The sequence below is a fragment of the Anoplopoma fimbria genome, chromosome 13 (genome assembly GCF_027596085.1).
Source record: "Anoplopoma fimbria isolate UVic2021 breed Golden Eagle Sablefish chromosome 13, Afim_UVic_2022, whole genome shotgun sequence".
Classification (NCBI taxonomy): domain Eukaryota; kingdom Metazoa; phylum Chordata; class Actinopteri; order Perciformes; family Anoplopomatidae; genus Anoplopoma; species Anoplopoma fimbria.
The window spans coordinates 16,611,709-16,733,631 of NC_072461.1; the positions used below are offsets into that span (position 1 = coordinate 16,611,709).

A 121,923-nucleotide genomic window follows, 5' to 3' on the forward strand; every position below is an offset into this window, starting at 1 on the left:
CCGGTTTCTGCTGTCTGCATTGCAATAATGTGTAATTGCTCAGTGTGAACAGTTGTCCTATCTAAATTAATTTGAGGCCATGAAGGCTCATCTGCTCTTTGTCATTATTTCACAATGCACTCAAGCATCTTGAAAAAAGTCACTGTGACTACTGACTGAAGAGTAATCACCATGTGAGTGATCAGGAGTTCTTGTCTTCTTGTCCTGGATTAGTATTTTTTGTGTTTAAGTGTAGCCAACACACTACCATTCTTGTGGACAATGGTGGTAGAAGTATTCATATCCTTTAAGTATGAGCCGTAAAAACACAATATTACATGTGAAATGAATCTATTCAAAGTACAATGCAAACAGAAAGGCTCCTGTCAGTTTTATGTCAGTGGTGGAAAGTCAATTACTACATTAACTCAAGTACTGTATTCCATTACATATTTTTGACACTTTGTACTCCAGTAAAAGTACATTTTGACTCAACTACATATATGTATCTATAGTTATCAGTTACTTTTATAGACTGTTTATAAGAAATACTTTACAAATTTAGATTTAACATTCACTAAACACATCACCTTAAAAACTATGCATTGTTACAGTTAAGCTACCTGCCAGTATATAAAGTATATAACATTTGTTTGATCTCGACCAACTGCATCTATTCTTTTAATTTCTAATTAGTTAAAATTTTCATTTGTAAAAAGACAAATGTTGTTTATTATTTAAAAAGTAATCTAGTTCCGCTCATATTTGGAGATAATATTTGCTATCTAGCTAGTATTTGTTTATTACTCTCTACAATAGCTCAAGTCAACAAACGAGAGTAAGTTTAATATTTGCCTAAGAAATGTGAAGCAGAATTATTATAATTAAGCAAATTAAGTTATGTTGCAATCTTCCCTCGATCACTAGATAAGACATCCGTAATTTCTTATCAGGAAGTAATAGCTGTGGCTTTCTTGTAATCCATGTTTTATTGGTAAATAATTGAAGTGATTCACATGTTGTTTTCCATTTGGCTTTTATTACTGAAGGCATTGCGCCAGCTGCAGATTTCTGTCTGTATTGTGAAATAGCTTAGGTGAAAAAAGATTTCCAGCTAAACTCCCCAGTCCTCAGTATGTGTCTGTATCCTTGCCAGCTAAAAAGGCCTCTGCTTGACCTAACTGTAGTCTGAATTATCTGCTGCATTTTTCGAAGTCTTAGTCATATCCTCCTTAGATGTATTTTTCTTAAAATCTAATTCTGCATAGCTTAATGTTTGCATGCACTTGGCTGTTTGTGCCTCGGTGTGTGTCTGTCTTGTCTCTAAATTAGCTCACTTTAAGCTGTCACCCGTTCACCAGAATTAAAAGGACTTCAGTGAGCTGTGCAGTGTTCTGATTGCACTGTTCATTCTTTCATGTGCAACGATTGCGTTTTGGGGACTTTAGGGTTAAAAACTTGACATTGCATTTTGTAGGAATGTCTTCGTAAACTGGGTTAAGATGTAACATGATGCCTTTTTCCTTGAACATATTTTCGCACTTCTTCCTTACTTGAATTGTAGTAATGCTTGTAGAGAATGTTGATATTTTATTACAAATTTTGACATTTATGTTTAATGACTATGCCTGGACCTACATTTTAGGCTCAAGATGGATCATATCATATCACTGAGAATAAACCGCTCTGGATTACCAGGGAGGACTAAAATAAGTACCTTGACTAGACTGGTGGTAAAATATACACATCCAGCATTTCACGGCCCTGAGATTCTTTCCAAACAGTGGGGAGAGGAGGAGGAGGATGAGCCAAATCTTTAAAGGTTAACATTCAGTCATATGCTCAAACAATTCTCACAACCTGTTTGTGCTCCTCCATGGCCCCCTTGCTGATCATTACTAAAGAGAAAGCGAGCTACGCAGCACTATGAGAAAAGAATGACAGCACAATGGCGAGGAGACCGAAAAGCAAAGATCTATTCCCATCCAAATTTATGGTCTACTCCTGCCTGTTTTCATTTTCTTTAAATTCCTCCCTCTGATGATTAGTGGTGTTTGGTTTTGTTAACACACACACAAAATCCCTGTCCTCCCCTTTTTGCCCCTTCCTCCTACTCCTCCTCCTCCTCCTGTTGTGGAATTCAACATCCTATGAGTTGCTCCTCTCTCCTGCTGTCCTGCTCTGTGGTAAGTCTGCAGAGCAAAAGCTTTCTGACGAAGAATTCAACAGGAGTTGCGGACGAAAAAAGGAGCTGGTTTCTTTCACCAACTCAGGAGGTTCAAGCCCTGCATTCTGAGGCTTCATCTGCCCTCCCTCATCCTCCCCCGTCTCCTGTCTGAGCCCTGCACCTGTTCTGACTCGTCAGCCAGGTGAAGGGGATCCTCTGGCCTGGTGCTGTTTTTTCAGCTGACCGTAGCTGCGGGGCAATTAGGAACCCAGTCTATTCATTTGGGTGGATTGCTGCTTTGCTCTGTATCCCTCTATCTGTCTCTCTGTCTATATAACCCACCCCCCTGCATATCCCTACCCCCCTCCCACTCCATCTCCGTCTAGCCCAGTCTGAGCCTGGTTGACACTGTGGCTGTGAGTTCGTGTGGAGCTGCAGCAATTTCCGTGCTGGAGTAAAGGTGTGGATCACATTGCAAAGACACGGGGAAGGAAAATAATTATTCTGGTGGACGAAGTTGGATTGAGCATTGGACGGCAGAGATAGAAAAGTGAAAAACTACAAACCAAAGAATTCTGGAGTTGGAAGAGCAGCAGGTATGAAAAGCCACACTGTGGTTGTGTCAGTGGCTCTGCTGGCCCTGTGCTGTCTGCTGATCCCCAGAGGAGGGGAGAGCGCTGGAGGGATAGTTTCTCTCCGGCAGACTGCAGGGGAGAAGCAGGCAGAGGATCAGTTGCGAGAGGAGTCCCTGGATGACCCAGAAAGTGAGCAAGGACTCACAGTGGACCCCAACCCACTGGGAAGCAGCAACAAGGACAAGAGAGACACAGAGGAGGCTGCACGGGTTGGTGAGTGGAGAAAATTCAAATCCGAACAAAAAAGATATTTATATGTTATATAGAAAAAAAACATCAAAGCCATGCAGTTATGGTGTGAGCCCTAGCAGGACATGGGAGAGCAAACACAGACACAAACACTAACCAATTCAGTGTCTGACAGCTCCAGCAGGCATGAGAAAGTCCAGGTGCTCACCTGTCCACCACTACTTCTCCACAGCAGAGAATAAAAAGCATAGACAGATGTTTTTGGCTCTCCCGAGACAAGAGAGGAAGAGACAGAGTCAACATCTCGTAGACAGATTTTATAACACTGACCTTTTCACTGCCTATAACCCTGTTTGATTAATGCACTCTGGTACACATTCACGATGCGAGAATGGACATGGAAGACTGTGACACATTTGTAATAAACCTCCTTTCTAGAGCACACTTAAATGAGTCTCACTGATGGGTTTATGGTTTAGCGGTAAGATGTTGCTAAGGTGATAGTGATATGTTTATTGAGTATTTGGACAGATTTTGTGTCATTAAAACTGAAGTGTGGTTAATGGAGCACAACTAATGGAAAGAGAGAGAAGTTTTTTCCATGAAAGTGCCTCAAGACTTCAGACAACCTCAGAAGGAAATACTGATGGACCTGAAGCAACCACTGAAGTCATCTGGTTGTCTGGATTTCCTCTGGCAGCATTGTGTTTTAACATTGCAGGAAAGAAATCATTGCATAATTCAGTTCTCACCTTGCTCGTAAATGATACTAAGCGTTATATAAGCTTTTACTTCAGCACTTAACATGAATGTGCTTTCATTGAATAATAATTTGGCATCTGATAGGTATTAACAGATTTTGATCCGCAAAGAAATATATTAGTAACAGCTTAAGAGGGTTCATTTTAAAGTCGAGATGAATAAAAAATGCTTCTTTCACCCTTTTAGATCACATCCCCAGTCATATTGTTCACCTATTTAACAATATATGCAAAACACATCAAAGTTTAATCATCTTTTCATCCTTGTATAACAAAATATGAAGTGTGCTTAAGTAAGCTAGTACCGCCCAATTTCAACCAATAACATCATGACATCTATCTGCTAATCAATCTGCAACTTTTAGAGACAAGGAAGGTTCTTAGCTGGTCCACTTTTTATTGGTCAAATATTCTGTTTCAATGGGGAACACGTAACAATGCAGAAGCTTAAGTGATCTAATGACTGTTTTACCGGGACTTTGAATTTAGTTCAGGAGAATATTAAGGGAAAAAAAGACTAAATTTGCATGAATATCTATTCAGATCATGAGTGTCATGTGCTTATTTTGATTATTTCCATAAGCCAACTAAGTTAGTTTTGGAAAACCTTTTCCTTCTTCTGTTTTCTTCATTTTTTCCAGGTTTTTCAGGCAGGGTGAGGAGAGCACCAGATGAAGGCAAAAAGAAGAAGAAGGACAAGAAGAAGAAAAAAGAGCCAAAGGACCCCAACGCCACCAAAAAGCCTAAAACTGACAAGAAGGGAAAGAAGAAGGACAGGAAGACAACCACAACTCTACCACCAACCACAACATGTGAGGACAAAACATAGCAGGGACCCACATTTCTATTTGAATGACTTGAATGAATGTTGTTGACTTTGTGTTTGTCTGCTGCCACCAGTTATACCGACTGAACCACCCACTGAACCATACACGGACTACCCATATCCTGATGTTGGTGAGTGACAGACACCCTCCACAGCATTATTCATATTTTATTTGGACCTACGTGTGATTAAGAAAAGCAACTAAAACCTAAAAACTTCACCCATTTATAACATCAAAATCTGTTTATAGGTCTTAAAGCCTTTTTTGGCTTCAGAGGGAGCTGTGTGTTGTCTTATAGATTGCCTCAAGTGAGGTCAAGTTTGAAAATGAAAAAGAATTGTGGATGTGTAGTTAGAAAGAAGTTTAACAGACCTCTGTTGTCCACTCCTCATCTCTGCTTAAGGCTAGATGCACAATTAGCCACCACTAGCGTAGCACAGTTGCGTTATGGATATCATAGGTGTCATGTTTTGTCAAGGAAAAAGGTTGTGTGGAAAGTCAAAACAAATAAGTCTCACTACTCAGCAGCAATTAGAAAAACACTTACCTCCCCCTTTTCTGACCTCCCCTCCCCCCTGATAATTGTGTACTGTCCCTTAGGAATTTAAGACACTGTACAGGACGTAACACAAATTTCCTTCGGTGCTCAAACCACCATTACCCTACTGACAGGAACAACAATTCAATAACAAAAAAAAAAATCATTCATTACTATTCACTTGTCATATTTCTAATAAAGTCTTATCAATTGTTTGTAGTTTTGCATATTTCAGTCACATCCCGTTTAAAAACAAAGGCAGTGTAAAATAAATGTATCCGTAGGTAAAAAGTTGACAACCATACAAAATATTCAAGTCTAAACATCTTTCCATCTGTTTCTCTGTCAGACAATGATTACTGGAAACCAGAGGATGACTACTGGGAGGCAGAGCCCACACCACCAAGGCCTCAGCCCGAGGCTCCCATCACAGATCTTCCATACGACGACTGGAAGCTGGAGGAGGAAGACCCAGCCGCCCCAGTGACAGACATTTACGATGACTACTGGAAACCAGAGGAGAAAGAGCCATCCACTCAGGCGCCTGACGTCTATGATGACTACTGGAAACCAGAGGAGAAAGAGCCGTCCACTCAGGTGCCTGACGTCTATGATGACTACTGGAAACCAGAGGAGAAAGAGCTGTCCACTCAGGCGCCTGACGCCTACGATGACTACTGGACACCAGACGACAAAGAACCATACGCTCCTGTGACTGATAACTATGACAGCTACTGGAAAGAGGTGGACCCGACCCCCTCTGGCCCTGAGGTTGATGGGAAGACAGATGAAACCGATTACTGGGACTCTACATGTAAGTCTGACTCTCTGTTTGAGGATGTTTGTGGGGTGACAGTTTATGACACATGAATACGAAGAGAGATTCAACTATAATGATCCCTTGGGACTGCTATTGTTGCATTGATTTTTGAGATTTGTTGCTTTTTAGATAACTTAAAAGTTTTAAAGTAGACAAATTGAATATATTAAGTTTAGCTAACAACTATTAACATATATTGCCAATAGTTGTTTAATTTAATTTCTATGTGCTTTTATTTTTCACCAGCTGTTTTAGGTTTGATTCCATTCACCACACAACCACACAGATTAGTGCTTTTCCTGTGTTACTAACAGCCACAGCCAAACAGGGATCAGTGAATCCTGGTTTGAAATCTGTGTCTCAAATGTGTTTCAAAGAAAGACTGAGGGGAGTTTTAAAGGATGAGGCCATGTGACTCATCTGAGACACTTGAAGAAATAAATTACACATGTTTGACAAAAGGTGGTTTCTGGAGAATTTGAAGCCTATACAATGCATGCTGGGTTTACGCAGTAAGCTCACAGTGTTTCTAAACAACCGGATTTTATGTATTTGGTTATCACGAGTCACCCACTGTAGTTGTTCGGTAGCTCGGTTTCCTTACTTTGTTTTAGTACATTTTAGTTCAAGTGTTCTTTGTATTCAGAATATAAGAACAACATATATTTGGATTTTTACTGTGAAAAGAAGTCAATATTTTAGTCTTTGCATGATCAGAAAACAATATATCTGAAACAATATTTAGACCAAGGGACACCTTAACTATGTAATGATATTACCATTTTTATGATTTATGTCTGTGACAACATATACTGTCTGATATTTACATTTTAACCAATATCTTCCAGCCCCTTATAATCACACATTGTTCTGCCCAAACTAAACTTTCAAGCTACAACCTTCAACTAATGGTATAATAATCTTTTATAATCTAATTTACAGACTTCATGGTGGAATTTTTATGATCGTCGCTATCTTTTCCAGCCTTCGTCCACCAGAAATCATCAGTGACTGCACTAGTTTTTTCCACAGGCTCAGATGTAGGAAACAGTGTGTTGTGTGGCTCCGTGACACTCTTCTGGACCGGTCTGATTCTCATTACTCTGTGTTTCCAGAATCCTGCACTGTACCTCTGCTCTCCAATTATTTCCACTGATTCATTTACACTCCCCTGTTTCTGTCACTTTATCATGTTTCTCAGTCTGCCCCCGACATTTCTTAAATAATCTCTCTGTTTGACCTTTTGATGTTTTTTATTTGTTTGATTTTGCAGTTGAGGTGCCGGAGAATCTTCCATTCCCTGATGGTAAAGAGGTCAGCCCTGAAATCATAGTAGAAACTCTACCAGGTAACTGCTGTCAAACACATTAGAAGTAAATTAACATCCATTAAATAAGATGTAAAATTCTCAGTAAGGCAGTTAGACCTGTGACGCAGATGAAATGTCTGTTCCATCTGTGTCTTTTGGCTAGAAGCAGATGAGAAGTCATGAGCAATTCAACACATGGAAATAACATAATAGTGAGTCTGTGAGCTAACCTGCCCTACTTTTCAAGCAAGAGTGGGTTTACTCGTTTCCACAGAGTCAACAAAACTTTCCTCCGTTTTGATGTGGAGTTAAAAAAGAGCCCTGTCATCAGTTCACAACTCTGTTATGATTCTTGTAAATGTAAATTAAAGATTTAACAACTTAATTTCATAGTAGGCGTCGCAGTGGCATCCAAATAGAAAACAGTTGTTGTGGTTGAATAAATCGGTGCTGTACTAACTGTAAAACTGTATTAAATCATGTGATCTTATAAATTCTCATTTGTAATATAGCGGTGCCTCCAATTGACTTAACGAGTCGTCTGACTTGATGTTTATTCTTTTTACACAGAGGAACCCACTGCTACTCCTCCCCATGAGGGAACGTGGTATGATGATTACGACGAGTATGGAATGAGTACGTGCACACACACACACACACACACACACACACACACACACACACACACACACACACACACACACACACACACACACACACACACACACACACACACACACACACACAACTGAGACATATCCATGCCGAATGTTTATATTAGATACATTAGTTAAGCTGCGATGAGACTTTCTGCCAACAACGCAGAGAGCAAGGAAATGAAATAAACAGCAGTCAGGTCAATAAGTTTCCAGATTTATAAATCCTTTGTGACCTTTTTACTATTTACTGTTCCTAATGACTTTCATAAACTTACTTGCTTATACACTGCAGTTAAAAGGAATACTGTATTTATAGGTGTTTCTATAAAAGCCGTCCTTGATTTTCCACAGGGAGGAAAGAAGACGAGAATGACGATAAATGGATGGAGAAGGAGAGAGAGAGAGCAGCAAAAGAAAGAGCAAGGGAAGAGAAAGGTAAGAAAACCCAGATGTTAATATATATTTTTTTACTTACATAACATCTCCCTGCGCAATCATGTCAGAATACATACAATAATGTTGTTGCCAAAGCAAAAGCACGGCCTGTGACCCGAGTTCAAAAGTACTAACAGATAACAGTTCTAAGGTGTTCCCTTCATTGGATCATGTTTCTGTAATAAGAGAATGCAGAGGTGACTTCTCAGTAATGACAGCTGGCCTTTGGTACTTGCTTTAACTTGTATTGAAGGGACAAAAGTTCATCCCTCTACGACTAAATGGAGATTATTCCAAAGAAGTTCAGAAAGCTCTTGTGAGTTAAATGAGAATGATCTGCCTGTAGCGGATTAGTGTGAGTGATAAAGGAAAGAGGCAACAAGGGAGAGTTTGCAGGCAGAGGATTTTGCAATGTAGGACTCACATCAGCTCTTTTGCGCCAAATGTCGGCTGTGTCTAACTAAGTTAGCTGGTGTTTAGGCTGGAGACGATGATATATAACACCATCAGGACTAGCGTCAATAGGGCACTTCCTGTGTGGACGGTTCACTGCTATCTGGGCTTAAGGTGAACAGCATTCTTAGCTGACATGTAAAAGGAAATTCTGCAGCTTGAAGCACTCATCTGTAACACATTGGCACAAAGGCAGATGTGTGTCTGCATCTAAACACATCAGTGTGTGTCGGTGGGTGCGTGTGTTTGTCCAGTGGCCAGTGGCCAGTGAGCTTACAACATGTTTTACATTCCCACTGTCAGTAAGACGTCAGCAATAAACGACATCATGTGCCACACGGATCAGTGTGTGAGTTTATGAATAACGATAATGATATATATGATTCAGCAGTCTTCTTCAGTGAGGAACTCTGTGGTGAACTATGTGGGTCAGCAGGATCTGAGTTTGATCCAAGCACACTTAGACTGGGAGGCAAATCAAAACATCTGGAATTTTTTTAAACCGTTCTCTAACCCCCGCAGTGTTAAAAAAATTGCAAAATAACGATGAGTTCTTAGATAATTTTCTGAGCACGGACAGAGAGAGAGAGCGATAGAGAAGATATTCAGCCAAGACAGCGGCATTTATTTGGCATTAAGACTGTTTTTCTGACTTCTGGCAGAGAGAGCACAGAAGCTGAAGGAGGCAGAGGAGCGGGCCAGGAACAGACCACGTGTCTTCAAAGAGCCAAAGAGTAAGTCCGTCTGTTCAGACCTGGAAAACATTGCATGAGCTTTGCGAATACAATAAATAAACATCTTATTTGATTTTCTCTGGCAGAGTGTCCCCCCCTTGGGATGGAGTCCCATAAGATCGAGCCAGACCAGCTTACAGCCTCCTCTATGTCTCAGTATAGTTTTGCACCTCAGAGGGCGCGCCTCAACATGCAGGTACACAACAATCAGAGCAGGACTGCTGTGGTCTGAACGCTTACATACAGTACAGCTATCACTTACATACTGCCGGGCCTTGAAATAAACACCGGCTACCAGCTGGAAAATACTGTTATGGCTGAGTCTGTCGCTTCCATTAGCTGCTTTGGGTTTTTATGTTCACAATCTTTATAGTCTTAGAATCATTCTAGGAGCTTAGTAATTAAATCAGCCAATGAATCTTCAAATGTTTCTCCTTCAAATGTCATCATGGCATCTGTGATGTTTGAACTCAACGACTTGCATGTCAGTGCATGATAAGCTGATATTTGAAGTATATGTATGAGCTAAAAATGTGACCTTAAGGACCCATCAACGTGTGTTCTGGTCTCTGTGGCTCCCAGGGCTCAGATGATGAAGAAAACATGAGAGGTGGAGCGTGGTGTGCAAACTCAGAGGACAGAAACCACTGGTTTGAGATTGATGCTCGCAGGGATACGGAGTTCACAGGAGTCATAACACAAGGACGCGACTCTTCAAACGAGTAAGACGCAAACACAAAGATGAGTACACTTTATTTTCCACATCTAATTCCAACACGTTGCCCACGTATTGTCTTGTTTCAGGAGTGACTTTGTGATGTCCTACTTCCTGGCCTTCAGCAATAACAGCAGAGAATGGACCACCATCCATGACGGATACACTGACTGGGTGAGCTCACCTAAAATTCTGTCACTTCTTGGGCACCATGAATGATGTTTCCCTGCTTTTACCCTGACTCACCTTCCTCCCACGTATCTCTCCCCTAGTTGTTCTTTGGAAACAGTGATAAGGACACTCCGTTGATGAACCAACTGGCAGAGCCTGTGCTGGCCCGTTACATTCGGATCATCCCTCAGAGCTGGAACGGCTCTCTGTGTATGAGGCTGGAGGTCCTCGGCTGCCCACTACCCGGTGAGCCTCAAACACATTAACACGCTTATACATGCACACACACACAGGCACACTGAAACACACTAAAAGAATAATACATTTTGTCCTTTTTTGCTTCCTAGATCCAGTGGATGCTCAGTACAGGCAAAATGAAGTCACTCCAGTAGATTACTTGCAGTTCAAACATCACAGCTACTCAGAGATGGTTTCAGTGAGTATCCTCACACACTGTACAGGTCCCCTGCACGTCTGCCGGCTGACTGAATTCCACAGGAAATCCTCAGTTATTTTTGCAAAGACGAAAAACTAAATAATTTCCCCTAACCCTAACCCAACCAGGAGGTCTGCATTAATCCACTTTAATATAAACTGATATTAAAACCCTGCGGAGGGCTCATTCTTTCTCAATGTGTTATTTTAGCCATCAGAGGAAAACATGAACTTTCCACACTAACGCAATGCTCATCACAAACAGCACCCACAATTTTCACTACTTTCAAGAGCACTATTGAGGATTTTTAGGGCTTTCTCACACAGATAAATCAGATTGACCTGTTGTGAATTGAATACACTGCAGGGATGTTTAGCTGCTTTGACAGATCTGTGAGAAAAGGTCTGCTGATGGTTTGAATAGTAGCCATAAGCTGTTTCATAAGTAATGTTTAGCTATAATGAAATACTTTGCAAACTGACTGTGTCCATAATCTTATGTGTTCAGCTCATGAAATCAGTGAATTCAGAGTGTCCCAACATCACCAGTATCTACAGCCTGGGCCGCAGCTCCAAGGGACTGGATATCATGGCCATGGTCATCTCTGGCAACCCCACTGAGCACGAAATAGGTGGGAATGTGATCATACAATCATGAAACAGACGAATCGGAATATAATTTTTAATAGTAAAAATGCTGATAGGTTGAAATCAAACACAGGAGGACTGCAGGGCCTTGATGGCACCACCGATGATTCCTATAAATCCATATAAACACCAGGTGGAAGTCGGCAGATTATGGTTAATGGACAAACAGCTACAGTCTTGTCCGTTTGTCTCTGCAGGGGAGCCAGAGTTTCGCTTCACGGCAGGTCTCCACGGAAACGAGGCAGTGGGTCGGGAGATGATCATGCTTCTTATGCAGTACCTGTGCAAAGAGCACAAAGACAGAAACCCCAGAGTCCAGCGTCTGGTGGAGGGAATACGCATCCACCTGGTGCCATCGCTCAATCCTGACGGACATGTGGAAGCTTTTGAAGCGGTCAGTGATGTTATCATTGAAAATCATGTGTTTCAACTCAACTGTCAAACAAAAGAGAGAAACAAACAGGAAATGCCAGTGAATCATGCGTTGTTAGTGGTCTGGGATGACTTGGTTCCATGTCTCGCTTGTCAAAATTCTCCCCCGCAGGGATCGGAGCTGAGTGGGTGGACCACGGGACACTTCACTGATGACGGCATCGACATCTTCCAGAACTTCCCAGACCTGAATAGTATCCTGTGGGATGCTGAAGATAAGGGCATGGTGCCCAAACTCACCCCAAATCATCACATGCCCATACCAGAGAACTTTGAGACAAACTCGGTAAGAAGGAGGGTACTGTTGTGTATTACGACCAGCTATTCATAAAGTCCGGGGACAGAAGACCTCCAGTTAAGGGTCTTTTTAAGGCAACTGTTTTCCCTTAAAAGCTCCTCTTCTCATATACATGGGCTTTTTTTACTATACAATGGATGTAAAAGTCCTTTGTACTTTTACAATGGTTGTCTACTCAGTAAACAAAAATAAATACTCTGCTTACATCAGTCTTCCTGGTTTTGTTCCAGATTGCTGTGGAAACTAAGGCCATAATCTCCTGGATGAAAAGCCATCCATTTGTGTTAGGTGCAAACTTCCAGGGCGGGGAGTCAATTGTAGCCTATCCTTATGACAGCTTGCGTCTCAACAAGCCTGCCGAGAGCCAGAAACCCCACAGCCGCAAGAAGAGACAGTATGGCTTTTCCTCCCCTTTTGCCACTGCGTTCTGTTGTTGATGTTTCCCTGCTTTACACACATAATTATTTTCCCAAACTCTAATTTTTCCTCCTCTTGTCTCCCGCATTGCTCAACAATCATTAATTAAAATCATGTTAAATAGTTGAACTAGAATAATTTCTTACAGGTACGAAGAAGGATTTGATGAGTGGGGAAGGGGCTACCATGAGGAGCCAGAGGAAGACTGGAGAGGAAGGGGATATGCAGAGCCAGAAGAGGAGTGGAGGGGCCAGGGCTACGACCAAGGCCGCGACCAAGGCTATGACCGCAACCAAGGTTACGAACGTGGCTATGACCAGAACCAAGGTTACGAACGTGGCTATGACCAGAATCCAGGTTATGAACGTGGCTATGACCAGAATCCAGGTTATGAACGTGGCTATGACCAAAATCAAGGTTATGAACGTGGCTATGACCAGAATCAAGGTTACGAACGTGGCTATGACCAGAACCAAGGTTATGAGCATGGCTACGACCAGAGCCAAGGTTATGGCCACAGAGAGGAAGAAGAGGAAGATAGAGGAAGAAGTGCCGGCTATCAGTACTCTGAGCCTGAAGATGAGCCTCGGGTGATTGCAGACGAGTCCCTCTTCAGGTGGCTGGCTGTCTCTTACGCTTCCACACACCTGACCATGACACGCAGCTTCCACGGCTCCTGCCACGGAGACACCGATGCAGGGGTGCATGGCATCATCAACCGAGCCAAATGGAAGCCAATCACAGGGAGTAAGTAGAGGCCAATCGGTTTAACATGTGTTTTACAGGCATTTTAGCTTTCTGTATGCATTTATAACACACCCTGGTGGACAACATGTGCAGTGCGGGCTCTGGGGTAAATGTGTGTGTGTGTGCTCACCCCCTCTCCAGGTATGAATGACTTCAGCTACCTACACACCAACTGTTTTGAGTTGTCCATATTCCTGGGATGTGATAAGTTCCCCCATCAGAGTGATTTGGCCAATGAGTGGGAGAAGAACAGAGAAGCAATGCTCATCTTCATGGAGCAGGTCAGTCACTCACACAGCATGTGATGCACAGTATACCGTCTGCTGTACTGTAATACAGACTTTCTGATTTAAGATTGTCCTAGACAGGTATATCAAAGGGTACACAATCATGGCGACATGAGAACTAGTTATGTTCCCCTCGTTTTAACTTTTCCCTCTCTACCTAGGTGCACCGTGGCATCAGAGGCATCGTCAAGGATCAGCAGGGGAACCCCATTGCAAATGCCACTGTATCTGTAGAGGGGATAAACCATGATGTCACTACAGGTCTGGTGAAAGGCTTCCTCTTCCCCCCTCTTCATGTCTAATGTGTTATAAGTCAGGTGCTTTTACACACATCATAACACCCTCTGTGCTTAAAGCAAAATACCTGTCCTCTCTCTGTCATCGCAGCACCAACAGGGGACTACTGGCGGCTGCTTAACCCGGGAGAGTACCGCGTGACTGCTCGAGCGGAGGGCTTCTCCTCTGTGACCAAACTCTGTGTGGTGGGTTACCAGTCAGGAGCCACCGCCTGCAGCTTCAACCTTGCCAAGTCCAACTGGGACCGCATTAAACAGGTATAGCACTGCCATCCTGACATGAACACACCTTAAATTCTTGTCAATGTAGTACTTAATAAAGTGTCTTTCTTACTTTCTCTGCAGATCATGGCCCTCCATGGCAACAAGCCAATTCGACTCAGCTATAGCAACAACAGAGCACAGAACCCTGCAGTTGCTAATGGCAACAGGCGTGTGGTTAATGGCAACAATGGGTATTCACCGGATTCACGAGGCGGCTCTGAACGGCAGAGGAGGCTCAGGATAGCTCGTATCCGTCGCCTTCGGCAACAGAGATTACTGAAGCTAAGATCAACAACGACGTTACTCCCGACAACCATTATTCCCACAACTCCAGAGACCACGACATCCTGGTATGACTCGTGGGTCATAGGGGAGGGACAGACTTCGACGCCTGGTGGTTTCACAGACTCCATCCTGGATTATAACTATGAGTACAAGATTGATGACTATTAATCTTAAAAACACACTGCCAATTTCAGTAAGCTGTCCTTTCCTAGAAGTAGTTCTCATTGCCAAGTTGTCCTCCGAGTAGGCTGATGAAGAATCAAATGAGGGATCCTGTCTTTGTATGACAAATAAGCAATGGGAATGTACAGAATATTAACTACATAGTTGTATAAAGATAGTGTATCTATTACTTAACAAAATGCCTCTGCACAAAAATTTACCGTTCATCATGATAGTATTTCTGTTTCATTTTCAATCTTTTTGCTTCATGAAAAGTTGTTTATTGTGGATGCACATTAAAAAGAGTTGTTTGGGTTTTTTTACTTCACCATGGCAGTTTTTTTTTTTTTTTTTTTTTTTTTTTAACAGTATAAACAGTCCCTGAAGGTTTAGAAAGCATTTGTTCAAACTTGTTAACAGAGTCAGAGGAGAGAAGGAGTCTTCTATCATGTTGCCTCAGACACAGCTGGAGTAGAGTTATTTTTCAAATAAAGGCTTTTTAATACACAACGCTTGTCTCCTTTTTCTAGTATCTTTGTGAACACTGATATAAGAGTAGAAAACTGGAATATCAGCGCTGTTTACCCATCACAGAAAAAAAACACCCTGTAAAAGGAAACATTAGAAGTAACCCTGTAAGGAAATTCTAACAGCTTTCCATTGACCATTATGATACTAGACAGCATCAGTTTAGAAAGAACTGTATGTCTTGGTCCAATGTTGTTGTGACTCCTCTCTGGTCAAGTGAAATCAGTCTGAATAGTCATCAATAGTGTCCAAGAAGTGACAGCATGTTGTACTGCATGTGGATATGGATCCTCAGTGGCTGACATTCATCTCACTTTCCTCATCGTCGTCAGCGGAGAAGGCCGAGAAGCTGACTGGCTCACATGTAAGTGTACGTAAATTGACCAGGCATGCCGTTTGGGTGCTGCTGAAGAGTGGAATAGTCACCAAAAGGACTTCCTGGCCATCAGGACCTGGCAGGAAGAGAAGAAGAAATGTATTGGCACATTAGAAAGAAGGAAAACAGTTCAAATGCAATAATAGATCCTAAAATAATGTAAATATTTAGTCCGTTTAGAGTCTAAAGAAAGGCCGTTGTCCAACAGGTTTACAATTAAACACACACTGACCTTTGATGAGCTTGGACTCAAAGGTTGGGGCGTTGCCACTGAAGTAAACGTGGGGACACTCCTCCAAGATGAAAGGGTCTTTTTGGTAAAATGGGTAACAACCTGACACAAAATGTAGAGAAAACAGTGTGAATACTTCAAACGGATATCAGCCAGAAGGTTTGTGTTTTATTCTGCATCAACTTGTCTGACTAACCCAGAGTATCAGGTGCTGTAGGGGCTAGATGTCTGAGTCGTAGCGTATCCTCCAGTATTTCCAGGTGACTGTCCATGCTGCTGTACCTCTGAATGTCACAGACATTCTGTCCTGATGTGCCCAGGAACCTTTTTTGGAAACACACATTAAGTCTCAAATATCCGTATGCTAACTTGGGATTCAAGGCTAAACACAAGATGGAATAGTGATAATGCTCACCTCACTCCATCAATGATAGCTTGGTGTGGATTAGAGACCAACTGTAGTGTTGGGTACACTGAGGACAAAGGGAACATACAGCGGTGGAGTGGCTGCTGAGGAAGGGTGTAGTTGGTGGGGTCGTGGTGGCCCGGCATTACATCCACTGGAACTGAGGCCTGGAACAACAGGAGGCAGAGACACAGTGACACCAGTATCTATTTATCATAAACATTATAATGTTTATTTATCATAAACATTATAATTTTATGATCTAGGAACTTCATTTATATACAAAATACTTCATTTTGGGGCTGCAGCAGCTAACAATTATTTTCATCATCAATTATTCAGTCAATCATTTTTCATTTAATCAATAAATTCTATAGTCTATAAAGTATCAGACATTAATAAATGACAATGACAATTTTCCAATGTCTAAGGTGATGTCTCTAAATTGTTTCTTTTGCCCAACAGTCCTTAAGATCTAACATTTCTTAGGCCAGCGGATGAAAACTGAAATATCACTCCAGGGGTACATCCCAAGTCTCTTAAATTGCCTCCTCGATTCCCTCACTTGCGTCGTTTCCTTGCGTCTTAGTCCCGGAAACCAATCGAGGAGAGAGGAAACGAGGAAATGTGTTTTAAGAGACATGAGACGTCCTTTCCTCTGCAGCGTCACTTGAAGCGACGTCTGTTTCTGATGACGGCGGCCGCTAATCACAGCTGATCCGCTGTCAGTCGGCTTGGAGAGACTTTTGATTTTGAGTCTGCACACATGATCACTGTACTAATATTAATAATGACACAAAGTAATCATCACTGTACTAATATTAATAATGACACAAAGTAATCATCACCGTACTAATATTAATAAAGACACAAGGTAATAATCACTGTACTAATATTAATAATGAAACAAAGTAATCATCACTGTACTAATATTAATAAAGACAAGGTAATAATCACTGTACTAATATTAATAATGAAACAAAGTAATCATCACTGTACTAATATTAATAAAGACACAAGGTAATCATCACTGTACTAATATTAATAATGACACAAAGTAATCATCACTGTACTAATATTAATAATGAAACAAAGTATTTATCACTGCCAGAGTAGAAATGTATTTCTCTCGGCAGCCTGTTACCTGTTTAACAAACTGCATTGAGTATTTATACTTTGTTCTGAGTATTTATACTGTGTTCTCAGTATTTATACTGTGTTCTCAGTATTTAAACTATGTTCTTAGTATTGATACTATGTTCTTAGTATTGATACTGTGTTCTGTGTATTTATACTATGTTCTGTGTCCTGCTCATATGCGCAGTGCAGCGTTTGTCTTATTAATTAATTATAAACATCTGTAGGTTTTGAAATTCGGATTGTGATGTCAATATTAAATAATCCAGAATATGATTATGTTTTCTCCTAAACACTGGAATTATTTTATTAGGCTCAATGTTTCGGGGTAAATTGGAATTACATAACTCATCTAACCTGACACTCAGGAATTATCAGCCTCATATGAATGAATGGAAATTAAGATAAATTACGTAAAAGTGTTTCTACTGACAAACAGACAAACTCTCCAACTCTTTAACTCTCTCTAACTTTTCAATCTGTTCAGTCTGTGATCTGTCCTCACTCTGGTATTAAACTCCAATGATGATGATCTATATCAGATCAGTACGATCGGCTGCAGCGTCCAATCAGATAACTGATGAACGATGAGGGGGCGTGTCGACCCTCACAACACTTCCTGAAAGGATGATCTCGTGCATCCTCGCTCATGGCTCCTCGGAGATCCCTCCTCGGTGCTGAAATAAGAGCTTTGGGACGGCCGTCAATATGGCGGCGCAGAACGATTTCCGGTTCAAGCGAGGATCGAGGAGCGAGGAAACGACAAATAAGAGACTTGGGATGTACCCCATATGTCTACTATGTAATTTAATGTCAATATATCACAATTTTGTAAATATTCAGGAAAAATTCAATCAAGACACTGTTTATGGATTGACCACAGATATTGAAGAGATCCCCACCACAGTTTAAATATTATGATAAAATGTTAAATACCCATCAACTCACACAGTATATAGAACATTATCATATTGCACAAAAAGAATATGTATATTAGTGTGTGTGTGTGTGTGTGTGTGTGTGTGTGTGTGTGTGTGTGTGTGTGTGTGTGTGTGTGTGTGAGTACGCATAAGGTGGGAAGTAGACTCACCACCAGCTGACACAGCATCTCATCCAGCAGACGAATGGCCTCAACACTGCCAGCCTGAGTCTTCTTGGTAAGGTACTTAGGCTTTGCACACAGAGAAGATAAATCAAAACACTGTTTTTAAGCATGCCAGTTCATGTTTGCTTCTTTTCTAAAAAGGAAAACTAATAAAAAAACAAAAAACTGTGATGTCAGTAAATGTGTGACAAAGTGAAACCAGTTCTAGTTACCTTCGTTGATGCGTCCTTGTCCTGGGTGCTCTGGCTCAGGAGGTTTCCAGCCAGTAGGACCCTGGAAATTGTTGCTGCCCCGCTCTGCTCCCCCTGGTCACCAAGCTGACCAGTTACCATGTCAACCAGCAACTGTAGCCCCAGCATGCTGTCAGCATGACTACTGCCTAGACCAAGTCCTGAGACCAGGAGCACAAACCTGGATTGGGACAGACAATGGCATTTTAATAAATTATCACAGAAGGCTGGGAATTTAATCTGAGTGTGTGTGTGTGTGTGTGTGTGTGTGTGTGTGTGTGTGTGTGTGTGTGTGTGTGTGTGTGTGTGTGTGATTACCTGTCAGAGCTGAGTGCAGGTCTTGGTGTCTGTAGCGGAAGATCGGCCATGCAAAAGTCCTCAACTGTGAACTTCCCATCATTCTTCTCGGCTCCATATATTGCAATAACACTACCTGAGAGAGAAACAGAAGATGCCCAATGCCATACAAGAGACCTGTCCATGGCTGTATTTGAGTCATGCAACCCTGTAATCCTTTAGTGATGTGAGAGTGACATCCTCCATCACCTGTCTTGACCTCAAGAAAAATCCTGACCTGTGACACACTTGTCTTTGTCAATTTTGCCCTCCAGTTTGATCCTTTGCAGCTCATCCTCCAGAATCAGCTCATCTGTTTCACTGATGTATTTTGCTCGTGCAGGCTGCGGCAGCAGGTTGTGCTAAAGGAGCGGGAAAAACAAGACACATTATGCATGATACCTGCCAGCAAGTGATTTGATTTAGTCTGGGATGTAGGTGGTCAGCTATTGAATTAAGCGTGACCACTGACCTCCTCGCTGATCTCTTTCAGGATAGATGGCTGCAATTCCATACGCTTGAACAAGGTTCCCACAATGCAACACTGCTCCCCTGTCTGAAGATCACACAGCTCCCTGATAGTCACATCTGGTCCTGGCAGAGACAGAAAGAGACAAACAGATTAATGAATACATGTAAATACATTCCAGGTGCTTTGGGAGATGTAGGACAAACTGTCCTGAGCTTACCCCACTTCTGCTGGGCTCTCTCTGACAGCAAGGGCCTCATCTGCATGAGTCTTGCGGCGTAAATATGAGCATACTGACGAGTGAAACTCCGCTCCCCGACTTTGTAGCGCTCGGAGCATGATGTGTAGGCCGGCGACACCCTCTCAAACACCGGCCCCTGGTCCTCGGACGCAGGGCGGCAGAGCAGAGAGGAAGCCTCCTTCTGGGCGCTTATGTCGGAAAACATGACTGTCCTGTAGCCGAAGCACAGGAAGAGGTTATTTGAAATACTTGTCGCATGCACACTTAATGTGTCCCGTGCATGTTCACAAAGTGCGCTCGACAGGCTTGAATGAGTTAATGACAACTAACGGAGGGGCTGTCTAAGCTCGTCCAAACATGCCGACTGTTTCTAGAATATCGCTCCTGAAACAGATTTAACGATCTCACCTTACAAGATGGGAAGTCAAGCTTCAACTGTTCACCGTTCTGACATCGGCTACTACGTTATATTTATAGATATCACACGTTGTTTTCCTTGTCGGCGAGCGAACGAAACAATTCCCGCGAAATCACCGGCTCAACGTTAACCTGTATTCTCGCGAGAACACGTGCACGGCAAAGAAAAACAACTAAAACGCTAGTCCCACAAATAAAACTAATGTACCATGAACCTTAAGGAGCAGTGATATACACACTGAGCATCGCGCTATTTAATGTAAGATTTGACTAAAGCAGAGACAAGTCTGTTGTACTTTCTTTCTCGCATCGTCGCACAGAGAACGCGTCAAAGTCGCGTCGCAGTGACGTCACAATAGCGTCGCCATTTTCGCAGCTCTTTGTGCGCCACTCTCTGCATACAGTTTGCGTGTTTTTTTTGGTCGAGCGATTCGTCGACTCGGGTTTTAATTAGTTTTAACAAAATGCACGGAAACAGAGGCCCACATCAGAACCACGGGTCCAACCGCCCGGGAGACCAGAAGAAACCTGGAGGGACAAACTCCAATGGCCAGCAGCCGGAGTCCTGCGAGTCGAACAACCCCAACGAGGCCTTAACCCTGGACCTGCAGAGCTTCAGGAAACCCGGGGAGAAGACCTTCACCCAGCGCAGCAGGTTGTTTGTAGGAAACCTTCCTACCGGGGTCACTGAGGAGGATCTCGAGAAGCTGTTCGACAAGTATGGCAAGGCCAGTGAAATCTTTATCAACAAAGAAAGAGGCTTCGGCTTCATCCGACTGGAGACCAGGATCATAGCAGAGATCGCCAGAGCCGAGCTGGATGATGCTCCGTTCAGAGGCAGGCCCATACGAGTGAGGTTTGCAACACACGGTGCTGCCCTAACTGTGAAAAATTTGCCAGATTTTGTGTCCAACGAGCTGCTGGAGGAGGCCTTTGGTGTGTTTGGTCAGATAGAAAGAGCTGTGGTCATAGTGGATGACCGAGGGAGGCCAACGGGGAAGGGAATAGTGGAGTACACCTCAAAGCCAGCTGCAAGAAAGGCTTTGGATAAGTGCAGTGATGGTGCCTATCTTCTCACAGCTTTTCCACGACCTATTACAGTGGAACCGATGGAACAGCTCGATGAAGAGGAGGGACTGTCAGAAAAGATCATCAACAAAAACCAGCAGTATCACAAAGAGCGTGAGCAGCCGCCACGATTCGCTCAGGCGGGCTCCTTCGAGTTTGAGTACGCCATGCGTTGGAAGGCCCTGATGGAGATGGAGAAGCAGCAGTACGAAATGGTGGACCGCAACATGAAGGAGGCCCAGGAGAAGCTGGAGGCTGAGATGGAGGCGGCTAGACACGAGCATCAAGTGATGCTGATGAGACAGGACCTGCTGAGGCGGCAGGAGGAGCTGCGGAGGATGGAGGAGCTCCACAATCAGGAGGTGCAGAAGAGGAAACAGGCCGAGATCCGGCAGGAGGAGGAACGCCGGAGGCGAGAGGAGGAGATGAGGATGCGCAGTGAGGAGATGCTGAAGAGGCAGCAGGAGGGGTTCAGAGGCAACTTCCCTGAAAATAGGGAGCAAGACATGAGGATGCATATGGGCAATCATGGGATGAACAGAAACTCGCTGGGTGGCAATTCTGGTCCTGCAGGTACTCCTGGCATCGCCGCTGAGAATGCTCCAATGATGCCCGGGCCCGGAAACAACAACATGCCCGGAGGAGGCCAGGGTGGCTTCCCCAGAGGCCTCCCGGGGCCTGGAGACTATGGACCTAATAAGCAACGCAGATTTTGAATCACATGTCTTTATTTTGTCCCTTTTCACTCTCTGTATTTTAAAGTTCAGGTAGTGAGTGTTACTTTTTGAACTTTGAAAACTGTTGCATGTATTTTCGTTTTTTTTTACCTTTTTATTTGTACCTTGAGTTATGTCTTTAGTACTAAAATGTCATAACTCCAAATGAGCCATGTCTTTTACTTTATAATTTCACATTGGTGTATTTTTCATAGGGATAGAAAGTGTTCTTGTCCTGGACATGTTGACTATTCTAGAATAAATTCATGATTCCCTAAGAACTTTGTTTCTACATTAAAGATTTCTCAATGTCTTTCAAAGCAGCTTGGAGCCTAATGTGTTACCATAAATACACCGTTTATCTACAAGATGGTAATGTACACGTAGGACGTGTCTCCTTCTGGTCGTTGGTTCAGTGCCTATAGTCACAGCTGTCAGATGGATTTCTGGCATTGATTAGAGTATTGATTTAAGGAAAACTGGCACTGATGAAACAATGGCCTTAAACACAATTTCAAGGCAGCATATAATCAATACCATCCAACTCCAATGAGGTAGACACAATATGATGCAAAATGTCATGAAAGTAAAGGTTGAGCAGTACAAACTAACATGCTGTGAGTTGCTGTAATAAGACATTTGTCAACACAGCTGTAGCTAATCTAGTTTATTGGTCAGTCTAAATAAATACAGTTAACAAACATGCATTGACAGTGATATTGAGGTTGATTTGTTGATTGTTACATAAGGGATTTTTTTTAGGCTCAGCTGTGTTTGCCCTGCTGGGATACTTCTGTGAAAAAGGTCAGTTGGTCATACAGCGATGTCATCTCCAGTCAGCGAGGATAGCAACCAATAGCTTGCATATGTTATCATGACATTTCATAGCAAGAGGACACACAGGTGTAAGTGGTAACAATGGCTCCAATGCATTAAGGTGTGTCACAAACTATGGCTTCCTGGGACCTATATTGATTGCTGACTCGCCGGGAAATTCACCACCTACCAAACGGGACACTAACCGGAGCTTTTAAGGGACACAAAGGAAACATTTAGACGAAAACAGTGGTGGAGGACCTTAGTGATTGAACATAAAATGAAAGAAAATCTCTGAGGTTTAGGTTTTTTTAAGCTTTATAAACGGGTACAAGAACTTGAAAAATGTATTCTAAAAGATACGGGTAGCCAATGCAGTGTCTTAAGCTCCATCTCACAAAGGTTTTATATCTTCTCAGACAGTTCCTAGCTGATAGCAAAGACCTTTCTGAGGAAACTGCCCTTCACCTGTATCGGAGTCCAAAAAGTCAAGACCATCCTGACTGTGCAATGAGAGTTCCATAAATGGTGATTGATAAGGACTCGATCATAAAGAGGGGAAAGTGTGTATTATCTGGATGTTGGATCAGCAAGCTCTCAGAGCAAAAATGCCTTTTTTTTAACACCCTGTACCTTGGAGGATAGCAGGCAAGATATTTTTTTACAGCTCTCTCTTTAAGATTTTTATTTTTATTTTTATTTTTATTATGAAAAGAAAGAAAATAATCAGAAAAAGAAAAGCACAGTTATGCTGTGGATCTTTGTCCAATATTCCTTATGTTTGACATTCTGTATATACAGTACATACTAATACATGCATAATTGCATAATAGTTATATAATAATATATAAATGTCAGACTGTAATAAATAAATCACACCATGCAGCATCATAGTCCGTAATTGTTAAAACTCAATCAGCAATTTTACTTGTCAGATAAATTAGTACACTATACATGATATCAGGTCTTATGTTTTAATCTTTTTCATTTGCACCACAGAAAGGCATGTTACACCAATATTCATCCATCCATCTTCCGTAACCGCTTGTCCAGTTAAGGGTCGCGGGGGTGCTGGAGCCGATCCAAGCTGTCAATGGGCGAAGGCAGGGTTCACCCTGGACAGGTCGCCAGCCTATCACAGGACTGACACATAGAGACAAACATTCACACTCACATTCACACCTACGGGCAATTTCAGAGTCATCAATTAACCTAACCTGCATGTCTTTGGACTGTGGGAGGAAGCCGGAGAACCCGGAGAGAACCCACGCTGACACGGGGAGAACATGCAAACTCCACACAGAAGGTTGTCTGGCCCGGGAAATGAACCCGGGCCCCTCTTGCTGTGAGGCGACAGTGCTAACCACTACACCACCGTGCAGCCCACCAATATTCATATTTATCCTTTTCACAATTTGACAAGGGAAAGTGTTAAACAGTGTCAGTGCACATAATATTTAATCCCCTTGTTTTTGTCTTAAGACCAAATTGTACAATTAATACATACAAATATGTATTTCAATTAAAGTAGAATATATGTATTATCAGTACTGACACATGAAATATAAAAGTACTTATTGAGTAAAGTGGTCATTTCAGTGTTAAAACACACACAGAAACAACAACAAAAAAACTAAATAAAAATGTAATATGTGTTGTATTGTGGCTGGTTTTGGTTTAAATGAACAACAGTGTCATGTTTTATGAACCTATTAAATGCTTCGCATGAAAAACCTTATTCTATTCAATTTTAGCTATAAAATAAATATTGTGCAACAAAGATATATAATTAATTAATCAATTAATTGATTAAATGTATTAAAACTGTATGTAGTACTTGTGTAGGAAATTCCATGTCTGTAGTCCTTCAATTATTCATGTATTTAGGATCATAGAATAAACATCCTTTGCTTCCTCTTTGAAACTCAATTAAACAGAGTGAGCTTTTATTTAAGAATATTTTATGTTAAAGTAATTTAGCATCATGAGTTTAATCGATCAAATTATATTTGTTGATTTGTTCATGTTGACTTTTATGAAGACTTCAATGAAAAAGGACAGTGGGAACAACAATAGAAACATGGTATAATACAATGCAATCAGATACACCATCACAAGTAAGAGAACAATAAAAATGTAATCAGCATTAAATTAATATTTCTTTGACAGCCTCAAAAGAAATGCAACATTATCAAGGTAAACATCAAGGTAGAATTTATTTGAAGTATAAATACTTCCTTCAAAAGGTATCTTAAAATGTTACCTTTTTGTTGAGATTATTGATGATTATCTTTTTTGTTTTACTTTAATTATTTAAAAAGTTTATCACATTTAATGTGTTAATCAGTTGATCTCGTTGTGTCCAAATCCTGAATTTCCTTTGTCAGATAATTCAGATGAGCAGTTCAACATAAAAAGCTTTCCCCTCAAATGTTTTTACATGTTGTTTTGTTTTGTGTCTTGAAGGAACAACTGGTTACTCTTACTTCCTAGGTATGATGATGCTTAATTAAAAAAAGGTTTATTACCAACAAAACATGTATATTGAATGCTGAAATTGATTAAAAATATTAAGCATCAAATACCCTCTTTTGTTAATGATGCAGATTTGCAAAGAAACAACTGCCAAACCTTTGCATGTATAAAGCATCTGTTGACCCTGTTGTCTGTTCTTGAATATTTAATTAGTTTTCATAAAAAGTATTTTTGTACATTTAAAACCATAGCTATACGGTATATGCAAGCTTTGTAGTTAAGTCCGTACTGATACGCTGAAGCCCAAAATGCAGCAGCACACATTCAAATCCAGCCTCTGCACTGGAATTTGGGATTTTCCAGGCAGTTACTTCTTTCAGAAAGGCGGATGTTTATTTAATTTTGTAAAAACAATTTATGAATGGGTCCCTTGCATATGTGGAACTAGGCACTCATAAATAATGGTTGACAGTACTCTTTGCAACTGTCATAGTTATTCAAACATGATAATAAGAGAGTGGGAATACAAATTATATCCATTATATCAATAAATAAGAATTGATATATTCAAAGACCTAAAACACTGTAAAAACTAAAAGCAAACACTGTTCAAAGTACTTTTTTATAATTTCATCAATGGACCGTCACTGCTACAGTAGATAAATAATCACAGGATTTTACCTTACCGCAGTTTTTTGTTTGCTGGCCGAGTTACAAAATTCTGTGTGTTGTCGTGACAAGAAGGAACAAAGAACATCACCATATCTGCCCCATTTCTTCTTGTCTTTGTTACCATCTCTGTTTATCACTAATTGAAATGCTTATCCACCTTCGCCCTGATAGCTCAGATGCACCTGCATGTGACATGTGATAACAACATTATTACAAAGTTGATCTGATATTGTAGGATGCGATCCAGGAAGTGATTAGTCATGTAGACTTGGAATGGTGGCCTGCTCTTGTCACTGGGTTTGTTATAAGACACATTTATACAAAAGTGATTAAAAAAAACATCTTGTTGGGACATTAGCAGATATAGTCCTCTCTCTGTACATTACAGATCAGATAGACTGCACACACCAGTGTCACTTAGACGACGGTCTAAAGGTCATATTCAGTGAACATATCGTTTTCAGGTCAGCTTATGTGTGTATGGGACTTCAGTAGACCAAAAGTGGCAGAGCGTCAGTAAACATATATTGGGTGCGGTTGTTATTTCGGATATTCCTGTAAAATTATTGTATCTCCCAAGCAACCCTATCGAAATCTCCCCCGTGTTAATTATCAGACAGAGATATTGAGTCATCCATAGCTGTGATTGGCCAGCCACCACATCGGACCAGATAAGAAAAGTGTGACATCACAGAACTGATGACCCTCTACATGTCGTGCTATGTCTACCTCCCCAACCCTAACACTGTTAGACGGGCAGATAGATGATAGGAGAGACTGTCTCTCATTGTCTTACTTTTTCTGATGTATCGTCCAACAGGGCAGCATTGACTTATAAACACTCAATTACACAGCGTACTTGTGGACCCTGACTCTTCTGGTGGTGAAAAAAATCTGGAATCATGTTCCATGTCGCAGCCCTGATCACTTTTCTGACTTGTGTGGTAAGTTGTTTGGGTAATTTTTCTTAGGAACCTGTGACTGAGTTAAATTGTATTCTCAACACTGTACACTTTATAGGTTTTAACTAGTGTATAATCTGGGACCAGGATGGACAAATAGAGGAATACATGTAATTACTTTTGTAATTTAAACACTTTCAGATGATGGAATTCATAAAATGACTACGGTTGAATATGTTTCAGCAATAAAGCACCATAAAGGCCAAAGCAAAACTAAAATTTGCGTGTAATGTCACCTCTTTGATTCAAAGTCAAGGTTAGATACGTTTTTATGCAGGCAACCAAGAACTTTAAGTCTGTAATATAAATGTCTCCTCAGATTAAATTTCTTCCTTAGTTGTAAGTTCAATGGTATGGAAGATATTAAATGCACAAACAAATACAATACACATTGATATATGTCATTTGATTAAAATTAATAACATATTATGATGTGTATTGTATCTAACTTTATCTGTTTGTTTGATGTTTGTTTATTTTGGCATTTACAAACCTCCTTACACCTGAAGGTTCTAAGGAAATAGTAAAACATATATTAATAAGTAATCTAATATAAACGGGTGTTTGTGACTTTTATCTAGATTGATGTCTGTTTTCATTTATAGTAAATTGTGTTAAACTTTCAGTAACATTGTTCCGGGATGTATTTTCCGTCTTTGGTTTTGGTTTATCTCACACCTGGATGAATGAATGCTCATAATAAAAAATGAATACATCGCTCTTTACGTATCTGTCTCTTGTATTAATAGAGCACATTTGAACAATTGTTCAAATAGTCCTGTTACAAGGAAGTAAAAACTAAATCAGTCATAAATATCTATACATGATGACGCGAAGAAAAAAAAGAAAAAAAGAACAAGACCTGACTTTTGACAGCTTTAAAAAAATCAGTCTAATAGTGAAGGCCATATGGAAAGTAATTGTCCATTTTACTAGTTTACAATATAACAAATGCAACTATATGGAAAGAATATCATGCAAGACTTAATATGAAAATAAGGTATCAATTTGTTATTCATTTGTGGAAATTGTGGTTGTAATAACCTTGAACAAACGCAAAATATTCAAACTTTTACATACTTGAACATTATCCGTTTAATTTGTCTTACAAGATGGCTTTAAGAAGCTGACATGGAAGGACACAGTAGCCCATAGCGCTAAAGTCATGAGTAAAGTTATGACACACAACCTTTTATTCATGGTAATTGTATTTATGTTGATTACGGTGTTTCTTTGTAAAACATGGGTATACTTGCAAAGTAGTTGCAAAAATTGTAGGTAATATCACTTTAAAATTATGATATTTCGATTTTAACTAGTGCTTTATTTTTCAATTACCTACAACACAATGTGGTTTCCCCTTATGTGAAAAATCTTTCTTCTGTTCAGGTGCTGTCAGAGGCCCAACATGAGCCGGGCTACTGCGCTTTTTATGAGGAGTGTGGTCGTAACCCGTCGTTAGGCCCAGCTCTCCTCCCTCCTATGGTCCCCTGTCTCAACTACAGCAGTGCCCGAGTCCTCACAGGGCTTCACTACAGGAAACTCAAAGAGGTCTGTAGATCCTGCTTAGTGTTTTAGTAAAGAACATGATTGAATAAAGCATGGTAGAGTAGGTTTATTCTTAAGTCTTTTTTTCTATTCTTGATTAAATCATTTTTAAAGTATTCCTTTGACATAAAGTGAGTGTGTCAGTTTATTAAACAACATCTGTTCTCGCTGCAGGTGTGTCCCATCTTAGACCGTGGAGAGGGCAGCACTACAGCCTGCTGCTCCATCAAACAGCTGTCGACCCTGGAAATGAGTCTGGCCCTGTCCAAGGCGGTGCTGGTCCGCTGCCCTTCCTGTGCTGAGAACTTTGCCCACCTGCATTGCATCAACACCTGCAGCCCAAACCAGAGCCAGACAGTAAAAGTCACTAAGGTGATGAACGTCACCACCAAGAACATTACGAGGGAGGCCGTGATAGGTTACCAGGCGTTTCTAAGCACCACCTTCGCAGACGGCTCCTTCCAGTCGTGCAAAAATGTCAGGATCCCTGCCACAGGAGGCTTCGCCATCGCCACCATGTGTGGTCGGTATGGCGCCAAGTTGTGCAACCCCCAGCACTGGTACGACTTCCAGGGAGACTCCAGTAACGGCCTGGCACCACTGGACATCGACTTCCAACTGATAAAAGAGGGTGACACTGAGGGACTACCCAAGGGTGTGATTCCCTACAATGGACGTGCTCTGGGTTGTAATGAGACCACACCAACCGGAGGTCAGGTCTGCTCCTGCCAGGACTGCCAAGAGTCGTGCCCGAGGATGCCGCCTATTCCGTCGCCGCCCGGCCCCTTCAAACTGTTGGGGGAAAACGGCTTCCTCGTGATTTCTATTATCTTACTCTGTGTCCTGATGTTTGCCTTCCTTTTCTACCTCTTTGTGTCGTACTTGGTGAGGTCTCAGAGAAGAAAGGATGAAGAGAAAGGAAAGGGAAAAGGCAATGGCAAAGACCAGAACAGTAACGATGTGACTCAGCAAGTCATTGATCCGTCAGAGGTGACTTGTGCTGAGAGGAACAGCCTCGCTGCTCAAGCTTTCCTAAGCCAAGAGTTTTGCCATTGGGGAACCCTCATGGCCACCTATCCTCTCACGGTTAGTTTCGCCAAAGTATTTTTTACCAGCAAAAGTAGAAAACATAATATCAGGCACTGATACAGACATCTGCTTTGTTGATTTACTAGAGAAGTTAAAGACTGTGTAACTTTTGCAGAACAAAAGCTACTCTGGCCACAATGGCAATCTAAATGCAGATTTTGTGTATTCATAGTTGAACCGTAGCTCCGATAAAAAGAGTCATTAGGTCAGTGAACTGACCCAGTTATGCCGGCCACACACAAGTATCTGTCTAAAGTGAGTCAACATTAGCAAACATTAGCGGCCATTAGCTGCTGGTCATATCAGATCAAGTAAGGCAGTATCAGCGAAACTTCTGAGTGTATTAATTGAGCAAGGTTGAACTTTGTTGTGGATGAATCCTTTTCGTTTGTAAAAGTTACATAACCTTGCTTTAAAGCAAATTTTGTGTAAAATCTGAAAATGTCTGACCTTTGTTGCTCCCCAGTAGCTAATCAACAGATCAGTCTCTGGGACACTGAGCATAATGGACTGAAAGAAAAGCATAGTACAGACATTTTCACCAAGATTATCTCAACAAAAATTGAGATATTTTATAAACACATTAAAATCCTACGATCAAAAAAACAAAAGTTGTCAGCCAGGTGATATTAATATGGATATATTTTATCTTTATTCAAGGTGCTCCTGTTGTCGGCTATATTCGTGGCCGTTTTCTCTGCTGGCCTCAAGTCCATTGAGCTCACCACTGACCCAGTCGAGCTGTGGTCTGCTTCAAACAGCCGCGCTCGCCAGGAGAAGGACTTCCACGACACACACTTTGAACCTTTCTTCAGGACGAACCAGCTGATCTTGACAGCACCAGGCAGAAAAGGTCACATTTACGACTCTTTGCTGTTTGGACAGCAGAACTTCAGCGGGCTTGTATCCAAAGATCTCGTCATTGAGCTCCTGGCGCTCCAGAAAGAAATCCAGGTAAAAAGATGAAAATCAAAATTGACAGTCACCATGTGTACATGAAGAAAGGATACCACCTTGACTTAATAGTCACATTATATTACATCTAATCTTTGTTTCAATTGTTTAGGTTTTCCCTGCTTACATCTCCTCTCTCTTTCTTTATCTTCCTTCACATTCCCCTTCCCTACCATTCTCTCTCCCCTCCCCCTTTTTTATCTACTCTATTGATATTGTATCACTTACTTGTTTTGGACCAATAGACTTCCACATTGATAGAGAACCACCCTCCACTCTATTAGTGTAACACCATATAGGTGTGCAAGCTACTGCTGACAAAAAACCTTGATGAAGACCCGTGTTGGTCGCAGCGCGTTGGTCATGAGTCAGCATCGTTTTATGTTCATGTTGTAAAATAAAGGCTTTGTAATTTTGCACAAACCCTATAGTGTGCCTTAGGTTATATTTGAAGGATACTTGCATTTTATACTTTTTGAGACATTTTCCACCCACACAATGAATCCTTCAGAAGATTAAATAAGCACACTACACTTGAAGGATCAAAACAGCACCTTACGTGATCACCACAAAGACACAGTTGACATATTTTGCAGAAAGTTGACTGTATGATTTTTTTGTATGTATGATTTTAATGCATTTCTGCCTCTTCTATGCCATATTTAGAACATTGAGTTCTGGTCAGAGGATCTGAACCGCACAGCGAGTCTGAAGGATGTGTGTTTCGCACCACTGAACCCATCCAACCCCTCCCAGACGGACTGCGCGGTCAACAGCCTGCCACAGTACTTCCAGAACAGCCTGGACAATATTAACGCTAAGGTGAACATGACAGAGCTGGGAGTGACCAAAGAGGTGGACTGGAGGGACCACTTAATCTACTGCCTTAAGTAAGGATTCATCAAACAGACTTTCAAATCAAACATGAAAAACACTGATTGATCTGTGATTGCTCAGGAGCTTTAACTCAACTTTCTTTGTTCTTTTTCCATCACTTCTCAAGCTCTCCCCTGTCCTTCCAAGACATCACTAATTTACGTATGAGCTGCATGGCTGATTACGGAGCTCCAGTCTTCACCTTTTTGGCCGTGGGAGGCTATGAGAGTGAGTAATTTTTGGCACCATCATCTAAACATGAAACAGCTGTACATTAAACACAAAAAGGGCGGCTCAATTGAACTTTATAATTCTTGCTTTTGCCAGATGACGACTACACCAATGCTGAGGCTTTCATCCTGACCTTCTCCCTCAACAACTTCGCTCGTGACAACCTCAAGTACAAAGTGGCGATGCAGTGGGAGACAGAGTTTCTTAAAATTGTCCAGGCCTACCAGAAGAACCCGGCAAACAACTTCACCTTTGCATACATGGCAGAGGTACAGTGGAATATGGAATATGGCACATAGCAACAACATTTACAACTGTGCAGTTTTCTACTGTTACAGCTTTTTCAAGGGGCATATTGAGTTCATTCCCTTTTTTATACCACCTGACTTTTTGAAGCCCCTAATCCTTTTTCTGACTCTGGTTTCTCCCTCGGTCTACAGAGGTCTCTGGAGGATGAGATTAATCGGACAACAGCAGAGGACATCCCCATCTTCATGATCAGCTATGCTGTAATCTTTGTTTACATTGCTGTGGCATTAGGAGAATACACTTCATGGAAACGCATACTGGTGAGATTTCAGAGAGTAATTTCTTTCTTTTATTAATAATGCAGTATTTCACATTACTCAGCTTCTATTATCCAATCGCAGTTGGTTGGCCACTCACACACATTCATGTCCCACTCTGGATCAACTGTAATACCTTTTGGTGATCCCTTGACTTTGTCTTACACTTATCACCAAATACGTGTTAAACTAATGAAGTCCCCATCAGGCTCATCTGCACTTTGTGTTACATTTCAATAAGCAGGTACATAGCAAAGCATATGATACTTAAATGGTGAAAAGATTATTCATGCTTACAACAAAAAAAGAGGCATACAATATGTGCCATTGATTCCCTCCAGCAAGAAAGTAAAACAGTACTTATCACAAACATAATAAGGAGAGACTACAGAAGTATGGTTGAGTCAGCTGTAAAGCTCTTATCTCTGTGGTGACCCTGAAGTTATACAATAGAGAAGACATGATACAGCAAAAGATATGGTACATAGAGTTGATTCACATCTGGAATCTTATCTCTGCGTACTATAGGTTGACTCCAAGTTTCTGGTGGGTCTGGGTGGGATCCTGGTGGTCGGCTGTTCTGTCCTGGCCTCTATGGGCTTCTACTCCTGGATCGGCATCCCCACCTCGCTGGTCGTTTTGCAGGTGGTGCCATTCCTGGTGCTCGCTGTCGGAGCAGACAACATCTTCATCTTTGTTCTGGAGTACCAGGTTTGTACATTTGTGTGCACAAAGGATGTCCAGCACTGTTGATTTTGTAAGAGATGTGTATCATTTTTAGCGACGTTATCCCTCTCTCCCTATGCAGAGAGATGTGCGACGGCCCGGAGAGAAGAGAGAGGAGCAGATTGGTCGTGTCCTTGGAAACGTTGCTCCCAGCATGCTCCTGTGCAGTCTCTCCGAGTCCATCTGCTTCTTTCTAGGTAGGGCCTTTTGCACAAACTACATGAGCAAAGCAATACAATTCTGTGCACGTACAGTGTGTAAGATGGACCATTGAATTTGATTTGAACTATGTCTGTTCTGCTACCCAAGGGGCCTTGTCCACCATGCCAGCAGTGAAGACCTTTGCTCTATACGCTGCTCTGGCTGTGATGATGGACTTCATCCTCCAGATGACAGCCTTTGTGGCGCTGCTGTCCCTGGATAGCCGGCGCCAGGACAACAACCACTGTGAACTACTCTGCTGTGTTACAGTGTCAACTGAGCGTCCCAACAAGCCAAACGAGGGCTTCCTGCTGCCCCTCATGAGGAAATACTACGCCCCTGTCCTACTGCACAGTTACACCAGGATCATCGTGGTAAAGCTACTAACCCTTAAGATGTATCATAAGATTAGATTGTCCTTTCTAAAACAGTTAATCTCCACCTGTTTTCTCTGGTGTACCTTTAAAGTTCATTGAACATAAGCTCATGCTCTCATAAAATAATGTATTTGCTTATCATGCACCAGAGCTTTTAACTGGGTATTTGTTTAAGACATTCTGTGTTCTCTTCAGATGGTGGTTTTCATCTTCATGCTCTGTGGATCCGTATTTCTCATGTTTAATGTGACCGTGGGTTTGGATCAGGAGCTGGCTATGCCTCAGGTCAGCAAGCACTGCTACATAAATATATACAAATGAACGCATACAAACTCCTGTTTCAATGTAACCTTACAAAGAATATTTTGTTTTTGATGCAGGGCTCTTATATGCTGGACTATTTCAAGTACCTGTACAAATACTTTGAAGTTGGAGTCCCTGTTTATTTTGTAACAAAAAAGGGCTTCAATTTCACCTCTGTGGAGGGCATGAATGCAATCTGCTCCAGCGTGGGCTGCGATCAGTTCTCACTCACCCAGAAGATCCAGTACGCCACCGACCACCCTGAATTGTGAGTTTGTTTATATTCTTAACATGGACAAGATAAACTATAAGCTTTTAGATATGCACCCTTTTTTTTTTATCTAAGGTCTTAACAACATCTGGCTGCTCAGCTAAACTATATAGTACATCAGACAGTTCCTCCGCTCCATTCAGTGCAGAGTATTTCTCTGTCCTTCAAGGTACTATTTTCTTTGAAAGATCCTTGAACCTGCTGATATCACAGTAGCAACCTCTTACATACTAGCTAATCAGATCAGTTAATGATGAACTTGGTTACATGAAGGCCACCGAGAAGATAAAGTGTGCCTCTAACCGATCGTACCATAGAGCAAACATTCAAAACATCCCCTATAATTACTGCATTGTGGTTATGACCAGGCTGATTAGTAGGAGTGATACGTTTATGCCTGTATCGAGATAAAAAAGATTATGGAGCTAATTTATCATTGGCATCATCAGTTACTTAGCGTTACTGGTAAACAGTAAAGCTCTTCTTATCAAGAGTTATTATATCATATGAAAGTGAAAGATGTAAGACTAAAAAAGGCTATTTATTTACAGTTTAGTTTACAAATACTGGCTAAAATGAGCTGAAATGGTGTTAACTTCAATAATGTGAAAATTTAAAAGAATAGTTTAGATTATGGGAAATACCGTTATTGGCTTTTCTTGCCGAGAGCAAAATGAAAAGAGGACAACGTCATGTCTGTGTGGCTAGTTGTGTCCCCCTGTTTCCAGTCTTGATGATAAACTAAGCTTACTAGCTGCCAACTGTAGCTTTATTTTTTATCATACAGACATTATTTACATTTCAGTCTCAGTAAATATTGATGGACAGAAAACGCATTTATTTCTTTTTTGAAATACGGATATTTGTATTCTGCTTTCCTTAACCCACTGACGATGTGATCTGTAGATCCTACTTGGCTATTCCTGCTAACTCCTGGGTAGATGATTTCATTGATTGGCTGAACCCTGGATCCAAATGTTGTCGTCTGTACGGCCCCGGTACAGCAAACGCTGGACAGTTCTGTCCTGCAACCGAATGTGAGAATCATAACATTAATACACATTCTTTACTGTGAATTACTTACATTACCCTTCTTTTATTAACACCGACTCTGCTCCCATGTCTCAACAGCTATTTTCCTCTGTTCCAAAAAATGTATGAGTACTCCTTCGGATGGCGTCCTCAGGCCCAGTGTGGAAAACTTCAACCGCTTCCTCCCTGACTTCCTGGGTAACAGGCCGGACCTGCAGTGCCCCAAAGGGTGTGTATCCTAGTGGCATGTGTGTACACAAAAACAGTAGAACATGAAAACAACTTTCTCACTGCTTATTGTCCTTTTAAACAGTGGTCTTGGAGCATATGACAAAGCTGTGGTGAAAGATCAGAATGGAGAAATTATAGGTAAGTCATCTTTAAGCAGTCAAAGATCTCTTAATCTTTTAAATGGAAACGGTGCAGCTAGTGAAACCTTTTCTTCCCCGTGTTCCTAGCCTCGCGGTTCATGGCTTACCACACACCTTTAACCAACTCTCAGGATTTCACCGCTGCACTGCTGAAGGCCAGAGAGCTGGCCCACAACATCACAATGGGCTTGAGGAAAATACCTGGCACCTCACCTGACTTTGAAGTATTTCCTTACACGTAAGTACTTTTATCTCCAGAACTCCATCTTATCTTCCCTCCTCTACAAGAACTATAATCACTTCTACAACTGTCATTAAACATATGCATTCTGTCATATCTGACTAATATTCTTCTTCCCCCGTTCTTCCAGGGTGACTAATGTATTTTATGAGCAGTACCTGACTATTGTGCCAGAGGGACTCTTTAACATCTCCTTGTGTCTGCTGCCGACCTTCGTGGTGTGCTGTCTGCTGCTGGGTTTGGATCTGCGCTCCGGTCTGCTCAACCTGATCACCATAATCATGATCACCGTAGATACCGTTGGTGTCATGACACTGTGGGGCATAGATTACAACGCAGTGGCCCTCATCAATCTGGTCACGGTAAGAACATGCCTGTGATGGGGATTTTTACAAATGAAGCCTGTTGTACTTGTCATGAGGGGCACTACTCATCCAGTGAGGACAATTGTACAATGTCTGCTGTGTCTCTAGAGGGAGCATTTTAAAGTTTAAATAAATAACCCAGATGATGTCATGGTTACGGGGTTACCTTGACTTGGGCTAGGAGACTTCAGATTTATAAGAGAAAGCCTGCGTTACAAACTGGAGGTGTGGAGTTTAATAAGCGGGGTGTTCCCCAGGTTCCTACCTAGTGAAAGATGCTATTGAGTTGTAGAAATGTAGGATCCAGTGGTTTTTGAGTTAAACCAATACTAGGGACTAAAACTTAGGATATTTTAGCCTCTGATGCTCTGATTTTGACAATTTTTGGGTTCTCCAACTATATACAAGTGCAAACTAAATTGCTGGACATTTTCCACATTTCTTGTGGACAATCTGTGATGTTATTCTTTGTTTTAAGTAGGGCAAAATTCTTATAATCCATGTAATCACCATTCATTTCTATGCTAATTTCTTACTTATTAATTTACATTCTCTTTGTTTCCAGGCGGTGGGAATCTCTGTGGAGTTTGTGTCTCATATGACAAGATCTTTTGCACTCAGCACTAAGCCCACACATGTAGAAAGAGCAAAGGAGGCTACTGCCAACATGGGCAGTGCGGTAAGTGAACTTTATTGCAATCTAGGGCACCAGGGCCAGTGTGGTTCTGACTATAAAAACTCTTAAAATGGAGTCCCCTCTCTTTCTCTGCTGACACGGCTGCTTTTTAGTTTTGTTTGCTTCAGACTTCTACACAGGCCCAAACATGCTTACATTACTGATAACAGACTTCAACGTTTGTTTTGTTAATTTTTGTTAATTTTTAAATAATTATACCATATAATATAACCATATAAAAGTGGTGAGTTTTTATAGCCAGAACCAGACTGGGCCCAGGTTTAGCTCATTAGCTGACGACCCGGATCCTGCAAGACAAATAGCAGACAGGACTTAGAACACAGAGTCCTAGTGGACTGAAGGGGTCACGGCAGTCACATAGAATTAAACATTCACTTTTAGTGTCACACACAGTTGATTGTATAAATATACACATACTTAAACAGCTGTTATATTTGTTATATATGTTTGTTTTGTACTCTGTAGGTATTTGCTGGTGTTGCTATGACCAACCTGCCAGGCATCCTTGTGCTGGCGTTTGCCAAAGCACAACTCATTCAGATCTTCTTCTTCCGATTGAACCTTATCATTACACTTTTGGGGATGGCTCATGGACTCGTATTCCTCCCTGTGCTGCTCAGCTACTTCGGTATTTACTTTATAGCTGCTTGTTTATGTATGCAACAAATAGGTTTGAAGAACTACTGTATATTCAAACAGGATACATTTTTTTCACATCTTGATGTTTTCTTTACTCAGGTCCTGGTGTGAACAAAGCAGTGTTGCTGCAGCTCCAGCAGGAGAAAGCAAAGGAGGCCAGCAAGGAGCTGGAGCTGAGAAACAAAATGAAACAAGTCTATGACAACCTGAGCTATGATAACAATGAGATAAAACAGGACCCAGACTCAAACTCCACAAAGGCCGCTACAGACACCCGCAGACCTTCACAAATTCTGAAGGAGCATCAGGAGGAGAGAGTAGAAAGAATTGACCGTTTCTGAGCACCAACAACAGAACAGTTTTTTTAAGCTCTGATGAGTGAATACCTCTGTAACAACCTGAACAAGGATGGACACTGAAAAGGACAGAGATCGCAAACAAAGAGTCATGTATTTGACTCGGTATGGAAATTATTAACTTAACTATGTACCTCAATCAGAAATGGGACGTTGGGACTGGAGACAACAACAAACAGTTGTGCAATATTTCTGAGCAATGCAAGAGTGGACTATTGCAATAAGAGTCAACCTTCCTGTCTCACTGTGGAAAAACTACACGTCTGTCTTCACAAGCACTACAGCTGGGCAAGATTTATTGTTCAATTGTGGGAGTGTTTAACAGGACAGAAAGTTGACAGAAGTTCTTGAATTAGTCATTTTGTATTTTTTGTATTGAATGTAATTTTTCTTTGTGTGAATACTTCACATTAGCACTGTTTAGAGTGATTAAAAAGGAACACACACTCCAGCTTTTCATATTATAGTTTATTTAACAGCAGTAAGGTGGCATTGCTGGAAAATGTGCAATCAGTGACAAAATATTAAATTAGTTTAAACATTTGGCATCAAAAGATATTTTTGGGACTAAAAAAAGCTTCCATACTCTAGATTATTCTTATAAAAAGGTATATATGACTAAAAGGTTTTTTGCGTGATTAAATAAATGATGCAGATTTAAGTGTGGTGTTTTTATATGTACCGCCTGTTATTGCCCTTCCAGCATTTAGCAAAGCCTTTAAGCTAATTGAGCGCTGGACCCTTACATGCAATTATTACTATTTATACTTATTAAAAGCAGATATATTTCCATTTTTTCATTTTCTGTGAGACAAAGGATTTGACTGGTCACGAGAGCATCCTGCTCTGAATGTCACCACCCTTCACTATCTCCAGATCCAACATACCTGTCAGAACTTGTCTTTAATGTCATGGCTGGATCAGTTTTTTGACATTTGAGAGATGTAGTGCATGAGTAAATTCAGATATGAGTTACAAATGAAAAATAAAAATAAATGAGCATGTCAAACGTTTTGGGTATTTCAAATTTTGTTTTATTAACAATGCATCCCTTTGATAGGATTGTATGTTTTTTTAGGTCATCAATGCCCCCAAAAACATACTGTACACATTATACAAGGGAAACCACGATTCAGGCAAAAAAAAAAAAAAAAAAAAAAAAATAATAAAAACAAACTTTTTAAATTATAATACAGTCTTGAGGAAAAAATATAAATAACTTTTTTTTCTTCTCTGGTTGAGCTCACTCTATGGTACAGACATATAATAAATAGATCGGATCTGACATCACTCAGCTGATCTATGAATCATCTCTCTATGAGTCCATTTGTGTAGCAGCATTATAGCAAAAACAAGCCAATGGAAACAGAGATCCCCCGTTTCCCTGGAAACCTTTTACAAATCCTTTAGTCATCATCACACCGCCCCCTCCTCCATCTCAGCCAATGACAGACAGTGATATTGCATTGTGGAAACAGATTCAGGGGAATTATATTCCTACAATGTAATGGCAGCATGTAATGGCAACCAATTTTATATTTTTAAGTTTTACAAGCAAGAAACACGTTAAGGTGACATTACAACTATGCCATGCTTGTTGCACATGCAGTGGAAGTGAAGCACAGAGGTAAGAAGGGATAGAGTTGGGAAGCTGCTGGGCTTATGCAGGTTTTGCAGACGTCTGCAAGCAGAGTTTGATACTAAATCTGTAATTAATAACTCTACAGATAACTTGTACAAAATAGCATCTTTCAAAAGGTCAACCCACCTTCTAAGAAAGCTTACCAATGATGCAATGGCTGAAGAAAAACACTAAAGGTCCTAAGCAAGTAAAGGATGGCATAAACTAGCATTGAATTACATGCTATTCTCCTCATGTACTGTGTAAGGGTGGCATATATAGTGCTTTAGAAAATACAATACTAGTGAAGTTTGATTGTCTGAGATACAAGAAATAGAAAAGTAATTGGCTGTCTGTGTGGAAGAGAGGCTACAGGTTGAAGGAAGTGGTGAGGCAAGAGAAGCAAAAGCACATATCTGGCTAGAACAGATCACAAGGTCGGGTGGGGATATGAACCAGGAAGGCTCCAGGTAAGTTTTAAAAACAGCAGGACCCCCTCTGTAGTGTTTTGTTTCATGAGGAAAAAAGGAATGCAGGGGTCCGAGGAATCACAGGGTAGACACAACAACATGCCTTATTCATTTCATTACAGAAAAACACTACCTCTGGAAAGAGATAAAATGTTGATAGAATATTTTTTTCTTTTAACGTGTGAGTCTTTGTGTTAATGATCCAGCTTGTCCTTTAGCATTATGTTGATGTATTATTAAGTGTCGCTCAAGACTACCAACCAGTCTGAAAAACCGTATTTGGTTAAACTGCTCTCTTTTTCTTTTCTGTTAAAAAAAGTCTTTAACAGCATTAGGCGCGTCGGGTTAAAATTTAGTTTACAGATACCAACATCCTCCGTTTCCAAGAAGGGGTGAGCAATGACCACCTCCTCCTCTTCCTTGGCTATGGTACTCTGTTTTGAGCAACAGAAACATGCCAGACGCCTCCCAAACCTTATAACTTATATAATATCAGTCGTTTTTTTCTCCATGATGTAGGGTGGCAGGTCCAAGGCTGTGCAGGGAACACAAGCGTGAGGATGATCAGGATTCTGCAGGAGGGTCACCATCTTCTTCAACAGGTTTTGGTAGCTTCGTCAGGATTGCCTCTGCTTCCTCGTACATCTGAAAAAGGAAAGAGGAATATAATACATGGGATGGCAAACACAAAGATGTAATGTAGAGTTTCAGAAAATGCAGGAGAACTGGGGTGTAATGTCTTACCGGCATGAATTGCACGTCCTGGAAGAGTTCCTGTATGAAACGTCTTGACGTCAGGCGAAACATACAGTGGGCTAAGAGGTGGGAAACCTCGGAGTACAAGCAGATGTCGTCAAACGCATAAGGAAACTTCTCCTTTATCCTGCAGGAAAAATAAAGTTAAGAGGCCTTAAAAAACAACTTCTATTGTGCTGCAATTGAACATTAATCTCAATAAATGCTTTACGTCAGTAGTCCTGTTTCGTGGCCTTTGGTTCCTACAGAGGAGCTGAGGTTGATGATGAGGCGTAGCACCTCCTTCCTCAGCAAGACTCGGGAGGCGGGGCCGTCTTCTGATATTGTCTTGCCTGCAAATATTCAATATTCACCAAAATGAAAACAATACAAAAAAATGACAAAACTGCAGATAATGAGAACAAATATTACAACAGCTTCACTGACACGATAAAATAGGAACAAAAATAGTCATTATACAAATGCAACTTGTTTTTTGTTGTTGCCTTGAACAACAATTGTATTTAATCGTGGTCTTACCTATGACAATATCAACAGGAGTGGGCGTGCTACAGATTGAGCCTTGTGACACAGCAGCGTCGCTGCAGCCCGACACCCCAGAGAACTTGGACTGAGGCATCACCTCCAGACGATGGCCGCTCTGAACTCCCCATGATGGGAAGTCGACAAAGTCTGAGACAAAAAAACAAAACAGAATTTCTCATATTCTGCACCGAGTTTAAAGTATGGCCATGTGAATGACTGAATGTGTGTGTGTGTTTGTTCACCTGTTCGAGGGTGTGTGCTGTTGATCTGTGGCTGTGTGGGGTACCCGAGGACGTTGGCTCCTACACAGTAGAGGCAGTTTTCTTCAGTGTGTTCCTGCAGCCCCGTCTCCTCTGAACCCACCATGTGGTTCTGGTTATCACCTCGGCACACAATCAGCTCAGAAATACTAAACTGTTGCTTCAGTGACGGTAAAGGAGGGCGATCACCTACAGAGGGGAAAACCATGGTGAGCACAATCACAGCCATCCGTCTCAAAATCTTTTTCTTCTAATATTTCTCTGTTTTAATTCAAATGTTAATCAGGCATAAAGTTGAATTCACCTTCTCCATCGCCAAAGAGGAAGCTTTTCCGCTCTTCCGACGGCGGGCTGATCCTCTGCTGAAAGTAAGCCGATTCTCTGATGTGGAACATATCGTTGATGTCCATGGGCAGTGCTAGGCCAACATAGTCATCGCTGCACCCGTAGGTGGCACTAGAAACCATTGAGCGCACTGAAGAGCAGCGGTGCAGAGTGCTTTGGTTGATGGGACTTAGTAGCTCCTCTTTGTCCAGAGAGGCAAAGCTTAGAGCCTTCAGAAACCTAGGGAGGGCAAGAGGAGAGGTACGTGAGAGGATCCGGGGGGAGAGACTGGGACAGAAAAAGGATCGTGAGGAATAAGTGAAAAAAATGTTGGATAAAAGCAGAGAGACACAGACTTAGTGAACAGAAAGTTAGAGGGAGGTTGGGATCATGATGGGCTCTAAACCCTGGAACACTGCAGCAAGCTACCAGGCCAGCAGCTTCAGGTAAACTCACAGCAGAGACACGTGTGCATCCAAAGTGTGATATCAGTATTAATGCCAATGTCAAGTTCCTATTGCTTTAAATACTCTAAAGCACCCACGGATCTAAAGCTTCACACGTAAAAAAAAAAAAAATACCTAGTAAGAGTCTTAATGGAGGCTAAAGTTCAATAAAAAGGAAAAATGTATGATTGTATGATCAGTAGGATTTAAAACTGAATGCTAAATTAATCCAAAGAAAGTTAATAAGCATTTTATTAATTAATCAATTTATTTATTTAAAGCAAAAATTCTCAACATTCGTTGGTTGAAGTTTCTAAAAGATATGCTGCTTTTCTCCATTTCACATAATTGAATACCTTTGACAGGTCACAGCTCTAAGAGGAGGGAACAACCAGCAACTGACCAATCAACACGGGGCTTATTTACGATACGGGGCTACAGGAGTCAAAGTAATTGAAACACAACAGCAGGCACAGATTATTCTAGATGTGTGCTAGAAGCTACATCTCTACTGAGGAGGACACTGGGTCGGTCCACCCACCGCGGTACAAGTGTTCTGGACATCCTGCGGTACGGACTTAGGACGCTGGGGTCTGGACAGGTACCCCTCCTGTCTGATATCCTGACAGACACAGAAGGTGCACAAAAAACACACTCTCACCTGTCGTTGCCAAGGTAGACAGAAGCGTAACCCCTACCCTCGGAACATGGCTGCTTAAGCTACAGTAGCAAAAAGGGAGTCATGTTTAGAGATTTTCTCTAGAACGACTTAATTCACATCTTACCTGAGAGGCAGAGTCTAAATTTAAACCAGGGTCTTTGGGAAATTGTGATACACAATTTTCTTCCCATTCATAAAACAATTAATTAAGAAATGACATAACTGATCAGGGAATCTAATCCTACACTTTTGTCAAGCTTTGTTAAAAAAGATTTGGCACAGGACAGGACAGGCCATGGATGTATATGTTATTATCAAAATCTAAGAAGAGGGAACAACCAGCAACTGACCAATCTACACAGGGCTTATTTACGCTACGGGACTACAGGAGTCAAAGCATTGGAAACACAACTGCAGGCATAGAGCTAGAGCAGGGACATATTATTCTAGATCTGTGCTAGAAGCTACATCTCTACTGAGGAGGACACTGGGTCGGTCCACCCACCACGGTACAAGTGTTCTGGACATCCTGCGGTACGGACTTAAGACGCTGGGGTCTGGACAGGTACCCCTCCTGTCTGATATCCTGACAGACACAGAAGGTGCACAAAAAACACACTCACACCTGTCATTGCCAAGGTAGACAGAAGCGTAACCCCTACCCTAGGAACATGGCTGCTTAAGCTACAGTAGCAAAAAGGGAGTCATGTTTAGAGTTTTTCTCTAGAACGACTTAATTCACATCTTTTCATTCATGTGACAACAAATATATTCCAAATAAATATTACACTCTTGTAGACAAAAGAAAAAAAATACTGCTTTCTGTCATACTGTAGTGATGGCTGACTTACCTGCGAGGCGTTAATCTGGAATCCAGGCTGCCGGTCTTCATGGTGATGGTGTCGGTGAACAGCACGTCTTTGGCTGGTGAAGCCAAAGCTTCGCTGTGAGACAAAGACGGGTGTATCCTCTGCTGCTGCAGCCTCCGCAGCGTAGCGTAGCCCAGCGCGTCCCGTGGGCTGGTGTACATGAAGCTACAATCGGCCAGGCTCTTGATGGTGGTTACTGAAGGAGACTTGAGGGACTGAGCTCGGCGGGGGAGAGTGTGCGAGGAGCCAGGCGGTACCAGAGAGACAGTTGAGGACTTAGACGTGGACATGTGGTTGGTCTGAGCCTGGGGGGTGAGAGAAGAGAGCGTTTTGACAGTCTTGGCTGACACCACTGTGTTGAGGCTCACACAGTCAGAGGAGTCTGGTTCGGGTTCTGGATGCTCTGGGTTTCCGACGGTCTCCCTGGAGGGACTGGAGCTCATGGAGCTGATGCCGCTGGTTGTGGTGTCCGTGTTAAAGCTCTGACTGCGGCTTTTAAACTGAGTACCTCCGCCGCCTCCTCCCACATTGCCTCCACTAGACGAGGAGCCACCGTCTCCTGCTAGACGCTCTCGGCTACTCTGCTCCCTCTCACGGTTGGGGTGCTCCACCACCCCGTGCCCTTCTAGACCGCTTAGTCCAAGGCCTGAGCCTCCTCCCCTGGCCAGCCTGCCATCCACGAGCTGCTCCTCAGAGCCCCCCCTGGTCCCGACAAAGGATGTCTCCAGGCTGACCGTGGGACTCTTCGGCATTCCTCTGCCATTGAAAACAGGGGTGAAGACATCCCCCTGGTTTGGGCTGTAGACAGAGGGCTCCGTCACTGTCCTGTTCCGCCTCATACTCCCCATCTTGAGTTCAACAGGTGTGCGAGAGCCTGTTGGGGTCTTGGGGTCGCTTGTTGAGCGCAACTTCTTGCTGGGGAGGGATAGGGAGTTAAGGAAGCGAGTGCGAACGAAGCGCGTGGAGGCCAGGATTGTGAAGGGGCTGCGGTCCTTGACTGGTTTGGAGTGTAGATTGTAAGAGGTCTCCTCTGACTGATCCAGAAAATCACACGAGGACACATCGTCCAGGATGCACATGTCTAAGAGCACAAGGAGTGAATTAAGAATACAGTAAGAGCATAAGAACTTCTATCATAATTGCCAGGGTACATCAAAGGTACCCAATAACTATGATAGTGGAACATCATAAATACAACTAGTAGCGTAACGGTCTACAAATAGGTGCAATAAAGCTCAGATAAAGTCCTACGTACTTGGTTGAGACTCGCTCTCGCTGTTGTGGCGCGAGCTGGTGGATTCAGAGTTCAGACTGAGCGTGCTTGGTACCGAGGAGAGTTCAGAGGTCAGCTGTGCGTCGACCTCTTCTGGGGTGACAGGCCACAGCGTCCTGCGACTGTGTCTGACTGAATCCCAACCGTACTGCTTCAGCACCTCACAACCCTGCCTGGTCTTTGAGATGACACCCAGCACATAAACACACGTCCTGTGGATGAGAGAGCACAGTTAGCAAACACACTAAACATACAAATGTGTTGCTTTAACCCATTTCATATTTTCAGAAATATTTGCCATTGCTTGATTTAGATGTTTGACGCCTAAATTGATTTACATGACTAATCAAATAAAATTTCTGAGGGGCAGCGGAGATCAAAATCCTCATTCCACAATAGTTTTGGCACCTAAAACATGTCCTTGAGACTGAGAGACCAGAGTAGTTTCCGATCTACTATTGGCATAGCAAAGTCGGTGCTAAAATAGCAGAAAATGCTTATTTGCATAATTTATAGTGCCTTACTTAATGCCTTTGGGGGCTTGCCGATCGGTAGCATCATAAGGAGCTCATTTTCATTTTTTGCATTTTACTTCACACAGTTGAAGTTTATATTCTGAGCTCTCACCCTCAGAAAACTATGTTTACTGTGAAAATTGCATTGTTTTATGGGTAGAAACTGGAAATGATAAGCCTACCCTCGTACTGACAGCACGTCACAGTGCTGAGCCAACGTGAGGATGTCAGGGATGACATTCTCCTCCTGCAGGAGATTCAGTCCCCAGTTTGAAGAGCCAATGTTTCCCTGCACGAAAAAAAAATATCAAAAAAAAGAAATCAGAGCCATCTCTTTGTAACTATTATTGTTATAGCAACAGAGTAACTGAGTTGACATGAATTGATAGCAAGTAATACAGACCAGGGCCCAGAGAGCAGCCTTCAGCTGTTTAATGCCCTCCCAGGTGTCCAGCATTGGGGAGCGAACCGTATAGCTGAGGTCAGGAACCACACTCTGGAGACAAACGGAAAAAGAGAGCAATTAAAAAGAAGGTCGCTTAATCTGCAGAACCGACTGCTCCCCAGACAATAAATGTAGAAAATGAAACATTGGAAAGAACAGTGTGCAGTGGAACAGCCAAGAGAAGCAGAAGCAGTTACCTGGGCCTCCAATAGATGACAGCCCGTCTTATCGTGAACCAGCTGACCATACAAGTGCACAGGGAGATAGACATTTGGTCTTTGTAACCTGGAGACAAACCAGAGAAATGAGGCACACACTCTAACACTCTACAGCGTATTCTGTGACTCGTCGTCAGATGCTGACAAACTCCAGCTTTCTTACCTTTGGTTGCTTCGGCGGACGTAGTTGTCTCCATCGACAGGTTTGCGGTATGTTGTTAGTGCTTCGTTGAGCTGCTCCTCTATCAGGTCTACATACTTAAGGTTGTATTCCTGCAATCAAATAGTACAAAATAACCTCTACTGAAGTGTAGTCTTATTATAATATAGTAGCCAAATAAGACAACAAATGGAATGATAATGTGAGTTTATTTTGCTGTATGCCAATGTCCTGATATTACCTTCTGCCATTTGTCAAGCTGTTTGCTGACATAACCTCTCTCATTGAGGTATGAGAAACCCTTAGGAATGGACAGGAACCTAAACAGCAGAAACAAAATGTTAACTTTATTCAAGAAGGCTTTTTGACTTCATACAAAACTGAAACATGTCATATACTCTCAGCTATATCTGATAAGCAGTGCTGCTTAGACACCCACCTGAGGAGCAGCAGGAGGCCCTTGTCTCCCAGGTGTGACAGAGCTGGTTTCAGCTGGATTAGAGCGTGGAGGTTGGCCTGTAAAGCAGCACAACATACCAAGTTAGACAATAGGAAGGGTGGACATACGCCACTGTCAGACAAACACCATTAACTCAAACTAATTGTATTTCAACACATTAACATTCACATATCATGACACTTTTCAAGTAAAGGATTGTGGGTTTTTTTACTGCTCAAGAGAGGGAATGATGAGTTCTAATATGACAAACTGTCTTCACTTCTTCTGTACTGACTGTACTTGACTGTGTTTTCAAGCAGTCACCTTGTCCTCGCAGGCCTCGTCCAGTATGTCCAGGGCCTCCATGGACACCGCCTTGCTGTGGTCGTGAAGCTGTGTGACCAGCAGCTCCATGCCCCAGCTGCTGAAGAACTCTACGCTCGCACGCAGCAGCACACGGAGGTGTTTGGTGGCATACAACCTGCACACCTAATCAGAGCCATTGTGGGAGAAAGACGGGACTTTAGGATGCAGATCTTGCAGGCGGAACAATGCAGTGACGAGTGCATGATTTTGTATTGAATTACTCTACAATGTGATGTCTAATGTTTAAACAATCTGGGGTAATTATTTGTTGTGGTTGTATGTGATGCCCTCCTGGTGTTGCGGCCGTCTTACATCAGTAGCAGCAGTGAGGATCTTTGAGAGGATCACTCTGGCCAGACCGTCTCTGCTGTAGTCCAGTGTGGATACAGCAAGTTTCAGCACAGCATCCTGGTTCTTCACAGAGCACAGATTCAGCAGGCTGTAAACGCAGAGAAACAAAGAGTTGTTGGCAGACCCTCAATAAAATGTGTCAATTTATCCAACAACCATGTCTATGCACTTACCACTGAAACAGGCCACATTTCTCCAGCAGTTTGACTCCCTGCGGGTGTGCAGAGAGTGTCCCCAGGAAGAGGAAGTAGTGTTGGCTGAGTGTGGTGAGCAGACCGTTGCTCTGCAGACAGCGCTCAGGCTTCAGCCCTGAGGACGAGGAGAGCCACGACACCATGTCCTTCACCAGGTCCTCCAGGTAACCCTGGCCGTCCTGGTGAAAACGGGAAGGAGAGGACAGAAAGGGTCGACAGGAAAGCCAAGTTAAAAAAAGTAAAAAGGTAAAACAGGTACGTGGGTATTTCTGTGTACTTTCACACTTCTCTAACCTCATCTGATTCCATGAGGAACTCGATAAATTGACAGCCAACCACAGTGAGTTGTCTGGCCTTTGGGTGATCCAACGCCAGCCCTGCGTACAATTTACTACTGGGCTTATAAAAGTACAGAAGCCTTCGCACAAACCTGCAACACACAAAAAAAACAAAGAGGTATTTAAAACAAGATGTCAGTTAAATACGTCAAACTATTTCAAATGTTGCGCTGGGTTTTTGATGATAGGAAGGAGTCTTACTTGTGCATTTGTTCATCTTTGTTGTTCCTGAGGTTTACATGTGGCCACTGGGAGAGAAAACACAACATCTTAACATTGAAGATATAATACAACATATAAAACAGAGTCTGTGGTGCTCCATGAGAACATCCTAACCTTAAGGATGGTGGCAATAAGCAACCAGTTCCACTCCAGGTTCTGCTTGTGGTTGAGAATGTGACTGTCTCTCAGGTTCAACATCAGTGCTTCCTCTGTGTCCTGAACACGAACACAGAAAACATTGATTTATTATGATACATATTATATAAAGATGTTAATAATAATTAATAATAATGCAGCAGCTCTGACAGCGTTACACCATTTTTATTAATTTCTTTAAAACATCTGCTTTACATTGTGAAAACAGCAAGTTTAGCACAAACACTGAAAACAAACTACAGCTGGCTTAGCTTTTTCAACTTTGGTTTAACGAGAAGTTAGTATACACACTGAAGCCATTTCCTGGCTATTCACATTTTCCGAATTCTAACCAGCACCCAGGTCACTCTTGGCTGAACTGGTGGCTAGCTTGTTAGCTTACAAAAGATAACTTGTAAATAAGACCATTTTGTAAGAGGAACCAGGTCTTTTTTTTATTTTTTATCTGTCATGGAAGCTTGCCGTTTCTCGCTTTTCAGTGTTTGTGCTAAGCTAAACGAAACACAACCCAGACCTTCGTACTGAAGATATAGTTGATGTCAACTGTGAGTAAGAGAGAAAAAAAACCTTTCCTAAATGTGTTCTTTTATACTACTTTGATATGTTGCTGAGACACGAGGGTAGAATTTGAAAAGCGTGTTCATATTTACCTTAATAGCATAGATGTCCCTGTGGACACGCGAGTGTGACTCTCTGCGGCTATGTGAAGACACAGACTTGCGGATGATCTGGTCCAGGTAAAGACTGTGCGGTTTCAAACCTTTTTTCTTCTTCTCATGGAAACGCTTTAGATTGTTGACTGCTGCACTTGCCCGACTGGAACAATAACAAACATGGGGAATGTTTGGATTTTTCAGAAGTTAGGTTTGAAACATTTCAAATACATCGTGTTCATAGTTCACTTCTGTACTGTGTTCACTGTTACAAGAGGCATACTGTGTACCTTTAGCAGAGAGAAAGAGTTCTGAGACGAATATATTGTAAATACATTGGCAAGGACTGAACGTTTTTTTTTTTAAAGGGGAAACAGACATGCATTTCTGAATGTACTTACAGTCGTTTCTGCTGTGCGATGTCAAAGGAGGCTGCCATGTTGATGAGGGTGGGAAGGCAGTGCAGGTGGTGACTGTGAGAATGGGGAAGGATGGTGTTTGCCTAAACAAGAGAGGGGCAGGTGGAGGAAAAAGAGAGGGATGCATTTCATATTAGAATCAAAATAACTCAGGCATAAAAGGTTGACTTTCAAAACACACAAATCTTCTAGACTGATGCAATGTTGATTTTGTAATGACAGACAAGCACAAACATTAGTTTATTCTCAAGATTTCAGGGTGGCCAACAATAGTTTCTCAGCTTTTCAACATAAAAGTGTCAGAGATGCATTTTAATATTACCATGTGTAGAAGTTCTCCCAAGAGGATAGTGGCTCTCACAGCGAGCTGATCATCGCTACTGGTCACAACTTCAACAAGACCCTATGGTGACGATAGAGAGAAGGATATGGTTTAATAGAAACATGGTGTGAAACTGTAACACAATAAAATCAGAGAGGCCATGATGTCTGATAACCCTACAAAAACATTCAAGCAACATTTTTTTTTTTTTTTTTTTTAAATCACCCCTAAGGTTTAAAGGTCTAAAGAAAACACACTGCATCAGCTCACCTCTAACAGCCCACTGGAGATGAAGGCAGAAAGAACAAATGCCAGGTAGTTGTCCATCAGATCGGGCCTAATGAAGCAAACAGAAAATAAATGACTTTGTGGCTCATATAAACGCTGAACTAGCTGTTTTGTCATATCATGTCATATGTGCAACTTCTATTCTCTCATATCGTCTCCCACCTAGAGCGAGCTCGATGGGGAAGGATGACTTTGGCCTCAGCAGCAAGAAACCCATCAGAGAGTCTCCAGGTGTCCTGGAACCTGGCCGGGTCTGAGGAAGAACAGAGCAAAGATAAGCTTAGTCTACATGTCTTAAACATGGACTTATTTGAGTGGAAATAGTACCAAAGCATTTTAGTGTAACAGTTTGAAATATGCTTTCTCTGTCATGATCATAAAGGCTATAAAGCTAAACTGCAATTACATGTAAAGTACTGTATGTTAAAAAAAACCCAAAAAAACAAGATGATGGTAGAAAGTATGAAAATGAATTCTGAAGATACAAATGTTTCTCTCACCAACACTTAGAAGAGCTTCCATGAAGTCTTGAGTTGCAATGGGCACAGGGAGCCTGAATATCTCATATAACACCTCCAACAAGCCTTTCTGCAGGGCAAATTACATTAGAGCAGTCAGACACACATTTGACACAGCACAAACTTCATTTGCAAGCACTCAAAAGAGCATTTCTGATATCTCAATGTCAGGGCTGTGTAGTGCAATACTCAAATTACTAGAGGGTGCCGTGATCCTTCTCTGAAGCCACAGGAAACATAGTGATAATATTGAATTTTATCTATCTGTGCCACGGCTGCCTTACAGTATACTGTATCTCACTCTGTGCTCTGATACTCCAACCAGACTCACACCCAATACACAGGTCAATATTTGATACTAGCTGTGGTGGAGGGGTTCAGGCAGTTGACCATAATTAGTGTGAACGTACCACTAAAGCAGCAAAGTGTAAACTGTTGAAGCTAAATCTCTAAGCCCCGCCCACCCACGGCCACTCCGTCAAGATATCAGCACTAAAGTTACTATGGAGCCCACAATGTCCCTAACAGCTCTGTAGAATTAATTCTTTTTTTTTTTTTATGAAAAAGCGATTTCAAAGAGAAGCAGACAGTCCAAATGTGTTGAAGAATGTATCCAGGACCTCTAACAGATTCAGCAGCGAAAACAGGTTAAAAGATAAATATAGAAGCTAAAGCCTGCAGATCACAGTATTAAGTGAACCCCCACATCACCTGCCGATCCAGGCAGAACAGAACTGTTCCTGTTAAGCCAGATAGGTCTTGGTTCACTGTTACCATCATTAAAAAGCAAAAGCAGCAAGTGTATGCATTCAGTATATTTTAAGTGGTAATGTACTCTGCTAATGTGAGCTCCACAGGTTTTTATGTAGAAATGTTACGTTTTAGAAAAGGTAGAATTCCTTCCAACCTCTTTGGGTAACGTGTTTCTCTAATATGTTTCGAGGGGAACACATTTCATGTATAATATATAACTGTTTCAATACTCACCCTAACTTCCATATTTGGTATGCAAAGTAAGCCAATTAAAGATTGGATTCCAGAATTTCCAGCCTTACAGAGGTTGATAATCCCTGAGAAAGAAAATGACAAAAAAGGTATTAAATTAAATGCAAGAGTAAAGGAAAAATCTTAAACAAATGTTCAACCTATTTACAATTACTACATTTATTACTACATCTAAGTCCTTACCAGACCAGGAGCGGAAGGCTGCCACTATGGCCATTCTACTGGACAGGAAACGGGCCTCTCTGTCCTCCCTGCGAACATGAAAATATACACATACACATTAAAAACAGGACACGACAAAGGAATGGATCAAACTACACCAAATAAGAAAAAAAACTGAGGGAAGTCAGGAAGAATCACAAAAAAGGTTTTTTTTTTATATAAAAGCAAATCTTCCTTAGTCATTTAATAGATTATCATGATTTAGCCTTCTTCACATCCCCGGGCAAGTCATGCTGTAGTCAAGCAGCCCTGATAACAAGGGTCATATCACAAAGAAAACACAATACCAACCCTCAACTTTCTCAGCGCATGGTGTTACCAATATGGGAACACAGCAAACGGTAAACAAAGGGAAATGTCAGAACACTGTCTTTTTGTTTCTAGTGTAACAGTGACACTCTTCATACACTCCCCCCCCCCCCCCGCCACACACACATTCACACACACACACTCACTTGAGCTGCCCTTCAGCCGTGTCTGCGTTGTGACGGTAGTGAAAATCTGTGAAAGGCGCCAGGATTTGCTGGAGGACCGAACACACACAAGAAAGGAATGAGTGCAAAATAGAACGTACTTCATTAGTTCTTCAAAATTAAGTGGAAGCACCCACGAAATTAGGAGAGCCTAATGTTAAATCAAGATTATAACACAGCTAACAATGTGTAGAATATTGAAGTTCAACATGAATACCCCCACGAAGCATTTTGTAGCAATTATGAATCTGCTTCAGATCTCATATGACATCCAAGTGGAAATAATGACTGTGGTGATGAGATGCTTCTGTCCCAGGTGTCTATTTACAGACTATGAGGCTTTAGAGAACTGCTGTAACTGATTACTGTAAGCTCCATGGGAAAGACACGGGCAACCTACGGCTGCTAATCCTGACTGGAATGACTCCCAGCACACTGGCTCATTTATATACAGCAGCTTCCCCTGAAAACATATCTGTGTGTATGTGTGTATGTGTGTGTGTGTACCTCCAGTTCCACGTCAACACGCACGTACTGACGGGTACGTGGGTGGTTGAGTAGATGGAGGATGGTGGTGATCAGAGCTTCGTTTATGCGACTCAGCTGACAGTCAATCACACTCTTCAGGATGGTGCTGAGGCCTCCACGTTTGGCCACCACCTCTGGGTTCTTCAAAGCTACACAGTCAACGACAAAGAAATATTAGGTACTGTTCTCGTCTTCATAACAAATTAGGTACTTTACGAGGTATTTCTGTCCACCAACGTCAGGAATTCCTGAGGGCTCCTCACAAAGCCACTGTGTGTTTGCAGAATTAATGGTTCTGTTACATCGGCGTTGTGTGTTTCCATCTCAAAAGGGCCAGAAACTCACCTAGCTCACATACGATGGCGATTGCTGCGCGGACCATGCGGTCTCTCTCCTGCAGTCCATCGGTGCCCACGGCAATTAGAGAGTTTGCAACAGAGGATGGGAACAGCATTGCATTGACAGTGATAATCTACAAAGGGAGGGAGAGGAGGAAAATAGTCAAACATGTCCTGACAAACAGAGGCAGAAAAAATTACTTTTGTATGGCCACTTTTTCTAGGACTCAAAAAAAAGATAATACTATTTTTAACGGCAAAAACAGTTCCTGAATGCATTCTGAGAAGTCACATATATCAGAATTTACAATGAAAAATGTGATAACAGAAATGTATTTCATAAGAAGCTATCTTTCACACCGTTTTTTTTTTTAACTGCCTTGATTGCCAATAGTCCTTTTCTAAAACCAGACCCTGACTATGTATCTGAGTGTGAGTGTGTGAAGAGAGTTTACAGTAAACTACAGAAAGGGCTATAAATAACCTCGCCTGCAGACTTGTGCAAACTGTCCACACACTGACATTGCTGCTACCCCAATGAACTTTCTGGTGGCTCTAAGACTGAGCATTGAGGGCAGAGGGCACACTTCTCTAGCATTATGACAATGAATGAATCAATTCATTGCAGTGGATGTGTGGAATAAAAAAACAAACATATGATCTTACCTTTCGGACTAATCTCAAAGCCTGAGTCCTCTCCCCCTCATTGCTCTGCTGTATGTCAATACATCTAAACGAGCACACAGGCTTAATTAGTCATGCCTTTTTCTTATTACCACAGCCAGCAAGTAGGAGAACAATAAATGTGTCAGCAGGAGAAAAAATGTGTGACTAAAGCACAACATTTCAAAAGAAATGGAAAACATTCAAACACATTTTTGACGTTAAGTAAAAAGGAATATTATTTAAAGCAAAAAATGAAATGTCCGCCAAACAGAGGACAGTTTTCAGGATCTCACCTTGCTATCAAATAGTCGACCTGTAGTTTGAGGACCTTCTGCAGCACAGTGGTGTCTCTAATGAGGTAGCGGAGCGCCCGCAACCCTGCAGCACGCACTTCCTTAGCCTCATTCAGTAGAGCTAGTCGCAGACTAGAGGTTTAAAAACAAACACTTAGATGAGTCCAACATTGCAATTTGGACATGATTCAAGATTTACAGCGACTCTACAAACTATTGTTATTTCCTTAACGTTTTCATTAGCATGATGACTTCCGATTCCTGCTGTACTTCAATTAAAAACTCATCAAATGAATGTTCCACAAGCAAAACATTCCATCGAACATGACTTACAATCAACTTGACTTTGCTGAATAAATAAAAAACCAATGAATTGGAAATAGAGCACATGTCGATAAAAAGTACATGGTGTACAATAAGTACCTACCGGTCACTAACACTTACCAAATGATGATTTCTTCGTATGTAAACCCAAAGTTTTCCTCACGGTGGCTTATGCTGCATAGCAGCTATAACACAGAGACAGAACAAAACAAACATTAATTGATTCATACAAGGAATGCATTAACACGGCTTTGGTCGAAGATAAAAGTACGTCTTGCACGGGCATTGTGGTTTATAAGGGAGTTCAGTAACTCCAAAATGACACCATCTTTCGCATGAGAAGCTCACTGTTTTATAGTGTTTGAGTCAAAAAAGCATCAAACTAACTGACTGTCTAATCTAACAAACAGTAGAACACTTTCCTGCAGAGTGCTGCAGGGGCGATGCAGGTGTGTTTGTTGTATTTTTCCACTTGTCTGTTAAATGCCGACTCGTTTGGAGTAGGTAAAGCATGACTAATGTTGTGCTTTCACAGGTGGTAGATGGAGGTTGTAATCAAGAAAGCGTTGGGGCAACACATTCACAGGTCCATTAGTGGGAGTCAGCTTGTGTCACCTTCACCACTTTCTGTTTATGAGCGCACTGAATTTGTACGAATACATGTGTTGTATATGAAAATAGACAATGATAACAGAAAGTAAGCAATAGGTTACGTTGTATTCTTCTGCCTGTGGCCTATTTGCTCCAGTTTTCTGTACCCCTACGAGACCACGTTTTTAGCATAAACTGACACTTTTAGAATTTCCCTTACCACAGGTCTTCTGTCATTAATGGAGGCCCACACACAGCTAGTGTTTACATGAGTCCATTTCTATGCAAACAAAAGCAGTTCATTGTAAAAACAATAAGCCTTCAGCATCAGTCGCTGTCAACCAGCAGGCCAAAGCTAACAGCACAGTCTAAAACTCATTATATGCGCAAAGCAATGAGCTCCTTAGGCAAAGGATGCTGCCATTTTGGAGCTGCCACCTTTTTTTTTCTGCACCCGGAGGCACCCTAGCTCTCCCAACAACTCAGTGCTACGCCATCACAGTAGTTCAGTCTACCCCTTGCTTGTCCAAATTCAGCAACAGGGGAGCCAATGAGTGAATTGAACAGGTACATTTTGCGCGACTTGTTCCTTAAAGCAGGCCGTAAATCTCTTCTCTCTGTTTTCGGAAACCGCAGAGGAAAGCAGGAGGACAGACGGAGAATGATGGGATGGCTGATGAGAGGCATGGTGAGTAGGGGGTTGTTTTAAACCAGCTGTGATGTCAGAGCTCAAGCAGGCAGAAGGAGGGGACAGGAGATGGGGAGAGGGGCATGTGACACTCTCTGGAGGGGTTTAGATCACCCTTGCTGTCCTGGAACCCTTATAAGGAATCAGAGGCACAGTGTTTTCACAGACACACACACTAACACACGTCATGGCTATTACCCTCCTGTCAGTTGTAAACAAGAGAGTTAGGTGTACAACAGGCCCACACACAGCCTTCATCAGGCTGCAAAGCCTTCAACGATTAGTCAAAATATGTCCACGACAGACTGTCAGACTTGGTTAAAGGCGGCGGGTTGCTCAGCAGAAATCAGCAGTGTCTGGGCAGGAATTGAGGATGGAGTAAAAGGATTGGACATTTCTCAATGTGGTGACGGTGAGCAAAAATATTGTGTGCAAGTTTTCCCCACACACACACATTAGCTTTTAAGTTTTTCAAGTCATCAGTTGCAATCATTTTCTACACCCTGTTCAATAGAACAGGAAGGCTCGAGACTACGCAAACATGTGTTGGGTAGAAGGCAGAAAAACACCCTGCAGAGGAGTGCATAGGGCTGTAACAGGCCTTATTCGCAGAACACAAAAATGTAAAACCACTGTTGTTGTGAAAATAACTTCTGCATTTGTACTTGTTTAAAAAAAAAAAAGCCTCCATTCACAATCCAAACCATAAGAAAAAACCCAAATCTCATATTATCCCTCTTTTATTAATTTACAAACAATAAATCTGTCCACCAAGTGTGACAGACACAGACCAGTTAATCAGCTTGTTCTCAGCATTTTAAATTTCTGTTCCGATTCCTCCTACTGTCCATGATCACCTGTTTTATGTTTAATTAACCCGCACACACAAGTTGCTTTCATTGACTTGTGAGAAATGTGGATGCACATCGCACCATATGTACCAGGGAATCTTTGCTTTTACCATCAACATTGCAGTGCAAAATTGAGACAAGACTGACCATTTATAATCGATGCACAAAGCGTTCACATTGAAACAGATTGATAGAATAAAGTTGGGAAAAACTGAAATAAGATTTATTTAGAAATGAGAGCTTCTGAGGTTCATAAGAACATTACGGTTAGAAATCCCAGGTTTCAAAGTCAAAGTTTCACTCTTGATGCACATCAGGCCAGAGTGCTTTCCTGTCCCTAGAGCTCCTGTTACATTCACTGTCAGCGTCACAATGACAGGCACAGCTAGGCCTGCTGGCAGCAACACCCAAGAGGAGAGGATCAAGGTTAGTGGTGACACTACAGAGGAAGGGGAGCACAGCTAGTCAATCTTTACATATACGTGAACAGGGAGTCAATCTTCTTGAAAAGCTGCATGTTTGTATCCACAGCTTTAACGGGGTATTCATGTTGGTTTTGGTAGATAACTAATTTACTAATTCTCAGTGTTGTCAACACTGCCCAGAGTATCAAATAAAACAACATAACTTGACAGCGATACCTTTATGAAGTTGTTCAGGTGGCCCAGTTTTCGCATGTTACTGACTCCGTGTGGTTTGGCCACATTTTGAAGGATTTCACGGAAGTTTTCCGATGGTTCTGCAGGAGAAAGAAAAGGAAATACAATGTAACTAAGACAAGCATTAAACATATTGCCATAATATCGCTCGATGAACCGTAATTTACATGTGGTAGGAAGGAAGTTGGTTTATCTGGTTGAACATATTTAGTGTTTACCGTCAAAACAAGGTCTAGACTATAACAGCAAGACTTGAGCGAGGAAGTCTTTTTTTGGTTTTCAGTTCCTATTAACAATTACTGTACGTGCTTCTGTTATTGCTAATTCTTCTTCACATAAGACAGATGGGTTTCAAACCATATTAGAGTATTCTCTTGGCAAGAATCAGTGCCTTAGCAGTAGTTTAGAGAGAAAAGCTGCAGAAACTATGAATACATCAGCTTAATGAATTTAATACAATATGATCTCCTCAGCAACACAGTTCCATAGAGGGTTAGCACAATTTTGTTTCAATGTTATTATTCATCAGTAAAAAACATAACTTAAACACATGGGAAAATACTATTAAAACCTTTCAAATATTAGACAATTCTTTTTTTTTTTTTTACACATTTTCAAAACCTAAGACTCTGTGATATTAAATTTGGAGAAATTAAACAAGCACTGAAAAGGATTTTCAACCAATAAGAGGTAACCAAAGGTGCATTGGATATCAGGGCTGTGATGGGAATACATCAATACCAGTCTCTTGCAAATGCATTTGGGCTAGTTGGTAAATGTGATCCCTGTGAGTGTGTGTGCGCAAGAAAAGGAGTCAACGTGGACTTTGCCTACACATTTTGGGCTTCACGGTCTTGAATCCTTAAGATCCTTAAGAAAACTGATTCATTTCAGTTTTGGGATTATACAACAGTCGTGTGACACACCACCATAATGTTTTGCACGCACACACACACACACACACACACACACACACACACACACACACACACACACACACACACACACACACACACACACTATGAGCTGAATTGAAACATTGAGGTTCACCAACATCCTACATGTAGTTACAGTGCCAGTCAAAAGTTTGGACACTTCTCATTCAATGGTTTTTCTTTCTTTTTTTCTACATTGTAGATTAATATTGAAGACATCCAAACTATGAAGGAACACATATGGAATTATGTGGTAAACAAAACAAATGCTCAACAAACCAGAATATGTTTCATATTTTAGATTCTTCAAAGTAGTTGAATGAGAAGGTGTGTCCAAACTTTTGACTGGTACTGTATGTTGCAAATCCAAGATGAAACAGCTCACACATTGAACCCATTCGTATGTAGCGGGCTCGCATCATGTCAATAGGCCTATAAAACTGTTGCTTTTTGTGCCTTATTTCTATGCAATTTCAGGTGCAAAAACATCCTAAGGTTTACAAGGTCACATTATTAAATCAAAGGCTGGCTCAGAGATCCGCTGCTCCATGTAAACACACTCATCTGACCAGACTGTGCAGCTGTGTATCAGTGTGCCACTGGAGGAAAAAAAAAAGAAAAGAAAAAGAAAACACCCTGCGCTGTCTAAATGCTACTCAGCTTACAGCCTTTTAACCCACTTTCTCCTCCAGCCAGCGATGACCAATGCATGATTACAGCACGTATGGTTGGTTGGCTAAATAACAGGCGATCTTGCCCACTCACACCAATCAAAACAACAGAGCGTCGTCACGGCTGGTTAGCTGTGGCAGCGAGCTAACGCTAACTCAGCTAGTTAGTTAGCGTTAGCTCGCTGCCGCCTGGTACTAGGATATCACCGGCGGTGTTATTACACGAAACAGAAAGGGAAAAGTGACGAGATGGCAGCAGCAGCAGTGACGAGACAAGCGCACGGAACAACTGCATTTTCACTTAATAGGGTTAGAGTTTGCAGAAGAGAGCCTCATCCATTTTGAACAATCCTCGCTTTGAGGGTGATGTGATGCAGCGCTGCTCATCGTTACCTCTGGTCAGATCCAGCGGTACGTTCTCCTCTCCGCTGTCATTCCGACCTGTCAAAAGCACACAACGGGGACACTGTGAGGGATCACACCGGGGTCATTACGTGCCTGAGACACTCTATTTTTACAATATGCCGCTATTACAGACCCCACGGCATCGAGTTTTTCACGCTTACCTCGCATCCGAAGACTCCGGATAGGACGGCCGCGGAAGCTGGCCGCCATGTTTCCAGGAACATACACAACACCGGAAACTTCGTGGCTTCTCGCGAGAACAGGAAAAAAACGGACAACGGGGGTTGGCGCGACTTGCCGCAGCAGACCTCCCACGGATTTGAGATCAGATCCTGCTCAATCACCCTCTAATCTCATTAGGGATAAAAAAAAAACAAAAAAAACATTCATGTGACTTATTGACTGATTTAAAATCAGTGAAGAAGACTCGAGCAGATCGACACTGGATAGTTTTAAATAGAGGTTTAAAATGCACTTCAATACACCCTATCATCAATCTATGTACAGTACCAGTCAAAAGTTTGGACACACCTTCTCATTCAACTACTTTGAAGAATCTAAAATATAAAACATATTCTGGTTTGTTGAGCATTTGCTTGTTTACCACATAATTCCATATGTGTTCCTTCATAGTTTGGATGTCTTCAATATTAATCTACAATGTATAAAAAAATAAAATAAAAACAAAGAAAAAACATTGAATGAGAAGGTGTGTCCAAACTTTTGACTGGTACTGTAGAAAAAAAAAGTCACAGTATTTCCAACACTGAATGGATGCATTAACAATTAATAAACCATATTTATCAATCTGTTCAATGTACCAACAAGTTGCTTAAATAAATAATGACGATTACATATTTTCTCCAAACTTAATAAACTACCAACCAAAACAACTACTAAAGATAAAATGATTTGTACATATCTGTAAAAGAAGGTCACCTAGACTTTTTAAAAGCCCAGCGCTACCAAACTAATCAATATAAAGGGAGTGTAGCAAGAAGTTGCATCATTATAATCACCAATATCATGTATGAAACATGATACATACAAACACTCCAAATACCATTAAAATGATGAGGGGTTATAATCCATGCCATTCCCATTGTCACATTACGAAGTCAATGTCATAAATACAGTCTTCAGAAAAACGAAAACATTTAAAGTAGGTTGATAATTTAATTTTCTATTATTATTTGTATATAGTATATATACTTTCAATAAATTAACACTTCTCTGACAACCTCAACAAAAAGTGTACATAATAAGATTCAGAAGATTGTATTTGTATAAAGCCATTAAGTCTTGGATTCAATTAGTTAACACACAATTTCCAAACCAACATGGGAGCAGTTTATGATAATTGCAATAATCAGGTCAACCACTAGGTGTCACCCATAGATAACAATCCACACTGTGACAAACTGGACTGCAGTCGACTGGAAAAGGACGTCAAATTACTTAATTTTTTGGTTAAACGCTATCCTATTGTCTCCCATATCATTACTTTAAATGCAGCCACTACAATTTCAAGTGCAACCTTGTGTCTGGATTATCCACATCAACAAAAACATCATCCTCCCTGACTGTTGCAAAAACATGAATGATAAAAAATGTGAATGTGTATCATATTGTCATATTTAAACTAATGATTTTAAATAAAAGCAAAACAAAACACTTACAATGTTGCTCTTTAAGTCTCATTACACCATTCACCTTGGGTCAATGGCAGAATTAATAGATTACCTCTGTCTGTTTATAGGATGTTCTGTAAAGACAAAGCAACAAGTAATTCAGCAATTCGGTGATGAGAATAATGGTGAATATAAGCATGACCTTTAAGGGGAAGCGGTTGTGGGTTCATGATGCCGACGTCTTCATAGCTCTCATCCTTGTCAAACAAGTCGTTGATTATGTATGGTCAGAAAGAGATTTTATCAATTCAAACAATTTATGGGCAGACTGGGATTTAATTTATCTTTGCAGCTGTGCATAATAAAAGTCACATTTCTCCAAGGGTCTTAATGAGACTAAGGATCAAACAAACGACAATAGGTTAATGTGAGAAGCAGCAGGCAAGGTAGTGCAACAGTGAATCCACAGTAGATCAGTTTGATGAAGATCATAACCAAGGATCATGATGACAGATGCTGTTTTAATTTGCTATAGCAGCTCGCCAATATGAACACTGCATGGTTGGAGGATGGGCACGAATGTAGACGTGGAGGGATAGGTGGAGGATCAACAGGACGTGGTATCATCATCCTGAGTCTTGTCACACAAAAATGCCATCTTATTTAACACTCCATTACTGAACATTCTGAAACTACTTCTTTTTTTTTTTTTTACAGTATAGTATTTGAAGACACAGCAATCATGTGGGAATAATGCAGCATTTAAAAGTGTTTCTCACCATCATTGGCATATTTTAGATTCATTCCGAATCGATGAATGCAAACACTAGGAGGCCTTGGAGGTTTTAGAGGAGGGCTACCCAAAGCAGGCACAGCAGGAAGCCTTTTCATAGGAACAGTGCTTTCTCTTTGGAGTTCATTTTGGGTTCCACATGTTGTAATGTAGTTAGGTTTCTGCATTTTGGGAAGCTCTGGGGGTTTGGCGCTGATAATGTTTAACATCCAATCATTTCTGTGAGGCAAACTTTGCTGTGCCAGCGATAGTTTGTTGCGCTTGTTCACTTTGGGGGACGAAGGCACATCTGATTCTTGGGTTTGTGGTTCAAATTCCCCACAAAGGCAGATATTGTTGCTTGATCAGAGGATAGAAAAATGCTCCATCTATGCAGGAAGTATTTCACTCTTAACTGAGTGAGAAAAGGCAAGTGATGCCTGCTTAGTGTGATTGAACTACCGTTCACATCCAGAACATCCACCTTCTGATTATCATTTAAAAATGAATGATTCAATAGGTCAAGACCTACATTTATGAAAGTTGCTGAGAATTTGTTTGCATGGATCTTGAAAATATGAAGACCTTTAAGTTAGGAAAGACACATTGTAAAGGGAATGTTCAGATCCAAATATAGAGAATAAAAGTCATAAAATATAAAATGATATACCAGATTACTAACACGGTTTCTTGTTAACAATACAAAATACACTCGCATAAAAGTACCATTACTGAATCCATACAGTTTATATCCCAGAAATAGTGTAAACTGTTTTAAAAATAAATGTTAAAGCCATTTTCTGCCACTGCAAGCTGACAGGAAGGGAGTGTGTGGTGATAAAGACATGGTAATTAGCAACTGTGAAAACATTTTACCTATGAATGTTGTTGGAGTCATGCCAGAGTTTGTAGTTTTGGCAGTCAGGAGTAAAATACAACCTTTGACAATTAATAGTAAATCCAAAATAAAAGCCATGTGCCAGCATGGACATTAAGAAAAATCTTTATTTCAGTCTCTACACATAGCCGCAAAACAGCGTTACAGCTTTTCATGTAACAAGCTAATGTGTTTTTTTTATTTTATATTATTTTTCTTAAAATTTTTTTCCAAAGCAGGACTCTCATGTCAGTGTGGCTGCAGATATGAGAGCATCAATGTCCTGAATGGCTTTAGATGTTTTCTGAAGAGCCTCAGCGATGCAGTTCTCATTCAGCGGTTCATGAGTCACCTCTTCTGCAGAGCTACCTTCCAGTTTTGTACAACCTGTCTCACTTCTTAGCAGGTGGTTGTTCTCCAGCAGAACTTGGTAAAGGGTGTTAAAGAGCGTGCACGATGTTCCTCAGCATCATCTACCAGCTGATATGATAATATAACATGGGTCACTTATAATTTGTCCACAGCCTCTTGCAAAGGATACAGTTAAATCTTTTTATCTTCTCCAGTTCTGCAGCGACAAGATCAGACCTAAATCGAATTGAAAGAATTAACATTACACATTTGTTGATAAAATAGCAAAATAATTATCAGAAAAAATATAACTCACCGACTTTCTACCATCTGTGTGAAATTCACATGATGCTCAACCTCTACATGATTGAACAGATTCTCTTCAGCCCTTGCTGGTTTAGAAATATGACTCGCCTGGAAACAAAATTGCAAACAATTTAGAAGCTTGACCACTGTGTAAATACTGCAGATATTAACAGTTGAAGTAATATGGGCAGGGACTACTTCTTTGACCTCTTGCAAGCAGCTGGGTGTGGCAGGGAGCTTCAGTGATTGCTTGGCCTCGTTGTAGCAGGTGAGGATCCTGTAACACAGTGACATGACGGTCATTGAATGTGAGTCGTTAAAATCTTGAGACTGCGATGAAGCGATGGCTCACCTGCTTGCACGACTCACAACAGAGCTCACAGAATACAGCTGTCCAGGTACGTCTGGTGGAAGGTTGTTCAGATGGTACGTTATCTCTTTTACCTGTGAGATAGACACATTCAACAAATGCATGATTGTTTTTATTATATTTTAGCTCCAGAAAAACTGATAGCATGCTTCTTTTAATTCATTATTTTATTTAATTTACAACAGTTATATGATGACTGAAATGTACCTGCCCTGACAGGTGCTGAGGTTTGTAATGGATAAAATAAGTGTTAAGGACACCGTTGGAGTGGATGACTGATCCGTCTCCCAGGGAAACCTCGATGACTGAGACCGCCCCACTCAGTATCCTACACAGGAGACATACAGGTAAACTCAGTTACAATATAGCTGTGTATATATCAGGTACCCCTTCATTAAATGCAAACAAGCTTATATTGGCATGTTTCGTCATAACAAGCTGTTTAAAATCAGAATCAGACGTGTTTTGATTTTAGAGTCTCGTATTCATATTCAAAATCCTCAAACACAAAATGGTATAGATCTTTAAGGTCCTTGTTAGACCTGAAAACCTGCATACCAACCTGTAGGTGACTCCTTGACACCACATCACTTTTACCAACTCTGTTGGAAGATCTTGGCCTGAATGTTCTTTTTTGTCCAGTGGTTCGTTAACCTTCCACCTTAAATACATACAAAGCTTAAATCAGTGAGTGAACTTTGTTAGACTGTTCTCTACATGTCTGTTATTTATTTCAGTAATTTGGTCATTCAACCTGTGCCAGTGAGGTGATGGACATGTGATAGGCAGTGCCTGGGGAAGTTGAGACCTTCTCTCTTCAATGGATATGTCTGACATTTGTATTCCCCTGTGTGCCTTTGTGAGATCACTGGTTCCCTCTACTCTGACATCTTCAGGTTTAGAGGGATAAGCCGTCCAGAGATGGAGGGCCAAGGAGAGAGGGTAGCGCCAGATGGGGGCAACGGCGCAGCAGGAGTGATGCTGGACCACTGTGGTGGATTGGTACATCTTCTCTGGCTGGGGAGGAAGGTAAAATATTTAATAACAGCAATTATATAAGCAGAGAAATATTACTATAAAGCGTTACCTCTGGCTGAGCAGTGCTGGTGATCCGAGGAGAGCAAGACCTCGCTCTTGTGGACTCACTCCTTCGGCTTTCTCTTCCCTGATGAACCTCTATGTCCTCCCCAATTTTGGTTTGACAGATCTGATTGCTTGCCTGCTGCTGCTGCTGCTGAATGCCTGAGCTGCTGTCAAAGTCTCTGCTGAACGACTGCATGACGCGGCGCTGATTTTGAGTCTGACTGAGGCTGCATGTAAACTCGACGGAGAACTCTTCACCTGAGGGGGACAGCATCAACGCAGCTCGTCCCCCTTCAGACCTGATGACAGTCTCTCCTCCAGGTCCGAGCTCCCCATCACAGGAAGACGTCTCAGGCCACCGCACGTCAGAGTCAATGCTGCAAAACGGCTGCAGGATATAAAGCAAAAATTAAAAAAGGCTACAGATATCATTGCCTAACATAATTTGAGGGACTAATAGTGGACTAAGAAATAGCTCGTTGCACCTTCTTGTGGTCAATGGGGATGAGCTCCTCCGGCAGGTATGGTCGACTAGCATATTTATTCCTAAATGCCAATGCCTCTACCATCAACTCCTGTAAAATAACACAATAATATTGAATTACAGAACAAAGCCTAGATTAACTGTGCACATTTTACCCATTAAATGACAGCCTGTAGCCTCAATTTAAACCCTTTTAAAGATAAGATAAGGTAAAAAAAAAATCCTTTATTAGTCCTGCAGCGGGGAAATTTACATGATTACAGCAGCATAGGTTATAGTGAAAACAAGAGACATAGTAACATTAAAAAAAGATAAAATAAAATAAAAAACAAGTATTATAAATAAGCAATAAAAACAGTAAAGAATCCACTATAACTGAAATATTATATATACAGACAGAAAAACTATTATAGCTATAATTGCACAGTGTATTGTATTGCACAGGTTTTTAGTGCCATGTGGTCTACATGAAGAACGGGGACTACCAGCCAGTTATACACTAATACTTGCACCTTATACGTGCTGATGGTGAACCTGGTCCTCTGACGGATCCTCTCGCTGGGCTGCAGAGGATGTCCGGAGGGATCCGTGGGTTTCACCAGCATGAACTCACAGCCACACGGTGACAGCTGTAACCGGGCTCCGGTTCCGTAACGAACATCAGTGGACTCATCCTCGTACATGGTCATCAGGCTGACACCGGCTCTGGTCTCCATCGTTTATTCTAGACCATTGATAAATTAAGAGGAAAGTTGGAGACGCGCGGAAACCATGGTTGAAACTCAAAACATGGTGACGCGTCGGCCTACGTCATAAGGTGGAGACGTTTGTTATTGGCGCGGGCCGAAAGTTCTGCCTTGTGGGCAGAGCCGTATAAAGGGAGAGTCGCGTTACATGGACTTCAGATAGTTACAGGAACTCATTATCATGTGTAGATATTGGTAGAAGTCGGAAAGAGACAAACAGAGAGACAGAATTGCGATGTTTGATAAATAGTAGCCAATAAATAAATTGATTTACAATATTCACAAAGAGCAACGAATATACATTAGATTACATTACAGTCATTTAGCAGAGGCTTTTATCCAAAGTGACTTACAATAAGTGTATTCAACATAGGTATTCAAGAGAACTACTAGTCACCAGAAGCCATAAGTGCATCTTCTTTCTTAAACAAGCATCTAAGAGCATAAACCAGAGCAAAAGTACAGTGCAGAAACAAACTAATACGAATACAATAAGTGCAACAAACTAATACGAATACAATAAGTGCTAAGTGGAAGGCTCAGGGTAGTACTTCTTGAGTACTACCCATATTTAGATACATCAATTTTGTGTTTTTTAAAGTAAAATTTGCGAATATTTGAGGATTAATAAGTGTAACAGCTAGAGTCACCTGCCCTGTAGACACATGTCAGGCTAAAGTTCCCTTGTTTAAAGGAACGGAGTGAGATTAAGTGGATTTACTATCTTCACTTATCTCATAATTTTCAGATACTATCTCATAATTATCAGATACTATCTCATAATACAATAATAATGCAATAATGCAATACAATATTTATAATACTTTCTGTCTGTATATATATTACTGTGGATTCTATACTGTTCTTTACTGTTTGTTTTTTTTACTGTTTTTTATTGCTCATTTGCTTATTTATAATACTAATTTTGATCTTGTGTTTTTTCTATTTACTATGTCTCTTGTTTTGCACTATCCTCTTTGCTGCTGTAATCCTGTAAATTTCCCCGCTGCGGGACTAATAAAGGATTATCTTATTTTATCTTATCTTATCTCATAATTATCAGATATTATCTGATAATTATCAGATACTAACTCATAATTATCAGATACTATCTCAGAATTATCAGATACTATCTCATGAGATAGTAAGTAATAATTATGATATGTTAAGTCATAATTGTGAGAAAGTTTCTCATTATAATAACTTACAGGATAATTATTATATTATTTTTCATTTCAGTTGCAGAAATGGGCTTCCACATACAGTACCAGTCAAAAGTTTGGACACACCTTCTCATTCAACTACTTTGAAGAATCTAAAATATAAAACATATTCTGGTTTGTTGAGCATTTGTTTGTTTACCACATAATTCCATATGTGTTCCTTCATAGTTTGGATGTCTTCAATATTAATCTACAATGTAGAAAAAAAGAAATAAAGAAATAAAGAAAAACCATTGAATGAGAAGGTGTGTCCAAACTTTTGACTGGTACTGTATAAAAAAAAGTTAACAATTAATAAACCATATTTATCAATCTGTTCAATGTACCAACAAGTTGCTTAAATAAATAATGACGATTACATATTTTCTCCAAACTTAATAAACTACCAACCAAAACAACTACTAAAGATAAAATGATTTGTACATATCTGTAAAAGAAGGTCACCTAGACTTTTTAAAAGCCCAGCGCTACCAAATTAATCAATATAAAGGGAGTGTAACAAGAAGTTGCATCATTATAATCACCAATATCATGTATGAAACATGATACATACAAACACTCCAAATACCATTAAAATGATGAAGGGTTATAATCCATGCCATTCCCATTGTCACATTACGATAGATAAGTAAATTTCCAAACTTTTTGACTGGTACTGTAGCTCAGTTTTAGGTGGTAAGAGTAGAGCCGTATAAAGAGACGGTTTTGTGGGGGATTAGGGGGAAAACCCAAACCGACAGGGAAACAGATTGGACCCTCGATTCTCCATGTGGGCGGTGGAGGGCAGCACAACAATGTGGTGGCGTGCAGGCTGCTGCAGCATCGGACAGAAGAAGCAGCAGCAGCAGCAGTAACAGTAACGGAGCTCGGGTTTCATCGCTCTCATCACATCAAGACATCAGGCAATTTAGAAGCGATGCTCCATATTGCAATGTTTACACCGTCAGTCTCCTCTTTCTCATTGGACGCGCCGGAGCTGCAATGAAGGTGTCGTTTCCTTTTGCGTAACCCTTTTTTGAGCAATGTCAGCTCTGCCTGCCTGTCGTTAGCAGCGGCTCAGTAACCTTATTGAAACGCAGCTTCACGTCGCTTTTACATAGCCTGTGGTGGAACTATGACAGCTGCCACTTAACATTAATGCTAATCTATGAAATTATTTAGGTAAATTTGTTTGAATATATTTGTTATGTTTCTGCTGTGTTGCATTTTAACCATGCAGCTCACGGTGGCTTCGTTGTCTTGTTTGCTCTCTGCCAGTGTGTTGACAGTTCTCCCTGCTTGCTCTTCCTGTCTGCATGGTTTCTCTTTTATTTGTTTTAAACCAGCACCATTGCTAAAGTCGTTTAGTTAACCTACCGCATCTGTAATAAGCACCCATAGCACTACTTATTAATGCCTTAAACAGGTTTAAAGAATGTTGAAGCCTTATAGACTTTATAAAGACGGTTATGGATTGTGTGCAATAAAGGGAATGTATACAGAGCTGCTTCCTGTATATGGTAGATGTTTTACATTGTACTGAATGTTCTACCAGTAAAGACCAATGATAGCTCAAAACAAAGAATAGTACTTGTTTCTGGAGCATCCGTGTGCATGTTGAAGATAGTGTAGTGTAGTTTAGTACAGTCTACCACATACAATAACCAATAACATGACTGTGAGAATGGGAAATACTGAAATCAAACTGTTTCTGTCTCTCAGGCAGGGGCCTCGTCCATGTGGGCTTCATGCTGTGGTCTGCTGAATGAAGTCATGGGTACTGGGGCCGTCAGAGGCCAGCAGCCAGGATTTGGGGCTGGTGCGGGACCCTTCAGATTTGCCCCCAGTGCGGGATACTCCACATACCCGCCCACCAGCTCAGGGACTCCCAGTCTTGTATGCAAGGGCTGTGGTCAAGCCTTCTCGGTATTTAAGAGGAAGGTAGGTATCTGGATTTTCTGTGTGATGCCAGCACGTTTTAATCGGTCCACTGACTTAATGAGAAGGAAAAGGTGCATAGAAGCAGAGGGGGGTATAAGATGAATAATTTAGACACAAGTAACTGCTACTAATTACTTGCCATACTTGGCTGTGGCATGTAGATAGAGTGCATGTTTTACACTAATTTCTAGTCTTTAATGTCCAGCCAAAACTTAAAAGTGAAATTGATTAAACCTGTACAAGTATAAACCTTGATTGTTAGTTTTGAAAAATATATTCTATATCATAGTCATAACTTCAAAAGAAATGTTCAAATTGTTAACACCTGTACAGAGCAGAGCAAAACTAACTGGCCACTGTTTTCACTGTGCAGAAACAATATTTAGCTGTGTGAGGAAAAAAAACACTAAACCTAATTAAATTTGCACCTAGAGGCTTCTAATTTCTAATGAAAAGGCTGTGCTGTTTTGGCTGATTGCAGAAACAGATGGACACCATACTTGCCCTGTAATATCTTCAGGGAGTGCTGATGTTCATGTGTGGCTCAGGGTCTCATTTTGTCTGAACCCTGTGCTTCACTCGCTCACTCTGCCAATCTAATCCCACGTCTTGCATTTATTACTGTTTGATGTTTGTCACTTAAAATAAATGAGCTGCCTCCTGTCTCTGTGCCAGGAGAGGTAGAGCAGATGTGAGTGATTGCAAAATGAAGGAAAGGTCTACTGGCATTGATATGCGTTCCATTAATTAGTTAAATGTTGTCTCTCTTCCTGTCATGTCATATGTCACAATTTAATGTTGAAAATAATGGTTAAATAGAAACATTTGGCCACATTTGTACGTCAAATACCGAGTGTTTTTTTTTCAGGCAGTAATACATGGTAGAAGTTGTCCCCAATCTGAAATTGCCTCATTTCCATTACCTTGTTTTTTTCACCCTCTGTTTCTGCAGTATATTTGCTGCGACTGCAAGAAGAGCTTCTGCTCTCTGTGCTCCGTGCTTCAGGAGAATCTGCGCATATGTGCCACATGTCATTTGCTAAAAGCTACAGCCTTTCAGCGACCGAGGCTCATGCGCCTACGAGTCAGGGACCTGCGTCAGTACTTGCTGCTGCGTAACATCCCCACCGACACCTGCAGGGAAAAAGAAGACCTGGTGGACTTGGTGCTCTGTCACCAAGGCATTGAGGAAGAGGAGGACCCTGACACGATCAGCCTCCACTCGCGTTCCCTGTTTACACCGACTCCTTCTACCACGCAGTCGGCCTCAGAGCTGTCTGCGATTGTCGCCTCTCAGGAGGAGCAGCTCAGCAGGAGTGATAGCTCTGATACCAACCAGGTCAGGACCGACTTTATCCATGTATGATTTTTAAAAGCACAATACATGAGCCATATCCTTGTCTGCTGAGACACATAAATAAGTGTACTACGAGCCTCTCTGTTTATAAATATTGGTGGCCTGGAGGCACAAAGGTTACATTTCTGAAGTGTTTTTCTACAGAGCTCATACATCATGTCATCACTTCAGGCTGATATATTTGTCGAGCTGTCACAACTGAGTCTATGGGAACCACTTGACATGTCACCAAAGACAAAAATAAAAACAAAGTGAGGGTTTTTGCTCATCCTTTCATTCTAGCTTTACTACAATTTGTAAGCAGGCTAAAAAGAAAAAGGCTCAGGATTTAGAAGAAAGCGGAGTAAGAGAAAGTGAAAGAGAGAATAAGAAGCGCCACAGCTGGCACTTAAAGAGAGCTTGGCTTAAATCAGCTTGGATCCACTATAAATACTTGTACTTGGCCTGCTTAGGGAGCAGTAAGCTTTTCAATGAATGGAAGGTACGAGACATTGTTGTTCCCAAGGTGTCAGTGAGCTGAAGATTGTCTAATCCTGATCCTCAGTTAACTGGCTTGCTCCTTGCATGTAGTGCACGCTAATGTTTGTCATTGTTGCCGTTGTGTTGCAGGATATAGGTGATGCCACATCTGTGTCTCTCCTCAACTTGGACGCGAATGAACACACACCTGAGGTGATCTGTGACTGATCAGATTTCCTGATGTCATTAAGAAATCATTCATATGTGAAGTATTGATAATTGCATTTTAATTATGTTGTTAAATATTCCGTGGAACCTTTAGAGTGCAAAGAGAGCCATGTAGTGATTGAAAATGAGACGATGCTTAAAATTTATGGCATGTAGTGATTGAAAATGAGACGATGCTTAAAATTTATGGCAGGATATGAATGAAAATACAATAAAACCCAATTTACATGAGATTTAACTGCAAACCAGAGGGTTTGGCTGTGCAGTGTCTTGCAAATTGCAGCACTCGATATACTCAAAAAGTTCTTTTTTAGTAGAAGAGAAGCAGTAATAAATCCCATAATGATGCAAAATGAAAAAGAGAGATTTTTGCTCACAAGTATCAAGTGAATGTGCGTTCTTAATATTAAACACAACACATAGCTGATTCGGAGATATATCAGCTGTGTTTTAATCTAACCTTCATACTGACTACTTCAATTTCCAATGAACCCCAGTACAATTTTTGTCATAGCGTGTCATGTACTATCCCACTCACTGTTTTGCACCAGGCTTATCTACCATGTGTGTCATGGGAATCTCAAGGTCCATTTTTGTTTTCTCCTTAACGTCATGATTTCTGCTCCTTCAGGTCAGTCCTCAGACACGACGTCGCGCCAGAGCTTCTCTCTCAGACCTTTCCAGCTTGAGGGACATCGAGGGCCTGTCTGTCAGGCAGCTGAAGGAGATCCTCGCCAGGAACTTTGTCAACTATTCAGGGTGCTGTGAGAAGTGGGAGCTGGTGGAGCGTGTCAACAGACTGTACAGAGAGACGGAAGAGAACAGAAAATCATGTGGGTATCAACTTTGTCAGGCTGAATAAATACCGTGTCCCTTAGTTTGTCAGTTGTTGGCTATACATTTTTTATAATTAAATTACATTTACGATAGAATACAGCTGTAGTAACCTTTATTTATTTTTCTTGCAGTGGAAAACGTGAGCACTACTGTCCCAGCAGGTAAGCTGTCACAAAACTGTGTGTGCACCGGCCTACATGTCAGTATTGGGTACCACTTCCTGTTTTTAACCATGAAACCTAATATCTCTGCCTCTTCTGACAATATGATGATACTGTGGGTAATAACAATAATAGGCAATAAGTAGCACCAATCACAAGCAGAGTCATTCAAATGAGTTTTCTCATTCAGAATCATAATGATATATTCTCTTGCCTGCTTTGCTCCTCCCACATTAAAGTGGAGGCCCTCCCCCCTCCTATCTGCAACGGGGCCATCGGAGGTAAGGCTAATAGATTCCTTGCCACTGTTGCCATAGTCACATGTACCACCTGTGACTCGCCTCTCCATCGTACGAACAGTGTTGCCACCGCATCTGTATTCATTGCGAACCCATTCTCATTCCTTATCCAACTTTCCTCTTCGTGAAATCTCTATATGTGGTCGTCCCTGTGTAATGGCATTTCCTGTGAGGGTCTCTGGACATTTCATACAGGGTGAAATTATTTAATAATTTCCTGCACCCAAGAACAGACATTTTAATATTTCAGTTTTGTCATGCTCCAGGAACATTGATCCACCATGAGATCAATCTCCCTCTGTCATCTACTCATGTGCTTCAACCTGTGAAGCACATCACACTTAGAACACTATAGAAACATCATAGAAACACCTTGACACATAGCCATAACAGGCTTTGACATTTTTGAGGAGATTGTAAGCATGACCTTACCAAGATAGGGCTGTTTTATTAAGCTGCTGAGTATGTCGCTGGCCCTTAGTCCTTTCTCAGTGCATGATATATCACTTTGTTTTTTTTAACGCTGTGTTAAAAGCAGTTTTCCAACATTTTCAGTCACCTGTCTGTGTCTTTAGCAGACGTTGAGAAGGGTCCGCTGACGATCCACGACGACAACCTCTGCAGGATCTGCATGGATGCTATGATTGACTGCGTTCTCTTGGAGTGCGGTCACATGGTCACCTGCACCAAGTGCGGCAAGAGGATGAACGAGTGCCCGATCTGCAGGCAGTACGTCGTGAGGGCCGTGCATGTCTTCAAGTCCTAATGCATCACTGCAAAGCCGCAGCAACTGCCTCGGAGCAGCTGCTCCGACTGAAACTGCACCTTACATCAACCATGCAGCTCATAACCTTTGGATCCCCAAAAGACTTATTTTGTGGATGCTCTTTGTTTGTATTCCCGACATTTCTCACATTATTTGCACATTTAAATATTATGACAAATGTGTTTTTCTTGAGACATTGTCTTCATTTTCACCAGTGGGAAGTGCTACGACCCTATCTGCCTATCAGTCAACTCTCAAGCTAACATATCTCTGATCTGTGTTCATTCCTAAGTGTCTGTTTTTGCTTTTCTGGCATATTTTTCAAAGCAAAGAATGTGTGGCACTCAGCCACGTGCAGTCTTTTTAAACACAACTCGTCACCCTCAGATCTGCCTATAAACTGTAGCTCAACAGCGTCTCTCTTTACAACTGTCATACTACATATCTTTGTAACACCAAGGACAGACGCATACCAAACTTCACCACAGGAAAGAAGGACAAGGTGCCAAATAATGCCCCCCCCCCCCCCCCACTCACCTCCAACCGGCTGTGTGTGGCAAGTTTTAGCAGAAAAGTAACTTTGTTCGCACTTATTGTGATTGCCCCACTGCTCACCCACTGCAAACTGTGTGCAGTAATAGTGGCTGAGGTAGCACGTGTACTAATTCTTGAATATTTTGAATAGTGGAAAAAGTGAGTTAGAAATCGGTTATTATTATTTTATTTTCAAGTTAAACTGAGTGTTACTCAGCCCGCAAATGAGCAGGTGCTCTGCCTTTTATATAGATTTAGGATGAAGTCAATGCATTATTAATTATAATCACTTATTTTGTTATATAAGCGCGTATTGTAATGCATAACACATTGAAATGGTCATACAAAGTCTGTCATTACAGCAATAGCTAACCTCCGCTGTCACCTCTGTCTCAGCACTTTAGTTGAGACAAAATACAAAAAACGGTGCTAACTCGTCCAACCATCTTCCCTGTTTTCCAGCTGAACTGTGGATGTGAAACTGAATGTTTGCTTTTTATTTTTGTTGTCGTATATTGTTGGGAGTGGAATGAAGTGTCTTAATGCTTTGTAGTTGATTTTCTCTTACGTAGGAGTAATGTATTGAACTAACTATTCAAAGATATAGCTACGAGTTTACTGACAACTGGTACAGAAGGTATATAGAAATAATGACTTGCTAATGTACATTTGCATATAATGATCCATATGAGATGTGTATATATATATTTTTTCCATTTGATTTTAACTGATATCGGATAATTGAAATGTCCCTGGGATTGGGTTAGTTTTATTATTATAGAGTTGCATTTTCCTGTCAAGTGGTTTGAAATGTGTTTAATCTGCATCGGTTTGCTTGAACTATATTTCTTTCTTGAACCAGAGCATGACCAGAACCTGTATGACACTGGTAATGTTATCCCCCCCCCCCGTCCTCTTTACCTATAAAACTCAATCCCCCACACTCCTAATCCTGTTCATTTAGAAGTATCCAGCTCTGTACTGTACCCACACAACATTGCTGCTATAGAGTAAAGATTCCCCCTACAATCATGGACAGTAGCGAAAGCAGTTTGCACTTTTATTTAGAGAGGGTGTAATTGTGTGCAAGGTTTGGTCTTTGTATTTGGGAATGTTGAACTTTTTATTTTGGTAATTAAAGATTTTAATTAAAGTCTGTGTTTGTGTACTCATGCATCATGAGCAGTGTCCCTGTATGACCTTGGATAAAGCAGTATAGTTAGTGTTGAAATGATCTGTTAAGTAATTGTTAAAGCCAAATAATCAACAATTTTGGTCAATTTAAACCAAAAGTTTACTGGTTTTAGCTAGTCTAATGTGAGGACTTGTAGGATTTCTGTTTTATATCATTGTAATTCTTCAGGTTTTAGTTTTGTTGGAGAATCTTTATTTAAATCACATCGGGCTCTTTGGGGCAGTTTTTTTCTGATTATTTTACACTTAAGCAGGCAATGCTTTGAGCTTCAACTGCTAACTGCTTACAGTGACAATGCTAACTTGCTACTGTCCAGCAGGTGTAGTGTTTATCATATTAATCAAGCTTAGCATGTTGGAATTGTAATAAGCAATAAACACAGCTGAGGCTGATGAGAATGGCATTCGTGTTGCAGGAATTTACTCAGAGGTGTTAAAGGTTAAATGGATAGATCATCAGAGTTATTACAGTTTATCCAGAGGGAGACATTAATATGTGAACCAATTTGCAGTCAATCCATCCAGTAGTTGTAGACATTTCAATCGAATCCACATTGTGACATTCAGTCTCTGTGGAGCAGGAATGTTTCTACAACATGTCATGATATTTTGTCAGATATATTATTTGGGAGTAACGGTCTGATCAACATTGTCATTCCTAGAGCCATTCTGTTGGCATCGCATCAAATCCCTCTCATTTCTACAGTGAAGCTGTAACCTCAGGGCTGTCACATGAAACCACTGCAACATCTGACCTCTGCTTCAAATACAAATCAACCTGGCACATGAAAAATGACAAAACTCAGTGCTGGTACAAATGAAATTCTTTTTAATGCATATTAGCACTTAGTTTTTGGATTTACAAATATAAACATTATCACATTCACCTGAGGTGATCAGTTACAGCACAACACACCCCAAGATACACACAACACCTACTGTATGGAGTTATTATTTAATCATATTCAAATTAGTTATATGCAAAAGTGTTTCCTCAAACAATGTGTGGGTTTGACTGCATTATTGATAGTGTGTTAGGTAGATCATCAGTCACACATTTGCTATGGCTGTCGACTTCCTGCCACTGACTTTTTGGGTGTTGGCTGGCTCAAACCACCTTGATAAATTATTTGCAAGCATTATTTGACCCAGCTCTAGGAGATCCATGTGAAGTTACTTAATAAATGAATAAATACAGACTGTAAAAAAAACAAAACAATAAATTAGAGTTGAAATGTTGGGAGAAAAGCCCGTTAAACACAACACTCAACAATTCATAAAAGTATTAAGTAAGCGAAGAAATTAGGGTGTAACAGGAATATGAAATTTGATAATTTTGTTTTATCACTCAGGAAATACATTCTAAATATTTGGGAAGTAGTTATGATAATTTAGTCATATTCTTTTCTGTACAGCTTATTTTTTGTCTGATACTGAAGTTACATTAATGTAAAATACAGGTTTTGGCACATAGAAGACACTGTCGTATGAAGGCAAACAGAGGAGGGGGAAAATGTTCGGTTTACATGCCATGCGGTCTCTCTGTGATATTTATCTCCTGAGACATTGAACTCAGGAAATTATGCTTGTATAAAAATGCTGTTTTCAAATATTTAAAGAATAGAAATAAAAACAACCCAAAACTCAAATACAAGCAAGTCTTTATAAAAGTACAATCGGAACACAAATACATGCATGCTGTTTCCTCTTTATCTGTCCAGTGAATGTTTGTCACCTCAAGTCCATTGAAGATCTACATCCAGGAATCCGTCTCTAGGTTCAGTTTCTTAACTGTGACGTTGATTCAGAGACTTATCACAGGATCAGTTTAAGAAGAAAAAACTTGTTCCATTAAGTGCAAAGACAGTTTTTCAATCAGTTTTTTTCCTGTTAGGAACTAGCTCGTCTTCTGCAGCAGTTTGTCCTCTTTCAGTCTGAACGGAACGCTGACAGACATCTCTGCGATGAACCTTTCGCAGGCCGTCTTGGTCACCTGCTTGCAGAAGCGAAGGTCGATCTGACAGATGCTTCCACAGCGCTTAAAAAAGTTTAGGGAATGGTCTGTGACTCGGTTACAAACTAAAGGAAAACAGAGAGAACAATAATATGTCACAAACTTGGTATTTAAAAGAGGGTGTACGTAGAAAATTCACTGAACATCACATCGTTTTATCTTTCTCTCTCTCTCTCTTTCTTTTCTTGATGCATTGCATCATCATCATCAACAGAGATGCATGTAGATTATATAAGTAGGACAAATGCAAATTATGTAGCAAACACCTCACTCTTACATTTCCCATGGGTTCTACTGAAACTGGACCCAACAGATCAATTTACTATAATGACTATAGCTTTCCCCGTTAACTTCCATTTTCTGTAGTGTTATTTTTGTGGCATTTGTTTAATAGCAAATGTGTTAAAACACAATAAACATGAGGATAAAGTTACTTATGGGACAATACACATAACCCAGACAAGTCTCCATCCTTTTGTCTACATTCTGATGTCTTTGAATTGTAATTTTGCATTTCCTGCCTTGATCTTTTTATCTGTGTAGATCATTTTGCACAAAAAAACTCAACAAAGCGAGTTGAAGCATCTCATTTTCTACTGTGTCACCCCTTTTCAGTCCACTTAATAACTCAGGTCTCACCTGACAGGTTGATATCTGTGAGGGAGTCTCTGGTCGTGGTCCCTGCGGCTGTCAGCAGGTTGACTGACTGGTCATTGATGTGGTTGCAGTAGCTCAGGTCCAGCATGGACAGAGAGGGCATCTGCCGACTGATGAGACGCAAAGACGTGTCGGTGATGTCGAGCCCGGCCAACCGCAGGTCCTCCACGTTCCGCAACTTGCAGCGATTATCCAGCTGACCTGTCAGTCAGTCACGTAAGAAACATCACAGATCAGTATCTGTATTTTTGTCAACAGGTGCATGACAATCTAGAAGGATCTTTAGGATGGCTAAAAGCTATAAATGAGGAGTCACTCACGTTATCTTCTAACTTGCAATGAACTTTTTTATTTTAAAGCTGTGTTTTAGTTCTAAAACCTAAACCTGAAGAAGGTCTGTGGGAAAAAGTGTCAATACCTGTTTTTCAGGAAAATAGTCTCTGTTTTACAGAAAGTAACCTATAATTTGGAGTATGAACTGGGTAGGTAACATGTGCAATGTCAATCACTAAGAGTTGTCATAAATACATTAAAGCGTGGGAGGCAGGACTAAAACCCCCATCCACGGCAGCGCTTGCTCTATGTTGACCGACGAGTTACCTGGTCTGTTGTCTGTGGGGGGTGAAAGGAGGTCCCTCATCTGTGGGTCTTTGAGTCCCTCCACCCACTGGACATCCAATGTGCGCAGCAGAGGGCAGCTGGAGGTGCAGAGCGCAGATACAGCGGCCCAAGAACATCCCGATAACCTTAACACTCGCAAACCTGAAAAACACAGCAGAACTTTCATTTATACTGATGCAGAACAAGAGAAACAAAAAAAAACATAATTTCCTTTGTTCACAGATCAATAATAACTCATAGTTAGGTACCTGGCAATCTATTAATAAGCCAGCTTAATTGTTTCTTGGAAATGTTTGTCCAACTGAGGTCCAGAGAAACTGGCTGTCGGCGGATAATCCCACTTAGCATGAGTGGAGTGATGGAGGTGCAGCGGTTCAGATCAATCTTTGTCCAAAGTCTCTTATCACAACACCTAGACATCAGAGAGAAAGATTTGAGTTTCGTATTATTTCTTCAAAGATTTGTACATTCTGTGCATCGATATTTGAGCTTTTTTTTCCCTTTTTCAAAACCTGTGTTGTTGCACATCAAAATGTAAACATGCCGAGTTAAGTGTTCGCTGTGCACGTACCATCTGTTCCAGGTCTTGCACACTCTCATGCAGACACACAGCTCCTGGTGTGTGAGATAACCAAAGATCTTCATCCAGACCTCTCGCTGTATGACATGTGTTTTTCCATCTTTGAGAGGCAGTCTGTCAGGAGGCGGGCTTATCGGAGGGGGCCGAATGACGTGCCGCTCCATCTGGACACACTTGGGTGGGGAGTGTGGAGGCACCGGCCGGTTGGTTGGGGTGCTCCTGTTGAAGCCCAGCGGAGTGATCTGACTCGGGTAGAAGTGGCGCAGCTCCCAGGGGGTCCCGTTCATCTCTTTGGGCTTCAGGTGGGGCCTCTGATCCCCGAGTTCACTGCCGTTGCGGAACAACCTCTTGGGTTCCTCGTTTTCCGTCTCCGGCTCCACCTTCAGAGGTTGGCGGTTCTCGTTGGCCAGGCAGTCCTCCGTCTTCTGGATTTCTTGGTTCAGTGCTTTGCTCAGCTCTCGGCTCAGCTCTCTGTTAGGTAAGCGACGCTTGCGGCGAGCTTTGGGACACGGTCCTTTTTCCTGGGTCTCGCTTCCGCCTTCGCTGCTGGGGCCAGCCTGCGGAGAGCTGCAGAGGGACTGGTCACTGTCTCCAACAGGTGTTTTAATGCGGGGATTCAAAAGTGCATTCTTGGAGTCCTTTTCTTCCCCTTCTTCTTCAGGGTCTCCAAAGCGCCCTTTCCTCTCTATAAGGCCCCGGAAGTGAGGCCCCCTTCCTTCTTCATCCTCCTCCTCGTAATATGCGTCTTCGTCCTCCTCTTCTGTCTTGATTTGGTGTAGAAGTTTGGAAAAATAAGGATCATCTGACTTTTCCTTCAAAAAAAAAGAAATGGTATGAGAATTAGTTACTTTACTTTGGTTTGGCACAACAAACGCATCTAAAATGTCTAAATACTACTGATTGTAAGTCGCTTTGGATAAAAGCGTCTGCTAAATGACTGTAATGTAATGTAAAAAATAAAATGACTCTGGAAATGATGCAAACCTTCTTCCTCACACTGAGATCCTCTTCCTCATCATCATCAAACAGCTTCCTCTTCTTCCTCAGTTTGTCCTCGGGCCTGGGCCGGGGCAGGTTGCTGGGAGAGAGCAGTGGTGGCTGTCGGTGGAGAGACTCCTCGGGTCGGTACCTGGGTGTCTCCTCTCTGTCTGGTCTCCTCTTGGGTGCAGAAGAAACGTCCCCATCCTCCTTGACTGGCTTCTGCTCCTTCAGCAGAGAACCAGGGAGGTTGGAGGCGTACTTGAACCCTGGACCCCTTTTTTGCTTCAAAACCAAAGGGGACAAAAAATTGCGAGACAACTTTATACCTTTAGCCTATAGCGGATGGGAAAACCAACTGCGCAACAACAGTGCTTAAGGATTAATAAAGTGGGTCACTTTGATCAAAACACAAAACATGTGTTAGTCAGTGGTTTCCTGCTTCGGTGACAAACAAGAGTCACATGTGAAGGACTTTCATGAACTAAAAAAGTATAAACAGGAAGTGGCAAGCTGATTAATACACGGAAACTGAATTACTGCAAGCAATACTGAATAAGGAAATCGTCTGTTATCTACGAGTCATACCGAAACTCAGAATACCTCAGAAATCTTTAGTTGTAATTGTTTTACTGTTTTCAGATTGGCCACACTTCAAAGCACACAAAGTAAACTTTTACACAATCTAAGTCCTCTGACTCACACATATTTGTACTCACTTTTCCACTTTTCCCAGCATGGTTGCATTTGGGACATTCCCAGCAGTTAGGGAGTTCATCGTTCACCACTCCTGAGGATTCGCTCACCTGAGAAACCGAAAAGAAAATGAGCCGGATCTCAACAAGAACAACACGCTTTAACTGTGTCCTATGTAGAGTTTTTGTTTTTTTCACAAACAAGATAAGGGAAGTGAAAGCGACTGTTGTGATGTGTGCCTACTGGGCAGGTTTGCACAGTTTAACCTCAGCTGACATGCAAACTCTTGCTTCATGCCTTGAAAAGAGAATGGAAAGAGAGTTAAAGACGCCTACTTAAGGAGGTTAAATAAGCACCTCTGAATAGCTATAATGTCCAAATTGTTATGTATAAAACTGAGAGAAAAACATAAAAAAATATCCAAGTTGTTGCATGCTACTAAACATCTAGCCAGTGCTTGTCTGCAAAACTGGTTTGACCAAGCCTGTACTAGCCTGGTTACAAACAGGGTGTGTGCTGCTTTACATTTTGGCCTTTATATCACAAAATGTTTTTACTACCGCAACTAGTAAGGTCTAATGTCTCACATCCTTTGGAGGCAACAAACTCAATTTTGGTCACTCAGTAAATATTCTTATTCATGATTACTTGTGTTCTTGAGGATAGGGTGGGAGTCAGTTCCTCAAACACAATTGAGCCATAAAAACATCTGCGCTACGTAATAATGAGGAGTTTGTTCAGTTATATAAACAACACCACATCCAATTACCTTCAGTGACTACAGTCCAAATGTCTGAGTCACTCACATTATTTTACAACGAAATGGGATTCCTGGCACACTGCTTTCACAGGAATGAGTCACCCAGTGAGTGACTTAACTAAGGTGGAGTTGTTCCACTGCTCCCAGCCCGGCCCTCTCTACCTTGAGACAGTTGGGATGGACGATCTCGTTGCAGATAGAGCACTCCATCAGCATGAAGTTGAACTTGTCCTCCTCTTCCTCCAGTGTGTCCTCTTTCCCTGCCTCTTTACACACCACACACACCGCTGTGTGAGGCAGAACCGGCTGCATGAACATAAAGAACATAAAGGAATAAATACATTTAACTCAACAAACCATATTATATAGACTTCTGATTTCTATTGCAGTAGAGTAACTATGAATGCACATTGTTAGTTTTTTGATACACAGCCGTTGTCAAATATAAATATTAAAATATTGTATTTGTAGAAAATGCGTGTGCGTGAATGCTTAAAAAAATACAAGTGCTACCTTTTGAATATGCCAACAAACTTACCGCAATGCACTGTCTCATAATGCAAGACTGCTTCATGCGCCCTGGCCCTCCAAACTTCTTCATGTCCTTGCAAAAGTGACACTCTCCACACTCGGTCCGGAGGCACGCTTCGCACTTCCGACATCGCGTCCTCCTGCGTCTTGCTCCGGAGGAGCTGCGATTGGACGGCAGCTTGACGGCCGACGTCGTCCCCACCTTAGGCTTTGGCCGGTTGGCTGCCCGCTGCTAAAAAAAAATCAAACATAGAGACATGCGATGTAAGCCACAAAATGAAGAGATTAACAAGTTTATTACTGTAAATAACAAATATGTCAGCCACTGTGATGAGGGTCTCTGAGCAGGAAAGTGGGTGAAACAAACTGTTTACTAGTTGCTGCTAGTCACTTTATCTGAACTGAGCTTCTGAAGCTGACTATCAGGACAGATATCAAACTGATGCCTGGTACTTGTCATAACACGATATACAGCTAATTGGTTTCCCTTTCTTTTAGTCATAACAGGCTGTTCCTGCTGCTTTTTGACAATATTAGCCAGCAAAATGTTCAATTTACAAAGATATTAATAGGAGAATAGCAACAATTCTCACATTTTAGAAGCTTGAACCAACAAATACTTAAAGGATGAATCGATTATAAAAAAAAAATTCCTGTCGATGGACTCTGTAATTAGTTGTCTAATTGTTTAGACAAAAGCATACGTTTAAATGATGAAAAAAAGCTTCACGCCCCACAGCTCTGACCTTTCCAGTAAATTGGGTACATATCATTTATGTGTCTCATGGGAGTTAATAAAAGAAAAGGTAACAAGGATATTAAACTCATCTTACACACACACACACACACACACACACACACACACACACACACACACACACACACACACACACACACACACACACACACACACACACACACACACACACACACACACACACACACACACACACACACTTTTGAATCTATGATCCTGATTTCATGTTTGTGAATTTCTCACATTTATTTTAAGTCTCTTCCCTGTTGCCATGGCAGGACTGTAAAGTGCTATGAAAATAAGACAAATCATGGACCATTAGTGATTCTTGTTCTAGCAGGAGAGGAGGTTACCTTGGCAACAAGTTTGCCTTGCTGGTGGCAACTGTATGAATAGACGACTGATAGAGAGGGATAAAAATAAGCGCAAAGGAGTATTTAATGTCAGGCTGTGAACATGTTCCAGATGACATATTTCTTTACTCTATTACTCATTACTACTACTGTGTAGCATTTCAGCGCAAGTTGATTTCATTTCTAGATAACAACAGTAGAGTGCTATGGACAGGTCAAACAAGTAACGCAAGATGCAAATAGAACAAGGCGTTCCAGGCCAACGACAATCAAACCAATGCTGTCAGAGAGATAATTCCTAAACAGAGAAGAGAAACCAGCCCTGAATTTGCTGACTTTGACAAACTATCTCAGCATTAATGGTGTCCTGATTTTTTTTATTTACCCTCAGAAGGACTTTGGTCTTTGAAATAATAGTTTCTTTTAAATTGTATGAATTCCCAGCACAATACCTTGTGTTTTGCCGGCTGTTATTGATGGAGAATTTAGTGGAGATAGGGAATAATCACTCTGACAGCTTTCCATAAATCCATCTGACTACCGTGGAAATACGTGAGGGAAGCATCAAAAGGAAGGGCTGCTGCTGCTGCTGCTGCTGCAGGGTGGTTGAGTGTCAACATGGCACAGTGTGTTTTTGTTCAGCGGCCTCATTATATTCCTGACACATCTGTTTTTATAATATCATATCTAAAGTCAGCCTCTGAACAAAGCTATTGAAAGTAAAGTGTCCATGCAAAGTTTTGACCACAACAAATAGCTAGCATTTCATCCATTCCCTGAAGATCTCGGCCATCCACATTCCTAGTTCGCTCCGATGACTGGTAAATAAGTGGCATAAAATTGACAAACACATCAGAGCACTTTGCACAACGTGGTCGTAACTATCAGCTGACCCGTCTCCACTGTAACTCTGTGCAGTAATATGTCAGGAATTTGGTATCGGATCCTGAGGTCTGCGAAACAAAAACATGGCCTATATTCATAGACGTCTTCTGACTCAGCTTGAGTGCGGATTTTCAGAGGGAGGAAGTCAAAGGGCTCGTCATCTGTTGCTCATGTACAGTGGCCCTCAACACAGCCAGCAGAGTGTACTTCGGTCTTCAGTGATGTGTCACTACGGAGGAGGTCAAAACACCCTCTCTGATGATGAACAGTTTGTGGGTGTCAACATTGTGTAGGCGCAAGAACCTGGCTCTTATATCTGAACCTCTCATATTTCATCCAGACTTTGGAACAGGTCAAGTGTCAAATGGAGACTTGTGCAACATCCCATAAGCCTGGTGAGAAAGCATTCATGCATTGAACCCCACTATAAATGCACTTCATTGCACAAATATAAACTTTTTTCTAAAGGTCCCTCAAAAGACAATATATTAAGTGCAACTTCTGACATAAATCCCCAGTTGTGTATATTCCTCCTGGTGCAAAATACTGTTGAAACCAGCCCAACCTCTATTTTTTCCAGGGGTTTGAGGGGTCACTGGATCCCACTTTGGGAACTATTGGACTATCAAGCAAACAGAAGTAGAGCCACTTCATTGTTCCCTAAACCCCATCCCCCTCCTTGGTCCCTGCCTAGACAATATTTTGCCTAAAGCCTTCTTAAAGGCACAGAGTGAAGAGGCAAGTTTAGTAAGTGTTAGAGGAAATGAATCACAAGTATGCATTCTCCTTACAGGACGTGTGTGTGTGTGTGTGTGTGTGTGTGTGTGTGTGTGTGTGTGTGTGTGTGTGTGTGTATGTGTGTGTATGTGTGAGGTTAACGTACATGTGTGAATCACAGCTTTTAGCAGAATGAAGTTGCATGATTTTACAGTTGATGGGGGGGGACACTGAGGTTATGGATCAATAACAGTCTCCTCTGTATTAAGAGGTGGTCAGTGCGAACTGGGTCAGATATGCTCACATTATAGATGGTGTCCGAGGAGGAGAGGACACGGTGTGTTTAGACGGGAACACTTTATATTCTGATTACCAGAAAACTACGTGAACGCAACATCTAGCTCAGTAACATTATCCACCTTTATAACCCGGTTTACAGGGAAGGTTTCAACCCGATTGAAAGCAGAGAAGAAGAGCGGGGGAGAACCTCACGTTTGTCCCGAAGCACCTGGAGAAAAACACACCAATCCACTCACATTCATGTCTTATTTATCTGACAGAAAAACACACACACAGAGAGGTCACATAATGAAATGTAGCAGCTCTGACCTGCTCAGACTCTGAATCATATTCCTCATCGTCTCCGCTCAATGACAAGGCCATGGCTCCTCTCTCTCATCGTTCGTGAACAGCAGAGAAAACTAACATGGCTGAACAAGCATCCAGCTTAGCTCATTCACCCCACCTCCTCCCTCACGTCGCACCAACACGGGGCAGCTGGTAGCGAATGGTGCTGCGTTCAGGAACCATGGGAAACCCGGGAAACACCAGTTTCCTGGTTATTTTATGCAACTAGAGCCGTGAGGTTAGCAAAAAAACAACAACAGAAAAGGTGGGCAATAGTGTTTATGCGCGTGTTTTGAATGTGAAATCGTGTATGTGACAGTTAAGTAAGACAACTATACGAAATTTGGGTCGCAAACACCTCGGCATACGTTGCTACGATTATTAATGTGCGACTTGATAGCAGCATCGACGAAACAGGAAACGAAGATCAGCAGGAGATACAAGATGGTTCACCCCTACACATGTCCGACTTAGCGTCTGCTGGTTTTGTGGGAAGTGAGTCAGTGAGTTCGGGTACAGGATAAATACAGGCCGTTTAATTCAATTACTCAACAAGTTGTGTAATAAAAGATGGGTTTCTTCGGACTTCAGTCCACCTGAGCACGTTTCACCTAATGAACAAATGTCACAAGCATAGAAAAGCCAAAACTGATGTGCAGGTATCACTAATAATAAAAGAGTCTACTGATGTCTATCAGTCACAAACCTCATCATTGATTGCACAATATTTAATATTAAATGTTAAGTATGACTTTGATAATTTGCCTAATACATTTTGTTCCCTTAAAATGTGGGGACTATCAATGTATTAAACGTTTATAATGACCACAGTCACACTGTTGTTGATCTGATGTTGATAATCAAATTAAAGGTGAAGAGACTTTATAACCTCAAAGGTATTGCTTCGTTTAAGATCCAGTATATTTGTGTACAGAGCAAACACAACAACACATGGGTCTCTGGCGTACTCAGGATTGTACTGTATGATATAATGATGATGATATAATAAGGAATCATGTAAAGCCACTAAGCCTGCGTAAGCTTTTTTTTTAACGTTTTACTCTGTCGTCATCCAGTGGTAGTCTGAAGAATATGTTTTTGGTAGACGGTTTGTTTTTGTTGTAATACAACCAGGGCAAGGAAGGTTAATATAGCTGTTGTAAAAATCAAGTCAAAAGGTGTATTTCTGGAATTACTATACTTTTTGTGACTTATGCTGATATTTTGTATTATTTGCCATACCTGTTTATTCTACAGGGTCTGTTTGTCTGCAATTTCTGGGCTACAACCCCTTCTAATTACAAAAGGGAATTGCCTCTTGTAATAACAACACTTCAAATTAAAATTTCTGACTTTGCAGGGAAAGATTTACAAGTGTCCTTCTGTAAATCTAGAACTTGAAGGATGTGAGATCGAATTTCAATGTGCTAAAATAAGGATAACACTAGAACCTTACCAATCTATGTGCCAGTGTGAATGACGAACTATCCAAATATGATCTAACGATATGCCCTTTCAAAAATGTAACTGGAATTTGCAATATTTAGCAGTACCTGGATCTTATCTGACCACTCTCTTCGTGTTTACATCCAGGAACATGTTACAATGCAGCATCACTAACAGATCAACCCTCTGCTAGATGTGATACTACATTCAGTGTCCAGTCATTGACTGAGGATTTTCAAGCATCTACTTGACCTGGGCAGACCAAATTCAAAAGACTTGATAACAATGCACCAAGGACATGATCTGTCACCAGCGCATCACAGCCAAGGATTGAACTTTGATCTCTTTGATAGAGTGAATGACAATTAATTGGTACAAATTTGTACTTCATACTATAAGAAATTACCCTTTGCTTATTCTATTCTCTTGAAAAATCAACTTCACATTTCTGATTCTCTCCCTGAGATGTTTTGTGCTTGTCTGCCCTTAGCTGGTGTGGGGCTGCTCACTACGAATAAAGTACTTTGGCATGCCCTGTTTACTCGCTCTCACCAGAAGATGTTGTTAGATGTGTGTGAACTCACACATTGGACTTGCAAAATCTCCTTAATCCTACTGAAACAACCTCCAAATGAAAAAAGACTGTTCAAATTACTCTAACTTTCCACTTACTGCAGCAGCACCACAGCAAAACAAGCTTTTAGCTTTATTGTGTTTATAACACAATTTAAATTGGCCTGTTGTTGTGAAATAAATGTAGAGATCTATTTTATTCTGGGGACAGTCAATATAAGATAAGATAAAATAAGATAATCCTTTATTAGTCCCGCAGCGGGGAAATTTACAGGATTACAACAGCATAGAGGATAGTGCAAACAAGAGACATGGTAAAAAACAAATCAAAACAAGTATTATAAATAAGCAAATGAGCAATAAAAAAAACAGTAAAAAAACAGTAAAGAATTCACAGTAACTGAAATATTAAATATATAGAGACAGAAACTATTATAACTATTGTATTGCACAGTGTATTTGTATTGCACAGTGTATTTGTATCATGTGGTCTACTGGGAGCAGAGCTGGTTGTACAACCTGACAGCAGCCGGAAGGAAGGACCTGCGGTAATATGATTAAGAGTATATTTATATCACTTTGTTAATGTAAAGATGATACTGCAATAAAATGTAATTCATGGTGTGACTATTTTTGTAACCTTTTCTTTCCAGACAGTAGTGTGATTGTAAGCCCTTCACTAGACTACAGTCATGTGGGTGTATTTTGAGCAGATAACCTACATATCTGTAAATGAAAAGAACAAAGCAGCTTCCTGACTAATAACTGGGGCAAGGAGGCGGACTGCGGCTCCAGCAGAGCTCGTGTAGAGCATTGGATTGTGGGTATCTTGTGTTTCCTGATAGACTGACGGAGTCGGTCAGCTGTTGGGGGAAAGTTTTGGCATAGTTTTAAAGCATAGTTTTAACGCTCGCCTTTATTTGATGTTGCACTTCATCGGGAAACGAATTACATTGCCCTCGTGCCTTTCATCTGTCTACTTCATCGAGTGTCATCATCAATCCGGTGCTGCTGAATACTACTGAAGAGTTATAAAAGTAACTGAGACAGTCACTTCGGAATGAGTTTGAACGAGCACTCCTTGCAGGCTCTGTCATGGAGAAAACTGTACTTGAGTCGAGCCAAGTTAAAAGCCACCAGTCGCACTTCTGCTCTGTTGTCTGGATTCGCGATGGTAAGTTAAGTTTTGACTTCACTGGTTTCTGTTACTGTTGGTTTTTTTATTTTTTATTATTACAGCATGCATGCAAATTCAATTTAGGCCATGAACAGCAGATATATAATATATGTGACGCAGATGATTGTTTTCAAGGGCTGTGCTGATCACGACATATTTCAGGCCTCATAACTGCTCCTGAGCTCATTTGTTTTTTAACATTAATGTTAGTCAGATTTCCGCAAGGACAGTTGTAGTGAAATAAGTAGGCCCACGTGAAAGGTCACAATACCGCAAATAAACTGCACTCTTTGCGTGACTTTTTGCACGAGATGTTTCTCACGGTGCACCAAGGAAATGTTAACGGATATAGACCACCAAAACTACCGATACACTTCAGAGAATCTTCTCACCCTGATCTTCCGCCCTAACAAGTAGACCGCACAGCAGTCCTTTTTAGTTTTTTTAATTATCTTTTATTTTTATTTATTTTTTTAACGTACAAATCAACACCAATTTCATATATTCATATACAAAAAAGTTTACAAATAGCCATATTTATTTCTGTTATGTAGTGTTAAACAACAGAATTAAACAATATGACTACCAGTCAAAAGTTTGGACACACCTTCTCATTCAGCTACTTTGAAGAATCTAAAATATAAAACATATTCTGGTTTGTTGAGCATTTGTTTGTTTACCACATAATTCCATATGTGTTCCTTCATAGTTTGGATGTCTTCAATATTAATCTACAATGTAGAAAAAAATAAAAATAAAGAAAAACCATTGAATGAGAAGGTGTGTCCAAACTTTTGACTGGTACTGTATATTTATGCTCCATGCATGTCTCTCTAGAGGAAACTCTTTGGAGTGACACCATCCGTTAAAAAGTCTTCTCTTTTGCTTTATATGCATACAGTGCTTGATATGCATAACATTGATGTACAAATGTGTCTGTAAGCGATGCATTTACAAGAATGCAGTTGCCCTGCTCTTATTACAATTCAGCGGCCCTCAAATAGCTTTATGATAACACCTAAGTTTGAACTTTTGACCACAAGCTGTTATTTAGAAACTTCCACATCTGAGAAGACTTTTATTGTAATATTTGATTTTATTAATTGACATAGTCTTTACTGTATGGTGGAGATAGCAACAGGTAGAAAGCAATGAGTGATTAAAGTTGTCTTTATCAGACTTTTTAATGAATGAATATATAAAGTAATATAAATATGACAGCCATGTTTCTTGTGTTACTTACTGATTCAGTCTGGTTTAAAAGGATTTCGTATGGTGCCATATGTTGATATTCAATTATCAAGTAGGGAAGAGACATTTTTCTCCTATGATATTCCCAGGTTGCCATGGTGGAGGTACAGCTGGAGCGGGATCATAAGTATCCTCCCGGGCTGCTGATAGCCTTCAGTGCCTGCACCACAGTTCTGGTTGCAGTGCACCTCTTCGCCCTCATGATCAGCACCTGCATCCTTCCCAATCTTGAGGCCGTCAGCAATGTCCACAACCTCAACTCCGTCCACGAGTCTCCCCACGAGCGCATGCACCGCCACATAGAATTGGCCTGGGCCTTCTCCACAGTAATCGGCACCCTCCTCTTCCTGACAGAGGTGATGCTGCTGTGCTGGGTGAAGTTCTTACCCCTCAAAAGCACCGAAAACAACAGCACCATAAGTTCTGGTGAGGCCGCGGCCATTGCCTCCACCTGCATCATGGTGCCGTTTGGACTGGTTTTTATCATGTTCGCCGTCCACTTTTACCGCACGCTCGTCAGCCATAAAACGGACCGGCAGATCAAAGAGTTGGAACAGGTCATTCAGCTCAAGAACGAGCTGGACCAATGACGACCTGAAGGCAGCCATCAATTACCCTTGATTATAGCACACAACAGCAGCGGACATTCAAAGATGCCTTTACTGTGAAATCTCTTATAGAAGCTTTATTTTTCATGTTTATGAACTGTGCTACCATGTTTTATTTTGGGCAGGGGGGATCGAAGATCATCTGCTGAGCTTTGTAGTCTTCGACACAGTCCACTTTATTGATAATGCATTCATACTAACTTTTACACATTATACATAAGTAAAGGTACATCTTTTGCTCTCAGGCCCTCACATTTCAGTGGCTTGTATGATGACAAATATGATAATATGTTACATATTTTATGGCTAAACCCACCTCACATGTGCACTTGAGTCAATTATTATAGAAATAAGAGTGGATCCCATTTGTTCTGTTTTTTTGTGAAGTTAATAGCCAGCTACACATTACAACACAGATGTAATGTGTTGTTGTGTAGTTATTACAAAAAGAGAACATGGCTTTCTATCGTTGTTTGATTTGTTGACCGGAGGAAGATCCACATCAGATAAAAGCAATGACAGTGGCTAAATTGAAGATGCACTTCCTTGTTTGAATATAACTCAACAAAGGAAGGACTTATTTTCAATATTCATGTAAATAAAGCCTGCGTTGAAGCCTGTTTTAATGTTTGGGTGGACAAATTTCATTTTTACATGTGTAGTTTACTGGTTTACTTGAGCTGTCATACCCACAGTTTATTGTGCACTGCTGATGTCACACGGTATAACTCACCTCAACTGCAGCATCCACCTGTGGCCTTATTATTGTCCAATGGTGGATTGCATTGATTTCTCCCGATTACCTGACTTTAAATTAGGCTTTGTTGGGAGTCTTACCAAGCCTGTGTTAATAATACTAATGCACGACACACTCTACCCACTGAGCCACAGCTTACAATTCAGACTTGGAGAAATACTGAAATATCAGTTATATTGGTCTCACATTAAAAGTTGCTTCCTTTAAAAATATTTACATGGTCTCAGTGTTAGTGCTGTTTTTGATACACACAAGCTCATACTCACCGGACAGAAGGGTTGCTTGTGGTAGCTTTCCCCCTTTCTTGTTTTGCTCATATTAAGATTTGAGCAAAACATTGTCTCCAAAAAACAAATGGAATCTATCAGTCCTACAGTATTTTTGTGCAATCTGAGGCAAAATAACACGTCTTAAAAATAATTAAGGGAATGCTTTCAACCAAAGTCTCCTACTGCAGCCAAAAAGTTCTATGGCAAGGCTTTATTGACAACCAAAATGAGTTATTAAGGGCAGCATTTTGAGCCGGATGGCAAAGTTTGTGTACTCTTGTAAAATCAATCTCTGGTTAAGACATTTTCTCTTTTTCACGTTGCTTTTGTGAATATACTGTAATTTGTAAAGTTGTTACTGGCTTTCAAGAAGTATTGTTGAATATATTATCACAAAGCATGCACATATTAGAAATGCTGTGTTTGTATGTTTTGTACTTTTCATAGTTTACAAGCTTTAGCGTTTTCACATTGTTTGGGTTACAGATTGTCTAAGTGTGCAATATATGATGTCTTCTTTTTGTCCTGTGGCAAATTGTTGAATAGTTTTACGTGGGTTTGACCATTCTCTTACTTTTCTATATCTTTACTGTAGCCTTGTTACAAAAACTCTGTTCAAGCACAAATAAGGAAATGTGCACATATTTAGAGCCAATTCATTTTTATCAGTTATTCTTTCATGTGGGTCTTGATAACAGTTTTCATAATATATAATATCTCATAGTTGTAACATACTGTAATTATATCAAGTTAATGCCGTGGTCATAATTGCAGTGTCAGTTTAGTCTTTATTACCCTCCTCCTGCACATGCCCTTTGTCATCGTTATGTAAAAATCCAAAATTTGCGTACAAATTGTCCCGCCCAGATGATAATAACAACTCTGTGACACGTAGCAGAAAACAAGGAGCCATAAGGGGTTTGTCACTTGCAGACTGTTAAGCAAAATGGTAGCTACGCTTCTGCAAAGCACTGTTGATGGTGTTTCTTAAAGACTTTTCACAAGGAATGAAATGAAGACAGGTTCATTCATGTGAACTGCACACACTCTGGAACTGCCACGTACCTTCTTAAGAAAAAGATCAATGCACACGAAGGCATGTTTCTTTGGTTCATTTTTGTGGTTTATTCATGTTTGTGTGTTACTGTATATAAAGAAGTCCTACTGCTTTTGTCAATGCACAGCTTGAAAATGTTTTTTTAGTAAATATTGTATTTTAAGTTTTGCTTTTGTGTGGTGTTTTACTGTAACCTTTTAAGACCAGGACTATTTGTGGTGGTTTGAGAATAAAACACATCTGAGATCATTTTTGATTTTTTTTTTGATTTTTTTTTAATTCTTTTGCATGTATAACAAATGCCAGGAAAAACAAACAGAGAAACACTTTAATTGTATTGTTTAAATGTATTTTAAACTATGCTGTCAAAAGGAAACCCACACAGGAAATGTTTCCGGACTTGCAGTTTGAGTGAACTGTCAGTCATGAGCATGCATCGCAACAAGGCACACAAACTCCCTGCTCTCTGACTTTTTCCGACACTCTTGTCGCCATTAGCACTTTGTTGCTTGTCTGAATAAGTGGTCCACATTTTCCCTGTGTTTGGCTGAGCACTCTAAATATAGCACACAATTGATTTTCCTTCTGGTTAAGTTTTATTGCCAGAAATGAATTGTGAATAAAAGTGTGACTTTTTAGTTCCATCAGTGATAACACAATAATAGGTGATAGTACTCGTCAAAAGTAATAATAATGATGTACATAGGTAACATGAGTTGGGCCCAGAAGAGTTTGTGTAGCTTGATAACTAAATATATGTGACAGCATCCTGGCACGATGACCAGAGTTTCTTGATCAGGACTTTTTCTTTTTGTAGGGCTGCTTTGCACCCAACAAGGATGATTGGCAACCCATCACAGACATGATGCACCTCCAGGTACCACTGAAAGATTGAACACAAGAAACACAAACTGCAAAGTGATTATAATGCATAGGTCAAGACATGAAGTCATCCCAGTCAGATTTTGCGAAACTGAGAAAGTGTGATTTTTCTTCTTCGTGGACTTAATAGACTTAGAAAAAGAATTTGACTAATTGAGGTGAAAGTGATATTAACATCAACTCTGAAATCTTCCTCCAACCAGAACGACAAACACTGAAGATGCAAAATACCTTTATGAAGCTTGTACAACACATGACATTGTTGTGGATCAGCACCACGTTTACACTGTTGTAGAAGAGATGCCATAGTCCTCTTGACCTGTTATTAATAACATGTCCAACACTGTCAAAAACTCAAGTGAACCACACAAAAACAATCCCTTGAGTCCTTTTACCAGACATAATGTTTATTATTTTTTTACTATTCAAAGAGAGTAAAGACAAAAGGGCATGCAATTGTACCCAGAATGCCTTCCACAGACTTGGGCTACCTGTTTAACAAGTTGAGGTCAAACAATAGCAAAGAATGATACTTTACCTGCAGTGTCATAGAGATGTAGCCAAAACGTGTTGCCCTCTATATCTCATATTTATAACACTTCTCTCAAACAAAGAACATTTAAAAGAACCTTCATTATAAACATTTAATTCTGTTTAGCTTTAGCATTAAAATGGATTCAAGCCAGCATTCATGCCTGCTTTAAGATAAACATACAGAAAATACTGGAGATGCAATGACAGTAGCCAAGTATAATTTAGCTACTATATCACTTACCTCTGAAACAACTCCTTTAGTGTAAACTGAGGGCAGGGCGGTTTTCCCACAACCTTTGTCTCCTACAATAACAACCTTAAATTCCTCCTGCTGGCTGGTGTTTCCTCTATTTGCTCCGGATCCTTTCTGGGTCATGTTTTATGAAAAGACAGATAAGGAGGGACTCGCAGTGACTGCTGGTCCTGGCAGTGTATATACTGAAGAGATAACCCAGAGTTAAACAGAAAATGTGGAGGCAGCCCAAGCTTGTAGATAAATGTCTGACAAAGATATATGAGCATCAGCATGGAGGAAATGAAAAGATTTGGAGATGCTTTCTGGGAAATTCACACCTTGAACACCTATAAAAAGTCCAACCTTCTATTTAATATATCTGTATATGCAATTATCATCCATATTAGTACCCTTATACCTACAGTAGTATTATACATAAACACTACACTATATATATAATATGTCACATATTCATATTTGTTATTTATATTATGCTTCATTTTATTCAATATCTATACATTCTATAGATATACATACTATACATACTCCATACCTTTATATATAAATATATATTTTTATATTTTTATTGTATTTTATTGTACCTTGATTTATTTTATTTGTAAGGGACCATGTTAAATTTAGGCCTACTTGTTGCAAATGAATGTTCTACCAGTTATTATCTGTAGTCATACATTAAACATGTCATAATGTGATATTTATTAATATATATCTTTGACTTTTTATTTACGAATCGTCAACAAATGATTGCGTTATTAACGTGCATAGAAACTCCCCAAGGTGCATGGAAACACACCTGTCACCTGTTTACCCACCTTCCTCCAACGGTTAGTGTTCTTCCGCCTCACCGAGGGATCTATATTCCGTCTCTGTCTCCTGGCGGATGAATCCATCCGATGTCCAACCTGTACGACTAACTGAGAAAACACCGAAAATCACAGCAGCTTTTCCACAATGTTGCCCCACCAAAGGATACAACTTTTGTACAGGTAAGCAAGATAAAACAGTTGTGTTCGTCTTCACTTTAAGACTGTTGACGTGTTTCACAACCAGGTATGTTTTAGAGAAGGATAACGTTATAGGTGATGCTCTCCATCACCTGTTGGGGCGTGTTAACCTCCAGTGGCGGAGGATAGGTATATTTATCGTGTTACCAATGACTGCACACGGTGTGCATTGTGTTTTATTCCCAGGTTTTGACGAATGTAATGGAAAGCGAACAACAAACTACTGAGAGAGAGACACAGCCTCAGCACTGGAGAAGTTGCAAGTTGATTATTGACCCTGCGTTGACAAAAGGACTGTACAAAGTGTACCGCTATGATGGACAACAGTTTAACATACCCGTGAGTGTATTTCAGTATCTGTGCATTGTCTGTCTTTAATAGATGATTGCTTGTAAGCATACTTTCACGCTGTATTATCACGCTGTATGCCATTATAATGATGGGGGTTGTTTACTTCAACAGGTGGAGGACTTAGGCCTGTTTCCTGTGGAGACAGTCAGAGATCCCCGCGTGTGCCGCCTGTGGAGCAAATTCAACAAGACTGACCTTTTGATTTCAAAATTTAAGGTAATCTTTATTGACCCCATATTAATTATTATAGCAATGAAGATAAATTATAAATAATACTAATAATAATAATAATAATAATAATAATAATAATAATAATAATAAATGTTGTTTACCTGTGTCCTTTCAGTTGGATGAATGGTATGTTGGCCCTGTTCCGCCCAAAGAAGTGACATTTTCCAGGTTGAATGACAATGTGAGGGAGACGTTCTTGACTAATATGTGCAATAAATATGGGAACGTTGAAGACGTGGAGATATTTTACAATCCTAAGAACAAGAAGCATTCAGGGATTGCAAAGGTCATCTTCGACACAGTGCAGGCCGCAAAAGACGCTGTTCAGCACCTCCATCAGACGTCAGTGATGGGAAATATTATTCAAGTCGAAATTGATCCTAAAGGTAACACTGATATTAGGAATACCTCACATTCTTTTATGTTTTGAATGTATAAATAAGAATTTTGCTGAATTTGTTATATAATGTTACATTCAACCTCCCTCAGGAGAAAACAGGGCACGGTATCTCCAGCTCATCTTACGGGGCCTTTACACTCCTTGGGCGCTGCCAGTGGGCAGCAATGAGCAAGCTATTAGAAGCTTAATCGACAGTTTGCTGGTAAACATTTTAAAATTGTGAAGTAATCGTATATTCAATATCTATAACCCAGCAGTTAAATTAATATGTATTTGAGGGATAATTGTTCTCAGTGGTTATCTTGTTTTGTCTGTATTATCCATCTCTTACAGGGCGGCGCAGACACACAGCGACGAGGGAGTATCTCCAGCCCCACCAGCATCGCCACACCCCTCTCTCTTGACACAGCCTATTCCAGTATTTGGCAGGATACACCTTGCAGCTTTGGGCTTACACCACGTTCTCAGGGAACCCCCCGTACTCCTTGCTTTTCTGCAACTCCTCTCTCCCAGGACTCTTGCTACTCCAGTCTTCAGGCAACTCCCGTCCTCCAGGGGGAGCCCTCCACCTATAGTGTTCACAAACCTGTTAGACGTGAACTCTGCCATCGTAAACCTGCAAGGTATCACAGGGGATCCAGTGAAGTCTCAGATTTCAACTTTATTTTGAATCATTGCCAACCACAGACCCAACACCAGCTATCCACCCAAATACAAACTAGCAGGCAGCAACTTGCTCTGTGGGGTCACAATGCACAATCCTCTTCTCACAATAATACAGAAGCTTCCTTTAACCTCACCTCCCCCTGTCAGGAGTCCAGAGATGTGGGCGGCACTGCCTCTCAGGCTTTACATCAAAACTGCAATTCTTTAAGCATCCTGAGCATTCATTTCCCAGTTGACCGGCAGACAGCAGCATCCTCCCCACCTAATGACCATGCATGCATAACAGAGTTATCTCCATCTGCTGGTAACTGTTCCTCTAGTAGCCCCCAGCCAGAGGTAGAGAGTTTGGACTCACGCATTGAAAGTTTGCTGATAAACAGCCAGATTTCAAACCCTTCATACTTTGATAGAAAGACTTATGAGGCTGATGTGGACTCTCAGGACAGCCCAACTTCACCTTGCTCCGCCAGTACCTCCCCTTTATCAGATGACTCACCTGTCGGCGCTTCTTGTGACTTCACAACCGGCCAGCAGCGCTCTTACAATGATCTGGTGGATGTCAGTCCAACATCATCCATTGAAAATGAAGAGGATGAAACTACTACAGCTGTTTTGTTTTTAACAAGAAATTCAGAGTCTCCGTCTGATGTCGCACATTTTGAAAGGAAGGCTAACGCAAACAATGAAAAAGAGGAAGAAAGGTTCCAGTCATTCTCATGTCCAAAGGTAATTCCTCCAGATCTTTACATAAACAAATGATGACAATAGAAGAAGTAGTTATTATGTTGGTACAAAAGTATTTATGTTGTGCTGCAAATTGTTCACTAATATTTATTTGTGACCTTCTCAGGACCATCAAGCAGCAAATGAGAATAAGGAGCACTCAAGTAACAGACCTTCCAGAGCTTTTACACCTGCAAAACAGATCTCGTCTCTTCCTCAGCCTCTGTCGTTTTCTCTCAATAGCACTACTCAACTCTGTACCTCCGTAGCTCCTCCTGTCATTAAAACTGGGTGCTTCCATCCACCAGTCACCCCTTTCCCTTTCCCTTTCCCCATTCCTCCCTTTCCCCCATCTATTCCACCGGGCCCACCACGCCTGCCAAATGGCACCATCCCAATCCCACCTCCAGGTTGGATCCCACCTCCAGGCCATCACACCGGTATCCCCATTCCTCCTCCACCTTTTCCAGCTCCTTCTATTCCTCCCGCACCAACTTTTCTTGGACCCCCTCCAGCTCTGATGGTGCGCTCTGTTCCACCCCCTGTGCACACCTACACCTTACCCATGCCTCGTTCAGTCCCTTTGGATAAGGGCAAACCTCCAATGCATGGCAGTGTACCCTTCCCCTTCCCTGGACCTCCCTGGCCCTCTCCACCTTTTCCCCGGTTTAATCCCTTTGTGCCTCCACCAGACTACCCGCTTGTGCGGGAAAACCCTCATAAGGTCACAGTAGATAAAGTCTTAGAAGTCATCATTGATGAATTGAAGTCAATCATTAAGAAGGACATTATACGTAGAATGATTGAAGGGATCGCTTTCAAGGCATTTGAGGACTGGTGGAACTGCCAAGAGAAGAAAACAAAGGTAAGTTATTTAAAAGTGGTTGATGAAATGAAGAAAGAAATGTCTGTGACCTTTTGAAGCCAGTAGTTAATTGTTATTGTTGTGTTATTCACAAGACACAAGTATCTCCTTTGAAAAATGGAGCAGCAAGTGTTGAAGACAGGAACAAACTAATAAATCCCCCAAGTCACATCAGTAGCCAGGGCAAAAAACCTCCATTGCCCTCCTTCAAGGTAAACTATTTAGCTTACTGTGATATGAAACACATCACCATTCGACCTCTGAGTGATGCATAAATTAATCTAAGTAAAAATAACTTTTTGTTATGCAGGTAAAAAGGAAAAGAGCCGATGATACTGCTACATCAGAAGAGATAGAAAATGGGTCATGTTCTACTCACGAAATCTCTGGTTAGTGCTTTTAATGCAATTAACCCCTCATTTGTTTATTCTGGACTGTATCTTGATCAACTGTGTTGCTCCCTTTCCATGAAGATGTGAAACAGGGGGATGACAAAGTGAGATCTGCATCTGAGAGAGCCAAACGCAGACATGCAAGACCACATGAGCTTGACAGTGATAATGATGATGAAGGAAAAGATGAAGATAACACACTTCAAGATGAAGAAACAACATCAGACAAAGTGGAGGCTATTGTGCCATTTGATGATCCTCAAAATCTGGTAAATAGGGATTTTTAACGAAAAGTAATTACAAAAGAAGCCTGTATTTCAGAGCCAGTTATTTTTTTCAGCTTTTAATACAAAAATCTGCTTTTAATTGAATGAAATGCCATCTTGATTGACTGTGATGGTTTACAAAACGTTGCAAATGGTTGATTTTCGTCATACAAAGTATCAATATGATAAACTATAGTCTATATGCTAAAAGTATGACAATTTTAAGTTTGCATATTTTTAACTTTTGCTCTGACTAGTGTGACAGAGATAATGATGACGATGGTGATGATGACGGTAATCCCCCTGAGGAAGAAAAGGAGTTGGCACAAAAACACACAGAGGATGAAGATGCTGTCATCTTCCAAACTAGTGATACAGTTCAGTGCTTAGGGAGCGGTAAGTTAAAAAGTCAAACAGTGTGAACATTGAAACACTTGTGAATATTCTTGTATCTATGAGCAAATAATTTTTCTTTTTCTCAATTACAGACACTTTTTCAGAGAGCAGCTTCTCAGAGGAAAGTGAGTTCTCTTCAGACTTTGACTCGTCTGACTCGTTCTCTTCAGACTTCGACTCGTCTGACTCGTTCTCAGAGAGCTTTGAGGACTCGTCCTACTCCGACCTCAGTCCGGATGATGAAGAAATGGAGGAGGACAATGACGGGTCTGACGTGTGTATTGTCATATCGTCAGATGAAGAGTCGATGGAACTTGAGCCCCCCGCCACCCCCTCAGCCCCGCTAACCCCTGGTGCTCAGCTGGAGCTGGGCCTTCAGGACTGGTCAGATCCATTTCATAAGGAGGAAACTGAGGAGAACCAGCACACATCCTGTCATCTAGACACCTGTGACTTGGATGTCATGATGGAGTTTCACACTAGCAAACCCCAGAACCATATGCGGCCCCCATCGCCTATAGGACGTCCAGGTTATTTGTCCAGCATGCTGTATATTAGTAGATTGAAATATCTGGTAAAACTTTATAATAATTACAATAACAACTGATCCTCTGGTGTGTACACGGTTGAGTGGTAAATTGTGTAAACAATGGAACAAAAGTATTGAGAGAAAATATGATTTGTAATTTTTTTTCTTCTAATTTATCTCTGTAGAAGCAGAGCTAGACCTCGATGTCGATATGGAGAGCCCTGACTGGACGAAAGAGTCATTCGGGAACATAGAAAACCTGAGACCTCTTACTCCTACTGGCTGCTTTCTGGACAGTGACCCGGAACTTCTGATAAGAAGTAAACCCACATCCCCAGCTGAGGCGGAACGACCACAAACACCAGGCAAGGGGATAGTGGCTGAACTGGAAAGTGGGGACTCTGCCGATGAAGTCTTCTCCCTCTCTCCAACAGGCACCGAGCTTAATCTAGTTCCCTCTGATCCTCCGGCCTCGTACCCATCATACCCACCATACCAGGATATGCCCAAAACTCCTGGTAGAGAGGATAGACGGGGATGGACACAGATTAGCTCTGGGAGAGCTCCAGCAACACCAGGCAGAGACACAACCATGTCATCAGGTAGCACAGTGATGTGCCCAACTCTTTGTAGTCCACCTCCTGCGCCATGCCTGTCTAGCAATTCATATATCACAGCCCCAAAGACTCCTGGAAGAGACATCATCCTACCCCGAAGAGCCGTAGTCCACAGGAGGAAAACACAAATGGTGACAACCTTTCAGCCCCCGTTATATGATTTTCTCGGATCCTCCCCCATCTCAGTGTCCTCTCCGTACAGCCTCTCTGAGTCGTCATCTGACTCTGCTGATGAGAGGGGCATGTGTATCAATTCAGGTGTGAAAATGAAGCCCTTGCAGGGACTGGAGAACATGCCTGGGCTTCTGGATGAGGAGAACATTAGAGAGACAGAGAAATCCTCATTAAGGAGAAAACAGTGGAGGAGGCTAAAGAGGAGGTGGAGAATCCATCATCGGCGGAGATCACTCAAAAGAATCAATGGTTCTCTCACCTCTCACAGTCACCTTCGCAGGTGGCGTTCACTGTGTGAGGAGAGGAGGATACTTCATAGTGTTTGGAAGGACGGCCTGGATGAAGAAGATGAAAGGCTGCTGCAGTCTACATATGAAAGGCTGCAAGTGCGGGATAATGGCTTTGGGTGGATCGGTGACACCCTGTGGATATCTCACCCTCATATCCTTTTTAAGTTTCATATTGAAATTAAATTAGATGAAAGTGAGTTTACTACCAATAATGTATGAATAGATTTGATTATCATCCCGTACACAAACGACTGAAATCAATTCCCCAATTTGACATGTTTTTTTTAATCCTAATATCTAAGAAAAACCCTGTACATTGTGGGGAAAGCCAATATCATGTTGTAGTTATGTATCAAGTGTATAGTACTGTTGTATATTCCTTGGAAGTCTTGCTACTAAAACATCAATTTACACACACAATGAATTCAGATAAATCAGTAACCTTAGGTGCTTGACATCCTTAACGGCTGCTCACTAACAAAAGTCCTCACAGAGGAGAGTGGGGAGCATACATCCTGGCAGCCAAAACACAGGACCGGCTCTGCTCGCAGTGAAGGATTCTACAAAATTAGCAGGAAAGATAAAATGAGATACCTCAACAACACAAAGCCGGCCTCTGAGCTTCCATCTACAAGTACTCAGGTATTAATGAGGAGAAATTGTGATGATCTCTCTGCCCAGTTTATTCCATTCAGTGCTTAATATCAACATATATTTCACCAGGGAAAGTGCATCCCAGCTCAGCAACCGATCTCACTGCGTGCTGGATCTGACTTCAGGTCTGAACAGCGTCGCCTGCTGTCCTCTTTCAGCTGCGATAGTGACCTGGTCAAGTTCAACCAGCTGAAGGTAAGTAGATTATTAAATAACTACACTCAACTGTAAAAACCTCGACAACAACCCGACAACTGCTAGCATTCCTAAACCGCATACTTTATTTATCTGAATAAGGCAAAAAACTGTGGAACAATCTTTATCCGTGTGCAAGTCCAGGTCTGTTTTATATGAATTAGATTATATCTCAACGGATACTGTGCCAGTGTGTATGTGTGTGTGTATATCCGAAGAGTAAATAATGAAATAGAATGTTTGTAGCAATTGAGATGGTTTCATTTTAATGTACATTTTAAAATAATGGTGAATGTGAGACATAAATTTTTTTTAAAAACAACAGTCACATGTATGTCCAAATGCACAGACCTTTTTGTGTTCAGGATTTTTATAGCCGAGGTGGAAGACAGTAATTGAATGATTACCTGAAAGGAGCAAACTGATACGTCAGAATTTGCAGCAGTTGGAGCCTTTGTTAACAAAGGACACGTGTCTTATTTTGTCACAATAACATCAGTTCCGAAAGAAGAGGATTCGTTTCAGCCGGAGTCATATTCATGAGTGGGGCCTGTTTGCAATGGAGCCAATATCAGCAGATGAGATGGTGATTGAGTATGTGGGCCAAATCATCAGACAGGTAAGACAAACTTAAATGAATGAGGCTTGGAAATAAATTTATAATGCACTCACCCTTGGTAGCAAATAGGGATGGGTTTAAAAATCGTCATTTGAACGATCCGATATTGTTTCATAAAATGAGTCACTGAAGGCACCACCAGCAGTGGCACCAGATTCATTTTAGAAGTAGAGGGGGGCAAAAGTGTGTGTGTGACACTGTACATGTATAACACAAGACTTGATACTGATCATTTCTTTTCAGCACATTATGCTATACATATTCCATGTTTCGCGTAAAATGTATACATATGGTTGCACATTTTCACACACTAGTAGGCCTACTGCGAGCATCAAAGCTGCCGTGTGACATTTTGCAAGATGTTCTCTTCATCTTATTCCCTAAGCAGGACAGGGGTGTACATTTTATTAATGCACCAGGTTAAAGGGTTCCTTGTACAATTTACAGCATTAGATCTCTGAGAATCTCTTTTAAATCCAAGCAGTATTGTTACTGAAATATCCCTAATCAAATCGATATCGAATTGAATTGGAAAAAGCATAGAATCGGGACCTTCAGAATGGGAATCAAATTGATTCAGGAAATCAGTGGAGATACCCAGCCCTAGTAACAAATGTCACTGAGGAGCTTTTTACAAATCTGCTTTTCCCCTGTTTGTTTCCCCTGACTTTTCCCAGTGGGCCACTGGGACCCACTGTTTATTCTGGGTACTTTCCAAGAGTGCAAGGAGGTTGACAATGATAAACAACACTCACATGAATCAGCACATCTGTTTTCTTTCTCCTTAGGTCATCGCTGACATGAGGGAGCAGAGGTACGAGGAGGAGGGCATTGGAAGTAGCTATTTGTTCCGGGTTGATCAGGACACCATCATTGATGCTACTAAATGTGGGAATTTAGCAAGGTTTATCAACCACAGCTGCAACGTGAGTAAGAGCTGGTAGAGCTGTGGTTGGAGATGAATGTGATTATAAATAAGGTCAAGATCTGTTTAATGAGATTGTTAATGCAAAATACACTTTTTGTGTTGCAGCCCAACTGTTATGCAAAGATCATCACTGTGGAGTCTCAGAAGAAGATAGTGATATACTCCCGACAGCCGATAAGCATCAATGAAGAGATCACATATGACTACAAGTTTCCCATCGAGGAAACAAAGATTCCTTGTTTGTGTGAAGCAGATAGCTGCCGGGGCTCCTTGAACTAATCTCTAATGAAGTGTTCTGATTATGACGCGATACAAAGTTACCGGAGGTACAGTACACTGTGAACACAGACCCACAAGATGTGTCAAAAAAGCCATTTTAATACTATTCAAAACTGTACAGCCTGGAGGCCATACAGGAGCTCATGAAAGCACTACAGACGAGCTAGTACTGCTCAGTGAATAATGATTTAATAAACTGTCCTTAACAGCATGCAAGACAGCAAAGGATTATCAATGGAGGTCCAGCATGAAATTATAGTGTGCCACCTGCAAGTACTGGGAACCACTGTAAAAAAAAAAATCCTTATTTTCTGGTAAAACATTACAAAACTCTACATTTTGTTTTACATTTCAGTTTATATACACAGTTTCACACATTGCAATTGTTGTCTCTTCCCACATGGAAGGAAAAATGGGCTCTCCAAACATCATGCAAAAAGCCTCTGTTGCAATGAAAGGTCTGTTGACCTTATTGTCCAAATGATAACAAAAGTGTATAGTTAAATGTTTTCAATTACGAGAGCTTAAATGGTGTTTTGCTTGAGTCAAGCTTGTATCAATATTATATGTTTTTTTGCTGACATTTTATAAAAAGAAAGTGTTGCATTATGATTAAGTTGTGATTAACTCTTCCTGCTAACTGCTACAAACAACTCATAAGGTGATATTTCATGAACATCAGGAGAAATTATAATGAAGAACTTTTTGTACACATAACATATATGTTACATTGTAATAAAACATGCAAGTCACAAAAAAACAACACCCTTTGCACATTATTATTGTGTATGTCACAATATCAGAGCATTGATGTGGCACATTATTAGTATAATACTCTTGAAACGTTAAGAAGACCTTCAACAGAAAGGGTCTTTTCATAGTTATTTGACAGACTTTCCGTAGTTGTAAAGCAATTGCAACACAGGCATCACATGTTCTTTGAAACTCCATTTGGTGTCAGGATCGTCAGGTTTCCCCTAGCGTGCTGTTCTGCTTCGATGGCCTCAAAGAGAGACTTGAAGTTTCCTGCACCAAAGCCCTGTGGATAAATAATGTGTTTAAGTTGCGTTTTGGCAGCAAAGTGAGCCCTGTTCCGATGTTGTTATATTGAGAAATAGAATAATGTGATTCATATTTCCTATAGCCCTTGTAAAAGTCATCTATCCAGTGGCGCCCTCACCTGGTGGTTATGTCTTTGAATGACTTCCAAGAACACAGTGGGGCGATCCTGAATTGGCTTAGTGAAGATCTGAAGTAAATAGCCGTTGTCGTCGAAGTCCACCAAGATCTTCAGTTCCTGGACATGAGTAAGATCACAACATAACTTTAATTTTTCAGTTGTAATGCATTTCTCTCTTAATTTTTCTTTTATTTTGATGGCACATTACAGCAGTTAATGCAAAATATGTTCTTAGACTCTAGACTAAAAATACCAGTCCCTTAACAAAAGTAACACTGCAATATAATCAATGCTTTGACGTAACATGAGGTTCATAGGTGCATCGATCCTCCAAATATGTTGAAATATGATCTAAGTTCTGACCTGCAGAACATCCAGGTCCTCAGAGACCTTGACCTTTGAGCCTTTCAAGTTTTCCCTGAGTCGGTGGTAGTAGGTGTCTGGCACACACATGAACTCCATCCCACGCTCTTTAAGGTTACGGATCTACAAATAAGGGATTCATCAGGGATTTATTGTCACTGTGTTTAGGAATGAATCCACAAAGCCAAAGTGTCTTGTAGACTTACCGCGGTGATGATATCTGATGTGTTCATGGCTATATGCTGCACTCCTGGACCTCCGTAGTACTCTACATATTCCTGTGAGTGAAAATGTAGGTAAAGGAAACCTGCTATTTAACCATTATTGTGCAAGTAAATAGTTTCTAGTCCACATATAAAAGTGTAAATAACATTACCTGGATTTGAGACTTCCTCTTCCCCATGGCAGGCTCGTTGATGGGCATCTTCACAGTCTCCTCGTAGTTTGCCACAACGATGGAGCGCAGGGCACTAAACTCTGTCTGAAGCTGCTTGTCATCAACCGACCAGAAGCGGTGAAAGAGAAGGTTTCTTTGATACCTGTTACCAAACCAGAGATCAAGAGCCACAGTGACGCAAGTTCAAGCCTCATATTGTAGGTCCAACACACTTAAAGTGCCTCTTGTAGTGTTAACATACCTTATGTTGAATCATTTTAAATGTTTAGTGTTTGTGTTTTTTACTGGTGCATAGTCAACACAAGTTGTATTTGAATTGTTTACATGCCCATAACTGCTGCTATTATCATCTCATGATCTAAAGTGGAGAATTGCAGCCTGCTAAACTTCAAAGAGTGTTTTTGTTAGTTATGAGCCAGTTCAATGAGGCTCTTCCCATCTAAAAATCTCCAGCTTAAGCCACACCCCTCTTTCCAGGATGAACCAATGAGCGTTCTCATATAGAGAACTGCCTTTCCCCGCCTTTTCGTGCCTAAATGTTGGGGTTAAAACAAGATCCAGATGTGGAAAACTACTGCAGAGCCGTTTCAGAAAAGCAAAGTCATGCTGACCACTGACATGTGTCCAGCAGAGTTATGCAAGAGCCAGACACCCTTTGACTCCTCTTCTCACCCACCCCTTTGAAGAGCAAGTATGTTGTTATCACATGTGACACACTGAATGTTTCTAAACTCGCTTAAAATAAGTAGTTGATTAATTGATAGTCCTTTACCAATCCACCACTTGGACCATCTCATCATACGGTTGGTTTCCCACAACATGATCAATGAAGTTCAGTTTTCCACTTGGTCTGCATGGAAGCAAAAGCACACAAACATTAATTGTCATTCTGATTCCATTGTCTTATAAACATTATAATAAATGATGTACACTCACAGTTTGGCTAGTAAAGGGTCCTTGAAGAGAGGGCTCTGAAAGCCTGGCAGAAACAACCCACTGTAGCCGGACCTCTCCACAAACGTGTGTGTGGTTTCACCATACTGCAGCAAACATAAACAAGTCTACAATTCTGGCATATTTTTTAGGACATTTCATCTTATTACATAATGTACTAAATCTAAATAGTGAGTACATTACATTACATTACAGTCATTTAGCAGACGCTTTTATCCAAAGCGACTTACAGGAAGTGTATTCAACATAGGTATTCAGTAGTAGTAGTAAATGTAGAGTAAATGCAGTAGAGTAAATGTTCAATGTAAGTTCATAGGATTTATACTTGGAGACTTGTCTTACCGTTTGAAGCACGGCCAGCCTGACTTTACCGTACTTGTCCTCCAGGGTGCAGGGCTCCTTCACAATAACTGCACCTCGCTCTCTGGCTTTCTGTGAACAAGGATATTTGGGAAGTGAAAATATGAATTTAATAGCATTCATTCACAGCAGTATATTGTAACATCAAAAGTGAATAGTGTTTTAGAAAATAGCTAAGAATGCACTTAAATGAAAACCTGCAGTGTTACCTGCACAAGGAAGTCACAGTCCTGCACTGTAAAAGCAACATCCTTCACTCCATCCCCATGTTTGACTAAATGATCGCCCATCTCTGAGAAAGAAATATTTTAACAACACAGTCATCCATTTTGTTAATATTATTATGCATTTTCAACTCTTCAAGTCTCAAAAATTTTGATTTAAGTGTATTTTTGTGTATGTTTAATGCCAAATTCATAGGGATGACTGGTTACCAACACTCAAAAGGATTGTTTGTAGTTAATTTGACAAATGCAAGGTATCAAAATGAATTTGAGACAAAAACCTTTGTTTTGAATGGACAAATAAAACAGTGACTGATGAAACCATTTCATAATAAGTACAATAAATCAAAATCTAAAGTTAGGTTTGCCAAAATATGTGTGATCTCTATTGTGGCAACTTCTCTTTTTGCCCTCTCAAACAAATGTGTGTTATATTCTTGGAATTGTTACTTAAAACATATTTCTCTTTCTGAATGCCAGATAAATTGTTGATGAAAACATCCATTTCAAATTAAAAAGTCATAGTATACACAAATAACTTCTTCGGCTATGAAAGGCTATGTACCTTTGTTTCCAGGATTGAGGGCAGATGAGAACACATAAATGATCTGTGAAATACAAAGTGAAAACATTAACCCCTCCTTCTCTATCATTTGATCTAGTCTGCACAAAGTCACCATTTGAGTCTAGTACAGCTATTTATTGAAAGCTAGTGTAACAATCCAAATTACTCAAGAAAACTATAACATTTCTTGTTGTGTAATTCAATTTTTTTTATTACATATACTCGCTAAACGTCAAACACCTGCACAGAACAGTGTTTGTCATTTTTTGTTTTGTTGCACTAAAAGAGATCTTGCTGATTGTCTCTTGTGTTTGCTGTTCTTTCAGGCGCTGACGATTCTTTACCTTTCCTTGTTTGACTGCATGGGACACCACGTCACGACTGCCTGTCTCCAAACCCTGGTAAGCCAGAGGCTCAAATCCCAGCTTGTTGCAGTAATATGATGCAGCCTGTCGAAGACAATTGATTCATATTAAACAGAATATCATGGGAATTTTTCTTATTAAATGTTACATTAACAAAAATTGGGCATGATTTCAATAGATTGGCCTTAGACTTTCCGATAGCGACATCTCCAAGTGGCTAGAGAGGCTTCACCCAGTTTACCAATTTTCAGTATACAATGATGCAAAACGCCACGAAGCAAATAACTTCTATACATAAAAAGAGCACATCTTATAAAATAACAAACGTTCCCTGATGCAGTCATTGTATTTGCATTGAGGTATATGCAAATATTTGTTTTGCCAATCTGTATAAAGCACCGTGACTTGTTAATCACCTTCCCTGAAACAATTTTGGAGAGCTTGTTTTTGCTGTTTGCACTCAAATTGAGACACCTTTATGGGATCTAGGGTTTTACATGCTTCATCCCCTCCACCCCTCAGGAAAAACAATTACCTTTGGGTATAGTCTACTCCTCCATCTGTGTGAATGTTTGTCAGAAAAAAAACATGTGTCCAAAAAACTGGACAGCGAGCAGTTTGAGTTAACTTACCTGTTTTGCATTTCCAACCCAGAATGTTATGTGGTCAAAGCAGAGGAACTTCCCCTGCTCATGCTAAGAACAAGAAGAAGTATTAAGCTTTTGTCATATGTAGTTAAAATGTTCAAAACCCCTAAGGGAACACGTAGTAGAAAATAAAATAGAAGGTTGAAGTAAAAATGCATATTGAAAAGGAAGGACAACCTATAGCAAAACGAATAACATTGATAACATTGATAATATTACTTAATAGCCTCAGTTCAGAATAAAAAAGCATATGATAAGTTAGCTTACCTTTTCGCCTTTATCTGTGTAGGTTGTCTGTAATCAAAAAAGCACATCATAATGCTATTATATTACAAAAGAAAAACCACAGCCATTCTGAAGTACATTGACAGATGTTGTTATTGTGCAAACACAAGGTCTCTTGATCACAGGTAATAATAATAAGATTGAAGAAGTAATCTGAAATTATTAACTCACCATTTTGCTTCTGGTAACCTGATTGTCAGAATGAAATCTGCAAGGGATCTTAGGGAATTTAAAACAAAGTAGAATTCCTTTGAATCCACACCCACTGTTGAGGAGGAGATATTTGAGGAGAGGAAGGAGGAGGAGAGATAGTACTCATGTTGCACCTTTGCTGTTAAACAATGATTACTAGAGAACAAATGTTGACATACCACAGGTCTGATTAGACCTCATTATGACGTAAATCACTGACACGCATCTGGATTTGCAAATTGAATATCTTCCCTTCATAACTCATCCTACATACAAAACAACTTTTCACATAGATTCCGAATTAGAGTCGTTTCCCCCCCTAGAATGCAGCCATATGTTAGTGTTTAGTGGTGAGAGGAGGTTCACTCATGCAGGACTCTCATTGGCCGGCTGAGTGAACACTTCAAAATGCCCCCCTTGCACCGATTCTCCTCCATATACATTATTCCAATCATTGTGATTATTGCAGTTAAAGAGTTACAGAAAAGTAGGCAAAGCTATTGTATACTAGTTATACTAAAATTCATTAAAGTGATTGAACTCGGGATATTAAAGGTTAAATTAATGGTTTTCAGCTGTTCCACAAGTGCAACTGACCGGTTTAAGTTGTGCACATTGTTGCACAAAATAATTGTCTTAAAGGCAACAGTGCAATATCTGAGAAATGTACGGAATCAGACTATATTTATTTATTATATTATATGCATTATGACATATGAGAACAAACAATAATATGAAGATAATATAATAAGATATGTTGCATGACATTATAATAAAAAGAAACTAGACCATATTTTTGTACAGGAAGTGCATTTATTTGATACTACAGCTTAAACTACAACTTCTAACTGCAGTATTACAGCCTGCCATATACAGTAACATATAGCTGAGTTGTATTATTACTACAGTTTTATCTATAAGTTACATTTCTATGATAAAACCATAACTAGATACTAAATAAAACCTTCTCCATATGTGTGATATGGTCGTCCTTAGTGTGTAGAGCAGACTGGTTTTACTGAGCTGCTCTTTAAGGCACCACTGCAGCACCAACCACGATTCAAGCGGGACATTTTTTCTCTCTATCTCAACACTGTGTTCATCAAAGGGTCCTAAACCCTCACGTAAAAATATTTAAGTCATTAAGTCATATTTTTTTGTCTGGGAAGCAGGGGTATGAGAGGTGCGCCTCTGCTTTATATTTCAATAACTCAATAACCTGTCTAACCAAGTAGTTACTTAGCAGTTACCATCACCACAGCAACCTCTGATTGCTGCCAGATAGACACAGGTGATTGTGATGAGCTTGTGAGTGCAGCTTGACAAACACACAAACACACACACACACACACACACACACACACACACACACACACACACACACACACACACACACACACACACACACACACACACACACACACACACACACACACACACTGATTTAGACATTGTCTGGCAAAGGACCTTTTTCTTATTAACCCTAGAGAGTGAGCAATATAAGCAGGCCATGCGGATTCAGCAGTAATAGAAGATAAATAAAGGGATTTCTTATGCTGATGCTGTTAAAGTGGCTCTCCAGAGAAACCAGTGTTTTTTTGTGTGGCTTGACTTTCTGGCTTTAATTGTTGAAGTGTAGTGTTACATGGAGCAGACCAAAAACCATTCAGATGTGGTAGGAAGTGTGGTGCAATATGTTGAGATGGTTCTTTGGGATTTGAGGGGTGGAGCCATCTATCCTCCACAGTTACGTGTTCTCAAAGATAGAACAGGCAAAAGTAACAGGGACTGAATGGAAGATGATCATGATATTAAGAATATTAGTGTTGTTAATCCTCAAGAGGAATGCCTGGAGGGCTGCACGGTGGTGTAGTAGGTAGTACTTTCACCTCACTGATAAAAGTGTAAACTAGAAGATTTTCAGTGATTTTTATAACCCTTGTCTCCAGTTGAATATGAAGAAGTAAGCTGGTATGATGGGTCAAGTGCATCCCCTAGTGGTGTGGGCAGGAGATTGATTTGCTAATAAATCTTTATGGTGCTGCAGAAGTATGAAATAATATCATGTTAGAGTATCAGATGTTTTATACTTTGTTGATATAGATTAGTGTGTCTGTGAATATTTTGTCTTTGTTGTTTAGTTGTAGTTTTAGGTACTTGTGATGATGTGTCTTATATAATAATACATAATAATAATAATAAATAATCTTAATAATACCTCTTAAAGCTTGCCACTGAGACAGCTTTGCATACAGACTCCTGTATTCCATCATTAAATGTGTCCTTATCAGAGTTTACTAAAATGTTGTTTCACTTAGTTACAAAGTAGTCCCTGCAAACGTTGTGACAATGTGTAAGTCAGCTTTAAGATTTTACCATTGAGCTGTGTGGAAAAGACAATAACTCCAAACACAAACCGCTTTCACAAAGTGGATGGAGTATTTAGGTATTTACATCTAGCTAAAGAAATATTTAGTCTTTGAGACTTGTAAAAAAAACCTGAGTTTTAAAATGTGGCTAGTAGCCTAATATTGATACATATTTAGTCAGTACCTCCATAGAGAACATGTTGAGCAGCTTTACTAGATTAATACATATATGTTGGTTGTGTGTCCACATTCCAGGAACAGCTCACTAATGAGAATTTTGAGCCCACCCCTCAGTGCTCCCACTGCGACTTTCCCTAAAGACCTTTGTTTTTCATGCTGTTACGAGAAGGTTCACTCTCATGGGATGCAACTACACACATACAGACAGAGGGACACAATGATATCAGCTACTTTACATATATACATCTATTTAAATTGATAATGTGATATGGGAGCAGTTGATTGTTGTTATTTAAGTGCCACTGAAGAGAGTTGTCAGTATTGTTATTTACTTACATTTAAATACTTCTTTACCAGAGCAGAAGAAGTTCTTCCAGGACTTTAATTGTCTCATCTTATTTAAAACTTTTGATAGATTTGATATTTGAGCTGGTTAAACTTGCATTGCTGTTGTTACATGTTGCCTCATACATAATGCTTCATTATGCTCGACTGTAGGCCTAAATCCCCTGGTATTTAGTCTCTCTAAAGACAAACACCTCAGTGAATCAGGTCCTTCCCACGCCAGCACTACCCACATAATTGTTGTTGCTCAGTCAAAGGGAGCAGAACGGCTGCTAAGACAAGAAATAAAAATGAGCAAATTATCATCAAAAATAAATCCACAAATACTAGTGAATGGTGAACATCAGGAGCAACAGCAGGGCGTTGCTGCTCCAATAGAAGTGCAGATGTCCTCTGTCGGTCTGCAAGATGAAGGTTTGGAAGACAGCGTTGCTGCAGAAAAGGAGACACAAGCAAAGGTGCAGTCTGTTTTCCAACAGGTACGTAACCAGATCAGATCACAAGTGGGTGTGAGGGTGCCAAAGAGCGGCATATTGGAGCTGGTGCAAAGAGTCCTGGACAGAGAAACAGAGATCACACAAGTGAATGGAGAACCTGAGGGCAAGGATGTCAGCGGCGAGGAGAAGAAACCAGCAGAGATGCTGACTGATGAAAGCAAAGATGGGATGGATCTAAAGGAAGAGGAGCTGTATGCATTTATTGAAAAAAAGCTTGAGGCAAGTAAAGAAGCCTTAAAGGATGAATTTGAAGTGAAGATTTCTCAGGTGCGCAAGGAAATGCAGGCCTACACTGACCAGTCTCTGAAAGACTTGGAGTGTAAGATGCAATCCCACAGTCTACAACAACGCAAAGAGCAGCAAGAGAGCAAAGGTCCAAACAAGATACAGAAGACTTCAGCAGCTCCTTCTCTGGCATCCAGACGAGGAAGAGTCCTGACTCGGACCATGACCACCGTCTTCCATAAAACATGTGCCCCGGTCATCATTGGCCCACGCGCCAAATCAGAGACACTGAGCTCCTCGAAGGGTGCAAGCTCTCAACTCCTACTGAGGGATCCAGGGTTCTCCCTACCAGTCAACAAACCGTCCCAGAGGCTCAAGCCGCTGCACCCAGCTTGCCCACCACTACATCAGAACAAAAAGGTTGTCCGGCCAAAAGCTAAAAAAGGAAACTGACTCAACTTGGGAGACAAAAAGAGAATAATAATCGTTTATGCAACTGTCCTGATAACAAACAAAGCATTCAGGTCAAAATTGTAACATTTTTGAATGGAACCCCTGTTATTGCTTGTTGTTGACCATTAATGTACCTGCTTCACTGCTGTCCAGTTTGTGATTTTCCAGAGAAGTTTTTATAACGACGGTTGTTAGTAGTAACAGCCTCATATTACTAACGTTATGTAGAAATAGAAAAACATGTTTTGAAATAGCAATTATAATGGTAAAAAATAATAATAAAGCATATTGTGAGAGTTTGAAAAGAGATTCCCTTTCGCTTCAATACAGTCAATGCATTTTTGTGCTTCAGTTTGTATTCCCGTAACCTCAACAATGCCAGTATCTTAATTTAAAACCCAGTCTCTGTAAAAAAAATATTGAATTGAATATATTGCTTTAATGCGACGAACTTACTTAAAACTCAAAATTAACGTTGGTCCCATGAGTGTAACAATAATCTCATTGCAATATATCTGAGGAGCAACCAAGTGTGCAACAAAACCTTGATAATCTTTTATTAAATTAAAAAGAATTAAATGTACACTGTATTTTTGGTAATTGTATAATCTGACCAACAGATGGCAGCAGATCATTTATTTGGGTTGTCAAGACTCCTATCTAGGTTAATCTCTCCATCCTTGCAGAGAGTGATGAAGCAGTTTTATAACATACACACTGTTGTAGCTGCAGGGGATCAACATGAAACTATTTTTAATTAATGGGTTGTCTTGTGGAGCACTAATAAAAAAAATAGAAATATGTATTTAACCCTGAATAGTGATTGGAAAGGCTTGTGTCATTGAGCAAGCAGTACAATAAAAAAAACTGTGATAAGACAGTGAAGAGTACCCGATCCAATTTAAAGTAAGAGATCAGCTGAAAGGTGAGGTAACCTCTTCCCTTATTAAGTTCTGCAGTCTGCTGCTGCTCCCCAGTGGCCAAACAGCAGAGGACAGCTGCTGTTCTGTTAAGCTCCCTGGAAAGAAGACGAGTAACTACGCTGAAGAGATGAAGGGGGGCATCATGCAAAGGGTTGACTCTATTTTGACTTTGATTTGACTGATTTAAAATTAAAAAAAATAGCAAATTGCCTTATTTAAATTATTTGAATAATTTTTTTTAATGATATTGATTCTATGCGGCTCCTGGTAATGAAGGAATTAACCCCGACAAGCATGAAGCTCACCAAATAAGGACAGATTAAATGTTTTTATCGGCCAATTGCTTTCCTTCTGATGAGGGACAAAAAGGGTTAAAATAAGCAAGTACAGTACTCGCTCCCTGTTTATGAAGGTGTTACTTGTGCAAGAAAGGTGATTCGAAACATTAACGTCTAATATTTACTCATGGAGACCTGAGCACCTGAGTGCTTCCAGCAGCTGAACTGGCACTGGGACCAGTCAGTGACAGGAGATGCATTTAGCCCTGAAGCAGGCACAGGAGCCGTGTGGCTCGAGGCAGGCCCTTCTCAATGGACGGGATAGAGAACGACGTGAAGAGGCTCTTTGTGTGTAAGGCCTGATGGGCCCTGAGCGACCATATCCGGAGGGGACGAGAGCCCAACACATTCAGGTCTGGCCAAGCCGCGCTGTCCTCGGAAGCAGCATCTCTCGCCTAACGATATTCACCAGCAGCAGGGCTCATTACTATGCACCATGCAGCTGGTTCATGGCTTTCATAGATAGATAGATAGATAGATAGATAGATAGATAGATAGATAGATAGATAGATAGATAGTGCTACATATTATAAGTATAACCCCAGTTCTTACAGTGTACTGTATATCCTCATATATTTTCTCAGCTGACTGAAACCCTCTCAGCCCCCCATTCAGATCCGGTTAGTGCCGTAACGGCTGGAGTAGACATGACCCTGAACAAAAGTGAATAACAATGACAGGGAGGCGACTTTGGGGAGATTGCTTTTGAAAGCCCCGATTTCCTAATCACCTCTCGAAACGTGCCAAAAGATAACAACATTACCATGAAAACACTGATCTCATGTAAATGCTGTGTTTTCCTAGGCCGTTGTTCTCAAGGTCTGGACAATTACAGTGAGAGGCCACTTCCAGGTTAAACCAGACAGATTACTGTGACAAGCTGATTTCAATGGTTCTTGAGCAGACGTGGTAGCAATTTACAGCCATGATATGGGTGAGAAGCCAAGGAGGGAGGCTGCAGTGTCGAGGTATTGGATGCTCAAATGGGCCACTTTTGTGGGGCACATATAATACCCCTTATTGATAAGATTTATGGTGATTTGGCTCTGTTTCCAAATGCTGTGGAATGCCAGTGATCACTATCAGCACAGGTTCAATCAAAGGGAAAGGTATATGAGCAGAAATGTTGCTGTGAATGCAGTAAAAGATGAGCTTTTACTTTGTAAGACATAACACTTTTAATACACTTCATTCTGCACACATTCCCTACTTCTTATATACATAAATTCATATTCAGATCATCTTGCTCCATAAAGTGAAGTATTTTGTCTGTCAAACAGTCCAAAACCCAAGGACAATTAGGATAAGAAAAAACATAATAATCGACTTTTCAATTCAGCTCTAATTTAAATAACTGTATATAATAAATGTTTTTGTTATGGCTATAGTTTTACAGTTTATTTTCACAATTCTTAAAGCCCCACCATCATCTTTGGATAATGCATATTTATAATCCAGACAGCTCTGCAACATGTACGCTTGTTTTATAGTTATGACAGATAAGGAAAACGTTTTTATTGAAAAGATTTGGGAGGGGAAGGGCAACGTCAGTGAGGGACAGGAAAGACTTAAATAATAAAAACTGCATGTACAAGTTGTGTACACTGTGAACAAACGGTGAAACATGGCATTAGTGGGAGGTGAAGGGAGGGTCGGCTTTGGTAGACGGAAACTGCTACTTTCTAGGTTTCAGGTTGGACTGATTTGTTTTTGGTGGATCAGAGGCTCTGCTGTCTAGACTGGTGCTGGACTCACACTCAGACCACCACCGTCTCAGACACGTTATGTTATTAACAGTACAGTGTGAGCCTTAATCCTCTGGACAGTTTTGCATCACAAAGCTGTCAATCCAGAGCTTAAAAGACGGTTCCTCATACAAAATCCTACCTGTTCACTTATCTTCATTTTCCTACAGAGAAAAACTGGATTTGTTAGGAGAATTGGCATTTAAAAGGTGTCTGAATGATGCTCTTTATTTATCCTGACAACCTGCAAATAATAATATGGGTATTTTAAGAGAACTAACAAAAGCAGATAAAATCTTTGCAGAACATTTTGTGTTCATGGCAACCGCCGTTGCTTAAAAACAAAAGCTGATTGAGAAAATTTGTTTCCGTGACCTTCAAAGGAATAACTGATTATTCCTGGAAAAGGAGGGAGGAGGAAAATGAGAACATATACACTACACCAATGCAACCACACACACACAGACACACGCACAAATAGGAACAAATGTGGCCCACACTTCAACACCCTCACCACCGCCACCACCTCCAAGTCCTATTTCCTGACTTTTTGTGCTCCAGATTCACAGGTAAGACATGCAGGCAGGCAGGGAAAGGGACACCCAAAGGTCCTTTTGATATTTAACACAAAGATTTTGGGCAGAAAATAAGTGATGCTCTAATCCCCTATCTCCCCTCCATCTCCTACCTCACTCTCTGCTCTGAGTTAAACCAACTATTGTATGGATTGAATGGAGAGATACTTTCCCTAACGTGTGTGTGAGTGTGTGTGTGTGTGTGTGTGTGTGTGTGTGTGTGTGTGTGTGTGTGTGTGTGTGTGTGTGTGTGTGTGTGTGTGTGTGTGTGTGTGTGTGTGTGTGTGTGTGTGTGTGTGTGTGTGTGTGTGTGTGTCTTATGGTCTGGCAACAGGTGGACGAATGCTACAGAGAAAGTAGGGTAAGCGTTGACAGGCCATGGAATGTGTCAGATCTCTGTTTACATGTGCATATGAACAGGCACACACACACACACACGCAAACACACATTTGTTGCTGCTTGGGTGGGATTGAACAGCAGGGAGATCTGAGGAGAGGTGAGCAGTTGTGTTTTGGTTCAGATGTCCCATTTGGGTGTGGCAGCTCACACTGACGACAGCACTCGGAGCAGGCACCTGTGTCTGCTGCTTTAATGTGTATTACTCAGGCTGGAGATGCAGAGTGATGGCGTTACCAGTGACATTAGTCGGCTGATTAAATATATTCTATTTATTATCAACAATACCAAAACTGTAAATGAATAGATCCTGCCTACAAGTATTGTCTATGTAGCAAAATCCTGATTCCTCTGTGCTACTGTTGAACCACACTGTTGCACCTGGAGACATGAACATTGGCACTGTAGTTTATTTTTAGTCAAAGCCACATCCACTTTTCTGCTGCTGTAAATATTTACTAGACTAAAATACCAAATGCGTATTAAAATGCAGATGAAAATAGTGCTCCCTTTTGAGTAGCATTTGCTAATATTTACAGTGCCCAAATGTTTACTCTTAAATTATAAAGTCAATTTCAATACTACAACTACAAATCTCAGACCAGTTCCTACAGAAGTACACCTTCAGGACTGACAGCCACATACGGGTAGGGAAATTGGAAAATATTGAAAGACAGACATTGGTTAGTTTTTGTCTTTTCATGGTTTTAACTGTTGACATTGCCAAATTATTTTGAATATCACTAGTCTTATCCTTAACAGTAAGATGAAAGGAATCAAATCATCAGTTGATCTTTAGATGTGAAAGGCAGTCCATCAAATAAAAGACAGTAAAACATACCCATAGCTCGAAAATTGAATAGTTTATTTTCATTCAAGAAGACTTCAATAGTGAATGCACCTCATTTATGTGATTAAATTACTAATACAATGTGTTATATTTTTTGAATAGAGGTAACAACATTAATATGTGCGTGTTTATGCTCTACTCTCCTAATGAGGAAGAAATAACATTTTAAGGCGCCAGTGGGTTAACATGGTTGAACTCCCTCTAAGAATACGTTGGGAACCCTGTAAAGCCCGCACACCCAAACATCCACACACGCACACAGGTCACACAGGCCACACATGAACACAGACAACATTTATGTGCATTCAGAACCCTACGCAACTGTTGTTTTTGGGTTGCCAATGTCCCCTGTGCACCCCCAGTGCTTTGCTCAGCTGGTATTCTGGGTGAGTTATCCCAAAGTGGACTTGCTGGCTAACAGCATCAGACAAGCTGTCAGCCCAGCTCATCTCAATAACAACAACAAGTCTGGCCCGTCCAGCATGCATGATTGACTCCACCCTGATTCCACTGTCTTATTGTCATATGTTCAGAGGACTAACCAGATGAAGGCTGTATGCCTTTGTCACAGTCCTTATAGTGATGTTGTAAAACACTTTATTAATGGCTCTCGCTTATAAACCCGTCCAAATGGCATCCGACTCAACTATAAGAAGAATAACTATGTGTTCAAGCCACCCTGTTTCTGTCTGCGTGTGATGAGCAGGTGGAGGACCTCACATCCATCTTCTGATCTGCTTCAAGCTCCACTGCTGTCTAATCTGCTGCATTTTGCCAGGATGGACAATAAGTAACATATGACCGCTCAAAACGAAATGCTTCATGCAGCTTCACATTCTTGCCATTTCACATATGTTGTTACTTTAGAGAGTGATGCGAGACAAACCTGTGTAGCTGGAGCTTTATTCTACACCATGTTCTCTATTTGTCCTCTTTTTCTGAGCAAGAACCCTCTGCTCAGTGTGTTGGAGCATCTCCAGTCAGACGCACCCCCCCCCCCCCCCAGCCCCGCCCTGCACCCCAACAACCGCTCTAACTGCAATCACTTGTCAGTTGAGACAAATATTGACTTGTTCCCTGTCCCGTCTTCTGCCAGGATTAGAGCCCCACTTCCCCCCGCCGTCGCCATCTCTAAACGGTGATTATGTCCAACAGAGCTCATTACTGTCAAATCAAAGGATCCCTCAGAAGAGTCACTCATTGGTAATGACCCTATTATTCAGTGAACATGTGGGGTTCGGTTGACGTTACCTCCTGCGGATAGAAAGAGTCTTTTTGTGACATTGTTTTACATGAATTGTAAGTACTTTAAAATGGACTTAACTTGAACTAAAAACAGATTACTCTAAATATTTGGAAGGGCCTCCTTCTGCTGGTAATAAACACTTTAAAATTAAAAACCCTTTGATTGTGGCCCACAGGACTGTGTCTTCAAATAGTTAAGGTACCACAGTTGATGGAAGTCTCAACTGAGTATTGAATACACATTTAGGATGACGGTCACTTTGCATAATCTGGTTACAGTCTGGATAGGGGCTGTGAATCAATAGAGATTAGAGATCTATTAGTCTGAAGGTGTAAACCAAATGCAAAGCATTCATAACAAAGCTTCAACCCTCTGGAGATACTTCACACTGGAATAACAGGACGGTGTAATGAAACTGATGTTAGGCTACAGGAGTTTAATTTAAAAAAGATACCCTTTTGGGCAAATATTTACATTTAGTATTAGAAGTTTCTCCTCTTCACTTTTAAATTTAATTTTCAAAAGTGTTAACAACAGTATAAAGTTAGTCTTCAATCAAACACTCACACAGACGCTCTCAATAAATCTAAGAAATCAGGTTCATAGAACACATCTTTAATACAGTAGTTAGTTACAGTGATGTCGAAAAATAAAACATATACATCAAATTGGAACATTTATTTACAGAGTTTCTTTGTCCTCTTTTAGTGCTGTGACTACACTGCGAAATCCCTCCACCCCACCCCGTTCCTGTTCCCCAACATTTGTCATCTGCCATCTGCCTGTCTGCCCCCGTCTCCTCTCAACAAACTATATAATTAAGCCGCAACACCTTTACTCCTCTTGTGCCCCCCCCCTCCCTCCTGCAGTCAACCTTCAAAAACAACAAGCTTTTAAGAGGACACTGCTCTATTTGATTTCCCTGCTCACATATCTTTTTAACAAGTGCTTCTAAAACAAAACAGCAATAGATTTGAACAAGAAAAACAATGCTATGGTATGAAAATACTGTACAGCTTTATGTTTCATCCAGTGTAAACAGAATTCTGCATAAATTGATTTACAATTCCTAACATCAGTGTGTGTTTCTTAAAATCATAATTTTGCCCTCTTTCCGTTATAGAAATTAGGACTTTTGCAGAGCAGGACACAACAAAAAATATACTTTTTTTTCTCTGAGAATTTGAGGAACAAAGCAGCCAAGGAGCTCAGCCAGCTGACTCCAGCTTCACGTCCACACAACAAACAGGGCATCCACCTCTCTCGCTGTAGAATAGGAGGAACATATTATGGATTTCATGACTGTGAGCAGTGAAAGTTCATCATCTCAGCTTACCAGCTTTGAACAGCTGACACGTAAAGTCTCTTATTTTGTTAACAAGTGTTCCAGCTGGTTGGAGCTGGGACCGGCCCGCAGCCACACTCTCCACCTTTCCTTTTACCTTCTACACCTTGGTGGCCAGAGACTGGATCTCTGACTTCTGAGTCTGGGCGCTGAGTGTGGAGGACATGGAGCTCATCTGGCCATGCATAGCCTTCTTCAGGTTGAGCAGGCACAGACACTGGGAACGAAAGCGCAGGTCGAAGAAGGCGTACAAGAACGGGTTGAGGCAGCTGTTGACGTAGGCCAGGCAGGTGGCGTAGGGGTGAGCCAGAAGTAGGAAGCGCAGGAAGCCACAGGAGTTCGGGGCCAGGTTCAGGTAAGAAAGGGCGTCCATGCTCTTTAGGACGTGGAAGGGAGTCCAGCAGATGGCAAACACCACAACAAGCGTGGTGATGATCTTCAGCAGCCGCTTCTTCTTCTGGTCCTCCTTGCGCAGGTTGTTGAAGTGGCGTGTGACCGTGCAGCCGATGAAGCAGTAGAAGATGGTCATGGCCAAGAAAGGTAGGAGAAAACCCAAGGCGGAGGAGGAGAGGCTGAGCCCAGCGATCCAGAGGTTATCGTGCCTCTGGTTCACGGTGACCAGGCTGAAGTCCATGCCACATGTGGTCCGGTTGCTGTTTTGGTCATTCAAAGTGGTGCGGAAGAGCAGCGTGGGTATAGCCAGCAGGCCGGACAGGAACCAGATGGCACCTAAGGACGCCAGCATGGTGCCCCGGGAGCGCAGCCTGCTGCTGGACAGAGAGTGCACGATGGCCAGGTAGCGGTCAAAGCTCAGGCAGGTGAGGCAGAACACACTGGCGTACATGTTGACCAGAACAACGTAGCTGCTGATCTTGCACAGAGCGACGCCGAAGGGCCAGTGGTAGCCCAGCGCTGTGTACACGGCCCAGAGAGGCAGGGTAATAACAAAGGTGAGGTCAGCAATGGCCAGGTTCCCTATGTAGACATCTGCAGCCCGGCGTTTGGATTTGGATCTCCAGACGGTGAAGATGACCACGCCGTTGCCTGACAGGCCCAGGACGAAGATGAGCATGTAGAGGACCGGGATGAGGGAGTAAGAGGGCTCCCACTCTGAGAAATCACAGGCAGTCTCATTGTCATCATAATACTCATAGCCATCACCATATTCCCCAGTGGTGGTCTCCATGCTGCAGTGGAAAATATCTTTTTTTTTTTTTTTTTTTTTTAAATCCTTAGTTCTCAAGCACAGAAAAAAAAAGATAGAGTCCTGTACAGTTCCAAGTCTTCAGAAAGCAAAAGTCAGAGAATCACAGGAGCTGTAGGTTCTGCTGAGTTGACTGCTGGTGGGAGTTGGAGAGATGCAGATTGTGTGAGAGAGTGAGTGACTGTTGGCGCTGTCTGCCTTTTTAAACTCGGCCCTCCACACCCCTGGTTCCCTCCCAGGACGAGCCCCTCCTCCTCCCCCTTCTCCCCCTTCTCCCCCTCCTCCAGTAAAACATCTCTCAGCGCCCCCCCTCCTCTCTCTCACCTCTTCTGGCGGGGCCCAACCCTCTCCCCTGAGGGACGAGAAGCCACCGAGATGTCAGGTAA

General features: G+C 41.0%; 12 protein-coding genes and 1 pseudogene across 16 annotated transcripts; 6 read left to right on the forward strand and 7 right to left on the reverse strand.

The window, feature by feature from the left end:
• Nucleotides 1-2,131: 2,131 nt before the first annotated feature.
• Nucleotides 2,132-15,023, forward strand: aebp1b (AE binding protein 1b). The gene is made up of 22 exons (XM_054610269.1): nucleotides 2,132-2,994; nucleotides 4,373-4,543; nucleotides 4,632-4,688; nucleotides 5,446-5,910; nucleotides 7,190-7,264; nucleotides 7,796-7,861; nucleotides 8,236-8,319; nucleotides 9,435-9,506; nucleotides 9,593-9,702; nucleotides 10,089-10,228; nucleotides 10,311-10,395; nucleotides 10,494-10,638; nucleotides 10,740-10,828; nucleotides 11,336-11,459; nucleotides 11,673-11,869; nucleotides 12,020-12,193; nucleotides 12,436-12,599; nucleotides 12,771-13,369; nucleotides 13,511-13,650; nucleotides 13,818-13,917; nucleotides 14,044-14,210; nucleotides 14,298-15,023. The coding sequence occupies exons 1-22, from the start codon at nucleotides 2,745-2,747 to the stop codon at nucleotides 14,667-14,669; spliced, it is 3,846 nt and encodes a 1,281-aa protein (XP_054466244.1). The 5' UTR covers nucleotides 2,132-2,744; the 3' UTR covers nucleotides 14,670-15,023.
• A 38-nt stretch (nucleotides 15,024-15,061) lies between these two features.
• pold2 (polymerase (DNA directed), delta 2, regulatory subunit) lies at nucleotides 15,062-20,312 on the reverse strand. The gene is made up of 11 exons (XM_054610270.1): nucleotides 20,132-20,312; nucleotides 19,703-19,935; nucleotides 19,486-19,607; nucleotides 19,252-19,375; nucleotides 18,996-19,110; nucleotides 18,660-18,858; nucleotides 18,433-18,513; nucleotides 16,215-16,372; nucleotides 15,996-16,123; nucleotides 15,800-15,901; nucleotides 15,062-15,643 (listed from the first exon to the last, which is right to left on the reverse strand). Exons 2-11 carry the CDS (start codon nucleotides 19,926-19,928, stop codon nucleotides 15,483-15,485), a joined length of 1,416 nt encoding a protein of 471 aa, XP_054466245.1. The 5' UTR covers nucleotides 19,929-19,935; nucleotides 20,132-20,312; the 3' UTR covers nucleotides 15,062-15,482.
• Nucleotides 20,313-20,484: 172 nt separating this feature from the next.
• nono (non-POU domain containing, octamer-binding) lies at nucleotides 20,485-22,682 on the forward strand. The gene has a single exon (XM_054610271.1). It carries the CDS (start codon nucleotides 20,605-20,607, stop codon nucleotides 21,922-21,924), a length of 1,320 nt encoding a protein of 439 aa, XP_054466246.1. The 5' UTR covers nucleotides 20,485-20,604; the 3' UTR covers nucleotides 21,925-22,682.
• Nucleotides 22,683-26,659: 3,977 nt separating this feature from the next.
• Nucleotides 26,660-38,688, forward strand: npc1l1 (NPC1-like 1). The gene is made up of 21 exons (XM_054611778.1): nucleotides 26,660-26,831; nucleotides 28,239-28,400; nucleotides 28,572-29,483; nucleotides 30,147-30,440; nucleotides 31,107-31,330; nucleotides 31,444-31,544; nucleotides 31,644-31,816; nucleotides 31,988-32,116; nucleotides 32,642-32,824; nucleotides 32,922-33,036; nucleotides 33,149-33,414; nucleotides 33,613-33,702; nucleotides 33,798-33,988; nucleotides 34,898-35,028; nucleotides 35,123-35,252; nucleotides 35,337-35,392; nucleotides 35,482-35,632; nucleotides 35,766-35,997; nucleotides 36,566-36,679; nucleotides 37,163-37,325; nucleotides 37,436-38,688. Exons 1-21 carry the CDS (start codon nucleotides 26,790-26,792, stop codon nucleotides 37,675-37,677), a joined length of 4,101 nt encoding a protein of 1,366 aa, XP_054467753.1. The 5' UTR covers nucleotides 26,660-26,789; the 3' UTR covers nucleotides 37,678-38,688.
• Nucleotides 38,689-38,713: 25 nt separating this feature from the next.
• Nucleotides 38,714-59,373, reverse strand: LOC129101836 (rapamycin-insensitive companion of mTOR-like). Its single transcript, XM_054611780.1, has 37 exons — nucleotides 59,312-59,373; nucleotides 59,139-59,186; nucleotides 57,122-57,219; nucleotides 54,471-54,535; nucleotides 54,027-54,158; nucleotides 53,734-53,797; nucleotides 53,075-53,201; nucleotides 52,709-52,878; nucleotides 52,184-52,251; nucleotides 51,690-51,757; nucleotides 51,489-51,571; nucleotides 50,484-50,571; nucleotides 50,146-50,236; nucleotides 49,966-50,032; nucleotides 49,696-49,776; nucleotides 49,356-49,456; nucleotides 48,952-49,117; nucleotides 48,260-48,361; nucleotides 48,125-48,171; nucleotides 47,880-48,015; nucleotides 47,565-47,764; nucleotides 47,353-47,479; nucleotides 46,999-47,163; nucleotides 46,675-46,751; nucleotides 46,477-46,555; nucleotides 46,239-46,348; nucleotides 46,055-46,142; nucleotides 45,816-45,908; nucleotides 45,595-45,701; nucleotides 44,880-45,109; nucleotides 43,607-44,705; nucleotides 41,629-41,888; nucleotides 41,307-41,513; nucleotides 41,059-41,211; nucleotides 40,751-40,871; nucleotides 40,528-40,666; nucleotides 38,714-40,428 (listed from the first exon to the last, which is right to left on the reverse strand). The coding sequence occupies exons 1-37, from the start codon at nucleotides 59,358-59,360 to the stop codon at nucleotides 40,348-40,350; spliced, it is 5,187 nt and encodes a 1,728-aa protein (XP_054467755.1). The 5' UTR covers nucleotides 59,361-59,373; the 3' UTR covers nucleotides 38,714-40,347.
• A 3,210-nt stretch (nucleotides 59,374-62,583) lies between these two features.
• On the reverse strand, nucleotides 62,584-65,816 carry c13h5orf34 (chromosome 13 C5orf34 homolog). Its single transcript, XM_054611505.1, has 11 exons — nucleotides 65,537-65,816; nucleotides 65,026-65,115; nucleotides 64,545-64,928; nucleotides 64,212-64,474; nucleotides 64,020-64,118; nucleotides 63,665-63,785; nucleotides 63,440-63,531; nucleotides 63,295-63,364; nucleotides 63,098-63,195; nucleotides 62,972-63,018; nucleotides 62,584-62,856 (listed from the first exon to the last, which is right to left on the reverse strand). The coding sequence occupies exons 1-11, from the start codon at nucleotides 65,738-65,740 to the stop codon at nucleotides 62,675-62,677; spliced, it is 1,650 nt and encodes a 549-aa protein (XP_054467480.1). The 5' UTR covers nucleotides 65,741-65,816; the 3' UTR covers nucleotides 62,584-62,674.
• Nucleotides 65,817-67,849: 2,033 nt separating this feature from the next.
• rnf34a (ring finger protein 34a) lies at nucleotides 67,850-74,740 on the forward strand. 3 transcript variants are annotated; one of them, XM_054610891.1, is made up of 7 exons: nucleotides 67,850-67,980; nucleotides 68,695-68,913; nucleotides 69,866-70,252; nucleotides 70,880-70,942; nucleotides 71,589-71,790; nucleotides 71,926-71,955; nucleotides 72,830-74,740. In XM_054610891.1, the coding sequence occupies exons 1-7, from the start codon at nucleotides 67,975-67,977 to the stop codon at nucleotides 73,018-73,020; spliced, it is 1,098 nt and encodes a 365-aa protein (XP_054466866.1). In that variant the 5' UTR covers nucleotides 67,850-67,974; the 3' UTR covers nucleotides 73,021-74,740. The 3 variants fall into 3 exon arrangements, with proteins under 3 accessions (XP_054466866.1, XP_054466867.1, XP_054466868.1); XM_054610892.1 differs by having other exon boundaries at nucleotides 72,833-74,740; XM_054610893.1 differs by lacking the exon at nucleotides 67,850-67,980 and adding an exon at nucleotides 68,129-68,154.
• An 820-nt stretch (nucleotides 74,741-75,560) lies between these two features.
• Nucleotides 75,561-85,122, reverse strand: kdm2ba (lysine (K)-specific demethylase 2Ba). The gene is made up of 10 exons (XM_054611391.1): nucleotides 84,907-85,122; nucleotides 81,593-81,817; nucleotides 81,217-81,360; nucleotides 80,318-80,404; nucleotides 79,605-79,883; nucleotides 78,612-79,432; nucleotides 78,289-78,452; nucleotides 78,020-78,181; nucleotides 77,402-77,620; nucleotides 75,561-76,827 (listed from the first exon to the last, which is right to left on the reverse strand). Exons 1-10 carry the CDS (start codon nucleotides 84,958-84,960, stop codon nucleotides 76,646-76,648), a joined length of 2,337 nt encoding a protein of 778 aa, XP_054467366.1. The 5' UTR covers nucleotides 84,961-85,122; the 3' UTR covers nucleotides 75,561-76,645.
• A 2,589-nt stretch (nucleotides 85,123-87,711) lies between these two features.
• On the forward strand, nucleotides 87,712-92,305 carry LOC129101114 (calcium release-activated calcium channel protein 1-like). Its single transcript, XM_054610767.1, has 2 exons — nucleotides 87,712-88,117; nucleotides 89,461-92,305. The coding sequence occupies exons 1-2, from the start codon at nucleotides 88,004-88,006 to the stop codon at nucleotides 89,959-89,961; spliced, it is 615 nt and encodes a 204-aa protein (XP_054466742.1). The 5' UTR covers nucleotides 87,712-88,003; the 3' UTR covers nucleotides 89,962-92,305.
• Nucleotides 92,306-92,485: 180 nt separating this feature from the next.
• On the reverse strand, nucleotides 92,486-93,854 carry LOC129100672 (rho-related GTP-binding protein RhoF-like; annotated as a pseudogene).
• Nucleotides 93,855-94,614: 760 nt separating this feature from the next.
• On the forward strand, nucleotides 94,615-103,370 carry LOC129100673 (histone-lysine N-methyltransferase SETD1B-A-like). Its single transcript, XM_054610112.1, has 19 exons — nucleotides 94,615-94,638; nucleotides 94,761-94,784; nucleotides 94,925-95,077; nucleotides 95,201-95,305; nucleotides 95,436-95,706; nucleotides 95,810-95,922; nucleotides 96,054-97,112; nucleotides 97,237-97,974; nucleotides 98,070-98,186; nucleotides 98,285-98,363; nucleotides 98,448-98,635; nucleotides 98,890-99,028; nucleotides 99,121-99,558; nucleotides 99,743-100,789; nucleotides 101,114-101,280; nucleotides 101,362-101,487; nucleotides 101,987-102,106; nucleotides 102,895-103,032; nucleotides 103,140-103,370. The coding sequence occupies exons 1-19, from the start codon at nucleotides 94,615-94,617 to the stop codon at nucleotides 103,311-103,313; spliced, it is 5,220 nt and encodes a 1,739-aa protein (XP_054466087.1). The 3' UTR covers nucleotides 103,314-103,370.
• Nucleotides 103,371-103,430: 60 nt separating this feature from the next.
• On the reverse strand, nucleotides 103,431-109,114 carry hpdb (4-hydroxyphenylpyruvate dioxygenase b). Of its 3 annotated transcripts, none has more exons than XM_054610501.1 (15): nucleotides 109,025-109,114; nucleotides 108,825-108,918; nucleotides 108,636-108,662; nucleotides 108,354-108,416; nucleotides 107,701-107,805; nucleotides 107,357-107,399; nucleotides 106,777-106,859; nucleotides 106,550-106,639; nucleotides 106,190-106,293; nucleotides 106,026-106,103; nucleotides 105,233-105,395; nucleotides 105,063-105,134; nucleotides 104,857-104,979; nucleotides 104,494-104,610; nucleotides 103,431-104,352 (listed from the first exon to the last, which is right to left on the reverse strand). In XM_054610501.1, exons 2-15 carry the CDS (start codon nucleotides 108,825-108,827, stop codon nucleotides 104,242-104,244), a joined length of 1,182 nt encoding a protein of 393 aa, XP_054466476.1. In that variant the 5' UTR covers nucleotides 108,828-108,918; nucleotides 109,025-109,114; the 3' UTR covers nucleotides 103,431-104,241. The 3 variants fall into 3 exon arrangements, with proteins under 3 accessions (XP_054466476.1, XP_054466477.1, XP_054466474.1); XM_054610502.1 differs by having other exon boundaries at nucleotides 108,825-108,872; nucleotides 109,025-109,084; XM_054610499.1 differs by lacking the exon at nucleotides 109,025-109,114 and having other exon boundaries at nucleotides 108,825-108,956.
• Nucleotides 109,115-119,593: 10,479 nt separating this feature from the next.
• Nucleotides 119,594-121,697, reverse strand: aplnra (apelin receptor a). Its single transcript, XM_054611301.1, has one exon. It carries the CDS (start codon nucleotides 121,517-121,519, stop codon nucleotides 120,434-120,436), a length of 1,086 nt encoding a protein of 361 aa, XP_054467276.1. The 5' UTR covers nucleotides 121,520-121,697; the 3' UTR covers nucleotides 119,594-120,433.
• Nucleotides 121,698-121,923: the final 226 nt, after the last annotated feature.

Coding starts and splice junctions, on each gene's coding strand:
- aebp1b (XM_054610269.1), top strand. CDS start 2,745: ATGAAAAGCCACACTGTGGTTGTGTCAGTGGCTCTGCTGGCCCTGTGC. Junction 4,544..4,631: donor TCTACCACCAACCACAACAT/GTGAGGACAAAA, acceptor TGCTGCCACCAG/TTATACCGACTGAACCACCC. Junction 9,703..10,088: donor GGGCGCGCCTCAACATGCAG/GTACACAACAAT, acceptor TGTGGCTCCCAG/GGCTCAGATGATGAAGAAAA.
- pold2 (XM_054610270.1), bottom strand. CDS start 19,928: ATGTTTTCCGACATAAGCGCCCAGAAGGAGGCTTCCTCTCTGCTCTGC. Junction 16,373..18,432: donor AGATGCTGTGTCAGCTGGTG/GTGAGTCTACTT, acceptor CTGTTGTTCCAG/GCCTCAGTTCCAGTGGATGT. Junction 15,644..15,799: donor TGAGTCCAAGCTCATCAAAG/GTCAGTGTGTGT, acceptor TCTTCCTGCCAG/GTCCTGATGGCCAGGAAGTC.
- nono (XM_054610271.1), top strand. CDS start 20,605: ATGCACGGAAACAGAGGCCCACATCAGAACCACGGGTCCAACCGCCCG.
- npc1l1 (XM_054611778.1), top strand. CDS start 26,790: ATGTTCCATGTCGCAGCCCTGATCACTTTTCTGACTTGTGTG. Junction 30,441..31,106: donor CGCTCCAGAAAGAAATCCAG/GTAAAAAGATGA, acceptor TGCCATATTTAG/AACATTGAGTTCTGGTCAGA. Junction 31,545..31,643: donor GGCCGTGGGAGGCTATGAGA/GTGAGTAATTTT, acceptor TGCTTTTGCCAG/ATGACGACTACACCAATGCT.
- LOC129101836 (XM_054611780.1), bottom strand. CDS start 59,360: ATGGCGGCCAGCTTCCGCGGCCGTCCTATCCGGAGTCTTCGGATGCGA. Junction 49,457..49,695: donor TGGGAGAACTTCTACACATG/GTAATATTAAAA, acceptor TCTCTTGTTTAG/GCAAACACCATCCTTCCCCA. Junction 40,667..40,750: donor CACGAAACAGGACTACTGAC/GTAAAGCATTTA, acceptor TTTTTCCTGCAG/GATAAAGGAGAAGTTTCCTT.
- c13h5orf34 (XM_054611505.1), bottom strand. CDS start 65,740: ATGGAGACCAGAGCCGGTGTCAGCCTGATGACCATGTACGAGGATGAG. Junction 64,929..65,025: donor TCCCCATTGACCACAAGAAG/GTGCAACGAGCT, acceptor TATATCCTGCAG/CCGTTTTGCAGCATTGACTC. Junction 63,532..63,664: donor CTCAGCACCTGTCAGGGCAG/GTACATTTCAGT, acceptor TCTATCTCACAG/GTAAAAGAGATAACGTACCA.
- rnf34a (XM_054610891.1), top strand. Junction 71,791..71,925: donor GGAAGAGAACAGAAAATCAT/GTGGGTATCAAC, acceptor TTTTTCTTGCAG/TGGAAAACGTGAGCACTACT. Junction 71,956..72,829: donor GAGCACTACTGTCCCAGCAG/GTAAGCTGTCAC, acceptor CTGTGTCTTTAG/CAGACGTTGAGAAGGGTCCG.
- kdm2ba (XM_054611391.1), bottom strand. CDS start 84,960: ATGGCCTTGTCATTGAGCGGAGACGATGAGGAATATGATTCAGAGTCT. Junction 79,884..80,317: donor ATGCTGGGAAAAGTGGAAAA/GTGAGTACAAAT, acceptor TTGGTTTTGAAG/CAAAAAAGGGGTCCAGGGTT. Junction 78,453..78,611: donor TGCAAGACCTGGAACAGATG/GTACGTGCACAG, acceptor TCTGATGTCTAG/GTGTTGTGATAAGAGACTTT.
- LOC129101114 (XM_054610767.1), top strand. CDS start 88,004: ATGAGTTTGAACGAGCACTCCTTGCAGGCTCTGTCATGGAGAAAACTG. Junction 88,118..89,460: donor TGTTGTCTGGATTCGCGATG/GTAAGTTAAGTT, acceptor TGATATTCCCAG/GTTGCCATGGTGGAGGTACA.
- LOC129100673 (XM_054610112.1), top strand. CDS start 94,615: ATGAATCCATCCGATGTCCAACCT. Junction 97,975..98,069: donor GCCAAGAGAAGAAAACAAAG/GTAAGTTATTTA, acceptor GTTATTCACAAG/ACACAAGTATCTCCTTTGAA. Junction 103,033..103,139: donor TTATCAACCACAGCTGCAAC/GTGAGTAAGAGC, acceptor TTTGTGTTGCAG/CCCAACTGTTATGCAAAGAT.
- hpdb (XM_054610501.1), bottom strand. Junction 106,860..107,356: donor CCTCAATCCTGGAAACAAAG/GTACATAGCCTT, acceptor TTTCTTTCTCAG/AGATGGGCGATCATTTAGTC. Junction 104,980..105,062: donor CATCAGATATCATCACCGCG/GTAAGTCTACAA, acceptor CCTTATTTGTAG/ATCCGTAACCTTAAAGAGCG.
- aplnra (XM_054611301.1), bottom strand. CDS start 121,519: ATGGAGACCACCACTGGGGAATATGGTGATGGCTATGAGTATTATGAT.